Source organism: Sus scrofa, unplaced genomic scaffold, assembly GCF_000003025.6.
Source record: "Sus scrofa isolate TJ Tabasco breed Duroc unplaced genomic scaffold, Sscrofa11.1 Contig863, whole genome shotgun sequence".
NCBI lineage: Eukaryota > Metazoa > Chordata > Mammalia > Artiodactyla > Suidae > Sus > Sus scrofa.
The window spans coordinates 9,817-151,582 of record NW_018085333.1 but is presented as its reverse complement, the minus strand read 5'-3'; the positions used below and the strand labels follow the sequence as shown (position 1 = coordinate 151,582).

The 141,766-nt window shown below is 38.5% G+C and overlaps 1 protein-coding gene and 1 non-coding gene across 4 annotated transcripts; one reads left to right on the top strand and one right to left on the bottom strand.

Moving 5' to 3' along the window:
* The first annotated feature begins 3,268 nt into the window (after window positions 1-3,268).
* LOC100511819 lies at window positions 3,269-15,296 on the top strand. Its single transcript, XR_002341323.1, has 6 exons — window positions 3,269-3,291; window positions 12,981-13,001; window positions 13,870-13,896; window positions 14,424-14,450; window positions 15,022-15,048; window positions 15,222-15,296. It is a non-coding gene; the product is annotated as an uncharacterized LOC100511819 (transcript).
* A 7,954-nt stretch (window positions 15,297-23,250) lies between these two features.
* On the bottom strand, window positions 23,251-108,921 carry LOC100512544 (butyrophilin subfamily 1 member A1-like). 3 transcript variants are annotated; one of them, XM_003128317.6, is made up of 11 exons: window positions 108,728-108,921; window positions 107,770-107,949; window positions 86,822-86,926; window positions 84,609-84,629; window positions 43,981-44,001; window positions 42,404-42,424; window positions 32,702-32,722; window positions 31,807-31,833; window positions 31,253-31,279; window positions 30,655-30,681; window positions 23,252-30,481 (listed from the first exon to the last, which is right to left on the bottom strand). In XM_003128317.6, exons 2-11 carry the CDS (start codon window positions 107,861-107,863, stop codon window positions 29,910-29,912), a joined length of 936 nt encoding a protein of 311 aa, XP_003128365.5. In that variant the 5' UTR covers window positions 107,864-107,949; window positions 108,728-108,921; the 3' UTR covers window positions 23,252-29,909. The 3 variants fall into 3 exon arrangements, with proteins under 3 accessions (XP_020938089.1, XP_020938090.1, XP_003128365.5); XM_021082430.1 differs by lacking the exons at window positions 42,404-42,424; window positions 43,981-44,001 and having other exon boundaries at window positions 23,251-30,481; XM_021082431.1 differs by lacking the exons at window positions 42,404-42,424; window positions 43,981-44,001; window positions 86,822-86,926 and having other exon boundaries at window positions 23,251-30,481.
* Window positions 108,922-141,766: the final 32,845 nt, after the last annotated feature.

Genomic DNA, 141,766 nt, shown 5'->3' with positions numbered 1-141,766 from the left:
TGGATCACACATGCTGTGCTGTGGTGTAGGCCAGTAGCTGCATCTCTGATTTGACCTCTACCCTAGGAACTTCGATGTGCAGTGGGTACAGACCTAAAAAGTAAATATAAAAAATAAATAATAAATAAGGGGAGAAAAATATGTACTAAACACACCAAAATTTTAGGAGAGTTGTAACTGGGAGAAGGAGATAAGCATTAATAGATGCTTTAGCATGGAGAATATAGGGAGAAAGGGAAGAAAGACGACAGAGTAGACATAAAACTGGCAGAGAGGTTTCATCCAAGATGTTGTACACAGGGAAAATTATGCAGAGTACATAAAAGCATTAATATCACAAAACAAAAAAAGGATGCCCAAGAACTTAACAAAAAAAAGTCACTCTATGATGAGCTAAATCCTTAAATTTGAAAAAAAAGTCTATTAGGACATCAAGAAAGCCTTTTTTATATTCCCTTTTTATTTTTTTTTTCATTTTTTGGTTTTACAGCCAAATCAATGGAATAGAGATGTTCTCAGGCTAGGTTCGAATCGGAGCTGTAGCCACCTGAAAACAAACAGAGCAGCCAAGGCCAGGTACCAGCCACATTCTGCGAACCACACCACAGTTTCATGGCCACGCCAGACCCTTAAACCCCTGAGCGAGGCCGAGGGCCGGATGGAACCTGCGTCCTCCTGGATACTAGTCAGATTCACTTCCACTGAGCCATGACGGGAACTCCCAAGAAAGCATCGCAGTCACATAAAAGAAAAGAGATAAAACAAGAGCATGGCTTTCTGGCACTTTGCTCATTCAATCGTGCCATTCGTTTCCCTCCACCAACGCATTTTTGAAAATTGTATTTTCCCTGAAATGCACAAGTCAGTCTCAACATCGATTTTGATTCCATTTCTTTGCGCTTGGAGTATTAAAAAAGAATCTGTCGCTGGAGAACGTCCTTACGACCATGTCAGTTGACAAGAATGGAAAGCATAGGATTAGAGCCTTGTTGCTCAGGTCTTTGCCTTTCTGCAGGAGAGTGACACCTTCAGAGGTAATTTTGAAAGCCCTCTTGACAACTACATTAAGTTTAGCATCGTTTTTTGTTACATGCAAAGCATTAGACACCATCACACTTGCAAAAAGCCCAGTACCCCCAGACATCGTCATCCACTTGCTCAGGACTGTGTGGGCATCTTTCTAAAAATGAGGTTTTCGGGAAGTGGACATGTGTGTTTCACACGAAACTTACAAAAGTAATGCTTTCACTGGAAGACAGCTTGTTTTAACCTGGCATCGTCAGAAGCATTTGGCCAAACTGAGAGATTTAACTTTGATCCATGACCAAGATAGCAATTGTTGTCATTTTTTTTTTCTTTATGGTGGCACCCCACGGCATGTGGAAGTTCCAGGTCCAGTGACTGAAATCTGATCCACAGCTGCAACCGATGCTACTGCTGGGGCAACGCCACATCCTTTAACTCACTGTGTCCAGCCAGAGCTCGAACCCACACCTCCACTGCAACACGAGCCACTGAGGTGAGGTTCCTAACCCACCGTACCACAGTGGGAACTCCAGATATAACATGACTTCATTTTATTAGATATGTCTTTTGAGTCCAGAAATTCCAAGGCTGCAATTGTCCTCTTCTTTTTACTTCTGTCGTGGTTTCCTTAACATTTACATGACTATTTGTAAATTTACTTTTCAGGAGACTTCGGGATGAAAACGGTAACTTATTTCTGACGTTCTCTTTTCTTTTTTTCTCTGTTTTGGAGGGGTGGATGTATTTCTTAGAAATGGTTTTTCTTTCTTTCCTTTCCTTCCTTTGATATTGCTTTAAGTCACCGTCTTCCAGGCACTTACCACCCTCTCATGATGAGGTTTGTTACATTGAAGAGAATCAGGCTGAGAAGAATGCTCTTTCCTCCATTCCACAGAAAGCTTCCTTTTACCTGGGTCCTCCACCACGACATCTAGATGCAGTGCCCACTGTGTCGTATTTGACATTGTCCCAGTTTTTAATGGAATGGTTCCGCTTTCCAACCCTGGTTGCAGAGATGAGTTTTTTCCTTTGATTGCTCACACTCTGTCGACTGCCGATGCCCTGCACAAGTTATCTTAAGACAGGCCAGTTCACGTCTGCCGATCACACTCTCAAGGGACCCAGTGTATATCATATTGTTTCCTGACTTGTCCTGGTTATTTTCAATTTACAACCACAGTTTTTACTCTTCTTTCGTTTTTATTTTACCTGTTTGTTTATTACCTCACCAAATTGACCGCCCTTTGGCATCTTTTTGTGCACTTTTTCCCCCTCAAGAAATCACGCTGGTAAACATAACTAAAGTCTAAAGTTGTGTTCTGAGATGATTCCACACCTCTCTTTAATAGCCTAACTCAAGAATTATTTTCAATCTTCATAAGCCTGTATGTGACAAAGTATTCTGGAAGGGTGGTGGTGCTCTCAATGGAACAGAGTTTAGGGATCTGCCTCTTTAACTCAGGAGTGGACGTGACTTGAAAATGCTCCAGAAGCACTCATTCGGAGATGTAGCGCTCTGGTCACGCCTTCTTCATAAAGTTCGGAAAACCTGTCTCATACATGCGCGTTCAGATATTTTCTCTCAGATGGGAGGATGCACAGTAAGCATGGGGTGAGAAACAGCCTCTCTCAGGGAAACTTTCTCTCTCCTGGATTCAGCACCATGTGATTTGGTTCAGAAAAGCTGCACTTATGCATGAGGTAAAACACACACTCAAATACAGTAAGGTCGCCATTTAATCAGTAGCAGTCTCGTTGTGAAAAGAGGCACCCGGAAACCTGACCGTGGATCACCTACACAACAGGGTCTCAGCATAGCCTCGCACAGGGTTTGTGGCAGCTTCACACAAGGTAGCGCCCCCGACCACCAGCATGAGAACTGACTTCCACATGCACAGCCAGCCCGTGGCCATGCTAAGCGCACAAAGCAGAACAACAGGACCCTAAATATGGTCAAAGGGATCAAGACTGCTTTTGCTAACTAAACCCCAGAATGAATCATTCTCGTTTTCTTCAGCTCATCGAAATTAAGTCCATTTCCCCTCTATTCATTTACTGCAGACGATCTCTGAGTCGATGTGTGTGCGGGTGGCTGTGTGGGTGGCTGTGGTTGTCACTTGAAACTGCAGAGGGTTAACTTTAAAATATGAAATTTTCAACAAATCTGAATTCTCCCTCTAGTTCTTCCCCATGATATTTGCATTTTACCTTTTTCTTTTTCTTTCTTTTTTTGTTTTTTGCAGGACAATCTTCGGAAAATAAATGGTAACATTTCTGATATTCCCATTATCCCATTGCTCTTGACCCCCCTTTAAAGCGACTGGTTCAGCCTTTCATCTTGTCTGCCGTTTCATCTATTGTAGCTTGTGTCAGCATGCCTTTCTCCTGCGTGTCATGTTCTACAGGCTCAAACCTCAATGTTTGCGTTGGACTTGTCCCACATTACTTCTGTCCCATTTCTGTTTGCCTACCTCCTCTGCTGTGCCATTCCTTCTCTTTGCATGCATACCATGCCCTCTCGATAAGGACTGGCTTCTTGGGTCTTTCAGGCACTTGCCACAGTTTCATGAAGAAGAAGTTGGTGAGATGCAAACAAAGCATTACGCTGCTATGGAGATGGTTTCTCTTCCACATGTATTTCTAGAAAACATCCAAACACAGTGGGCTCTGTCAGGAATTCCAAGTCAGAGGGGCCATTCCTACACAAGTGATAGCTCTTCAGAGACTTAAGGGATAGGCGATGGCCCCAAAGGGCTCCGATAACACCCTCTGCTCCTTGCCCTTTCAAAGCCTAAGTAGTATATTGGTCAAGAGTGTACCAGGGCAGCCCTCTTCCACGGTCCTTACCCATGTGAACCAAGTATCCCCAGGGTATAAAATGTTACTTAGGTTTGCCTGTTGTTCTAAACAAAACCAAGCCTTCTGCTTGTGTCATTTTGTGTATTTTAAAGTTCTGTCCAACATAGTCAGTTCTCTCCAATGCAGGCTTTTTAATATTTAGAGCAATCTTCACTTCCAAACAATACATCTTTTCTTTTTTTTTTTTTTTTTTTTTTTTTATTTTTATTTTTTTATTTTTTTATTTTTTTATTTTTTTTTTTTTTTTTATTTATTTTTTTTTTTTTAATTTTATTTTCCCACTGTACAGCAAGGGGGTCAGGTTATCCTTACATGTATACATTACAATTACAGTTTTTTCCCCCACCATTTCTTCTGTTGCAACATGAGTATCTAGACATAGTTCTCAATGCTATTCAGCGGGATCTCCTTGTAAATCTATTCTAAGTTGTGTCTGATAAGCCTAAGCTCCCGATCCCTCCCAGTCCCTCCCCCTCCCATCAGGCAACCACAAGTCTCTTCTCCAAGTCCATGATTGATTTTCTTTTCTGAGGAGATGTTCATTTGTGCTGGATATTAGATTCCAGTTATAAGTGATGTCATATGGTATTTGTCTTTGTCTTTCTGGCTCATTTCACTCAGTATGAGATTCTCTAGTTCCATCCATGTTGCTGCAAATGGCATGATGTCATCCTTTTTTATGGCTGAGTAGTATTCCATCGTGTATATATACCACATCTTCCGAATCCAATCCTCTGTCGATGGACATTTGGATTGTTTCCATGTCCTGGCTATTGTGAATAGTGCTGCAATGAACATGCGGGTGCATGTGTCTCTTTTAAGTAGAGCTTTGTCCGGATAGATGCCCAAGAGTGGGATTGCAGGGTCATATGGAAGTTCTATGTATAGATTTCTAAGGTATCTCCAAACTGTTCTCCATAGTGGCTGTACCAGTTTACATTCCCACCAGCAGTGCAGGAGGGTTCCCTTTTCTCCACAGCCCCTCCAGCACTTGTTATTTGTGGATTTATTAATGATGGCCATTCTGACTGGTGTGAGGTGGTATCTCATGGTAGTTTTGATTTGCATTTCTCTTATAATCAGCGATGTTGAGCATTTTTTCATGTGTTTGCTGGCCATCTGTATATCTTCCTTGGAGAAATGTCTATTCAGGTCTTTTGCCCATTTTTCCATTGATTGATTGGTTTTTTTGCTGTTGAGTTGTATAAGTTGCTTGTATATTCTAGAGATTAAGCCCTTGTCAGTTGCATCATTTGAAACTATTTTCTCCCATTCTGTAAGTTGTCTTTTTGTTTTCTTTTGGGTTTCCTTTGCTGTGCAAAAGCTTTTCAGTTTGATGAGGTCCCATGGGTTTATTTTTGCTCTAATTTCTATTGCTTTGGGAGACTGACCTGAGAAAATATTCATGATGTTGATGTCAGAGAGTGTTTTGCCTATGTTTTCTTCTAGGAGTTTGATGGTGTCCTGTCGTATATTTAAGTCTTTCAGCCATTTGGAGTTTATTTTTGTGCATGGTGTGAGGGTGTGTTCTAGTTTCATTGCTTTGCATGCAGCTGTCCAGGTTTCCCAGCAATGCTTGCTGAATAGACTTTCCTTTTCCCATTTGATGTTCTTGCCTCCCTTGTCAAAGATTAATTGACCATAGGTGTCAGGGTTAATTTCCAGATTCTCTATTCTGTTCCATTGGTCTGTCTGTCTGTTTTGATACCAGTACCACACTGTTTTGATGACTGTGGCTTTGTAGTATTTCTTGAAGTCTGGGAGAGTGATGCCTCCTGCTTGGTTTTTGTTTCTCAGGATTGCTTTGGCGATTCTGGGTCTTTTGTTGTTCCATATAAATGTTTGGATTGTTTGTTCTAGTTCTGTGAACAATGTCATGGGTAATTTGATAGGGATTGCATTGAATCTGTAGATTGCTTTGGGTAGGATGGCCATTTTCACAATATTGATTTTTCCAATCCAGGAACATGGAATATCTTTCCATTTTTTTACATCTTCTTTGATTTCTTTGATTAAGGTTTTATAGTTCTCGGCATATAGGTCCTTTACCTCTTTGGTTAGGTGTATTCCGAGGTATTTGATTTTGTGAGGTACAATTTTAAAAGGTATCGTATTTTTGTATTCCTTTCTAATGCTTCATTGCTGGTATACAGAAATGCAACTGACTTCTGAATGTTAATCTTATATCCTGCCACTTTGCTGAATTTATTAATCAGTTCAAGGAGTTTTGGGGTTGAGTCCTTAGGGTTTTCTAGGTATAGAATCATGTCATCTGCATACAGTGACAGTTTGATCTCTTCTCTTCCTATATGGATGCCTTTGATTTCTTTTGTTTGTCTAATTGCTGTGGCTAAGACTTCCAAAACGATGTTGAAGAGCAGTGGTGAGAGTGGGCATCCCTGTCTTGTTCCAGATTTGAGTGAGAAGGCTTTCAGTTTTTCCCCATTGAGGATTATATTTGCTGTGGGTTTATCATAAATGGCTTTGATTATATTCAGGAATGTTCCCTCTATACCACCTTTGGCGAGGGTCTTGATCATGAATGGATGTTGAACTTTGTCAAATGCTTTTTCTGCATCTATTGAGATGATCATATGATTTTTGACTTTTTTTTTGTTAATGTGGTGTATGATGTTGATTGATTTGCGTATGTTGAACCATCCTTGTGAACCTGGGATGAACCCAACCTGGTCATGGTGTATAATTTTTTTGATATGTTGTTGGATTCGGTTGGCTAAGATTTTGTTGAGAATTTTTGCATCTATATTCATCAATGATATTGGGCGATAGTTTTCTTTTTTGGTGGTATCTCTGCCTGGTTTTGGAATGAGGGTGATGGTGGCCTCATAGAATGTCTTTGGGAGTATTCCTTCTTCTTCAACCTTTTGAAAGAGTTTAAGGAGGATGGGCACCAATTCCTCTTTATATGTTTGATAGAATTCACCTGTGAAGCCATCTGGTCCTGGGCTTTTATTTGTAGGGAGTGATTTTATGACCTCTTCAATTTCATTTCTGGTGATTGGTCTGTTCAGTTGGTCTGTTTCTGCTTGATTCAGTTTTGGCAGGCTGTAAGATTCTAGAAAATTGTCCATTTCTTCCAGATTGTCAAACTTATTGCCATATAGTTGTTCATAGTATTCTCTTATGGTTTTTTGTATTTCTGCTGTATCCGTTGTGATTTCTCCTTTTTCATTTATAATTTTGGTGATTTGGGTTCTTTCTCTCCTCTTTTTAGTGAGTCTGGCCAGGGGTTTATCAATTTTGTTCACCTTTTCAAAGAACCAGCTCTTGGTTTTATTAATTTTCTCTATTGTTTTTTGAGTCTCTATTTTATTGATTTCTTCTTTGATCTTTACAATTTCCTTCCTTCTGCTGACTTTAGGACTTCTTTGTTCTTCTTTTTCTAATTCATTTAGGTGGAGGGTTAAGTTGTCAATTTGGGATCTTTCTTCTTTTTTGAGAAAGGCCTGTATTGCTATAAATTTCCCTCTGAGCACTGCTTTCGCAGCATCCCATAGATTTTGAGAGGTTGTGTCTTCATTATCATTTGTTTCAAGATAGTTTTTAATTTCCTTCTTGATTTCCTCATTGACCCATTGGTTTTTTAGTAGCATGTTGTTTAGTCTCCATGGAGTAGGTTTTTTCTCTTTCCTTTTCCCATGGTTGATTTCTAATTTCATGGCATTGTGGTCAGAGAAGATACTTGAGATAATTTCTATGCTCCTAAATTTATTGAGATTCGCTTTATGTCCCAATATGTGGTCGATTCTTGAGAATGTTCCATGAGCATTTGAGAAGAATGTGTATTCTGATTTTTTTGGATGTAGTGTCCTGAAGATATCAATTAAGTCTAACTTTTCTATTGTTTCCTTTAGGATCTCTGTTGCTTTATTGGTTTTCTGTCTAGAGGATCTGTCCATTGATGTGAGGGGGGTATTTAGGTCTCCTACTATGATTGTATTCTCATCAATATCTCCCTTTATGTCTGTTAATATTTGTTGTATGTATCTGGGTGCTCCTATGTTTGGGGCATATATGTTGATGATAGTAACATCCTCTCCTTGGATGGATCCCTTAATCATTAAATAGTGTCCTTCTTTGTCTTTCTTTATGTCTTTTGTTTTAAAGTCTATTTTGTCTGATATGAGCGTTGCAACTCCTGCTTTTCTGTCATGTCTATTGGCATGAAATACTTTTCCCCAGCCTTTCACTTTCAATCTATATGTATCTTTTGTCCTAAGGTGAGTTTCTTGTAGGCAGCATATTGAAGGTTTTTGCCGTTTTATCCACTCAGCCATTCTGTGTCTTTTGATTGGGGCATTCAGTCCATTGACATTTAAGGTGATAATTGATAGATGATTATTTATTGCCATTTGATCCTCATGTTCCAGTTGATTCTATGGTTCTCCATTCTTCCTTTCTTTTTTTTTTTTTTTTTTTTTTTTTGGTTGGATGGTCTCCTGTTATTATCTGCTTGAGTGTATTTTTTTTTTCATTTTTTGCAAATGCAATATTTGGTTTTGGCTTGTGGTTGCCCTGTTTTTTAAGTATGCTAACCCCTTCCCATAATTGTGTGTTTTAGCCTGATGGTCCTGTAAGTTCAAACACTTCATTATTATATTAAAATTAAGAAGAGAGACATACATACCAACAAAAAGGATTATTTACCTCCTAACATCCCTTGCCCACATTTTATGGTTTTGATGACTCTTTTATTTTTTTCTTTTTAATTTTATTTTGTTTGAAGCATGTTCATGATTAAATCTGTATGCTGGCTTATTTGAGTGACTGCTCTCTGATTGTATCTTCCTCAGTCCTAGTTCTTCCTCTTCTTCTTCTTCTTTTTTTTTCTTTTCTTTTTTCTTCCCTTTCCTTCCTTTCTTTTTGGTTTAGAGAAGCCCTTTCAATATTTCCTTTAACCTGGGTTTTGTGTTGCTGTATTCTTTAAGTTTTTGTTTGTTGGGAAAAATTTTTATTTCCCCTTCTATTTTAAATGATATTCTTGCTGGATAAAGTATTCTAGGTTGCATATTTTTTCCTTTGAGCACTTTAAATATCTCTTGCCATTCCCTCCTGGCCTGTAGTGTTTCTGTAGAGAAATCAGCTGATATTCTTATGGGGGTTCCCTTGTAGGTAACATTCTGTTTTTCTCTTGCTGCCTTTAGGATCCTCTCTTTATCACTAACTTTTGCCATTTTTATTATGATGTGTCTTGGTGTGGGTCTGTTTGGGTTCAGTTTGTTTGGGGCCCTCTGTGCTTCTTGTATCTTGAATCCAGTATCCTTTAGATTTGGGAAGTTTCCAGCGATAATTTCTTCAAATATATTTTCCATTCCCTTATCTTTTTCTACTCCTTCTGGAATTCCTATTATGCGTAGATTGGCCCGTTTTATATTATCCCATAGGTCTCTTATATTGCTTTCCAGTTTTTTGATTCGGTTTTCTGTCTGTTGACCAGATTGAGTGATTTCCATTATTCTATCTTCCATATCACTGATTCGTTCTTCTGCATTATTCATTCTGGTTTTTACTGCCCCTAGTTCAGTTTGCATCTCTGCAAATGAATGTTCTAGTTTTTCTTGGCTCCTCCTTATATTTTCTAGCTCCTTTCTGAGGGTATCTGCATTGCTGTTCATATCTTCTCTTAATTCCTTCAGTATTTTCACTATTTCTCTTTTGAACTCCAGGTCTGTCAGACTGCAGAGATCAGTTTCATTGTTGACTGTTTTAGGTGAGTTCTCCTGTTGGTTTGACTGGGGGTGGTTTCTCAGCTTCTTCATCTTGCTTGTTATCTTCTTTCTCCTGAGGGAGTTGTACTCTCCGTTATCGGGTAGTGTTTGCCTTGTCACTGCCCTGGAATATTTCCTGAGGGCTGTCGTTGTTGGTCAATCTTTTTTTGAGGCAGTGTGGCTTTTCTGGAGTGTTGATGGGACTAACAGTGTTTCTTTGAAGCAAAGGAGGACTTCCTGAGGGCAGACAGGACTGGGAGGTCCACCCCACGATGGTAGAAGATTTCACTTGGTTCTCAGCACCCCCTGGGGTCTTGGGCGGGTAGCAGGGCCCTTGGAGACTCAAGAGGTTCCTCCCCAGGGCAGCCCGACTCAGAAAGACCGTCTGAGATCTTTTCCCGATTCCGCCAGGCTTGTTGCAGCTTTTCTGGGCTGCAGGGGGTCCTGCCTGGAGCTGGCAGTCCTATGCAGCTGGTCCACTAGGTCTCAGCACCCCCTGGGGTCTTGGGCGTGTAGCAGGGCCCTTGGAGACTCAAGAGGCTCCTCCCCAGGACAGCCCGACTCAGAAAGACCGTCTGAGATCTTTTCCCAATTCGGCCAGGCTTGTTGCAGCTTTTCTGGGCTGCAGGGGGTCCTGCCTGGAGCTGGCAGTCCTATGCAGCTGGTCCACTAGGTCTTAGCACCCCCTGGGGTCTTGGGCGTGTAGCAAGGCCCTTGGAGACTCATGAGGCTCCTCCCCGGGGGAGCCCGTCTCAGAAAAACCGTCGGAGAATTAGGTCGATCTATTCACGGCCTGGCTAGGCTTGTTCTAGCTTTTCTGGGCTGCAGGCCTTTTCTAGGGGGCTGGTGGTGTTTGGTGCTGCTCTGTGGAAGTGTAGCCCCTCCAAAGGGCAAGCAGGCCAGTGCAGGGAGAGCCCCTGCGGTGGTAGGCTTCAGGCAATTGTTGAGGCCAGCCCTCCTGGATGGCAGGCAGCCCCAGGTTCGGCGAGAGCGTAGGGGTGGCGGGGGTGGGGGAGGGAATGCACTGGGAAGCACAGCTTTCTGCTAGCTAGCGGGCCTGTAAGCTTGCTGTGGCGTGGGGGGTATTCTATGGGGACCCACCCCTTCTTCTCTCCCCTCCCCAGCACAGGCGCAGACCAGGCTCTTCTCCCAGGTTCCCTCTGAGGCAGCTTTCCACTTCCCCGCCCCTAGAGTATTGCTCCCTTCCTCTGCGACAGCTTTGTTTTCTAGTCTCCCAGGCAGTCTCTGCCCCGTCAAATGGTTTAGAGACCTCCCAAGCAGTTTCCGCTCTTCCCCGCCCCCTAGCCCGGGGACTAATCTCTGGAGCCGAGGTCTCGGTGCCCAGCCCCACCCAGGCAGCGCCCCCCGGCCCTTTCTTGGGGACTAACCTTCGGAGGCGAGGTCTCGGTGCCCAGCCCCAACCCAGGCGTCCCCCGACCCCCTCTCGGGGACCAACCTTCAGAGCTGAGGTCTCGGTGCCCAGCCCCCACCCAGGCGTCCCCCGGCCCTTTCCCGGGGACTAACCTCTGGAGCCGAGGATTCGGTGCCCAGCCCCCACCCAGGCGTCTCAATTTTTGGTGACTGTGCCCGTAGTTCAGATGGTCCGTTGGGTTCTTGATCGTTTTTCCGTACTCCGACTTACTGCTACACTCTTCTCTGCATCTGGAGATTCCTCCGGTTCGTTTGATCTTTCCCCGGTAGGAGACTTTCCAGGGTGCGGGATCCCTTTCTCCTCCGCAGTTCCCTTTCGGGAGCGCCCGTCCCGCTCGGATTCACCTTCTCTCACTCTCCTCTTTTCTCCCGTTCTGCCCAATAATGTCACGAACTTCTTGCCGTTATTTGAGTTTAGGTTCCTCTGCCAGCGATTGGTTGTTGTTCTGTGCGAGTCATTTCTTCTGTAGATGTGCTTTTTTTGTTGTGTTTGTGGGAGAGGGCGAGCGTGTCCCCCTACTCCTCCGCCATCTTGTCCTCTACAATACATCTTTTCTATTCCTTTTGTGTTATTCAATTTTAGAATGATTAATTCCCCCCCCCAAGTTGTTCAAGCTTACATTATTATCCTTTCTGTTTGTTTTTTAGGGTGGCGCCCAGGCATATGTATGTTCCCAGGCTGGGTGTCAAATTGGAGCTGTAGCTGCCAGCCTACCCCAGAGGCACAGCAAGGCCAGGTCTCAGCCGTGTCTGCGACCTACACCACAGTCACGGCAACGCCGGACCCTTAACCCACTGAGCGAGGTCAGTGATGGAACCTGAGTCCTCACAGATACTGGTCAGATTTGTATCACTGAGCCATGATAGGAACTCCTGCCTTTCTTTTTTAGAGTGAGCAAGTATTACTAAAAGCATCTATATTTAGGAAAGTTATAACTTGGAAGACAGAGATCAGCATTAATAGATGCTTTAGTCTAGCGAACACAGCAGAAATGGAAAAAAGTCCACAAAATTGCTATAACACTGCCAGAGAGGTTTCCTCCAGCAGTGCTGTAGGACAAGGAAGAGTGTATATAGTTCCTAAAATCTGGAATCCTTAAATCATAAGGACTCCTAAATACTGTGTTTTAATAAAATGTCAGTTCTATAGAGGAGATACTCTCTTGAAAGTTGAACAAAGCTTCTATAAAGGACATCAATAAAGCCTTGACTCCTATTATAGAAAAGACACAAAACGAGTGCACAGTTTTCTAACATTTAGCTTTTATATGTGTACCATTTATTTTCCTTCACTAACTCATTTTTGAAAATTATAGTTGCCCCCAATACATAAGTCATTCTCAACACAAATTTTATTCCATTTCTTTACTCTTGGATTATGAAAGATTTGCTTGCTGAGAAATTCTTCACTCCCAATATAAGTGAACAGGAATGGAAAGAATGTGGTTAGAACCATGCTCTTTATTTAGTTCTTTGACTTTCTTCATTAGAGGATAAAATCAGAGGTAATTTTGAAAGCACTATTGAAAACTAAATTAATTTTTCTCACAGTTTAGTTAGATGAAGAGGATTAGAAACCATCAGACTTGCAAAAGCCATTATCCAGACATCAGTCATCCACGTTCTCAGTTGCTGCAGCATGTTCTAAAAAGACCTTTTCAGGACCGATACATACGTTTCACACTAATTATGAAAATAGTACTTTCACCGAAAGGCATCTTGTTCAATCTGGCATAGTCAGAAATATTTGCAAAACTAAAAATCAACTTCGGTCCACTCTGCCAAAATAACATTTGTTATAAAATTATTTTTTAAATATGCATTTTGTTGTCAATTTTGAATTATTAATTCCACACCTCGAAATTTTCTTCTTCTTTCCCTTTTCTTTGATGATATCCTTACATTTACTTGAGTCTTTTTAAATTTATCTTTCAGGAGCACTTCAGGATGAGATTGGTAACTATTTCTGACCTTTTTTTGGTGGGGGAGTTATATTTCCTAGAAATACTTTTTTCATCATTTCCTTGCCTTCCTCTGCTATTACCTTAAGTTACTCTCCTCCAGATGATTACCATAATTTCATTGTAAGGTTTGTTAACTGAAGGGAGTTGGGCAAGAAGAATGATGTTTTCTCTATGAGGTAGAAAACTTTCAACTGGGTTCTCCAACATGTCCTCTAAGACAGAGTGCCCACAGTTTTATAAAAAGTTCAGACTCCAAACTTGGTTAAAGAGATAAGTTTTTCCTTTTGATTTACACACTTTTTCTATTATGAGTTTCTCCTCTTGTCGACCTTTTATATATTTGTCCATTATCGATGCCACATGTAAGTCTGAGACTGACCAGTACACTTTCCTGGAACATACCCTCAAGTGAGCAACTGCCTATAAATGTGTTTTCCTGATTTTGCCTGCTTAGTTTCTCGTCCCAAATTTAGTTATTTTTCTTCTCTTATTGTTATTTTAATCCATTCAAACATGTATTCAACAAATTTCTCTTCCTTCATGATATTTTTATATTGATTTTTCTATCCCACTTCTTTGGTAATGTAACTGTATAGTTTAAGGCTATCTTATGAAGAATTCTTAAAATAATTTTTAGTACTCTATACAAATATTTTATATTCTCATGACCCTACGTATCATATAGTACTCTTCAAATTGAAGTGAACTTTTTATTTAGAAATTTCTCATTATTTTAAAAATATGCATTACTTGAGCAATATGCAGATATAACTGTTAGCAGATGTATGGCTTTAATTGCATCTTCCTCATGAAGTCAAGAAATCCTCTCATATCTATGGGTGTTTTGTGTTTTCTCTCAGCTAGGAGGAAGGCTCAATTCAAGAAAGGTAAGTAAATGGTTGTCTCTCAGAAAGCTTCCTTCTTCCATCTCTCTTGGGTCCTGTCCCTATAGCAGTATGAGAGAATGCAGGCATAAAAATTAAAATGTCTATATTGGGCAAAGAAGCCTTTGCTTTTCTTTCTCTAAATTTCTGTAATGAATTCTCTCTGAAGTGTAAATGAGGAGTGATTCAGCATGTTCTGCCCCCCACCCCGTCCTCTTTCCTTTCTTCTTGTCTTTATCTTATGCTCCCTGCTTTGTGTTCCACCTCTGTCCCTCCCACATTTTGTTGCTTCTGTATTTCTACCTATGTCTTAAACCTGACCATTTTAACTTATTATCTGTATCTTAAACCTGACCGTTTTTATTTATCATGTTTCTTAAAATGCAATACGGAGGTAATACAGGATAGAAAGAGGAAGTATGAGGGATTCAAGAGAGGAAAAGGGATAATGACAGGGAGCAATGGAAAAGATAACAGGAGTAAATGGAGAAGGAAAAAAGCTAAAGGGTTTCCTACGTTTTCTTTTGCAGCCTGGAGGGATGCTCCATTATATCCTGGTGAGTAACATGGACTCTGATGAAGACAATCCTACTCTCTAGGATATTTGCAATGAACACCTACCACGTGCAAAATAATATACTGAAGATCAAAGAAAATCCAAAGCATACATAACAGGAACCACATAGGTTACTCAATATTTTAACAGATAATGCTGTATTTAAAACATTACATTGTAGCAAGTTTTTCATTTTTCAACTGCACCTTACATTGTGTTTTGAGCATATGTAGAGTGATTTTCATTGGCGAAAATCTGAGGACACTAACATGAAATATATTTTATTAGGTCAGATACACCATGTTCCCTATTTTCTTGGAAACATCCTCAATAGATGATAGATACTTATCCTTCAGGAACGTTGACTTAGAAGACACAGAAGATGGGTCAGGTCTCAAGTCAGACATAATTTAATAGATTGTAAAAAGAAGTTCAAGTTATGAAAGGGTATATTCCTTGGTTGCTCTTATTCTTGACATAATCCTAGGGAATTTATACGCATGGTCTTCTGGACAGACAGGAGCTTTATTTATTCAGATGGTGGGGTCTCATGTTTATTTTTTTCCTTATAGATTGGAGGAAAGAAGAATTCAAAGCTGGTGAGTCTATCAAGATCCAGCAGGGAACTTGCATTTTGTGGGGTGGCTGGAGGATTCCTGGGTAAAAGTGAGCTGGATCTACCCAGGGCCAGAGGAGTCCTGACAGAACGGGAGCCCTCTGGCCCATGCCTATGACCATTGCCAGAAGCATGACAGTCCACTTGTCTTTGCAGCAAATGTGACCCTGGATGAAGCCACTGCCCATCCTGCCCTCCTCGTGTCTGAAAGAGGGAGGCGGGTTACCTGGCAAGAAACTTGTCAAGATCTTCCCAGATCCACACAGAGATTCAACTCCATTCCCTGTGTGCTGGGTCAGCTGCGCATCAACTCAGGGAGGGCCTGCTGGGAGGTGGAGGTTGGGGACATGCAATCTTGGGACTTGGGAATTTGTAGAGATAATGTGACCAGGGAGGGGGTATTCACTATGTCCCCACAGAATGGTTTCTGGGCCATTAGGCTCTATGACGGGGACTACTGGGCCCTCACCTCCCCGGAAACTTCTCTTCCTCTAAGAGAAAGACCCCTTAAGGTAGGAATATTCCTGGATTATGAGGCTGGAGATGTATCTTTCTACAACATGACGGATGGATCCCACATTTTCACCTTTCCCCAGAGCACATTCTATGGTGTCCTAAGACCACTTTTCAGACTTTGGTCCTCTGACTCAGGCTCCCTAACCATCTGTTCAGCTGAAGGAGAATGTACTGATGTTGTAATTCATATGCCTACCCTCCAGGTGAAATGATCACTTTGCCCCATAGAAGATGGCATTTCTCCCCAGCAAGATATATAAATAGATTTTTTCCTAGTCCCTACTGGTTCATTGTCAATATGAAGCCCTGTGACACAGACTTGATGATTGTCCCTCTTATCAGTTCTTCCTCTTTTTGTCATATATTCCTTCTCATTATTACCTTTTCCTATGACAACCTCCTGTAAGTATTAGATTTCCTAGACCCCCTGGTGCATGTGACCAAAGGATGGTGTTGTATTAAAAGGTGAATTACAAGGATGTGTCCTTAAAGGAAAATTGTGTCTTTCTTTTCTTCTTTACTTTTCTTCTGGCTATAAAGTGTCATGATTAATGGAACTCAAAAAACATAGATGACCATGTAATATGACGCAGATGGTAGAGAAATTGAAATGAACTTGGGAGTCTGACAACTCCATGGAGCCCCTCTATTGCCCAATTCTAGGATTCTTTTCTGTGAAACATAAACATGTATGTCTTTAATCAATTTATGTGTTGGATATTTGTCCCTTGTGATTGATTCTCACCCTTACCAGTGCCCTCTCCCTTTAAGTTGGGCAGCAGATGACATCCACATTGAATATGCAAGTGAAACTGGAGGTATAAGTCCTGTACTTGGTTACATAGCTACTCCTACTCCTGCACTGTGTCAGTCTCATCAGGCCCCTTTATGTCTCCTAATTCATTCGTCACTCCTGACTTCACTCCCTACCCTTTTCCCTACTTGGTGTCATGGCTAATAATTTCAAGTATTCTCTTCCTAAGAAATGGACATCTTGGTGTCATTGTTTTTCTGCCACAATAACTTGGCAAAATACAAATACAAATTAATCTAATTATCTTTTTTTTTTTCTTTTTGATGGCCACACCCTTGGCATATGGAAATTCCCAGGCCAGTGACTGAATCCAAGCTGCAGCTGAAACCTGTGCCACAACTAGGGCAATGCCAGATCCTTTAATTCACTGAACTGGACTGGAGATGGAACCTGCAATTCTACAGTGGCCTGAGCCTCTGCAATCAGATTCCTAACCCTCTGCATCACAGTGGGAACTCCTCTACTTAGGATACTGGCAGTTTGACATGCTATAAAAATTCATACAAATGAGTAGATTTTTTTTCTTTATACACGTGTAGTCACTTACCAATTTGTGGACACTAGTACTATCTGATAATCACCCTATGCATCTCTAGCCATTTGCATTCCATTATTTTGCAGTTATTTTTATTAAAAATTCCACTTTCTCTAAACTTCCAACACTACCACCCTCCTTATTCTCGGTTTCTAACGGTATTTCCTCTTTGAATAATAAGAAGAAGAGGAAGGAAGAGGAGGAGAGGAGAAAGATAAGAACTCATCAGAAGAATACTATATGAACTTTGTAATAATAAAATAACAAACCTGTTTAATTCTATACCTCTCCATTAATCCCCCCTTCTCTGTTACATTAAAGGAATGATTCATCTTCCTTTACAGGAAACACCCAATCCTTCTCTCTATCCATCCTGTACCGCCCTCTCTGGTACTGGGATCCATCAGTTATTCCTCTCAGCTTTTGTACTAGCTTTTCCCCACAAACCTTAAGATTTTCAAAATGTTTCCCTTGTGAACATCAAAACAATGCAATTTTCCATCAACGCTGTGTCTTATATACTCTCTTTTCATAATCAAACTTCTCAGAATAGTTACTTATACAGTATATTCATATTTCCCTGTTTCTCACTGCCTCCTCAGTATAGTCTATATTATGGATTGAATTGTGGTTCCCTCACCCCAACCCCTCAAAATTCGTTTGTTGAAGTTATAACTGCCAGTATTCAAAATGTGAACTTATTTTTAATTAGTGTCATTCCAGATGTAATTTTGGAAGTTTGTATTTTCCTTTTGAATTAATGAACTAAAAGTGAGGGAAGGAGAGTCTGAATTAGCACATGGAAATAAGAAACCATAATGCTGTTAAACTTAAAGTTTACATCATTTCTTCCCTCTTCTATATGGACAACAAAAAAAAAGTGTATTCTCAAATACCTAAATTAAGGCATACCTCTTGAATTATTGTTGCTTCTATATTTATGCCATTTCATTACTCATGCATTCTCTGAGGGAAGCCAACACCCCCTTATGCCTAGCAGAGTCCCCTGTGCAGAATAGATATTCAACAAGGGTATAAAAGGATTCTCTTTCTCTTTGGGGGATTTTTTCCCCTTCAATCAGCATCTCTAAGCATCAAGCATAGTGAGCAAAGAGAGAGAGAAAAGAAATGTTTCATCTAGCAATATAGCAGGAATAATATCTCTGGTTATTGAATGGATAACCGTTTCAAATTTTCTCTTCCTTCTGAATTCCCAAAGAACTCTGTGACATTACAAGTTCTCTACAAGGAGGAGCATAAGGATGAGAAAGGACATGAAATCCTCTAGGGCATCCTTCAATCTCCCAGGCAAGTGCTGGTAGGTGATAGAACCACACTCAGTACCTACCTCATCTTAGACATGATACTGCTAGCTACCACTCCTTCTCCTGTGGTTCCTGTTTCCCTTCACAGTTTTTCTCATGGACAAGCAATTAAAAGAAAGCAATGAAAATGGTAAAGTCCAAGTTCTAGAAGAAACTTCCCTCTTCTCTGAAAGTTGTCATTGGTGCTCTGATGAGTGTCATTGGACTGATTTGACTGCTCAATACAGAAAAATATAGTAGTCTCATTCTAGTAGTCACTGCTTACATCAGGACCTACCATGTTCTTAGAGGCATAGTTTGATAAGAAATTAACAAATTTGATCATGAAAAGAATATGACAACTCTAACTGAGAATAATTTGGACACCCCCCCAAATAAAAATAAATGGTTAAAATGATTGAAGATGTTGAGCCTATGGAGTGGGTTGAATGGTGGCTTCCCGAAAGATAGATCCATGTCTTAATCCCCAGAACCTGTGAACTCAACCTTATCTGGAAAAAGAGCAATTGTAAATGTAATTAAATTAAGGATATTGAGAGAAAACCTTCCTCAATGTTCCAAGTAGGCTCTAAATTCAAAAATAAATGTCCTTATAAGAGACACACGCAAAGAAGAAGGCCTGTGGAAAATGGAAGCACAGATAGAAATTATATAACCACAAGCCAAGGAATGTCTATGTCATGACCAGAAGCTGGAAGAAACAGAAAGTACTTTCACCTAGAGGTTTCAGAGAGGGTGCAGAGCTACTAAAACCTTGATTTCAGACCTCTGGCTTTCGGAACTGAGAGAGAATAAATTTCTGATCTTTTAAACCACCAAGTTTTTGGTAATTTGTTAGAGTAGCCTTAAGAAAATAATACAATCTGAAAAGGAAAAACCTTTGGGAAATTAAGGTAATAATTTTCAAACATCTAAAGGACTAAGCATTTGGAACAGTGGTCATCCTGAGAAGTCATCAAGCAGGATTAGGACTATTTTGTGGAGATTTCTTAAAGTCAAATTTGCAACCTGTATAAGAGAGAAATGATAACAGCTGCTGAAGATAAAAATGTCACCTGCTTCAGAGAGGTAATCCATCAAGAGCAAACGGTCACACAATGGAGATTGTTATGGGATCACAATAGCATTGGAGATGGTATTGAGGAGATTCTGGCACTCTGAGAGGTATAAATAAGCTCCTCTTTAAGGGTTCATGATTTGCTAAGAATCGGTATCCCTCCCCTCAGATTTGAACTACTTGTCACCAAAATCCCAGCCATAGGATTAGTTATTTATCTCAGTGAACTCTTTCTGGAGGTAGAGGGATTTCCTGATTTACAAGTAGATCCACAGATGATATTAACAGAAGATTCGTGCTAAATTTTCCAAATTTACTAGAATGTGCACTTAGGAAAGGTCAGTAGCAACAACAGGAAACAACCTTGATCCAGAACCAAAAGTAAAGACAGGATCACCTCAAAAGAAGACAAATCTTTAAAGTCTACCCTATCTCCTTTGTTTGATCAATGAAAGTAAGGAAAGAAAAAAAAAAAAAAAAAACTAGCTCCACAAACCTAGCATCCAGATACTACTTTTTATTTGTTTGTTTTTTTGGGCCTCCCGGCAGCATATGGAGTTCCCAGGCCAGGGATCACATCTGAGCCAAAGTCGCAACCGAAGCCACAGCAGCAGCAACACCAGATCCTTAACCCACTGTGCTAGGCTGGGGATCAAACCTGCGTCCCAGTACTCCCAAAACAATGCCCATCCCGTTGAGCCAGAGCAGGAACTCCCAGATGTAATTTTTAATACCATTCTCCAATAAAAAGAACCATATAGGGCTCCATGGAGAAATGGTTGATTCTACGACTGGCTCCGAAGCATTTTGTAGTGTCAGAAGGTATAAAGGGCTAAAAAAGTTGATGAGGGCATATCAAAGAGGTGCAGAAGCCAAATGAAAGGGCTCCCAATGGCCAAAGCTGGAACAATTTAAATAACAAGATTAAATAATATTGCCTTAACCTAAAGTATAAAATAAATATCCATGAGTCCACCTTGATAAAAAAAAAACAAATGATTAAATTAATTAATCAGGAGAAAAAGAGACAAACATTTCATGTAAATGAATTCCAAGTAATATACATAGGTTGTAGTTACTTTGTTCTCAAGGAGGGGAAGCATAACTTTTCACTCCTTAGATGTGGGGGTTCACATATAGTGATGATGCTTTCCACAGTGTACGGTACGGAAATGGGAGGTGGAAAGGAATAATTGTGCAGTGGAGAAAGCTCATAAACCTTACCTCAGTGAGGTCAATGAGTCCAACATAAATCGTGTTGATAGTATGTACTCTTGATATGCCGTGATGAAAATGGCAGTTTACCTCTGCGCTCTTCCTCTTGTCTGTCCATGAGAAAAACATCTGACAACTCTCAGTTTGATGACATATAAAATTCCTGACAAGGACTCCTGAAAATTGTCAAGGACATTTTCAAAACAAGGAAAATCTGAGACATTTCCATAGCCAAGAGGAGATTAAAGAGATATAACATCTAAACCAGCTATAATGGAAAAAATAAAAATCATTATAAATGAAAAAAATAAAAACTAAAACAATAAATGTATTATGGGGTTTGTAGCAGAAAATGACATTAGAGAAAAAGTAAGGAAATCTAAACAAACACTAAATTTTAGTTAACAATAATGTATCAGTATTGATTAATTAATAGCAACAAGTTCATCTTACTAATGTAGGATGTTAATTAATAAGAAGAAAACTAGTTCTGGGAATAGGGGAACACTGTACTTACTCTCTTCACAGTTTTTCTGTAAATCTAAAACTGTTCTAAAAATGTCAGATCCACAGATATTCTTTCTTAATGTGTGATCAGAAGGAAGGCACAATGATCAGAGCCATAGAAAGAAAAAATGATGGATGAGAGAGCCTCTGTCCTTGGACTTCTATAGCATGGAGTCTAGAAGTGGAAGAGACACCAGAAGTAGAGCAAGGGACATATAAGGGCCAAATTTGTTTCCCCATTGGTCACATGAAACCAAAGACCCCAGGGGGACTTCAAAAATATAAGGCATAGGTGATATATTCAGTATGTTCCCTAGATGCACTGCAAACTCTCTATCATGTAATGGACAGCTGAATCTGTATCTTATATTTTTTGTCCAATTTTATATGAATGGTTCTTCTGAGGACAACCAATTATCTATTACTCAATAAGACAAAAAGACCGAAAGAGTTCAAGCTCAAACAAGTTGTCAGAGAGAGGTAAATGGTGTAGGAATGAAGTCCATGACAGCCAGGAATTGAACTGTTTTGTTCAGCAGAGTAGGTAAAAAAAAAAAAAAATATTTGTGTTATGAATATATAGAGTATATTCTCCTTGGCATGTTTAAGTCACGAATTTTCCAAATTAATAAACTCTTGCTGTGTGTCACATTAAGAACGTTCTAAAATGTTTATGTTGCTTTGATGGCACAGTTAAGGCATGGGATTCTGTACTCCACAGAGTACTCTCTCCATTCACAAAACTGACTTATGGAGCAAGGGGATTCTGCTCTCTCACATAACATAAAATTCTTTAAGAATAACTATGGGCCCACTCTTAGGAGATTGGTTAAAACCACCATGCCCAGAGGTCAAAGGCGGAGCTACAAAGAGCATCAACATGTAATAATAACTGCGTTTATCCTTTTTGAGAAATTTTACTTTAGCACAAGAGTGTGTGATGAGGTCCGAGTGGCAGCTGAACATAGACGACATTAATTAGGGCTCACCCCTAGCAGCAGAGAGCCCCATCCAAGGGAGTAAAAACTGAGGTCTAGGACCTGGAGGATTACAGAGCACTGGCTACTGGGAAGTCAAAAGAAAGGGACTGGGAAAGTCTGTGGGAGCAGAAATAGCAAGCTTGGGAAGGCATCCCTTCCAGGGGTAAGGGAGGGGCTTAGCTTCCTGCTCTTGGCATTTCACTCTTCTTCCTTTACAAGTTATCTCTTACATCCTCAGGGCCTTATCTCTTCCTCCACATCTCTTATCTCTTTTCCCTGAATTCTTGAGTATAAAGTTTAATGTTCTTTTTCAGCACTTTCCCTCCAAGTGATTTATTTCTTCTATATTCTCTTACAGTCAGTTTTCAATGAAAGAGTCTAGTTTATTTACTCCAAAGCCCTAGGAAGTGGCTGCTGCCATATCAAGTACCAGTGATGAAGACTCTCAGACCACCATTCACTATAGTCCTTTCTCCATGTAAGAGATCAGGGAACTCAACTGCTCTCTCTGTCACCTGGTCTGGGCCTAAGAAAGGGCATATGGGGGACCTCTGGCAGGACTAATTCCCACAACTGTAGTCATCATGTGAATGGACAGGCCCCCTCAAACCAACTGCTCCAAACTACCAGCTCACCCACACAGAAAAGTTCGTCAATGGGCAACTCCTTATGGTATTTTTTCTGATAGTTAAAATTCCCTTTAAAGTAGTTCAGTAAAAAGAATACTGAATTCATGTATTTACGACTTAGGCAGTGGGCTGCCTCAAATTCTGGCATCACAAATTCCCAGTATTCTATTATTTATGATTTTTATTTTTTCCCATTATAGCTGGTTTACAGTGTTCTGTCAACTTTCTACTGCACAGCATGGTGACCCAGTTACACATACATGTACACATTCTTTTTTGTCACATTACCATGCTCCATCATAAGTGACCAGACATAGTTTCCAGTGCTACACAGCAAGATTTCATTGCTAATCCACTCCAAAGGCAATAGTCTGCATCTATTAACCCTAAGCACTCCATCTATCTCACTCCCTCTCCCTCCCTTTTGGCAACCACAAGTCTATTCTCCATGTCCATGATTCTCTTTTCTATAGAAAGGTTCATTTGTGCCTTATATTAGATTCCACATATAAGTGATGTCATATGGTATTTGTCATTCTCCTTCTGACTTATTTCACTCAGTATGAGAGTCTCTAGTTCCATCCATGTTGCTCCAAATGGCATTATTTTGTTCTTTTTTATGGCTGAGTAGTTTTCCACTGTGTATGTGTGTGTGTATGTGTGTATATATATATCACATCTTCCTAATCCAGCAATACTCTTTTTTTAAGATGCTCCAAGCATATGGTTTTCAGAAACATGATCCCTGTTTTTGCTGACATGCTTCGCACTGATAAACCAAAATCACTTATCCATTCTTATGGAAGGAAAAGAGTTTCCAAATACATGTATTTAAATCAAAACAGGTGACCTTTTTTCACCATTAAATTGACAAGCTGTCACTAACACTAAAAAATTAGTAAAACCTTGCAGTGGATTTTTGTAGACATCTTGACCAGCTCCAACAATTCTATAATCAAATACCTATTGCAAATCCTTCATTCCATATTGTTCATGGTTGTCCTATTTCCTTAGCCAAAGCATAATTAATACAAAACATTATTTCAATGTCACAGTATCAATTGGTATAGAAACCAAAGGGAAGCTGATTCAAACGGTAGTGTTTAGGGTCAACGCATGAATCATAAGCATGTGAGATCCTTCCTTGGACCGTCATCCAGTGCGTTGGGAGGTTTAAACTTAACAAATAACTTCAGAATGTGTCCGTTGGTTTGGGAATACCTGTTTGGAATCAACTTCCTAGGGCAGAGTAAATGATACCTTCAGTTTATCTAAGCCCGACAGCTGGGCAGAGAGGTACCAAGAATCTCATAAGGTATTATGGATGCCTTCCTTAGCTAACTTGGTTATACTGATTGGAAGGATAGAGGTTGAGCCTATGCTCATCGTTTTATTTGTCAACTTGGCTAGGCTATCGTACTCAGTTATTTAATCAACCGATGATCTAGATGCTACTGTGAAGATACGTTGCAGGTATGGTTAGCATCTAAAATCAACTGACTTTAAGCATATTAACCTCTGTAATAAAGATGGCCTCATCTAGTCAGTTTGAAGGTCTTAAGGGCAAAAATTAATGAAAGAGAGGTTGGGTCCCATTGAAGAAGGGCCCCACTCAAGTGTCAAAAATTCATACAGTTACACTTTCTCCTAACCCTCCTCAGAGGGACCTGTGGTGACCAGGGTGACTATGTACTGGGTAAAAGGAAATAATCAGACCTTTCACGGATTTCTGGACACTGACTCTGAGCTGACACTAATTCCAGGAGACCTCGAACTTTACTGAAGTCCACAAGTCAAGAGTAGAAGCTCATGAGGGGTAGGTGATCCAAGGAGTTCTAGCTTGGGTTCATTTTACACTGGGTAGAATAGGCCCCCAAACCCATCCTGTGGTCATTTACCCAGTTTCAGAATGCATAATTGGAATAGACTCACTCAGAAAATGGCAGAATATCCACATTTGTTCCCAACAAGTGGGATGAAACTATTATGGTTAAAAAAAAAAAAAAAAAAGGCCAAGTGGAAGACTTCTGTGAAAATAATACACAAATACCATTTTCCTGGAGTGACTGCAGAGATTAGTGCCATCGTCAGTGACTTGAAGGACACAGAGGTAGTGATTTCCCACATCTTCATTCAACGCACCGATTTGGCTTATACAGAAAACAGGTGGATCTTAGAGAATGATCATGGATTATCACAAACTTAACCAGGTGGTGACCTCAATTGTATCTGCTGTATTAGATGTGATTTTATTGCTTGAGCAAATTAACATACCCTCTGATAAGTAGCTATTAATCTTGCAAGTGCTTTTCCTTGATACTCGTTATTAGAGACCACCAGAAGCAGTAATGCTTTCAATGAGCAAGGCCACCGATATAACTTCTCTGTCCTACTTCAGGGGCATATCTACTCTCTAGCCCTACGTTGCAATTTAGGCTCCAGGGACCTTGGTCACCTTTCCCTTCCATGGACATTACACTGTTCAGTCACATTGATGACATTGTGCTGACTAGACCTAGTGAACACAATGTAGCAACTACTCTGAATTTATTGGTAAGAAAGTTATTGACATTCAGAAGATGGGAAATAAGTCCAACAAAGATTTGGGGAACTTCTACACTAGTGAAATTTCTAGAGGTTTAGTGCTGTAGGGCATATAGAGATATTCTTTCTAAGGTTAAAGATAAGTTTGTGGCATCTGGCCTCTCCCTCCACCAAAAAAGAGTCATAATGCCTAGTGGGCCTCTTCGGATTTGGGGTGGCATCATATTCTTCATCTAGGTGTGCCACTCCTTCCCATTTATGTGACTGGAAGCTCTTTGTTTTGAGTGGGATACAGAACAAAAGAAGGCTCTACATCGAGTATGGACTGCCATGCAAGCTGTTCTGCTACTTGGGCTACAGGCTACAACAAATTCAATGGTGCCTAAAGTGGTAGTTTGAGAGATGCTGTTTGAGACTTTGACAGGCCCATATAGGTGAGTCACAAAGCAGTGCCTTAGATTGTTGGGGGAACATTTCTGTCATCCTCTGCACACAACTTCTCTCTTTTGCAGAAACAGTTTTTGGCTTGCCCCTGGATCTTAGCAGAGACTGAACACATGACCATGAGTCACAAATTAGCATGTGACCTGAGCTTCCAATTAGAAACTGGGTGTTATCTGATACACTACCGTTCCAACACTGATTTTGATACTGGTTTTTTCCTCACACCACAAAGCAATTCTCCAACATGAGGTATGTGTCCTATGATTCATCTCCATTCTGACACTATCCACCTGGAGATAGCATCACATCACACAGGGTAAGGTCTCAGTCCTACAACACTGCCCCCTACTTCAGAGACCAATCACAAGTCCAGGTTGTTACTTGTTCTCCTATAGACTGGAAGTTTCCAGGGCCCAGCCTCTAACCTGACAAATTTGCAAGAGCAGCTCATAGAACTCAGAGCAAAATTTTACTTACTAGGTCACCAGTTCATTATAAAAGGATATAACACAGGAACAGCCAGATGGAAGCAATGCACAGGGCAAGGTATGTGGGAAGGGGCACACCACTCTCCCCAAATCTCCGAGTGTTCACCAACCCTGACCTTCAGAGCCTAGTCCTTTTCAGGTTTAATTCAAACTCCAGCTCCTCTCCCCCGCCCCACCAGATGGCTCAAAATTTTAACCCTCTAATCACTTGCCAAATAAGAACACTTTCTTAGGTTACCTGGCTTTCTAAAAAACCTCCTTATTAACATAACAAAAGACGCCTTTATTGTTCTCATCTCTTAGGAAATTCCCAGGGTTTTAGGCACTCTAAGCCATGAATAGAGACAAAGACCAAACATATATTTATTCTAAATCAAAACATCACACCCACCAAGCCATAAAGTTGAGCCTGTGCAGCACCACATGCAGCGGAAGGGGTATATGAGATCAGGCTTGGGCAGGCCCTGAGGATACAAGTAAGTTCCATAAAAAATTGGTTCTAATGCCCATGGTCCCCAGTCTTGCTATACTCTCTTATCTTTCCCAGTCTGTGCCTATGGACCCATGGTGAGTTCCCTACAACTAGCCCTCAGAGAAGGAGAAAAGTTGAGCCAGGTTTATAGATGGTGCTGTGTGACAGACAGGCACCATCCAAAAGTGGACACTTCTCGCACTATAGCTCCTTTCTGGGACATCCCTGAAGGACAGTGGCCAAGGAAAATCCTCCAAGCAGGCAGAACTGTAGCAGTGCACTTGATTGTTAATTTTGCTTGGAAAGAGAACTGGCCAGATGTGTTATTATAAACAAATTCATGGCCTGTGTCCAAGGTTTGGCTGCACGGCCAGGAATTTGGAAAGAACATGATGAAAAATTGGTGACAAGGGAAGAGGGATGTGTATAGACCTCTCTAAAGAGGAAAACATGAAGATATCTGTGTCCTATGTGAATGCTCCGCAAAGGGTAACCACAGTGGTGGATATTTTAATGGTAACATAAATAGAATGACCTGATCTGTGGATACCAGTCGACCTCTCTCCCTAGTCACCCCTCTCACGGCCCAATGTGCTTGTGAAAGAAGCAGCCACATCTGCAGGGAGGAAACCTATGCATCTGGCTCAGCAACATCAACTTCCACTCACCAAGACCAACCTGGCTACAATCAGAAACCAACCAATAATGTGAGTCCCGGGTCTCACACCATTCTTCAGAGTGATCAGTCAGTTACCTGAGGGTAGGTTGATAACATTTCCATCATGCAAGAAGCAGTGCTGAGGAAGGGGGAATTTCCTCCTCTATCTCTCTTGAGTTCTTGCGACTGAACTATTAATAAAATTGACATAAATCAGATTAACAGGGGGAAAGAGAACAAATTTCTTTTCGTGTGCATAAAGGTATAGAGAAGAGAGGCCAGAACCGGAAGTTTTATAATTTTTCACACAAAGAAACAATAAAATTGTAAGGAATTTGCAGGACAAAGACACTTAGAATCTCCTTAGAATATGGCTATATTTTAATCTGTATAAAACCTACAGGAGATGAACCATAAAATAGGCAGATGAAGCTTGACTAGTGTGTTAGGTTCAAATTCTGCTTAAATTTTAAAGAGAAAAATTGTGATTGAATTACAGAAAACTAATTTAGAAGAATTGATGGTTCTTCTTGGGTCTATAGGTTGTCTTCTTACTGCCTAGCACTTAATAACTGAGGACTGTACTCAGTGGGTCCCAGAAAATACTGGAGTTCTAAGGCTGACCCTCCAGAGAAACCTTGGTATAAAACCAAAGACAAATGTAGTTAACACAACTGGAATTGTACCTACCTAATGTGATAATGATAGCTTTAGTGTAAAAGTTCAGGAAAATTCTCCGGATAAAAATAGAGTGTATTAGTTTGCAAGGGCTGATAAACCGAGTAGATTGAACAACAGAAGATTATCATCTCACAATTGCAGATGCTAGAAATCTGAAACCAAGGTATCAGCAGGGTCATACTCCCTTGAAGGCACTAAAAAATGGTCACTTCCATGCCTCTCTCTAATATCTGATGTTTTGCCAGCAATCTTGGATATTTCTTGGCATGTGGCAACAACATTCCAATCTCTGTGTCCACATTTCACCTTTTTATGAGGACACCAGTCATGTTGGAGTAGGGAACCACCCTACTCCAACATGACCCCATCCTAGCTAATTACACCTTGAATGACCCTAATTCCAAATAAGGTCACATGCTGAATACTAGAGACTAGTAATTCAATATGTTAATTTTGAGGAGTTGGGAAGGGAGGACACAAAACCCATATGATACAATATGCTGAGGATGAAAAGGAAACAGGCAATATGAATAGATTATATGATAACTATTTTGAGAATGTTGATTATGACAAGACATGGGGGTTGATAGAATATTGTATTGCTTTGGTTTTAAATGAGAAATATTTTCAAAATTTTAAGGTTCATAGGAAGAAGTTAGTACAAAGGCTGAGAGGAATAACTGAGGGATCCCAGTACCAGAGAGGGTGGTACAGGATGGATGGAGATAAGAAGGATCAGCATCTCAAGTAAAGGAGGAGAGATTCTTCCCTAATATAACAGTGATGAAGGAATAATAGAGAAATACAGAATTGAATAGTTTTGTTCTTATTGTTATTAAAAGTTCAGATAGTTCCCTCATGATGGATTTTTCTTCGGTTTCTTCTTATTATTAAATTCAAAGAAGGAATACAGTCATAAACTGAGAATAAGGAGTCAGTAGTTGCAAGTTTAAAGAAAGAGAAACGTTTAAGAAAACTGCCTGCCAAAAGTAAGGGAATGCAAATGGCTGGAGAGGATTACGGGATAGTAGTGGTGTGCACAAGTTGAAAGATTGTTAAACATATATGAAAGAAACATCTACTCATTTGGGTAGACCGTTATAGCATTTTAAGCTGCCAGTATAGAAATGTATAATTAGATTAATTTGTATTTGTATTTTGCCAAGTTATTGTGGCAGAAAAACAATGACACCAAGATGTCCATTTCTTAGGAAGAGAATACTTGAAATTATTAGCCATGACACCAAGTAGGGAAAAGGGTAGGGAGTGAAGTCAGGAGTGACGAATGAATTAGGAGACATAAAGGGGCCTGATGAGACTGACACAGTGCAGGAGTAGGAGTAGCTATGTAACCAAGTACAGGACTTATACCTCCAGTTTCACTTGCATATTCAATGTGGATGTCATCTGCTGCCCAACTTAAAGGGAGAGGGCACTGGTAAGGGTGAGAATCAATCACAAGGGACAAATATCCAACACATAAATTGATTAAAGACATACATGTTTATGTTTCACAGAAAAGAATCCTAGAATTGGGCAATAGAGGGGCTCCATGGAGTTGTCAGACTCCCAAGTTCATTTCAATTTCTCTACCATCTGCGTCATATTACATGGTCATCTATGTTTTTTGAGTTCCATTAATCATGACACTTTATAGCCAGAAGAAAAGTAAAGAAGAAAAGAAAGACACAATTTTCCTTTAAGGACACATCCTTGTAATTCACCTTTTAATACAACACCATCCTTTGGTCACATGCACCAGGGGGGTCTAGGAAATCTAATACTTACAGGAGGTTGTCATAGGAAAAGGTAATAATGAGAAGGAATATATGACAAAAAGAGGAAGAACTGATAAGAGGGACAATCATCAAGTCTGTGTCACAGGGCTTCATATTGACAATGAACCAGTAGGGACTAGGAAAAAATCTATTTATATATCTTGCTGGGGGAGAAATGCCATCTTCTATGGGGCAAAGTGATCATTTCACCTGGAGGGTAGGCATATGAATTACAACATCAGTACATTCTCCTTCAGCTGAACAGATGGTTAGGGAGCCTGAGTCAGAGGACCAAAGTCTGAAAAGTGGTCTTAGGACACCATAGAATGTGCTCTGGGGAAAGGTGAAAATGTGGGATCCATCCGTCATGTTGTAGAAAGATACATCTCCAGCCTCATAATCCAGGAATATTCCTACCTTAAGGGGTCTTTCTCTTAGAGGAAGAGAAGTTTCCGGGGAGGTGAGGGCCCAGTAGTCCCCGTCATAGAGCCTAATGGCCCAGAAACCATTCTGTGGGGACATAGTGAATACCCCCTCCCTGGTCACATTATCTCTACAAATTCCCAAGTCCCAAGATTGCATGTCCCCAACCTCCACCTCCCAGCAGGCCCTCCCTGAGTTGATGCGCAGCTGACCCAGCACACAGGGAATGGAGTTGAATCTCTGTGTGGATCTGGGAAGATCTTGACAAGTTTCTTGCCAGGTAACCCGCCTCCCTCTTTCAGACACGAGGAGGGCAGGATGGGCAGTGGCTTCATCCAGGGTCACATTTGCTGCAAAGACAAGTGGACTGTCATGCTTCTGGCAATGGTCATAGGCATGGGCCAGAGGGCTCCCGTTCTGTCAGGACTCCTCTGGCCCTGGGTAGATCCAGCTCACTTTTACCCAGGAATCCTCCAGCCACCCCACAAAATGCAAGTTCCCTGCTGGATCTTGATAGACTCACCAGCTTTGAATTCTTCTTTCCTCCAATCTATAAGGAAAAAAATAAACATGAGACCCCACCATCTGAATAAATAAAGCTCCTGTCTGTCCAGAAGACCATGCGTATAAATTCCCTAGGATTATGTCAAGAATAAGAGCAACCAAGGAATATACCCTTTCATAACTTGAACTTCTTTTTACAATCTATTAAATTATGTCTGACTTGAGACCTGACCCATCTTCTGTGTCTTCTAAGTCAACGTTCCTGAAGGATAAGTATCTATCATCTATTGAGGATGTTTCCAAGAAAATAGGGAACATGGTGTATCTGACCTAATAAAATATATTTCATGTTAGTGTCCTCAGATTTTCGCCAATGAAAATCACTCTACATATGCTCAAAACACAATGTAAGGTGCAGTTGAAAAATGAAAAACTTGCTACAATGTAATGTTTTAAATACAGCATTATCTGTTAAAATATTGAGTAACCTATGTGGTTCCTGTTATGTATGCTTTGGATTTTCTTTGATCTTCAGTATATTATTTTGCACGTGGTAGGTGTTCATTGCAAATATCCTAGAGAGTAGGATTGTCTTCATCAGAGTCCATGTTACTCACCAGGATATAATGGAGCATCCCTCCAGGCTGCAAAAGAAAACGTAGGAAACCCTTTAGCTTTTTTCCTTCTCCATTTACTCCTGTTATCTTTTCCATTGCTCCCTGTCATTATCCCTTTTCCTCTCTTGAATCCCTCATACTTCCTCTTTCTATCCTGTATTACCTCCGTATTGCATTTTAAGAAACATGATAAATAAAAACGGTCAGGTTTAAGATACAGATAATAAGTTAAAATGGTCAGGTTTAAGACATAGGTAGAAATACAGAAGCAACAAAATGTGGGAGGGACAGAGGTGGAACACAAAGCAGGGAGCATAAGATAAAGACAAGAAGAAAGGAAAGAGGACGGGGTGGGGGGCAGAACATGCTGAATCACTCCTCATTTACACTTCAGAGAGAATTCATTACAGAAATTTAGAGAAAGAAAAGCAAAGGCTTCTTTGCCCAATATAGACATTTTAATTTTTATGCCTGCATTCTCTCATACTGCTATAGGGACAGGACCCAAGAGAGATGGAAGAAGGAAGCTTTCTGAGAGACAACCATTTACTTACCTTTCTTGAATTGAGCCTTCCTCCTAGCTGAGAGAAAACACAAAACACCCATAGATATGAGAGGATTTCTTGACTTCATGAGGAAGATGCAATTAAAGCCATACATCTGCTAACAGTTATATCTGCATATTGCTCAAGTAATGCATATTTTTAAAATAATGAGAAATTTCTAAATAAAAAGTTCACTTCAATTTGAAGAGTACTATATGATACGTAGGGTCATGAGAATATAAAATATTTGTATAGAGTACTAAAAATTATTTTAAGAATTCTTCATAAGATAGCCTTAAACTATACAGTTACATTACCAAAGAAGTGGGATAGAAAAATCAATATAAAAATATCATGAAGGAAGAGAAATTTGTTGAATACATGTTTGAATGGATTAAAATAACAATAAGAGAAGAAAAATAACTAAATTTGGGACGAGAAACTAAGCAGGCAAAATCAGGAAAACACATTTATAGGCAGTTGCTCACTTGAGGGTATGTTCCAGGAAAGTGTACTGGTCAGTCTCAGACTTACATGTGGCATCGATAATGGACAAATATATAAAAGGTCGACAAGAGGAGAAACTCATAATAGAAAAAGTGTGTAAATCAAAAGGAAAAACTTATCTCTTTAACCAAGTTTGGAGTCTGAACTTTTTATAAAACTGTGGGCACTCTGTCTTAGAGGACATGTTGGAGAACCCAGTTGAAAGTTTTCTACCTCATAGAGAAAACATCATTCTTCTTGCCCAACTCCCTTCAGTTAACAAACCTTACAATGAAATTATGGTAATCATCTGGAGGAGAGTAACTTAAGGTAATAGCAGAGGAAGGCAAGGAAATGATGAAAAAAGTATTTCTAGGAAATATAACTCCCCCACCAAAAAAAGGTCAGAAATAGTTACCAATCTCATCCTGAAGTGCTCCTGAAAGATAAATTTAAAAAGACTCAAGTAAATGTAAGGATATCATCAAAGAAAAGGGAAAGAAGAAGAAAATTTCGAGGTGTGGAATTAATAATTCAAAATTGACAACAAAATGCATATTTAAAAAATAATTTTATAACAAATGTTATTTTGGCAGAGTGGACCGAAGTTGATTTTTAGTTTTGCAAATATTTCTGACTATGCCAGATTGAACAAGATGCCTTTCGGTGAAAGTACTATTTTCATAATTAGTGTGAAACGTATGTATCGGTCCTGAAAAGGTCTTTTTAGAACATGCTGCAGCAACTGAGAACGTGGATGACTGATGTCTGGATAATGGCTTTTGCAAGTCTGATGGTTTCTAATCCTCTTCATCTAACTAAACTGTGAGAAAAATTAATTTAGTTTTCAATAGTGCTTTCAAAATTACCTCTGATTTTATCCTCTAATGAAGAAAGTCAAAGAACTAAATAAAGAGCATGGTTCTAACCACATTCTTTCCATTCCTGTTCACTTATATTGGGAGTGAAGAATTTCTCAGCAAGCAAATCTTTCATAATCCAAGAGTAAAGAAATGGAATAAAATTTGTGTTGAGAATGACTTATGTATTGGGGGCAACTATAATTTTCAAAAATGAGTTAGTGAAGGAAAATAAATGGTACACATATAAAAGCTAAATGTTAGAAAACTGTGCACTCGTTTTGTGTCTTTTCTATAATAGGAGTCAAGGCTTTATTGATGTCCTTTATAGAAGCTTTGTTCAACTTTCAAGAGAGTATCTCCTCTATAGAACTGACATTTTATTAAAACACAGTATTTAGGAGTCCTTATGATTTAAGGATTCCAGATTTTAGGAACTATATACACTCTTCCTTGTCCTACAGCACTGCTGGAGGAAACCTCTCTGGCAGTGTTATAGCAATTTTGTGGACTTTTTTCCATTTCTGCTGTGTTCGCTAGACTAAAGCATCTATTAATGCTGATCTCTGTCTTCCAAGTTATAACTTTCCTAAATATAGATGCTTTTAGTAATACTTGCTCACTCTAAAAAAGAAAGGCAGGAGTTCCTATCATGGCTCAGTGATACAAATCTGACCAGTATCTGTGAGGACTCAGGTTCCATCACTGACCTCGCTCAGTGGGTTAAGGGTCCGGCGTTGCCGTGACTGTGGTGTAGGTCGCAGACACGGCTGAGACCTGGCCTTGCTGTGCCTCTGGGGTAGGCTGGCAGCTACAGCTCCAATTTGACACCCAGCCTGGGAACATACATATGCCTGGGCGCCACCCTAAAAAACAAACAGAAAGGATAATAATGTAAGCTTGAACAACTTGGGGGGGGGAATTAATCATTCTAAAATTGAATAACACAAAAGGAATAGAAAAGATGTATTGTAGAGGACAAGATGGCGGAGGAGTAGGGGGACACGCTCGCCCTCTCCCACAAACACAACAAAAAAAGCACATCTACAGAAGAAATGACTCGCACAGAACAACAACCAATCGCTGGCAGAGGAACCTAAACTCAAATAACGGCAAGAAGTTCGTGACATTATTGGGCAGAACGGGAGAAAAGAGGAGAGTGAGAGAAGGTGAATCCGAGCGGGACGGGCGCTCCCGAAAGGGAACTGCGGAGGAGAAAGGGATCCCGCACCCTGGAAAGTCTCCTACCGGGGGAAAGATCAAACGAACCGGAGGAATCTCCAGATGCAGAGAAGAGTGTAGCAGTAAGTCGGAGTACGGAAAAACGATCAAGAACCCAACGGACCATCTGAACTACGGGCACAGTCACCAAAAATTGAGACGGCTGGGTGGGGGCTGGGCACCGAATCCTCGGCTCCAGAGGTTAGTCCCCGGGAAAGGGCCGGGGGACGCCTGGGTGGGGGCTGGGCACCGAGACCTCAGCTCTGAAGGTTGGTCCCCGAGAGGGGGTCGGGGGACGCCTGGGTTGGGGCTGGGCACCGAGACCTCGCCTCCGAAGGTTAGTCCCCAAGAAAGGGCCGGGGGGCGCCGCCTGGGTGGGGGCTGGGCACCGAGACCTCGGCTCCAGAGATTAGTCCCCGGGCTAGGGGGGCGGGGAAGAGCGGAAACTGCTTGGGAGGTCTCTAAACCATTTGACGGGGCAGAGACTGCCTGGGAGACTAGAAAACAAAGCTGTCGCAGAGGAAGGGAGCAATACTCTAGGGGCGGGGAAGTGGAAAGCTGCCTCAGAGGGAACCTGGGAGAAGAGCCTGGTCTGCGCCTGTGCTGGGGAGGGGAGAGAAGAAGGGGTGGGTCCCCATAGAATACCCCCCACGCCACAGCAAGCTTACAGGCCCGCTAGCTAGCAGAAAGCTGTGCTTCCCAGTGCATTCCCTCCCCCCACCCCCGCCACCCCCTACGCTCTCGCCGAACCTGGGGCTGCCTGCCATCCAGGAGGGCTGGCCTCAACAATTGCCTGAAGCCTACCACCGCAGGGGCTCTCCCTGCACTGGCCTGCTTGCCCTTTGGAGGGGCTACACTTCCACAGAGCAGCACCAAACACCACCAGCCCCCTAGAAAAGGCCTGCAGCCCAGAAAAGCTAGAACAAGCCTAGCCAGGCCGTGAATAGATCGACCTAATTCTCCGACGGTTTTTCTGAGACGGGCTCCCCCGGGGAGGAGCCTCATGAGTCTCCAAGGGCCTTGCTACACGCCCAAGACCCCAGGGGGTGCTAAGACATAGTGGACCAGCTGCATAGGACTGCCAGCTCCAGGCAGGACCCCCTGCAGCCCAGAAAAGCTGCAACAAGCCTGGCCGAATTGGGAAAAGATCTCAGACGGTCTTTCTGAGTCGGGCTGTCCTGGGGAGGAGCCTCTTGAGTCTCCAAGGGCCCTGCTACACGCCCAAGACCCCAGGGGGTGCTGAGACCTAGTGGACCAGCTGCATAGGACTGCCAGCTCCAGGCAGGACCCCCTGCAGCCCAGAAAAGCTGCAACAAGCCTGGCGGAATCGGGAAAAGATCTCAGACGGTCTTTCTGAGTCGGGCTGCCCTGGGGAGGAACCTCTTGAGTCTCCAAGGGCCCTGCTACCCGCCCAAGACCCCAGGGGGTGCTGAGAACCAAGTGAAATCTGCTACCATCGTGGGGTGGACCTCCCAGTCCTGTCTGCCCTCAGGAAGTCCTCCTTTGCTTCAAAGAAACACTGTTAGTCCCATCAACACTCCAGAAAAGCCACACTGCCTCAAAAAAAGATTGACCAACAACGACAGCCCTCAGGAAATATTCCAGGGCAGTGACAAGGCAAACACTACCCGATAACGGAGAGTACAACTCCCTCAGGAGAAAGAAGATAACAAGCAAGATGAAGAAGCTGAGAAACCACCCCCAGTCAAACCAACAGGAGAACTCACCTAAAACAGTCAACAATGAAACTGATCTCTGCAGTCTGACAGACCTGGAGTTCAAAAGAGAAATAGTGAAAATACTGAAGGAATTAAGAGAAGATATGAACAGCAATGCAGATACCCTCAGAAAGGAGCTAGAAAATATAAGGAGGAGCCAAGAAAAACTAGAACATTCATTTGCAGAGATGCAAACTGAACTAGGGGCAGTAAAAACCAGAATGAATAATGCAGAAGAACGAATCAGTGATATGGAAGATAGAATAATGGAAATCACTCAATCTGGTCAACAGACAGAAAACCGAATCAAAAAACTGGAAAGCAATATAAGAGACCTATGGGATAATATAAAACGGGCCAATCTACGCATAATAGGAATTCCAGAAGGAGTAGAAAAAGATAAGGGAATGGAAAATATATTTGAAGAAATTATCGCTGGAAACTTCCCAAATCTAAAGGATACTGGATTCAAGATACAAGAAGCACAGAGGGCCCCAAACAAACTGAACCCAAACAGACCCACACCAAGACACATCATAATAAAAATGGCAAAAGTTAGTGATAAAGAGAGGATCCTAAAGGCAGCAAGAGAAAAACAGAATGTTACCTACAAGGGAACCCCCATAAGAATATCAGCTGATTTCTCTACAGAAACACTACAGGCCAGGAGGGAATGGCAAGAGATATTTAAAGTGCTCAAAGGAAAAAATATGCAACCTAGAATACTTTATCCAGCAAGAATATCATTTAAAATAGAAGGGGAAATAAAAATTTTTCCCAACAAACAAAAACTTAAAGAATACAGCAACACAAAACCCAGGTTAAAGGAAATATTGAAAGGGCTTCTCTAAACCAAAAAGAAAGGAAGGAAAGGGAAGAAAAAAGAAAAGAAAAAAAAAGAAGAAGAAGAAGAGGAAGAACTAGGACTGAGGAAGATACAATCAGAGAGCAGTCACTCAAATAAGCCAGCATACAGATTTAATCATGAACATGCTTCAAACAAAATAAAATTAAAAAGAAAAAAATAAAAGAGTCATCAAAACCATAAAATGTGGGCAAGGGATGTTAGGAGGTAAATAATCCTTTTTGTTGGTATGTATGTCTCTCTTCTTAATTTTAATATAATAATGAAGTGTTTGAACTTACAGGACCATCAGGCTAAAACACACAATTATGGGAAGGGGTTAGCATACTTAAAAAACAGGGCAACCACAAGCCAAAACCAAATATTGCATTTGCAAAAAATGAAAAAAAAAAAATACACTCAAGCAGATAATAACAGGAGACCATCCAACCAAAAAAAAAAAAAAAAAAAAAAAAAGAAAGGAAGAATGGAGAACCATAGAATCAACTGGAACATGAGGATCAAATGGCAATAAATAATCATCTATCAATTATCACCTTAAATGTCAATGGACTGAATGCCCCAATCAAAAGACACAGAATGGCTGAGTGGATAAAACGGCAAAAACCTTCAATATGCTGCCTACAAGAAACTCACCTTAGGACAAAAGATACATATAGATTGAAAGTGAAAGGCTGGGGAAAAGTATTTCATGCCAATAGACATGACAGAAAAGCAGGAGTTGCAACGCTCATATCAGACAAAATAGACTTTAAAACAAAAGACATAAAGAAAGACAAAGAAGGACACTATTTAATGATTAAGGGATCCATCCAAGGAGAGGATGTTACTATCATCAACATATATGCCCCAAACATAGGAGCACCCAGATACATACAACAAATATTAACAGACATAAAGGGAGATATTGATGAGAATACAATCATAGTAGGAGACCTAAATACCCCCCTCACATCAATGGACAGATCCTCTAGACAGAAAACCAATAAAGCAACAGAGATCCTAAAGGAAACAATAGAAAAGTTAGACTTAATTGATATCTTCAGGACACTACATCCAAAAAAATCAGAATACACATTCTTCTCAAATGCTCATGGAACATTCTCAAGAATCGACCACATATTGGGACATAAAGCGAATCTCAATAAATTTAGGAGCATAGAAATTATCTCAAGTATCTTCTCTGACCACAATGCCATGAAATTAGAAATCAACCATGGGAAAAGGAAAGAGAAAAAACCTACTCCATGGAGACTAAACAACATGCTACTAAAAAACCAATGGGTCAATGAGGAAATCAAGAAGGAAATTAAAAACTATCTTGAAACAAATGATAATGAAGACACAACCTCTCAAAATCTATGGGATGCTGCGAAAGCAGTGCTCAGAGGGAAATTTATAGCAATACAGGCCTTTCTCAAAAAAGAAGAAAGATCCCAAATTGACAACTTAACCCTCCACCTAAATGAATTAGAAAAAGAAGAACAAAGAAGTCCTAAAGTCAGCAGAAGGAAGGAAATTGTAAAGATCAAAGAAGAAATCAATAAAATAGAGACTCAAAAAACAATAGAGAAAATTAATAAAACCAAGAGCTGGTTCTTTGAAAAGGTGAACAAAATTGATAAACCCCTGGCCAGACTCACTAAAAAGAGGAGAGAAAGAACCCAAATCACCAAAATTATAAATGAAAAAGGAGAAATCACAACGGATACAGCAGAAATACAAAAAACCATAAGAGAATACTATGAACAACTATATGGCAATAAGTTTGACAATCTGGAAGAAATGGACAATTTTCTAGAATCTTACAGCCTGCCAAAACTGAATCAAGCAGAAACAGACCAACTGAACAGACCAATCACCAGAAATGAAATTGAAGAGGTCATAAAATCACTCCCTACAAATAAAAGCCCAGGACCAGATGGCTTCACAGGTGAATTCTATCAAACATATAAAGAGGAATTGGTGCCCATCCTCCTTAAACTCTTTCAAAAGGTTGAAGAAGAAGGAATACTCCCAAAGACATTCTATGAGGCCACCATCACCCTCATTCCAAAACCAGGCAGAGATACCACCAAAAAAGAAAACTATCGCCCAATATCATTGATGAATATAGATGCAAAAATTCTCAACAAAATCTTAGCCAACCGAATCCAACAACATATCAAAAAAATTATACACCATGACCAGGTTGGGTTCATCCCAGGTTCACAAGGATGGTTCAACATACGCAAATCAATCAACATCATACACCACATTAACAAAAAAAAAGTCAAAAATCATATGATCATCTCAATAGATGCAGAAAAAGCATTTGACAAAGTTCAACATCCATTCATGATCAAGACCCTCGCCAAAGTGGGTATAGAGGGAACATTCCTGAATATAATCAAAGCCATTTATGATAAACCCACAGCAAATATAATCCTCAATGGGGAAAAACTGAAAGCCTTCTCACTCAAATCTGGAACAAGACAGGGATGCCCACTCTCACCACTGCTCTTCAACATCGTTTTGGAAGTCTTAGCCACAGCAATTAGACAAACAAAAGAAATCAAAGGCATCCATATAGGAAGAGAAGAGATCAAACTGTCACTGTATGCAGATGACATGATTCTATACCTAGAAAACCCTAAGGACTCAACCCCAAAACTCCTTGAACTGATTAATAAATTCAGCAAAGTGGCAGGATATAAGATTAACATTCAGAAGTCAGTTGCATTTCTGTATACCAGCAATGAAGCATTAGAAAAGGAATACAAAAATACGATACCTTTTAAAATTGTACCTCACAAAATCAAATACCTCGGAATACACCTAACCAAAGAGGTAAAGGACCTATATGCCGAGAACTATAAAACCTTAATCAAAGAAATCAAAGAAGATGTAAAAAAATGGAAAGATATTCCATGTTCCTGGATTGGAAAAATCAATATTGTGAAAATGGCCATCCTACCCAAAGCAATCTACAGATTCAATGCAATCCCTATCAAATTACCCATGACATTGTTCACAGAACTAGAACAAACAATCCAAACATTTATATGGAACAACAAAAGACCCAGAATCGCCAAAGCAATCCTGAGAAACAAAAACCAAGCAGGAGGCATCACTCTCCCAGACTTCAAGAAATACTACAAAGCCACAGTCATCAAAACAGTGTGGTACTGGTATCAAAACAGACAGACAGACCAATGGAACAGAATAGAGAATCTGGAAATTAACCCTGACACCTATGGTCAATTAATCTTTGACAAGGGAGGCAAGAACATCAAATGGGAAAAGGAAAGTCTATTCAGCAAGCATTGCTGGGAAACCTGGACAGCTGTATGCAAAGCAATGAAACTAGAACACACCCTCACACCATGCACAAAAATAAACTCCAAATGGCTGAAAGACTTAAATATACGACAGGACACCATCAAACTCCTAGAAGAAAACATAGGCAAAACACTCTCTGACATCAACATCATGAATATTTTCTCAGGTCAGTCTCCCAAAGCAATAGAAATTAGAGCAAAAATAAACCCATGGGACCTCATCAAACTGAAAAGCTTTTGCACAGCAAAGGAAACCCAAAAGAAAACAAAAAGACAACTTACAGAATGGGAGAAAATAGTTTCAAATGATGCAACTGACAAGGGCTTAATCTCTAGAATATACAAGCAACTTATACAACTCAACAGCAAAAAAACCAATCAATCAATGGAAAAATGGGCAAAAGACCTGAATAGACATTTCTCCAAGGAAGATATACAGATGGCCAACAAACACATGAAAAAATGCTCAACATCGCTGATTATAAGAGAAATGCAAATCAAAACTACCATGAGATACCACCTCACACCAGTCAGAATGGCCATCATTAATAAATCCACAAATAACAAGTGCTGGAGGGGCTGTGGAGAAAAGGGAACCCTCCTGCACTGCTGGTGGGAATGTAAACTGGTACAGCCACTATGGAGAACAGTTTGGAGATACCTTAGAAATCTATACATTGAACTTCCATATGACCCTGCAATCCCACTCTTGGGCATCTATCCGGACAAAGCTCTACTTAAAAGAGACACATGCACCCGCATGTTCATTGCAGCACTATTCACAATAGCCAGGACATGGAAACAATCCAAATGTCCATCGACAGAGGATTGGATTCGGAAGATGTGGTATATATACACGATGGAATACTACTCAGCCATAAAAAAGGATGACATCATGCCATTTGCAGCAACATGGATGGAACTAGAGAATCTCATACTGAGTGAAATGAGCCAGAAAGACAAAGACAAATACCATATGACATCACTTATAACTGGAATCTAATATCCAGCACAAATGAACATCTCCTCAGAAAAGAAAATCAATCATGGACTTGGAGAAGAGACTTGTGGTTGCCTGATGGGAGGGGAGGGAGTGGGAGGGATCGGGAGCTTGGGCTTATCAGACACAACTTAGAATAGATTTACAAGGAGATCCCGCTGAATAGCATTGAGAACTATGTCTAGATACTCATGTTGCAACAGAAGAAATGGTGGGGGAAAAACTGTAATTGTAATGTATACATGTAAGGATAACCTGACCCCCTTGCTGTACAGTGGGAAAATAAAATTAAAAAAAAAAAATAAATAAAAAAAAATAAAAAAATAAAAAAATAAAAAAATAAAAAAATAAAAATAAATAAAAAAAAAAAAAAAAAAGAAAAGATGTATTGTTTGGAAGTGAAGATTGCTCTAAATATTAAAAAGCCTGCATTGGAGAGAACTGACTATGTTGGACAGAACTTTAAAATACACAAAATGACACAGCAGAAGGCTTGGTTTTGTTTAGAACAACAGGCAAACCTAAGTAACATTTTATACCTGGGGATACTTGGTTCACATGGGTAAGGACCGTGGAAGAGGGCTGCCCTGGTACACTCTTGACCAATATACTACTTAGGCTTTGAAAGGGCAAGGAGCAGAGGGTGTTATCGGAGCCCTTTTGGGGCCATCGCCTATCCCTTAAGTCTCTGAAGAGCTATCACTTGTGTAGGAATGGCCCCTCTGACTTGGAATTCCTGACAGAGCCACTGTGTTTGGATGTTTTCTAGAAATACATGTGGAAGAGAAACCATCTCCATAGCAGCGTAATGCTTTGTTTGCATCTCACCAACTTCTTCATGAAACTGTGGCAAGTGCCTGAAAGACCCAAGAAGCCAGTCCTTATCGAGAGGGCATGGTATGCATTGCAAAGAGAAGGAATGGCACAGCAGAGGAGGTAGGCAAACAGAAATGGACAGAAGTAATGTGGGACAAGTCCAACGCAAACATTGAGGTTGAGCCTGTAGACATGACACGCAGGAGAAAGGCATGCTGACACAAGCTACATAGATGAAACGGCAGACAAGATGAAAGGCTGAACCAGTCGCTTTAAAGGGGGTCAAGAGCAATGGGATAATGGGATATCAGAAATGTTACCATTTATTTTCCGAAGATTGTCTGCAAAAAACAAAAAAGAAAAGAAAAAGAAAAAGGTAAATGCAAATATCATGGGGAAGAACTAGAGGGAGAATTCAGATTTGTTGAAAATTTCATATTTAAAGTTAACCCTCTGCAGTTTCAAGTGACAACCACAGCCACCCACACAGCCACCCGCACACACATCGACTCAGAGATCGTCTGCAGTAAATGAATAGAGGGGAAATGGACTTAATTTCGATGAGCTGAAGAAAACGAGAATGATTCATTCTGGGGTTTAGTTAGCAAAAGCAGTCTTGATCCCTTTGACCATATTTAGGGTCCTGTTGTTCTGCTTGTGCGCTTTAGCATGGCCACGGGCTGGCTGTGCATGTGGAAGTCAGTTCTCATGCTGGTGGTCGGGGGCGCTACCTTGTGTGAAGCTGCCACAAACCCTGTGCGAGGCTATGCTGAGACCCTGTTGGTGTAGGTGATCCACGGTCAGGTTTCCGGGTGCCTCTTTTCACAACGAGACTGCTACTGATTAAATGGCGACCTTACTGTATTTGAGTGTGTGTTTTACCTCATGCATAAGTGCAGCTTTTCTGAACCAAATCACATGGGTGCTGAATCCAGGAGAGAGAAAGTTTCCCTGAGAGAGGCTGTTTCTCACCCCATGCTTACTGTGCATCCTCCCATCTGAGAGAAAATATCTGAACGCGCATGTATGAGACAGGTTTTCCGAACTTTATGAAGAAGGCGTGACCAGAGCGCTACATCTCCGAATGAGTGCTTCTGGAGCATTTTCAAGTCACGTCCACTCCTGAGTTAAAGAGGCAGATCCCTAAACTCTGTTCCATTGAGAGCACCACCACCCTTTCCAGAATACTTTGTCACATACAGGCTTATGAAGATTGAAAATAATTCTTGAGTTAGGCTATTAAAGAGAGGTGTGGAATCATCTCAGAACACAACTTTAGACTTTAGTTATGTATTACCAGCGTGATTTCTTGAGGGGGAAAAAGTGCACAAAAAGATGCCAAAGGGCGGTCAATTTGGTGAGGTAATAAACAAACAGGTAAAATAAAAACGAAAGAAGAGTAAAACTGTGGTTGTAAATTGAAAATAACCAGGACAAGTCAGGAAACAATATTGATATACACTGGGTCCCTTGAGAGTGTGATCGGCAGACGTGAACTGGCCTGTCTTAAGATAACTTGTGCAGGGCATCGGCAGTCGACAGAGTGTGAGCAATCAAAGGAAAAAACTCATCTCTGCAACCAGGGTTGGAAGCGGAACCATTCCATTAAAAACTGGGACAATGTCAAATACGACACAGTGGGCACTGCATCTAGATGTCGTGGTGGAGGACCCAGGTAAAAGGAAGCTTTCTGTGGAATGGAGGAAAGAGCATTCTTCTCAGCCTGATTCTCTTCATGTAACAAACCTCATCATGAGAGGGTGGTAAGTGCCTGGAAGACGGTGACTTAAAGCAATATCAAAGGAAGGAAAGGAAAGAAAGAAAAACCATTTCTAAGAAATACATCCACCCCTCCAAAACAGAGAAAAAAGAAAAGAGAACGTCAGAAATAAGTTACCGTTTTCATCCCGAAGTTCTCCTGAAAAGTAAATTTACAAATAGTCATGTAAATGTTAAGGAAACCACGACAGATAGTAAAAAGAAGAGGACAATTGCCAGCCTTGGAATTTCTGACTCAAAAGACATATCTAATAAAATGAAGTCATGTTATATCTGGAGTTCCCACTGTGGTACGGTGGGTTAGGAACCTCACCTCAGTGGCTCGTGTTGCAGTGGAGGTGTGGGTTCGAGCTCTGGCTGGACACAGTGAGTTAAAGGATGTGGCGTTGCCCCAGCAGTAGCATCGGTTGCAGCTGTGGATCAGATTCAGTCACTGGACCTGGAACTTCCACATGCCGTGGGTGCCACCATAAAGAAAAAAAAAATGACAACAATTGCTATCTTGGTCATGGATCAAAGTTAAATCTCTCAGTTTGGCAAATGCTTCTGACGATGCCAGGTTAAACAAGCTGTCTTCCAGTGAAAGCATTACTTTTGTAGTTCGTGTGAAACACACATGTCACTCCCGAAAACCTCATTTTAGAAGATGCCACAGTGCCTGAGCAAGTGGATGACGTATGTCTGGGTACTGGCTTTTGCAAGTGTGATGGTGTCTAATGCTTTGCATGTAACAAAACGATGCTAAACTTAATGTAGTTGTCAAGAGGGCTTTCAAAATTACCTCTGAAGGTGTCATCTCCTGCAGAAAGGCAAAGACCTGAGCAACAAGGCTCTAATCCTATGCTTTCCATTCTTGTCAACTGACATGGTCGTAAGGACGTTCTCAGCGACAGATCTTTTTTAATACTCCAAGCGCAAAGAAATGGAATCAAATCGATGTTGAGACTGACTTGTGCATTTCAGGGAAATACAATTTTCAAAAATGCGTTGGTGGAGGGAAACGAATGGCACGATTGAATGAGCAAAGTGCCAGAAAGCCATGCTCTTGTTTTATCTCTTTTCTTTTATGTGACTCGATGCTTTCTTGGGAGTTCCCGTCATGGCTCAGTGGAAGTGAATCTGACTAGTATCCAGGAGGACGCAGGTTCCATCCCGGCCCTCGGCCCTCGCTCAGGGGGTTAAGGGTCTGGCGTGGCCATGAACTGTGGTGTGGTTCGCAGATGTGGCTGGTACCTGGCCTTGCTGCTTCTGTTTTGTTTTCAGGTGGCTACAGCTCCGATTCGAACCCTAGCCTGAGAACATCTCTATTCCATTGATTTGGCTGTAAAACCAAAAAAATGAAAAAAAAAATAAAAAGGAATATAAAAAAGGCTTTCTTGATGTCCCTAATAGACCTTTTTTTCAAATTTAAGGATTTAGCTCATCAATAGAAGTGACTTTTTTTTTTTAAGGTTAGTTCTTGGGCATCCTTTTTTTGTTTTGTGATATTAATGCTTTTATGTACTCTGCATAATTTTCCCTGTGTACAACATTCTTGGATGAAACCTCTCTGCCAGTTTTATGTCTACTCTGTCGTCTTTCTTCCCTTTCTCCCTATATTCTCCATGCTAAAGCATCTATTAATGCTTATCTCCTTCTCCCAGTTACAACTCTCCTAAATTTTGGTGTGTTTAGTACATATTTTCTCCCCTTATTTATTTATTTTTTATATTTACTTTTTAGGTCTGTACCCACTGCACATCGAAGTTCCTAGGGTAGAGGTCAAATCAGAGATGCAGCTACTGGCCTACACCACAGCACAGCAATGTGTGATCCAAGCAGTGTCTGCCACCAACACTTCAGCTCACCTCAATGCCAGATACTTAACCCACTGAGCAGGGCCATGTTTGAACCCACATCCTCATACCAGCCATAATTGTTACTGCTGAGCCACAACGGGAACTCCTTATTTCCGCACTTAAAGAAAAAGTCAGAGTAATGTAATCTCCCATAAATTTCTATGATGAAAAACTCATCATTCCAAATTGAATAACAGAAAAGGAATAGGAAGAGGTGTTACATGGAAGTGAAGATTGATATAAATTTAAAAGAGCCTGTGTTGGAGAAAACTGACATAACAGAACCTTAAAATACCCACCATAAGACATAGCTAAGTGATAAAATACTAGACACAGAAGGTCTCTGTCTTCTTGATTGCAATGACTATCATTAAAACTAGAAGGAAAAATAAGGAATTTCTCTAACAAACAAACACTAAAAGAATACAGCAATGCTAAACTCATTCTTAAAAACCTGAAGGGCCCCTGTAATAGGAAAGCAGTAAAAAGATACGGGATGGAGGAAATCACAATTGCAAAGCAATCACTTAAAAAAGCCAGTACACAGATCTAAAAGGCGGGGTGGGGGTTGGGGGGAGACCTATTGTAAAACCACAATAAACACAAGGAACAGCAAAGGGGTAAACAGGGGATTACTTGTTTTAGATCAGTAAAGACAAACACGACTAGTATCCACGAGGATGCAGGTTCAATCCCTGGCCTCACTCAGTGGATCAAGGGTCTAGTGTTGCCGTGGACTGTACGTAGGTAGCAGACAAGGCTAGGATCTGGCATTGCTGTGGCTGTGGCATAGGCTGGCAGGTATAACTCTGATTCAACCTCTACCTTGAGAACTTCCATATACCAGGGGTGCAGCCCTAAAAAAGCAAAAAAATAAATAAATAAATAAATAAATAAGTAAATAAATAAAGGATAAACATGACGATCTTAAAAAAGGACATCAAAATCGTAAAATGTGGGGAAGGAAAATAATTAAATCTAGACTCTTTTTTATAGAATACGTTTGAGCCTATATGACTGTCAGGCTAAAGCAAGCGGATACAAGATAGAATTAACGTACATGAAAAACAGGGCGACCACATCCAAACCAAGCAATACATTCACAACAAATAAAGGAAGAGGACACGAACATAAAATAAAAGGAAAACATCAAGCCAAAAAAGCAAAAACAACAAAGAAGAAACAAAATCAACTGGAAAACAAGCTTTAAAATGTCAATAAATACATATCTATCAATAATTACCTTAAATGTCAAGGGACTGAATGCTCCAGTCAAAATCATAGAGTGGCAGATTGGATAAAAAAACAAAATCCTACAATATGCTGCCTACAAGAGGCTCATTTTAGGGCAAAGTACACATATAACTTGAATACGATGGGATGGAAAAAGATATTTCATGCCAACGGACAAGACAGGAAAGCAGGAGGTGCAATACTCATATCAGGCAAAATAGACTTTAAAACGAAGGCCATAAAGAAAGACAAAGAAGGACGCTATTTAGTGGAAAATGGATCCTTTCAAGAAGAGGATGCTACAATCGTCAGTATATATGCCCCTAATATAGGAGCACCCAGAAACATACAACAAATACTAGCAGACATAAAAGGAGCAATGGATGGAGCTACACTAATCGTAGGAGACGTTATCACCCCACTCACATCAATGGACAGATCTTCGAGAAGAAAATCAATAAGGCTACAGAAATCCTAAATGACACAATAGAGAAGTTAAACTTAATTGATATTTTTAGGACATTACTGACACAAAATCAGAATAAGCCTTCTTTTCAAGGGCACATGGAACATTCTCAAGGATTGACCACATAATGGGGCACAAAACTAACTTCAAAAAATTTAAGAGAGTAGAATTTTTTTTCTTTTTATGGCTGCATTTGTACCTAATGGAAGTTCCCAGGCTAGGGGTTGAATCAGAGCTACAGCTGCTGGCCTGCCCCACAGTCACAGCAATGCCAGATCTGAGCCGCATCTGCAACTTACACCACATCTCACAGCAATGCGAGATCCTTTAATCTACTGAGCAGGGCCAGATATCAAACCTGCCTCCTCACAGATATCACTTGGGTTTGTTTCTGCTGAGCCACAACAAGAACTCCAAGAGTATTGAAATTATTTCAAGCATCTTCTCTGACCCCAAGGGAAGATTATTATCTTCATTACTAGTCATGAAACTAGTAATCAACCATAGGAAAAGAAATGAGAAAAAAACTGACTATATGGAGACTAAACAACATGCTAATAAAACAATGGATCAGGAGTTCCCATCATGGCTCAGCAGAATGGAATCCAAGTACGAACCATGAGGTTGTGGGTTCAATCCCTGGCTTCACTCAGTGGGTTAAAGGTCTGACATTGCTGTGAGCTGTGGGGTAGTTCACAGACATTGCTCAGATCTGGTGTTGCTTTGACTCTGGTGTGGGGTGGCAGTTGTGGCTCCAATTAGATCTCTAGCCTGGGAACCTCCATACGCTGTGAGTGTGGCCCTAAAAAGCAAAAAACATAACAAAACAAAAGAAAAACAACCAATGGATCAGTGACGAAATCAGAAGGGAAATTTAAAAATTCCTTGAGACAAATGATAATGAAAAGACATCCAATCTATGGGATGCCAAAAAAAGCAGTTTTTAGAGGCATGTTCATAGCAATACAGGCCTTCTACAAAAAGGAAGAAAAATTTCAAATAAAAAATTTAACCTATCACCTAAATAATTAGAAAAGAAGAACAAACAAACCCTAAATTCAGCAGAAGGAAGGAAATGATAGAGATCAGAGAGGAAATCATTCAAATAGATATTCAAAAAACAATAGAAAACATCCATAAAACCAAGAGCTGGTTCTTTCAAAATGTAAACAAAATTGACAAACTTCTGGCTAGACTCCCCAGGAAGAGGAGAGAAAGAATTCAAAATAAAATCAGAAATGAAAAAGGAGTAATCTCAACAGATACTGCATAAATACAAAAAACCATAAAAGAATACCATGAATAATTGTATGCCAACAAATTTGACAACATAGAAGAAGTGGACAACTTTCTAGAGACTTACAGCCTCCCAAAACAATCAAGAGGAAATAGATCAATTGAACAGACTGATCACTAGAAATTAAATTGTATATGTAACAAAACACTCCCTACAAACCAAAGTCCAGGACCAGATGTTTTCACAGGTGAATTCTACCAAACATACAATGAAAAACTCATACCCATCTTCTTAAACTGTTCCAAAAGTTTGAAGAATAAGGAACACTCTCAAAGATATACTATGAAGCCACCATCACCCTAATATCAAAAGCAGACGAAGATATCACCAAAAAAGAAAATTATCTAGGCCAATACCTTTGATGAATATAGCCACAAAAATTCTCAACTGAATTTTAGCCAACTGAATCCAGCAACATATAAAAAAGATCATATACCATGACCAGGTGGGTTTCATCCCAGGTGCACAAGGATGGTTCAACATATGCAAATCAATCAATGTTATACACCACATTAAAGAGGAAAAGTCGAAGACCATATGATCATCTCAATAGATGGAAAAAAAGAATTTGACAAAGGCCAATATCCATTCATGATAAAAAGTCTTACCAAAGTGGTTATAGAGGGGCCCAGACTCCAGGAGCTATGCCTGAGCCAGCATCTGTCCTCCAGGCTGCTAGGCAGCCCTGCCCATGCAGCCCAAGACCCAGGCACTTCTGTAATCTGTTCCTTGTGCAGTGTGGACCTGGAGACAAGACCACCCACTTGTGGCCTGACCTGGGGCTGCCAGAACCATCTGAGCAGTTACACCTGAGGCCCAGCCACCTGTACACAGACCTCAGGTGCAACCTTGATGGCCACCTGAAGAAAGCTTTTCCCAGAGATGGGATTGAGATGGCAGAATAGAAGGACTGGAGCTCAACTTCTCTCCTAAAAACAACAAAATTCACAACTAAAGGCTGAGCATTCTTCACCCAAATGGACTGCAAACCTTAAAAAAGATATCCTACTCCAGAATACAAAGAGGAGGACACATCAAGAGGTAAGAGGGGGTGATTTTGCAATATAAACAACCCCATACCTCCTGGGTGGGAAGCCCCATAGACTGGAAACTAACTGGTTCACAGAGACTCACCTACAGGAGTGAGAGTTCTGAGCCCCACATCAAACTCTCATGTATGGGGATCTGGCACTGGGAGAAAGAGCCCCTGGAGCATCTGGCATTGACAGTGAGAGTGGATTGTGTGCAGGAGCTCCAAGGGGCTGGGGGAAACAGAGGCCCCATTCTTAAAAGGCACACACAGACTTTCACATGCACTGGGTCCCAGGGCAAAGCAAAGTCTCCTTAGGAATCTGGGTCAAACCTGACTGCAGTTCTTGGAGGACATCCTGGGAAAACAGGGGTGAATGTGGCTTGTTGTGAGGGAAGGACATTGAAAGCAAAGCTCTCTGGAATATTCAGCAGCAGTGTGCCTTTCTCTGGAGGTGGCCATTTTGAGAAAATCTGGCCCCACCCGTCAGCCAGCTGCTGAGAAGCCCCAGGGCAAACAACAATCCAGGTGGGATCACAGCCCCACCCCTGAGTAAACAGACTACCTAAAGACCCCTCAGGCACACAGCTGCCTCTAATCCCATCCAGAGACTAAGCCCCACCCACCAGAGGGATAGGAATCAGCTCCTCCTACCAGTGGGCAGGCATCAGCCCCTCCCATCAGGAAGCCTACAGCAAGCCCCCCATACCGACTTCAGCCACAGGGGGGCAGACACCAGATGTAAGAGAGGCTACAACTCTATTATCTGTAAAAAAGTCACCATACCAAAAACCTATAAAAATGAAAAGGCAGAGAACTATAACTCAGATGAGGGAGAAAGAAAAAACCTCAGAAAAACAGCTAAGCCATGAGGAGATTCTCAGCCTCCAGGAAAAAGCCTTTAGACTGTTGATGCTGAAGATGATGCAAGACATTGGACATAAACTGGAGGCAAAGATGGATAACTTACAGGAAACACTGAGCAAAGAGATACAAGATATAAAACTTAAGCAAGAAGAGATGCAAAATACAATAACTGAAATAAAAAATTCACTAGAAGCAGCTAACTGCAGAATACAGGAGGCAGAAGAACGAATAAGTGAGGTTGAGGACAGATTAGTAGAAATCATGGATGCAGAACAGAAGAGAGAAAAAAGATTGAAAACAAATGAAGAGAGTCTCAGAGAACTCTGGGACAATGTGAAACGCACAAACATCGGCATTATAGGGGTGTCAGAAGGAGAAGAGATAGAGAAGGGGACAGAAAAAATATTCCAAGAGATAATAGCCGAAAACTTCCCTAACACAGGAAAGGAATCACTCAGTCAAATCCTGGAAGCACAACGAGTACCATATAAAATACACCAAGGAGGAATACTCCAAGACACATATTAATCAAACTAACCAAAATTAAAGACAAAGAGAAAATTTTGAAAGCAGCTAGGGAAAAGAAACACATAACATACAAGGGAACCCCAATAAGGTTATCCGCAGATTTTTCAGCAGCAACTCTGCAGGCCAGAAGGGAGTGGCATGATATACTTGACATGATGAAAGGAAAAAACCTCCAACCAAGATTACTTTACCCAGCAAAGCTCTCACTCACATTTGAAGGAGAAGTCAAAACCTTCTCAGATAAGCAAAAGCTGAGAGAATTCAGCAACACTAAATCAGCCTTACAACAAATACTAAAGGAACTTCTGTAGGCAGAAAAGAACAAGAGAAGAAGGAAAGAAAAAAAGAGCAACAAAAACAAATCCAAAGCAATCAAGAAAATGGCAATAAAAACATACATATCAATAATCACCTTAAATGTGAATGGACTAAATGCCCCATCAAAAGACATAGATTGGCAGAATGGATACAAAAACAAGACCCATATATATGCTGTCTTCAAGAGACCCACTTCACTTCTAGGGACACATACAAATTGAAAGTGAGAGGATGGAAGAAAATATTCCATGCAAATGGGGATCAAAAGAAAGCTGGAGTAGCAATACTCATATCAGACAAAATAGACTTTAAAATGAAGAATATTTTAAGGGACAAGGAACATCACTACCTAATGATCAAAAGATCCATCCAAGAAGAAGAACTATAACTCATTTTAAATATCTATGCACCCAACATACGTTCACCACAATATATAAGGCAACTGCTAACAACCTTAAAAGGACAAATCAACAATAACACAGTCATAGTGGGGGATTTTAACTCCCCACTTACAGCAATGGACAGATCAACCAGACAGAAAATCAATAAGGAAACACAGGCCCTGAATGAAGCATTAGACCAGATGGACTTAATAGATATTTATAGGACATTCCATCCAAAAGCAACAGAATTACACATTCTTCTCAAGTGCACATGGAACATTCTCTAAGATTGATCACATCCTGGGCTACACATCCAACCTCGGTAACTTTAAAAAAATTGAAATCATATTAAGCATCTTTTCTGACTACAACGCTATATGACTGGAAATCAACAACAAGAAAAAAAACCTGCAAAAAACACAAACACTTGGAGACTCAACAACATCCTACTAAACAACCGATGGATCACAAAAGAAATCAAAGAGGAAATTAAAAAATACCCAGAAGCAAATGTCAACAAAGATATGACACTCCAAAACCTATGCGATGCAACAAAAACCGTTCTAAGAGGAAAGTTTATAGCAATACAAGCCCACCTCAGGAAACAAGAAAAAGCCCAAATAAACAAGCTAACGTTACATCTAAAGCAGCTTGAGAGAGAACAGACAAGACCTAAAATTAGTAGAAGGAAAGAAATCATAAAAATCAGAGCAGAAATCGATGAAATAGAAATGAAGAAAACCATAGAAAAGATCAATGAAATGAAAAGCTGGTTCTTTGAAAACATCAACAAAATTGATAAACCCTTAGTCAGACTTATCAAGGAAAAAAGAGAGAGGACTCAAATCAATAAAATTAGAAATGAAATAGGAGAAGTAACAAGGGATATCACAGAAATACAAAGGATCATAAGAGACTGCTATATACAACTGTATGCCAATAAAATGGAAAACCTAGAAGAAATGGACAAATTTTTAGAAAAGTACAATCTTCCAAGACTAAACCAGAATGGACCAGTCACAAGAACTGAAATTGAAACTGTGATTAAAACCTTCCAACAGACAAAAGTCCAGGACCAGATGGCTTCACAGGCAAATTCTGTCAAGCATTTAGAGAAGAGCTAACACCTCTCCTTCTGAAACTATTCCAAAAAACTGCAGAGGAAGGGATACTCCTAAACTCATTCTATGAGGGCACCATCACCCTGATACCAAAATCAGACAAAGATACCACAAAAAAAGAAAACTACAGGCCAACTTCACTGATGAGCATAGATGCAAACATTCTCAACAAAATACTAGCAAACTGCCTCCAACAGTACACTAAAAGGATTGTACATCATGACAAAGTGGGATTTATCCCAGGGATGCAAGATTTCATCAGCATATGCAAATCCATCAGTGTGATACACCACATTAACAAACTGAGGAAGAAAAACCATATGAGAGGAGGAGGCAAGATGGCGGAAGAGTAGGGGGACACACTCGCCCTCTCCCACAAACACACACAAAAAGCACATCTACAGGATAAACAACTCGCACAGAACAGCAACCAATCGCTGGAAGAAGAACCTAAACTCCAATAATGGCAAGAATCTCGTGACATTACCAGGTAAAACAAGAGAAAAGAGGAGAGTGAGAGAAGGTGAATCCGAGCTGGACAGGTGCTCCCGAAAGGGAACTGTGGAGGAGAAAGGGATCCCACACCCTGGAAAGTCACCTACTCCACGGAAAGATCAACTGAACTGGAGGAATCTCCAGATGCAGAGAAGAGTGTAGCAGTAAGTCTGAGTTCTGAAAAACAGAGCAAGAACCGAACAGATCATCTGAACTACTGGCACAGTCACCAAAAATTGAGACGCTTGGGTGGGGGCTCGGCACCAAGACCTTGGCTCCAGAGCTTAGTTCCCAGGAAAGGGCTGGGGGCGGGGTGGAGCAGAGACTGCATGGGAGGTCTGGGAACCGGTCTGTCAAGACAGCCTGGCAGAGACAGCCTGGGAGACTAGAAAGCGGAGCTTCACAGGGGGAGGGAGCAATATGCTAAGGGCAGGGAGGTGGAAAGCCACATCAGAGGGAACCTGGGAGAAGAGCTGGGTCTGTGCCAGTGTTGGGGAGGGGAGAGAAGGGGTGGGCCCCCATAGAATACTCCCAACACCCCAGTGAGCTTACTGGCCCGCCAGCTATAAGAAAGATGTGCTTCCCAGTTCATCCCCCCTGCCACCCCTTATGCACATGCTGGACCTGGGGCTGCCTGCCATCTGGGAGGGCTGGCCTCAACAATTGCCGGAAGCCTACCACTGCAAGGGCTGTCCCTGTGATGGCCTGCTTGCCCTTTGGAGGGGCTACACCCCTGTGGAGCAGCAGCAAATGCCGCCAGCCCCCAGGAAAATGCCTGCAGCCCAGGAAAGCTAGAACAAGCTTGGCTGAGCCATGAAAAGATCTGCCTACATTCTTGGACAGTCCTTCAGAGTTGGGCTGCCCTGGGGAAGAGTCTCTTGGGTTCACAGTGGCCCAGCTAGCCGCTCCACCCCTCAGGGGTTGCTGTGCTCCCACAGAACAGCTGCCCAGCACTGCCAGCCCCCTGCAAGAGCCCCCACTGCCCAGAAAAGCTAGAACAAGTTTGGCCAGGCTGTAAAAAGATCTGCCTACATTCTCAGACAGTCCTTCTGATTCGGGCTGCCCTGGGGAAGAGCCTTTTGGGTCCACAGTGGCCCAGCTAGCTGCTTCAGCCCTTGAGGGAGGCCACACTCCTACAGAACAGATGCCCAGCACCACCAGCCCCCTGCAAGAGCCCCCGCTGCCCAGAAAATCTAGAACAAGCTTGACCAGGCCATGAAAAGATCTGCCTACATTCTCAGACAGTCCTTCCAAGTTGGGCTGCCCTGGGGAAGAGCCTCTTGGTTTCTCAGAGACCCAGATAGCTGCTCCAGCCCTTGGGGGGCACTGCACGCCTGCAGAACAGCTGCCCAGCACCACCAGCCTCCTGCAAGAGCCGCACAGCTCAAAAACACCACAGCAAGCTCTGTTTGGCCGAGTGAAATCTGCTCCCATCGTGGTGTGGACCTCCCAGTCCTGTCTGCCCTCAGGAAGTTCTCCTTTGCTTCAGAGAGACCCTATCAACCCTGCACACCCTCCAGAAAAGCCATACTGCCTCAAGGAAGCCTGACCAACAAGAAGCATTGCATGGCAGTGACAAAGCAAACACTGCCCGGCCATGGAGAGTACAACTCCACCAGGAAAAAGAAAACAACAAGCAAGATGAAGAAGCTGAGAAACCGCCCCCAGTTAAACCAACAGGAGAACTCACCTAAAACAGTCAACAATGAAACAGATCTCTGCAGTCTGACAGACCTGGAGTTCAAAAGAGAAATAGTGAAAATACTGAAGGAATTAAGAGAAGATATGAACAGTAATGCAGACACCCTCAGAAAGGAACTAGAAAATATAAGAGGGAGCCAAGAAAAGCTAGAACATTCATTTGCAGGGATACGAACTGAACTAAGGGCAGTAAAAACCAGAATGAATAATGCAGAAGAACGAATCAGTGATGTGGAAGATAGAATAATGGAAATCACCCAATCAGGTCAGCAGACAGAAAACCAAATGAAAAAACAGGAAAGCAATATAAGAGACCTATGGGATAATATAAAATGGGCCAATCTATGCATAAGAGGAATTCCAGAAGGAGTAGAAAAATATAAGGGAATGGAAAATATATTTGAAGAAATTATCGCTGGAAACTTCCCAAATCTAAAGGATACTGAGTTCAGGATATAGGAAGCACAGAGGGCCCCAAACAAGTTGAACCCAAATAGACCCACACCAAGACACATTATAATAAAAATGGCCAAAGTTAGTGATAAAGAGAGGATTCTAAAGGCAGCAAGAGAAAAGCAGAATGTTACTTACCTACAAGGGAACCCCCATAAGGTTATCAGCTGATTTCTCTGTAGAAACACTACAGGCCAGGAGGGAATAGCAAGAGATATTTAAAGTGCTAAAAGGAAAAAATATGCAACCTAGAATACTCTATCCAGCAAGAATATAATTTAAAATAGAAGGGGAAATAAAAATGTTTTCCAACAAACAAAAGCTAAAATAATACAGCAATACAAAACCCAGGCTAAAAGAAATACTGAAAGGGCTTCTCTAAACCAAAAAGAAAGGAAGGAAAGAAAGGGAGGAAAAAGAAAAAAAAAAAAAAGAAGAGGAAGAACTAGGATTGAGGAAACCACAATCAGAGAGCAGTCACTCAAATAAGCCAGCATACAGATTTAATCATGAACATGTTTCAAACAAAATAAAATTAAAAAGAAAAAAAAAGAGTCATCAAAATCATAAAATGTGGGCAAGGGATGTTAGCAAATAAATAGACCCTTTTTTTGCTTGTTCGTTTGTTTCTCATCTTTATTTTAATATAGTAATGAAGTGTTTGAACCTATGGGACCATCAGGCTAAAACACACAATTGTAGGAAGGGGTTAGCACACTTAAAAAACAGGGCAACCACAAGCCAAAACCAAATATTGCATTCACAAAAAATGGAAAAAAAACCCCACTCAAACAGATAATAACCAGAGACCATCCAACTGAAAAAAGGAAAGGAAGAATGGAGAACCATAGAATCAACTGGAACACAAGGTTTAAAATGGCAATAAATAATCATCTATCAATTATCACCTTAAATGTCAATGGACTGAATGCTCCAATCAAAAGACACAGAGTGGCTGAGTGGATAAAAAGGCAAAAACCTTTAATATGCTGCCTACAAGAAACTCACCTCAGGACAAAGAATACATATAGATTGAAAGTGAAGGGGTGGGAAAAAATATTTCACACCAATAGACATGACAGGAGAGCAGGAGTTGTAATACTCATATCAGACAAAATAGACTTTAAAACAAAAGACATAAAGACAAAGAAGGACACTATTTAATGATTAAGGGATCCATCCAAGGAGAGGATGTTACTCTCATCAACATATATGCCCCAAATACAGGAGCACCCAGACACATACAACAAATACTAACAGACATAAAGGGAGAAATTGATGGGAATACAATCATAGTAGGAGACTTTAATACCTCCCTCACACCAATGGACAGATCCTCTAGACAGAAAACCAATAAAGCAACAGAGATCCTAAAGGAAACATTAGAAAAGATAGACTTAATTGATATCTTCAGGACACTACATCCAAAAAAATCAGACTACACATTCGTCTCAAATGCACAGGGAACATTTTCAAGAATTGACCACATATTGGGACACAAAGCTAACCTCAAAAAATTTAGGAGCATAGAAATTATCTCAAGTATCTTCTCTGACCACAATGCCATGAAATCAGAAACCAACCATGGGAAAAGAAATGAGAAAAAACCTACTACATGGAGACTAAACAACATGCTACTAAAAAACCAATGGGTCAGTGAGGAAATCAAGAAAAAAATTAAAAACTACCTTGAAACAAATGATAATGAAGACACAACCTCTCAAAATCTATGGGACACTGCAAAAGCAGTGCTCAGAGGGAAATTTATAGCAATACAGGCCTTTCTCAAAAAAGTCCAGGACCAGATGGCTTCACAGGCGAATTCTATCAAACATATAAAGAGGAACTGGTGCCCATCCTCCTTAAACTCTTTCAAAAGGTTGAAGAAGGAATACTCCCAAAGACATTCTATGAGGCCACCATCACCCTCATTCCAAAACCAGAAAAAGATACCACCAAAAAAGAAAACTATCGCCCAATATCTTTGATGAATATAGATGCAAAAATTCTCAACAAAATCTTAGCCAACAGAATCCAACAACATATCAAAAAATTATACATCATGACCAGGTAGGGTTCATCCCAGGTTCACAAGGATGGTTCAACATACGCAAATCAATCAACATCATACACCACATTAACAAAAGAAAAGTCAAAAATCATATGATCATCTCAATAGACGCAGAAAAAGCATTTGACAAAGTCCAACATCCATTCATGATCAAGACCCTCGCCAAAGTGGGTATAGAGGGAACATTCCTGAATATCATCAAAGCCATTTATGATAAACCCACAGCAAATATAATACTCAGTGGGGAAAAACTGAAAGCCTTCTCACTCAAATCTGGAACAAGACAGGGATGCCCACTCTCACCACTGCTCTTCAACATAGTTCTGGAAGTCCTGGCCACAGCAATTAGACAAACAAAAGAAATAAAAGGCATCCATATAGGAAGAGAAGAGATCAAACTGTCACTGTATGCAGATGACATGATACTATACCTAGAAAACCCTAAGGACTCAACCCCAAAACTACTTGAACTGATTAGTAAATTCAGCAAAGTAGCAGGATGTAAGATTAACATTCAGAAGTCAGTTGCATTTCTGTATACCAGCAATGAAATATTAGAAAAGGGATACAAAAATACAATACCTTTTAAAATTGCACTCCAAAAAAATCAAATAACTTGGAATAAACCTGAGCAAGGAGGTAAAGGACCTATATGCCAAGAACTATAAAACTATAATCAAAGAAATCAAAGAAGATGTAAAGAAATGGAAAGATATTCCATGTTCCTGGATTGGAAAAATCAATATTGTAAAAATGGCCATACTACCCAAAGCAATCTACAGATTCAATGCAATCCCTATCAAATTACCCAGGACATTTTTCACAGAACTAGAACAAACAATCCAAACATTTATATGGAACAACAAAAGACCCAGAATTGCCAAAGCAATCCTGAGAAACAAAAACCAAGCAGGAGGCATAACTCTCCCAGACTTCAAGAAATACTACAAAGCCACAGTCATCCAAACAGTGTGGTACTGGTATCAAAACAGACAGACAGACCAATGGAACAGAAGAGAGAATCCGGAAATAAACCCAGACACCTTTGGTCAATTAATCTTTGACAAGGGAGGCAAGAACATAAAATGGGAAAAAGAAAGTCTATTCAGCAAGCATTGCTGGGAAACCTGGACAGCTGCATGCAAAGCAATGAAACTAGAACACACCCTCACACCATGCACAAAAATAAACTCAAAATGGCTGAAAGACTTAAATATACAACAGGACACCATCAAACTCCTAGAAGAGAACATAGGCAAAACACTCTCTGACATCAACATCATGAATATTTTCTCAGGTCAGTCTCCCAAAGCAATGGAAACTAGAGCAAAAATAAACCCATGGGACCTAATCAAACTGAAAAGCTTTTGCACAGCAAAGGAAACCCAAAAGAAAGCAAAAAGACAACTTACAGAATGGGAGAAAATAGTTTCAAATGGTGCAACAGACAAGGGCTTAATCTCTAGAATGTATAAGCAACTTATACAACTCAACAGCAAAAAAGCCAATCAATCAATAGAAAAATGGGCAAAAGACCTGAATAGACATTTCTCCAAGGAAGATATACAGATGGCCAACAAGCACATGAAAAAATGCTCAACATCGTTGATTATTAGAGAAATGCAAATCAAAACTACCATGAGATATCACCTCACACCAGTCAGAATGGCCATCATTAATAAATCCACAAATAACAAGTGCTGGAGGGGCTGTGGAGAAAAGGGAACCCTCCTGCACTGTTGGTGGGAATGTAAACTGGTACAGCCACTATGGAGAACAGTTTGGAGATACCTTAGAAATCTATACATAGAACTTCCATATGACCCCGCAATCCCACTCTTGGGCATCTTTCAGGACAAAACTCTACTTAAAAGAGACACATGCATGGACATGGGAACAACTCAATGTCCATCAACAGATGATTGGATTAGGAAGATGTGGTATATATACACAATGGAATACAACTCAGCCATAAAAAAAGAACAAAATAATGCCATTTGCAGCAACATGGATGGACCTAGAGAATCTCATACTGAGTGAAATGAGCCAGAAAGACAAAGACAAATATCATACTATATCACTTATAACTGGAATCTAATATCCAGCACAAATGAGCATCTCCACAGAAAAGAAAATCATGGACTTGGAGAATAGACTGTGGCTGCCTGATGGGAGAGGGAGGGAGTGGGATGGATTGGGAGCTTGGGCTTATCAGACACAACTTAGAATAGATTTACAAGGAGATCCTGATGAGTAGCATTGAGAACTATGTTTAGATACTCATAATGCAACAGAACAAAGGGTGGGGGAAAAATGTATTCATGTAAGAATAATTTGATCCCCATGCTGTACAGTGGGAAAAAATAAAAAAAAAACAAACAAAAAACCATATGATCCTCTCTATAGATGCAGAAAAAGCCTTTGATAAAATCCAACACGCATTTCTGATAAAAACCCTTCAGAAATTGGGCATAGTGGGAACCTACCTCAACATGATAAAGGCCATATATGACAAACACACAGCGAACATCATTCTCAGTGGTGAAAAGCTGAAAGAATTCCCACTGAGATCAGGAACAAGACAAGGATATCTGCTCTCACCACTACTCTTCAACATAATTTTGGAAGTCCTAGCCATAGCAATCAGAGAAGTGGGAGAAATAAAAGGAATCCACATTGGAAAGGAAGAAGTAAAACTATCCCTATTTGCAGATGACATTATACTATACCTAGAGAATCCTAAAGACTCGACCAGAAAACTATTAGAGCTCATCCATGAATTTGGCAAAGTCGCAGGATACAAAGTTAATATACAGAAATCAATGGCATTTCTATACACTAATAATGAAAGATCAGAAAGAGAAATTAGTGAAACAATCCCAGTTAGCATCACATCCCAAAGAATAAAGTACCTAGGAGTAAACCTACCTAAAGAGACAAAAGACCTGTACTCTGAAAATTATAAGACACTGATGAAAGAAATCAAAGATGATACAAATAGATGGAAAGATATACCATGCTCGTGGATTGGAGGAGTTAATATTATCAAAATAACTCTACAACCCAAGGCAATCTACAGATTCAATGTAATCCCTATCAAATTACCAAGGACATTTTTCACAGAACTCGAACAAAATACTTTAAAGTTTGTTTGGAAGCACAAAAGACCCAGAATAGCCAAAGGCATCCCGAAAAAGAAAAATGGAGCTGGAGGAATCAGGCTCCCAGACTTAAGACTATACTACAAAGCAACAATCATCAAAACTGTATGGTACTGGCACAAAGACAGAACTATAGATCAGTGGAACAGGATAGAAATTCCAGAATTAAACCCGTGCACCTATAGCCAACTAATCTATGACAAAGGAGGCAAGATATACAATGGAGAAAGGACAGCCCCTTCAATAAGTGGTGCTGGGAAAACCGTACAGCCACATGGAAAAGAAAGAAATTAGAACACTCCCTAACACCATTCAAAAAAATAAACTCCAAATGGATTAAAGACCTAGATAGAAGACCAGACACTCTCAAACTCTTAGAGGAAAACATAGGCCAAACATTCTCTGATATAAACAACAGCAACGTCTTCTCAGATCCACCTCTTAGAGTATTGACAGTAAAAACAAAAATAAACAAATGGTACCTAATCAAACTTAAAAGTTTCTGCACAGCAAAGGAAACCCTAAACAAAACAAAGGGACAACCCACAGAATGGGAGAAAATCTTTGCAAATGAAGCAACTAACTAGGGATTCATCTCCAAAATCTATAAACACCTTCTACAGCTCCATACCAAAAAAAAACCCCCCAAAAAACCAAAACCAAACAAACACCCCCATCAAAAAATGGGCTGAAGAGCTAAACAGACAGTTCTCCAAAGAAGACATACAGATGGCCAAAAAACACATAAAAAGATATTCAGCATCACTCATTTTTAGAGAAATGCCAATCAAAACTACTATGAGGTACCATCTTACACCAGCCAGAATGGCCATCATCCAAAAGTCTACAAACAATAAATGCTGGAGTGGGTGGGGAGAAAAAGGAACCCTATTCCACTGTTGGTGGGATTGTAAATTGGTGCAACCACTGTGGAAAACAGTATGGAGATTCCTCAGAAAACTAAACATAGAAACTACCATTTGATCCAGCAATCCCACTCCTGGGCATCTATCCAGAGAAAACCATGACTCACAAAGACACATGTACTCTGATGTTCATTGCAGCGCTATTTAAAATGGACAAGACATGGAAACAACCTAAATGCCCATCGACAGAGGAATGGCCAAGAAGATGTGGTACATATACACAATGGAATATTACTCAGCCATTAAAAGGAATGATATAACAGTATTTTTAGCAACATGGATGGACCTAGAAATTATCATGCTAAGTGAAGTCAGCCATACAATGAGACACCAACATCAAATGCTTTCACTGACATGTGGAATCTGAAAAAAGGACAGACTGAACTTCTTTGCAGAACAGATGCTGACTCACAGACATTGAAAAACTTATGGTCTCTGGAGGAGACAGTTTGTGGGGTGGGGTGATATGTTTGGGCTGTGGGATGGAAATCCTGTGAAATCAGATTGTTATGATCATTATACAAGTAAAAAAAATTGTTCAAAGTGGTTATAGAGGGAATATATCTTAACACAATGCTTAACTCCTAGAAGGGAACATAGGCAAAACATTTTCTGACATCAACCATACAAATGTTTTCTTAGGTCAGTCTCCCAAGGCAACAGAAATAAAAACAAAAATAAACCATTGGGACCTAATCAAACTGACAAGTTTTGCACAGTGAAAGAAGCCATAAAACAACAACAACAAAAACACAGAGACAACCTACAGAATAGGAGAAAATAGTTTCAAATGATGCAACTGACAAGGGCTTAATCTCTAAAGTATGCAAGCAACTTGTACAACTCAACACCAGAAAAGCCAACAACCCAGTGGAAAAATGGGCAAAAGACCTGAAGAGACATTTCTCCAAAGAAGATATACAAAGAAGATATGGCCAACAGGCACATGAGAAGATTATTAACATCACAAATTATTAAAGAAATACAAATCAAACTACAAAGTAACCACCTCACACCTGTCAGAATGGCCATCATTAACAAGTCAACAAATAACAAATGCTGGAATGGGTGTGGAGAAAAGGGTACCCTCCTTCACTGTTGTTGGAAGTGTAAGTTGGTACAACCACTATGGAAAACAGAGGTATCTCAGAAAACTATATATAGAACTACAATATGCCCCAGCAATCCCACTCCTGAGCACATATATGGACAAAACTTTCCTTGAAAAAGATACATGCACCTGTATGTTCATTGCAGCATATGCATAATGACCAAGACCAGCCTAAATGTCCATTGACAGATGAATGCATTAAGAAAAAATGGTATATATGTGCAATGTAATACTACTCAGCCATAAAAAAGAACCAAATAATGCCATTTGTAGCAACATGGATAAAACTAGAGACTCTCATACTAAGGAAGTCAGAAAGAGAAAGACAAATACCATATGATATCACTTATATCTGGAACCTAATATATGGCATAAATGAACCTATCTATAAAAAAGAAAGAAACTCATGGACTTGTAGTACAGACCTGTGGTTGCCTAGGGGGAGGGGGAGGGAGCAGACTGGACTGGTAGTTTGGGGTCAGTAGACGCAAACTATTACATTTGTAGTGGATAAGCAATGAGATCCTGCTGTATAGCACAGGAAACTATATCCAGTCTCTTGTGATGGAACATGATGTAGGATAATGAGAGCAAAAGAATGTGTATACATACACACACACACACACACATATATGTATAGCTGGGTCAATTTGCTGTATAGCAGATATTGACAGAACATTGTAAATCAACTATAATTAATTTTTTTTAAAGTACCAAAAAAAAAGTTCACTCTTGACCAATGAATGATATCATGTATTACTTAGGCTTTGAAAGGACAATGGACAAAGTAACTCAGCAGTTATGGTGCCTTCTCTCATCACTTAAGTCTTTGAAGAGGTATCAGTTATGTAGTAATGGCTCCTCTAACTTGGAATAAATGACAGAGCCACTATATTTTGGATGTTTTCTAGAAACATATATATAAAATAGAAACTGTCTCCCTATTAGCTAAATGCCTTTCATCTCACCATCTTCTTCACGAAATTGTGGCAAGTGCCTGAAAGACAGAAGAAGTCAGTCCTTATTGGGAAGACATGGAATGCACTGAAAAGAGAATGAATGGAAAAGTAGAGGAGGTAGACAAACAGAAATGGACAGAATTAACGTGGGACAAGTCCAACACAAAATATTGAGGTGGAGATACCAGGCATGACATGCAGGAGAAAGGCATGCTGACACAAACTAAATAGATGAAAAGTCAGGCAATATTAAATGTTGAACCAGTCATTTTAAAGGGGATCAAGAGTAATGGGATAGCAGTAACTTCACCATTTTTTTTTCTGACATTCTTCTGAGAAGAAAAAGTCAGGTAAATGTAAATATCATGGGGGAGAACTAGATGGAGAATTCAAATTTATTGAAAATTTCATATTTAAAATTAATCCTACCCAGTTTCAAGTGAACACATACACACATACACACAGATTTAGTATTCAATGAATAGTGCTGACTACAGTAAGTTAAGAGTGTTCAAAAGGCCAATAGAATAATGAAGTTAACTCAGATACTTTGACATTGATCTGTTCCCTTAAGAATTAGGACACAATCATGTGCGCATCAATGAGCACTACAGTTCAGAGTATGTGCTGGAGAATGCAAGTAAAGGGAAGTGTTTTATAAGATATCATGAATATAAAAGCACATTCTTCTTAACCTCATCATTTTATCTTAACAACCTTAAAATGAAATTATGATAAATATCTGTGAGATAGAAGAAGCCTAAGAATATATAGCAAATGAAAGGAAGGGGAGAAAAAGAGGTGGAGGGAGAGGACGAGAAGGGTTATTACTATGGGGGAGTTCCAGGAAGCAAAAAAAAATTGCATAACTTGAAATTCATGAGAACAAAGAGCAATGGTAAGAGTAGGTTAAGAGGTAATGGATCAGGCAATGACAAGAAAAATCTCATTTGTTTGAAACTCATCACTAAAGAAAAGTCAGTCTTAGAAATTTGGCAATGTCTTACTAAAGTTCTTCTGAAACAAAAAAAGGTAATAGGCTGTGTACATATAGAGGGACATAAAAACAAAAAAATAATATAAATTAAAATTGTCAATGCAGTATAAATTGGTAGGATAAAGACAATGGGAAAAATGTAAGACAAACAAAAATTAAAAATTTGCAATGTTTGTTATGAAAGCAGAGAAAAACAAGTGAATTTTCACAAATGTTTGAATAATAGGAGGTTGTTGAAGACGAGCGTATAGAGAAAAGGGAACCCTCCTACACAGTTGGTGGGAAGGTAAATTGCTGCCACCACAATGGAGAACAGTATGGAAGTTCCTTAAAATACTTAATATGGAACTACCACATGACCCAGCAATCCTGTTCCTGGGCATATATCTAGAGAAAAGTATAATTTGAAAAGATACATGCACTCCAGTGTTCATTGCAGCACTATTTACAATAGCCAAGACATGGAAACAACATAAATGTCCATTGACAGAGGACTGAATAAAGAAGATGTGGTACATATATTCAGTGAAATATTACTCAGTCATAAAAAATGAAATAGTGCCATTTACAGCAACATGGATGCAACTGGAGATTATCATACTGAGTGAAATAAGTCAGACAAGGACAAATGTCGTATGATATCACTTATATGTAGAATCTAACAAGAATGATACAAAAGGACAGATACAGACTCTAAGATGTCCAGATCAAACTTAGGGCTGCCAAAGGGGAAACTGAGGGGGCAGGAATAAATTTGGAGGAGGGGATCAGCACATGAACACTACTACATATAGGAAAGATTACTAATAGGGACCTACTATATAGCACAGGGAGGTCTACTCAGTGATCTGTAATAATCTGTATGGGAAAAAAGAATATATATATATATATATATATATATATGTACAACTGATTCACTTTGCTCTAAACCTAAAGCTACTACAATATTGTAAATCAAGTATACCTCCCAAAAATTTAAAAAAAAAGAAGCGTCAGAGAGACCAACTACAAACTTATCTCATGCATGATATATTTTTCTTATATATTTAGAAAATTCAAAGTTTGGACCAAATATATATTTAATAAAATAATTTTGTTACAAATAGTATCTCATTAGTAGTACATAAAGTTGATATTTTAATTTCCCCAATTTTTATAGGTATGCTAGATTAAGCATGGTGTCTTTAAGTGAAAATGCAATTTGCACAAGTAGTAGTCAATCTATAAACCTTGCCAAAGACTTTCTAGACAATGTTAAATCATTGAGAAAGAGAATGACTGTAATGTGTCAGCACACGTCTTTGTGCAGGTTTGGTGGTTTTTAATTCTTTGCCTTTATCAAAACTGCAATGAATTGAACTGACAGTAGGTAGAACTTTTAAAATTACCTTTGGTAAACACTCTTTGAATTTTAGCTTTTACCTCAAAAGAAATTCAAAGAATTGAGTGACATCATTTTAACCCCAAATCTTTTAATAAACAAAAAAGAAAATAAAATTGAGGCTGAATTTGATTTGGGAAAAATAAAATATGAGTTGATTGTGGTAAAAAATTTTTTTAAAATGTCTGAGTAGGATGGAAATGCATATTCATCTACTTTTGAATTGATCACACTATATATAAAATAAAGCAGTGAATGTTGGGAAAGGTAGTCCTTTAGTAGTTTATCAACCCTGGCTAGTCATAGAAGAATTATCCTTGGCATTAGAAAACCTGCTTGACAAGAGCCCACACAGCCTGCATTGGGTTTACCATCTTGTGTCGAATATCTTTCCCTGTTTCAGGCTCAATGAACTCTTTTTTATCTCTACTTAAAGCATGTGCATTATATAGTACTTGGTCAACCCCACGTTTATATCTGTCATCTGAGGGGAGGGTGTGGGTCTTTCCACTACAGCACAAGAGGGGTGCATGTAAGCAAATTACACTTGAGTCAGCCACCAGGAGAGACCTGCTGGCTGTCAGGGACCAACAAACACTGCTGAAGATGATTTTTTTTTTTTGGTCTTTTTTAGGGCTGCACCTGCAGCATATGGGGGTTCCCAGGCTAGGGGTCGAATTGGAGCTGCAGCTGCTGACCTACACCACAGCCACAGCAACACAGGATCCAAGCCATGCCTGTGACCTACACCACAGCTCACGGCAATGCTGGATCCTTAACCCACTGAGCAAGGCCAGGGATCGAACCCACAACCTCGTGGTTCCTAGTCAGATTTGTTTCTGCTGCGCCACAGTGGGAACTCCCTGAAGATGATCTTTGTCTATTTTCTGTGTAACTTCCATTGTTCCATGCAGTGCTTTGTGCTCTTCCTGGTGACTCTGATACCAAAATGCAGTGGGCAGAAGTATTTAGAATTCTTCCCTGGGACTGACATCCAGTGTAATATGCCCTGCTCCTTTGGCTTTGCTAACTGGTGCCCTGTACTCTGCTGGATAGTGACAGTTTTATCTTATAATATCTACAAGAAAATGCAATGAAATCCTTAAAATGCTAACTTGTTGAGGTTTAGTTTAAGTTGTATGTAAAACAGTTTACAAAATATTTTTCCAAATTTGTTTTAAAGGCAACAAAAGCAAAATATTTGACAGATGTTGCCTTGCCTTAATTTTTTTTATTTTGTTTGTTTCATAAATGTGACTTTAGGTTTCATTTAAATCCCTTCAACATTTCCACTTAGTTTTCGGAAGGTTAGTACATATTCTTGAATTCACAGATTTTTTTTTTCAGGGCCACACCTGAGGCATGTGGAAGTTCCCAGGCTAGGGGTCAAATCAGAGCTACAGCTGCTGGCCTATGCCACAGCCAGAGCCATAGCAACATGGGATCCAAGCCGCATCTATGACCTACACCACAGCTTACTGGGCAAGGCCAGGGATTGAACCTGCATCTTCATGGATACCAGTTGGATTCATTTCCACTGCACCACAATGGGAACTCCCACAGGCTTTATTTTTTTAAGGCAGAAAGTTGCAAGGGGAGTTTTTTGAAGTTTATTGAGGAAGATGTTCATAAACAGTTGAATAAAAATGTAGAACAATCAGATGAAACAAAGGCTATGTGCACAGATTGCAATGAGTTAATAATACTTACTTCTTAATGCACCTATTTGAAAAAGAAAAGAAGAACCAATTCATTCAAAATGAAAGACTAGGAGTTCCAGTTGTTGTCCCTAACCCTAACCCTAACCCTAACCCTAACCCTAACCCTAACCTTAACCCTCAGCAGGTTAAGAATCTGACTAACTAGTATCCTTGAGGATGTGGGTTTGATCCTTGGCCTTGCTCAGTGGGTTAAAGGATCCAGCATTGCTGTACACTGCCATGTAGGTTGGAGATAGGGCCCAGATCCTGCATTGCTGTGGCTGTGGCATGGGTTGGCAGCTGCAGCTCTGTTTTGACCCCTAGCCTGGGAACTTCCTTATGCTGCAGGTATAGCCCTAACAAAGAAAAAATGAAAGGAAGGAAGGAAGGAAGAAAGAAAGAAAAGACAGACAGGCCAATATTAGGAAGAGAGGAGGAAAAAGTTGAAACACGTCTGCATTTTTCTCTCTGGAGCAAAATTACCTATATTCTGAGCCCTGGAAAGAAAATTCCAAAAGCCTCTTCACCAACTGTAATAATTCTGATTTTATCTCCTGCTTTCTGTGAAAAATACGTTGTCTTATTCCAAGACAAATGGAATAAAATTTTTTATAGGAAAGCTGTTTTTTTTAATATTACTCAATAAATTTATTACATTTATAGCTGTAGTGATATAGCATTTCCATCCTAAACCCCCAGCATCCCCACACCCACCCAATCTCTCTCCTTGGGAAACCATAAGTTTTTCAATGTCTGTGAGTCAGTATCTGTTCTGCAAAGAAGTTCATTGTGTCCTTTTTTCAGTGGAATAAGATTTTATCTGGAATATCCAATGCCAATTACTCATCTTGCTTGGACTTGCTACCATTATGAAAATAAAATGCAAATCTACATATTTATATCTATATATGTATATGAATGACAGATCATTCAAAAGTTAATAAGCATGCGGTAGTGGCAGTTATCCACCAATAATTATACATTAGCATTATTCATATCACATGTGCTATATAAATTAATGTGATATATTCATAAATTCTAATCCCTGTAAAAACACAAGTAAAATTAAATGTCCCTTTTATACTCACTTTCTTGAGCATTATCTAAGGGATGTGGAATTTTGTCAAAAGCCTTTTACGCAACTATTGAGATTATCATAAAATTTTCCTTCATTTTGTTAATATGATGTATCATATTGATTGTCTTGTAGATGTTGAACCATCCCTGCATCACTGGGATAATCCTATTTGATCATAATATATAATTCTTTGATGTATTATTTAATTTGGTTTGCTAATATATTGTTGTGGATTTTTGTGTCTATGATCATTAGGAATATTGCCCTCCAATTTTTTTTTCCTAGTGGTGTCCTTGTCTGGTTTTGGTACCTCTGTTTTGCTAACCTCATAAAATGAATTTGGAAGTGTTCCCTTCCTCTTCTCCTTTTTGGATAATCCTTTTTATCTCTATGGTATCAGTTGTAATAATATCTTCTCTTTTTTATTTCTAATTTTATTTCTTTCAGTCTTCTCCTGCTCTCTGTCTCTTTGTCTCTCTCTCTCTCTTTCTTTTTTTTTTTTGGTTAGTCCAGTCTAGTCTAGTCAAAGTTTTATCTATTTTGCTAATCTTTTCAAAAAAAGCTCTTAGTTTTATTGATCATTATTATTGTCTTTTGGTATCTATTTATTTCGGCTCTAATCTTTGTTATTTCCTTCCATTATTTGGCCTTTGTTTTTTCTTCTTTTTCAGGTTTCTTGAGGTACAAAGACACACATTTCACTTGAGAGTTTTTGTTCTTGTTTCTTGAGGTAAGAATCTCTATGAACTTATTTCTTAGAACTACAATTTCTGGAGTTCCCTGGGGCCTAGTGGTTAAGGATCCAGTGTTGTCACTGCTGTGACTTGGGTCACCACTGTGGCTTGGGTTCAATCCATGGCCTGGGAACTTATGCATGCTGCAGGTGCAGCCCCTCCCCCCAAAAAAACCCTGCAATTGCTGCATCCCATGTATTTTGGTATGTTGTATTTCCATTTTCATTTACCTAAAAGTGATTTTTATTTTTCTTTTGATTTCTGCTTTGATCCATTGGTTGTTCAGCAAATGTTAATCTTCACCTATTTGTAGTTTTTCTGGTTTCCTTTATGTGATTGATTGATTTCTAGTTTTGTATCATTGTGGTCAGAAAATATGCTTGATGTTATTTTACTCTTCTTAAAATTAAGACTTGTTTGTGGCTGTGATATAGCCTATATAATGTTCCATATGCACTTGAAAACAAGGTATATTCTGCTGCCTTTGGATGGAATGGTCTGTATATGTCTGTTAAGTCCATTAAGTCTAATATGTCATCTAAATTCACTATTTTCTTATTGATTTTTCTGTTTGGATGATCTATCTATGTATGAAAGTGGATGTTGACGTGGCCTACTATAATTGCATTGCTGTGTCTTTCATCCTTTCAGGTTTTTATTTTTTTATTTTTTATTTTCATTTTTTGCTTTTTAGGGCTGTTCCTGTGGCACACGGGAGTTCCCAGGGTAGGAGTCTAATTGGAGCTACAGCTGCCGGCCATAGCGATGCAGGACCTGAGCCACATCTGTGACCTACACCACAGCTCACAGCAACGCTGGATCCCCTACCCACTGAGCTAGGCTGGGGATCTAACCCATATCCTCATGGATTCTAGTCAGATTCATTTTCACTGTGCCACAATGGCAACTCCCAAGACTTTTATTACTTGCTTTACATATGTAGGTGTCCTAATGTTGGATGTACAAATAAATTATTCTAAGCACTTTGCATATGTAAACTAATTTAATTCTCACAAAGGACACTATTAGTTATTTCCATTTTGCAGATGAGGAAACGGAGGCACTCTGACATTGCTCAATGTTGTGCAGTAGGTAGTGAGCTGGTATGTGCACTAAAGAATCGAGTTCCCAAGTCCATGCGCTAAACCTCCATGCTTGGCTGTAACTCAGTTGAGTTCTTTTAGAAAGGGAGAATCTGTGAGTAGCATATACCCTGTTAGTCCTCTTATAACTGAAAATGTCTTTATTGTACCATCATCTATGAATGATAGTTTGACCATGTATAAAATTCAAGTTGACAGTTACTTCCTTTCATTTTCTCCTAGATCTTATTGTTGACATTGAGGAGTGGGCTCTTAGCTAAGTCATCCCTTTGCAGGTCTCCTGAAAGCTGTTTATAGTGGCTACTTTTCCCTGAAATTCCTCAGCTTTACTATGGTATGTCTAAGGTCGATTTATTTTTATATATCCTGCACAATATTCTGAGTGCATCTTCAACCCAAGAGTGTCTGTCTTCCTTCAGTACTGGGATATCACAACTGCAATTCCTTCAAATATTGCTTCTTCACCAACCCCTCCATCCCCTTCTTACAGAAGTCTTATTAGGCAAATATTGAAATCTCTCAGTCTTTAAAATATGTCCAGTTGGAGTTTATGCCCTTATTCCCTCTGTTGTTTGTTTTTCAATGATTCAATTCCTAACTGTCCATATTTAAGATGCACAACATTGTTTTGACATATACACTTCAAAATGGTTACCACTATCAGTCTAATTAAGATATCTATCAACTGTCATAGTTATCTTTCTTTTTGTAGTGAAAATACTTAAGTTCTCTTAGCATAAGTCAAGTATGCAATATAGTATTACTACCTATACTCACCATATGGTATATTACATCTCTAGAATTTATTTGTTGGGACAGTCTTACGTGTATAGTCTTTTGGCCCCCACTCATTTGCATAAGAATGGACCATGGGCTGGGAACACTTCCTCATCAAGAAATAACCTATACTACCTGTGCAGGGCTTATCGCCTTAACTGGAGTATCTTTCCATGTTTCAAGCTACATGAATGTTCTTTTGATGTGCTTAAGTGTGAATATCAATGGTCCTCAGGCACCCACCTAACTTTCAGTATTTCAAACTCACAGAGGAGTTGGGAGGTCCTCAATTGCCCTGCATTGGCTGAATAGTCATGAAAGACTAATTAATACACACAGTTGGAGCTGATAATGCTCTATCTCTTCGCAGTGTGAGTAAATCATTGTTGAACACAGTGCATGACTGTGTTTTGTTTTCCTTTGCAAATTTGTTACCAAGGTGAAATAGAGCATTTGGAGTCCTTCTCTGGGATTGGTACCCAATGTATGGTACTCTGCTCAACACCATTCATCCTGCATAAATAAAACTATTTATTTTTATTGACTAACATCTCCTGATTTGTCCTACCCTTCAGCCTCCTGGAAAATACCATTCTAGTCTCTGCTCACATGAATATTATTTTTTAGATTCTCTCTCCCAAAAAAACCACGAAAAAACTTAATGACAGGTTTGACAGTGAGTTAAGCTCAGCCGTTTTCAAGGCAGAGCAGGAGCCACCAGTGAAAAATAAATGATTAGTCATTAGTTGTAATATTAAAGCAACTTGATCTTAACATTTTATATTATTACTTTTTAATCTCCTTTGGGATTGGGGAGACGTGAAAATAATTTTTAAAACTGCTTGTGTCATATTTGGGTTGTAAGTTCATAAGATTTGGTACAGCAAAGCAGGATATGCCATTCTGATTTAAATTAAAAAGTATAAGTGAGATCATGTAGCATTATTTTTGCATGTCTGGCTTATTTCACTTAGCATAATGTTCTCTAGGTTTAATACATGTTGTTATAAATGACAATTATCTTTCCTTTACAAGGACAAATAATTTCTACTGGATATATACATGCTGTATTTTCTTTATGTGTTCACCTACTGATGAACATATAGTTGTTTCCATATCTTGGCTTTTGTGATTAATGCTATAATGAACATGGGAGTGCAAATATCTCTTTGAGATACTGATTTATTTCCTTTGGATTTATATCCAGAGGTATATCATATGTTAATTTTAGTTTTAATTTTTGGAAGAACCTATATACTATTTTCCATAGTGGCTGTACCAATTTACATTCCTACCAACAGTGTACAAGGGTCCCCTTTTCTCCATATCATTGTCGAACTTGTCCCTTTTATTTTTATTTATTTATTTAATTAATTTATTTTTTTCTACTGTACAGCATGGTGACCCATTTGCACATATATGTATACATTCTTTTTTTCTCACATTATCATGCTCTATCGTAAGTGACTAGACATAGTTCCCAGTACTACACAGCAGGATCTCATTGCTAATCCATTCCAAAGGCAGGAGTCTGCATCTATTAACCCCAAGCCTACCAATCCACCCCACTCCCTTCCCCTCCCCCTTGGCAACCACATGTTTATTCTCAAAGTCCATGATTTTCTTTTCTGTGGAAAGTTTCATTTGTGCCATATATTAGACTCCGGATATAAGTGCTACCATATGGTATTTGTCTTTGTCTTTCTGACTTATTTCACTCAGGATGAGAGTCTCTAGTTCCATCTATGTTGCTGGAAATGGCATTATGTCATTCTTTTTTTATGGCTGAGTAGTATTCCATTGTGTATATACACCACATCTTCCTAATCCAATCATCTGTCAATGGACATTTGGGTTGTTTCCACATCCTGGCTATTGTGAATAGTGCTGCAATGAACATGTGGGTGCATGTGTCTTTTTAAAGGAAGGTTTTATCTGGATATATACCCAAGAGTGGGATTTCTGGATCATATGGTAGTTCTATGTATAGTTTTTTAAGGTAAATTTTTCCCTTTTAGATCTTCTTTTTTTGATAAAGCTATTCAGCAGCTATGAAGTGATAGCTTATTATGGTTTTCCTTTGTGTTTCACTGATTATTAGTGATTTTGAGCACCTTTTAATACACCTATTAACTATTTGTATTTCTTTTTGGAGAAATGTCTATTCAAGTCCTTTGTCCACTTTTTAATTGAGTAATTTTGTTTTCGCCATTGAATTGCATACCTTAGATATTTTGGATATTAACGTCTTCAGATGTATGGTTTGTAAATATTTTCTTCTGTAGGTTGTCTCTTTACTCTGTTGATCACTTCCTTTGATGTGAGAAGGTTTCATTTTGATGAAATCCCACTTGTCCATTTATAAAATTTTTTTTATTCCCTGTGCCATTGGAGTCACATCCAAAAATATTGTTGCCCAGACTAATGTCAAAAATATTTTTCCCTATGTTTTCTTATAATAGATTTATAGTTTTAGATTTTATGTTTTTTATTCCAGTCTCAGTTGTTTTTTTAATATGTTTGAAATAAATTTCCAATTTAACTCTTCTGCATGTAGATTTTCAGTTTTTGCAATACCATTTATTGAACACACCTTGTTGTTTGTTCTTTGCACTCTCAAAGAAGATCAGTCAATAGTAAATGTATGAATTTTGTTCTGGAATTGCTATTATGTTCTTTTGGTATGTATGTATGTCCATTTTTTTTTGTCTTTTTGTCTTTTTCTAGGGCCACACTCGCGGCATATGGAGGGTCCCAGGCTAGGGGTCTTATCAGAGCTGTAGCCACCAGCCTATGCCAGAGCCATAGCAAGCAAGATCTGAGACACCTCTGCAACCTACACCACAGCTCACAGCAATGCCAGATCCTTAACTCACTGAGCAAGGCCAGGGATTGAACCCACAACCTCATGGTTCCTAGTCGAATTTGTTAACCACTGTGCCCCGATGTGAACTCTGTATGTCCATTTTTATACAAGGGAAGTATGGTTTTGATTAATGTAGCTTTATAATATATTTTAAAACCAGGAAGTGTGATACCCCAGATTTTATCTTTTTGCTCAAATTGCTTTGGTTATCCAGAGATTTTTTTTAGTTCCATATAAATTTCAGGATTTAAAAATTTTTGTAAAAAAATAAAAGAATTTAGAATTTTGATAGAAATTACATTGAATCTGCAGATCGCTTTGGGTAGTATAGACATTTTAACACTATGCATTCTTCAATCTGTGAACATATGTATATATCTTTTCATTATTTGTATTCTATTTCTTTCTTTCTTTCTTTCTTTCTTTCTTTCTTTCTTTCTTTTTCTTTTCTTTTTTTTTTTGCTTTTTAGGGCTGCACCTGTGGCATATGGAGGTTCCCAGGCTAGGGGTTGAATTAGAGCTACAGCTGCCTGCCTATGCCACAGCCACAGCAACACCAGATCTGAGCCGTGTCTGTGATCTACACCAGAGCTTACAGCAACACCAGGTCCCCAACCCACTGAATGAGGCCAGGAATTGAACATACATCCTCATGGATACTAGGAAGATTTGTTTACACTGCACCATGATGGGAACTCCTATTTTATTTCTTTCATCAATGTTTTATGCTATTCAGTGTACAGATCTTTCTCCTCCTTGGTTAAATTTATTCCTAAATATTGTATTATTTTGAATGCTATTGCAAGAGGGGTTACTTTTTAAACTTCTCTTTTGTATAGGTTATTAGTGTATAGAAACAAAGCTGACTTTTGAATATTGATTTAATATCTTTCAACTTTGCTAAATTTGTTGTTTTTCTAACTTTTTTTTTAGTGTGGGAATTCTAAAGGGTTTTCACCTATGAGATCATGTCATCAACAAGCACAATTTTACTTCTACTTTTCTATTTTGGATGGCTTTTGTTTTCTTTTCTTGTTTAATAGTTCTGGATAGGATTCCTATATTGGCTAGCACTACACTGAAGAAAAGAAGCAATTGTTGGAGGTCCTACTGTACAGCAAGGGAACTATATCCAGTCTCTTGGGGTGCAACATGATGGAAAATAGCATGAGAAAAAGAATGTATATATAAGTATGCCTGGGTCACTGTGCCATATGGCAGAAATTGACACAACACTATAAATCAACTATATTCTAATAATAATAACATTAATGCATGCAGACCATTGCCTTTGGAATGGATTAGCAACAAGATCCTGCTGTGTAGCTCTGGGAACTATGACTAGTCACTTATGATGGAGCATGATAATGTGAGAAAAAAGAATGTACACATGTATGTGTAGCTGGGTCACCATGCTGTACAGTAGAGAAGAAAAAACGCATTGGGGAAATAGCAACTGATTACAATAAAAAAATAAATAAAATAGTTAAAAATTTTTTTTAAATGGGAAATTGTTGGCACCCTTGTCTTATTCCTGATTTTATAGGGCTTTTGGCTTTTGATTATTGAGTATGATATTAGCAGTAGCTCATTATATATACCCTTTATTAAGTTGTGATATATTCCTTTCATAACTAATTTGTTGTAACTTTTCAATGAAACAATGCCAAATTTGTCACATCTCTTTTTACATCTATTGAGATAATGATTTTTTCCTTCATTCTGTTAATATGTTGTTATCATCACAATTACATGTACAATTACAATTACATGTAAAGAAACATCCTTGCATCGCAGAGATAATTCCCACTTGCTAATGTTATGTAATCATATTAATGTGTTGAATTTTATTTGCTAACACTTTGTTGAGAATTTTTGCATCATTTTTTCTTTCTGTAAAGAAATTTTCTTTTTTTTCTTTTCTTTTTTCTTTCTTTCTTTTTTTTTGTCTTTTTAGGGCTGCATCTGCAGCATATGGAAGTTCTCAGGCTAGGGGTTAAATCGGAGCTGTAGCTTCTGGCCTATGCCACAGCCACACCAATGCCAGATCTGAGCAATATCTGCAACCTGCACAGCAGCTCACAGCAACTCCAGATCCTTAACCTACTGATCAAGGCCAGGGATTAAACCCATGTCCTTATGGTTACTAGATAGGTTCATTACTGCTGAGCCACAATATGAATTCAGTGTATTGTTATTTTCTTATATTGTCCTTGTCCATCTTTGGTATCAGGTTAATGATGGTCTTATAAAATGAGTTTGGCATTTCCCTTCCTGTTGTTTTGGATGTTTGAGAAGAATTGGCATTAGATCTTTCAAAAATATTTGGTAATATTGCTTGTGAAAACATCTGGTCTTGGGCCTTCCTTTGTAGGGGGATTTTTGATTGCTGAATCAATCTTATTCATTGTTGGTTTGTTCAGATTTTTGTTTCTTCATAATTCAGTGTTAGTAAGATGCATGTTTGTAAAAATGTATCCATTTCTTCTAGGTGATCCAATTTGTTGATGTACAACTGTTTATAGTAATCTCTGTGGAGTATAGTATACTATGCAATAGTATAGTATTTCTGCGGTTTCAGTTACAATATTTCTTTTTTTTGTTTATGATTTTATTTATTTGAGTTGTCTGTCTTTTATTTTGGTTATTCTATGTACAAGTTGGTCAATTTCATTTATATTCTCCAATAGACCACTCAGTTTTGTTTATATTTTCTATTGTTTTTCTAGTTTGTATTTCATTTATTATTGTTCTAATTTTTAGTATTGTCTTGCTTCTGTAAACCTTAAGCTTAGTTTATTTTTCTTTTCTTAGTTACTTGAAATATAAATTTAGCTTGCTTATTTGAGATATCTTTTCTTAAGGCAGATTTTTATTAAAATAAATTTCTCTCTTAGAACTGTTTTGTTTTCATTTTTATTCATCTAAGGTGTTTATTGATTTCTATTTTGATTTTTTTCTTTACCTACTGGTTGTCTAAGAGTGTGTTGCTTAATTTCCACACATTTGTGAATTTTCTAGTTATCCTTCTGTTATTGATTTCTAGTTTCATAGCATTTTGGTTAGAAAGGTACTTGATGAAAATTTCAAGCTTCTTAATTTGTTGTGGCCCTATCTCTTCTGGAGAATGTTTCATGTGCACTTGAGAAGAATATGTATTCTGCTGCTGTTAGCATTTGTATCTGTTTTGTCCATTTGGTCTATAGTATAATTGAATATAATTTTTCTTGTTTATTATTTTTATTTTCTGTCTAGATATAGGAAATCCAAAGTCTAGGTGTACTTTCCATTGCTGAGGGTAAGTATTAAATCCCTTACTTTTGTCTTTTTTGTTGTTATGGTTGTCTTTCTTTTTGGCTGTGCCTGCGGCATGTAGAAGTTCCCAGGCCAGGGATCAATGTGCCAATGACCCAAGCCAATGCAGTGACAATGCTGGATCCTTAACCCACTGTGCCACAAGGGAACTCTCTTGCTCTCTCTCTTTTTTTCTTTTCAATTCTGTTAATATTTAGGTGCTTCAATGTTGGACGTATATATTTACAATTGTTACAGCCTCTTGATGAATCGACTCCTTTATTATTTTATAATGACCTACTTTGTCTCTTTGATAGTGTTTGATTTAAAGTTTATTTTGTATAAGTATAGGCACTGGTTCTCTCTTGGGGGTTACCATTTGCATAAAATATCTTTTTCTATCCCTTGACTTTTTTTTTTGCTTTTTTTGCTTTTTAAGGCTGCACCCATGGCATATGGAGGTTCTCAGGCTAGGGGTCAAATTAGAGCTACAGCTGCCAGCTTACACCACAGCCACAGCCACAGCAATGTGGGATCCAAGCCTCGTCTGTGACCTACACCACAGCTCACAGCAATGCCAGATTCTTAACCCACTGAGCAATGCCAGGGATTGAATCTGCAACCTCATGGTTCCTAGTCAGATTCGTTTCTGCTGCTCCATGATGGGAACTCCCATCCCTTCACTTTCAACTTATGTGTGTCCTTAAACTAAAATGAAGGCAGCATATTAGTAGATTTTTTTTCTTTTGTACATTCAGCCAGTCTGTCTTTTGATTGGGGATTTAATCCATTAATATTTAAAGTAACTATTACAGATAAGAACCTACTATTGTGATTTAAAAATTATTTTTTTTAATGTTTGTAGTTCTTTTCTTCCTCTCTCGATGTCTTCCTTTGTGATTTGATAGTTTCCTGTAGTGGTATGTTTTGATTATATTCTTATTATGTGGTTTGTATCTACCATAAGATTTTTGTTTTGTGGTTACAAAGAAGCTTACCTAAAACACCTTATAGTTAAAACAGTCAATTTTAAGCTATAACAACTTAACTTCAATTGCATTAAAAACTGCACTTTTACTTCTATTTTATATTGCTTTACAATTTACCCCTTTTTGTATTGTGTATCCATTAACAAATTATTATATCCTTGGTTACTTTTAATAGTTTTGTTTTTAGATTTTTTTCCCTAAAGTTAAAAGTAGTTTATGAACTATCATTACAGTGTTAAGGTATTTTGAATTTGACTATCTATATGCATTTACCAGTGAATTTAATATTTTCAAATGTTGTTATGTTACTAACAACATCCTTTCATTTCAACTTGAAAAACTTCATTTAATTTTTCTTGTAAAGCAGTTTTAGTGGTGACGAGTATTTCAGCTTTTTTTTTTTTTGGTATACAAATTATTTCTTTTTCCTTCATTTTTAAGTATAGTTTTGCCAAATATAGTATTCTTGGTTGGCTGTTATTTTTCTTTCAGCACTATATCATCCTAGTCTCTCCTTAGCTGTAAGATTTCTTCCAGTAAATCCACTGATACCCTTATGAGGGTGCTCTTGTATGTGATGAATCTCTCTTCTCTTACTTCTTTCTATTTTTTTGTATTTGTCTATGAAACATTTAAGAAAAGTTAATGGCAAACTTTTTCAAAAAATAAGAGGAGAAGACACTTTCAAAATCACCTTATGAGGCCAGAATTACCTTGATTCCAAAACAGACAAAAGCACAAAAGAATAAATCACTAGGTCAATATCCTTGATAAATATATATGCAAAACTCAACAAAATACTTGAAAGTTAAATCCAACAACACATTGAAAACATTAAAATGATCACAGGCCATGGGGAAAAAAAAAACAAGGGGAATTTATCCCCAGCATACAAGGATGGTTCAACATACCAAAATCAATTAATATAACAGACCACATTAACAAAATAAAGTATGACCATCATATGGTTATCTCAATAGATGCAGATAAAGCATTGGACAAAACTGAATACCTTTTCACCCTCTTAACAAACTGGTTATTGAAGGGAATTTACCTCAACATTATAAAAGCCATATATGAAAAGCCCACAACTAACATCATCTCAATGATAAAAAAGCCAAAAGGCTTTTTCTGAAGATCAGGAACAAGGCAAGCATGCCTACTCTCACCACCTCTGTTCTACATAATACTGCAAGTCCTAGCTAAAACAGTCAGTCAAAGTAAAGAAATAAATAAAAAGAAAACATCCAACTGGAAAGGAAGAAGTAATATTATCTCTGTTCACAGAAGACATGATCTTAAATATATAAAGCTCTAAAGATTTCACACAAAAAATTTAGAACAAACAAATGATTTCAGTCAAGTAGCAGGATATAAAGTCAACATTGATATCCTTTGAAAAGGAAATTAGAAAAGTAATTTCTCATACAATAATACTGAAAAGACTATAATATTTAGGAATAAACCTAAGAGTGAAAGACTTGCATACCGACAACTACAAAACATTGATGACAAAAATTAAGGAAGACAAGCAAATGGAATGTTATCCCATGTTCATCGATTTAAAAACTCAGTATTGTTAAAATGTCTATGTTATGCACAGCAATCTGCCTATTCAATACATTCCCTACCTAACTCCCAACAGTATTTCTTCACAGAAATAGAAAAAAAACTAACATTTATATGGAATTTCAGAAGACCATAAATGGCTAATCAATTTTGAGAAAGAATGCAGCTGGAAACATCACCTTTTCTGATTCCAAAATATAATATAAATGCACACTAATCAAACAGTACTGCACTGGCATAAAGATAGACATGTAAACTTATGGAACAGAATAGAGATTCCCCCTTTCAAAATATACACATATGTAATCAACTGATCTTTGTTAAGGGTGTCAAGAATGCACAATGAAGAAAGAATACTCTTTTCAACAAATTTTGTCTGGAAAACTGAATATTCACATTCAAAAGAATGAAATTGACCCTTATCTTATACCATACAGTCAGATATACCCAAAATGGAAGAAAGACTCAAAAATAAGACCCCAAAGTATAAAAGTCCTAGAAAAACACTTAAGGCCAAAGCTTCATGATATTAATTTTGAGAATACTTTCTTGGGTAATAATTTCTTAACAGCAAAAGCACTGGCAAAAATAAAGAGCAAAGAAAAAAAACAAATTTAAGGGTTACATAAAACTAAAAATCTTCTGCATAGCAAGGGAAACAATCAAAAATGAAAAGGTCACCTATGGAATTTGAACGAATATTTTCAAATCATATATCTAATAATATATTAATCTCAAGGATATATAAGGAACTTGTCTAATTCATTGACAAAAAAAGAGAAAAACCCTCATAACCCAATTAAAAATGGTCTATGGACTTGAATAGACATTTCTCCAAAGAAAATATGCAAATGGCAAAAAGTATATGAAAATGTGCTCAACATCACTGACCATCAGCGAAATGTGAATGAAAAGCGCCATGAAATATTATTTCACAATTGCCAGGATAAGTATATTGAATAAAGATAACAGGTGTTACTAAAGATATACAGAAATTTAATTATTTTACACCATTGGTGAGAATACCAAATGGTGCCTCCTTTATCAAATGGAGGTTTCTCAAGAAATAAAAAGAGACTACCATATGATCCAACAGTCTCACTTGTGATGTTTATCCAAAAGAATTGAAAGCAGGATTATAAATAGGTATTACTACTCCCATGTTCACTGCAACATTATTCACATTACCTGAGATGTGGAAACAACCTAAATGCCCACTAAAGATGAAAGAATAAAGAGGTTTATACATACAATATAATATTGTTAAGCATTAAGAAGGAAATTCTGCAATATGTGACAATGTGGATAAACCTTGAGGATATTATGTCAAGTGACTTGTCAGCTACAAAAAGGCAATTACTGCATGATTGACATATAGCATCTAAAAGAGTCAAATTAATAGAATTAAAGAGTGAAATAATGGTTGTCAGGGGCCATGTTGAGGGTCAAATGGGAAATTACTAACGAAGGGACATACATCCTAGAGATTTGCTGTGCAACATTGTACCTATAGTTAACAAAATTGTATTGTACACTTAAACATTTGTTAAGAGGGTAGAGCTCACATTGTGTTCTTACCACAATAAAATGAAATTTAAAAAATTATGCCATGAATTTGAAATATATTCAAACTTACAATAAGAATTTTCTTTGTATGGGAAACCTTCACTTAAACTATTGCATTTGGAGTGGATAAGCAATGAGATCCTGCTGTATAGCACAGAGAACTATATCTTGTCACTTGTGATGCAACATGATGGAGGATAATATGAGAAAAAGAATGTATATATATTTGTGACTGAGTCACTATGCTGTACAGTAAAAATTGACAGAACACTGTAAACCAACTCTAATGGAAAAAATAAAAATCATTAAAAAATTTAAAAAAAATCGCACCTTAAAAAATTCAGCTCAATAACATTGCTACTATTAACTTGTGTCTTTAAAAGAATTGAAACATGAGAGTTCAGTTCTGCAATATGCCAATTATTATTTTTTTTTGTTTCCTCAGTTTATTTACTTTTTACTAATGTTACGTACTGAGAACTAAAGATTGTTTATTATCTAATATCTATTGTAATAGAGGGTAATTAATTCTAAACATCTCAATAAGAAGTAAAAATAAACTTTGCCCAATTTGTATAGTGGTTTAAAAAGAAAATGATCTGAGTATGTTTTCGAGAAAGTGTACATTTCCTCCACCTAAATATTCATAAATTCAGAAGTAAATATAATTAGCAGAATCCATTGTCAAAAACATTTCATATACATAGATTCTTTATAGAGAATACCTTGCATCTTGGAAAACCGATAAAGTTTAAGTGCAAATGAAAGTAATTTTGGTGACTTCAGTTGGAATGAGAAAAAAATAAGACATACTAATGTAAATTTAAAGAATCTGAAAAGGAATGGATATATTTATATGTATAACTGTATTACTTTGTTATACACCTGAAACACACCATTGTAAGTCAACTATACTGTGATAAAATTTTTTAAAAATAGGAGTTCCTACTGTGGTGCAATGAGATTGGAGGCATCTTGGGAGCTTTGAGACACAGGTTTGAGCCCCAGCCCGGCACAGTGGGTTAAGGATCCAGCATTGCTGCAGCTGTGGTGTAAGTAGCAAATGAGGCTCAGATCCGATCCCTGGCATGGGAACTCCATATTCTTTCTGCAGGGTGGCAAATAAAATAAAATAAAATAATATAAATTTAAGACATACAACATGTGAGGAACATGTTTGTTTCAAGGACAATAAAAGAACAAGGAACAAGGCAATACTTGACAAAAGTTCCAAAAGGCTATGTGTACAATGTAAAAATGACTAATGGAACTCAGTATTGTCTATTACAACAATATATGAAAAACAAAGAGAGATAGAAATATTATTAATTTATTCAGTTGATTATTCAATAAAAATAATCATAGGTTGTCATGGTAACTGCAAACCAAAAATCTACAGTAGATAGACAAATAAGAAACAATACTCCAAACCTAACACTAAAGATAATCATTAAACCATAGGCGAATAAGAGAATGGAAGAAAAAAGACTAACAAAAATAAATCCAAAACAATTAACAAAGTGGCAATAAGAACATACATGTCAATAATTGTCTTAAATGTAAGTGGACTAAATGCTCCAACCAATAGCCATAGACTTGCTGAATGGATACAAAAATAAGACCCATATATATGCTGTCTACAAGAGGCTCACTTCAGTTTTAGGGACACATACAAACTGAAAGTAAGAGAATGGAAGAAGATATGCCAGTCAAATGGAAATCAAAAGAAAGCTGGAATAGCAATACTCATATCAGAAAAAAATAGACCTTAAAATAAAGAATGTTATAAGAGACAAAGAAGGTAATTACATAATGATCAAAGGATAAATCCAAGTAATATAACAATTGTAAATATATATGCACACAACATAGGAGCACCTCAATATATAAAGCAACTGCTAACAGCCTTAAAAAGAGAAATTGACAATAAATAGTGGGGGACTTTAATACCCCACTTACGGAGTTGGATGGATTATCCAGACAGAAAATCAATGAGGAGACATAGGCCTTAAATGCTGCACTAGACCAGATGAACTTTATAGATATTTATAGACTATTCCATCCAAGAGCAGCAGAATACACATCCTTCTCAAGCACACGGGGAACATTCTTTAGATTAGATCACATTCTGGGCCACAAATCAAAGTAATGAATTGTTATAGGCTGAATTGTGTTACCTAGAAATTCACATGCTGGTCTTATCACATGGTACCTCAAAATGTGACCTTACTTGAAATAACATCATTGCAGATGTAATTAGTTAAAATGAGGTCATTAGGGTATGCCCTAATCCAATATGACTGCTATCCTTATGAAAATGGAAAATTTGGGCATAGAGACAGACATGCATTAAGAAGGACAGTGTGAAGAGACACAGAAAGAATGTCATGTGAAGATAAAGTCAGAAATCTACAAGCCAAGAAATGCAACAGATTTCCAACAAACCACAAGTAGTGATGGAAGGCATGGGACAGACTCTCTCTCATCACTTCAAAGGAACCAACCCTGCTGATATCTTGATCTCAAACTTATATTCTCCAGAACTATAAGACAATAAATTTTGTTACTTACACAATCTAGTTTGTGGTATTTTGTTATGGAAGCCCTGGCAAACTAATAAACAAATACTTATAAATGAACTCCAATTATAATTAATAACATTATCTTATTTTTATGCTTAAGTGATTTAATTGATAATTTCTATTAGGGGGGAGTGTTAATATTTCAATCCTACCTGAATGTCCATGGAGAGAACCTGAAAGGGAAAAGAATCTTTTATTAGGCCTCTTAGGCTTATAGGAAACAGAGTAGAAGCATAATATTAAATTAATATTTTATATTATAAACATGACATTTTTTATATGATTATATAATTATTTTTATTAATTTTCATAAAAAAGCTATAGTTTCAGGCATTATCAGGTCTGTCAAGCTTTTAAACAATACTGTTTTCTATTCCACAATAATTCAAAAATATATTAATTAGCAGTTATGTTATGGAAGGCTTAAATATTTTAAGGGTCTTGGCTGATTTTACATGACAGTTAATTGGAAGATACTCTAAACCTAAGGAAAGAATTATCATGGGATCATTCCACTCAAGCCCTCAAGAAATGAGGCTTGATGAGAAGGAGCAAATGAGATTTATGAATATGAATGCAAAGTTCTCAACAAAAAATTTAGTTAACTTTATATAGCTATAATTAAGAGATTATACATCTTGAACAAGAAAGTTTTTATCAGAATTATAAGAATTAAAGAAAATCACTAGATTCCCTGCACATGAATTATAATTATTTCATGTCTCATTTTGCTTGACCTATTCTGAGCTAATGATTGTTTTCTAAGGATAATTATTAATACAGCTTGTATTCGTTATCTGTTGTTAAATAGTAAATGACCACAAATTTAGTGGCTTAAAAATACAAATTTATTATCTCATATTTTGTGTAGACCAAGCATAAGATATAGTTTTGCTGGGTTCTCTACCTCAGGATTTTTCATGAGGGTGAAATGAAGGTGTTGGTCACCACTGGGGTCTTGGCTAGAGAAGGATGTGTTTTCAAGCTCATTTGTATGGCTGCAGGCGGACTTCCAACAGAATGGCTGTTGGTTTGAGGATCTTAGTTCTTAGCTGGCTATTTGCTTAGAGCTGCCATCAGATCCTTGCCATGTGGTATTCCTTCACCTGACAACTTGCTTTGTTGGAATAAAAGGAAGAGAGTCTGGTAGTGAGACAGAATCAGAATCTTTTGTAACATAATAATTGATGTGATAGCCCTTCAAACTTCAGATAAGGAAACAATTATTCAAAAGGAGAAGATTATACAGGCCATAAATACCTAGAGGCAGAGATCATTGATGACCAGGTGACATTTTTTGAGTTTAGGATAATATTTGCATCACATCATCACAGCTTCCTGGTTTCTGTCTTCTCAGCAGTAACAACTTTAGCCACAAAAATATACCTATTCTTTTTACTTCAGAATAAGTCCATAAATAGACTGATTATAAACAAATGTTCAGTTTAAACATGCTGTGAAAGGAAAACTTTCCATTGTTATTTTGATCTTAAGGAGGTATATTGTAGGCCACCCTAAAATATGCCAGTGGCATATTGAGTATTTTGAATTAAAGGTACTTGTAAAACAGCCAATGCAAAGACACTCTGATCCTCCTTTCTGACTGCCCTGAAAACAGAAAATCAATCTCCTATGTGAAAGATACCCTTACTGCACCAGGAGGTAGAGATACATCTTTGTGACCAGCGATAAAAATCTGAGAATGCTGTGTAAACAAACTCTGCTTAGTTTATTCACCAATTAGTACTTAGTACCAAAGTCTAAGTTTCTTTGCCAGGTCAGTTCTTCACAAATACATTTATTTATATATTTATTTATCTAAAAAATACATAAGCACCCTACTTTAATTACTTCTTGGGTCTCACATCTATGAGACCTCTGTATGGACAAAGTTATTTTTTTCTCTTGTTACTCTGCCTTGTGTCAATTTAAGTATTAGACCAGCCAAAGAAACAAAGATAGGTAGGAGGATTTTTTTTTCCTTCCCCGATAATCTTATTTTTTCTTTTTTTATGGCCACATCTGTGGCATGTGGAAGTTCCTAGGCTAGGGGTCTGACTGAAACTGCAAATGCAGTCCTACACCACAGCCATGGCAACACTGGATCCAGGCTGCATCTGTGACCTATGCAACAACTTGCTGCAAAACACTGGATCCTTAACCTAGTTAGTGAGGCCAAGGTTTGAACTTACATCTTCATGGACAAAGTTGGGTTCTTAACCTGCTGAGCCACAACAGGAACTCCCAGTCTTGTTTTTTTCAATATAGGTAATGTATCAAGACAAAATTGATGTCTTTTCCTAATTTTCACCACTCATTATATTGGCTTTATTATAATTGATTGCATTATATTTTTATATCTTACCTCTTGTTTTGAAATAAAGTTTGCAAAAAACGAGAAATAAAAGTGTCATTATTGCAGCAATGATTCCAAGCACTATTATTATTATATTTTTGTCAGAACAATTTTCTGAAAAACAAAAAATATGATGTATGCAATTAGAATTAGTATTCATTCTTAGTCTCCTTTCACCCCAAAGAACACATTCTCCAGAAAAGATCATATGTTAGGCCACAAAACCAATGATGATAAATTTAAGCAAATTAAGATCATATCAAACATCTTTTCCAACCACAGTTTTATAAAACTAGAAATTAACTACAAGAAGAAAAATGAAAAACAAATAAACACATGGTGATTAACTAAGGAATGAATGGGTCATTGATGCTCTCAAAAAGGAAATAAATAAGTACTTGGAGTCAAGTGAAAATGGACATTTGCCCAAAATCTATAAGATGCAGGAGAAAAGTTCTAAGAGGAAAGTTCATTGTGATAGAGGCCTATTTCATGAAACAAACAAACCAAAAAAACTCAAACAATCTAAATGCACAAATAAAGGAATTAGAAAAAGAAAATTCAGGAATTCCCGTCGTGGCGCAGTGGTTAATGAATCCGACTAGGAACCATGAGGTTGCGGGTTCGATCCCTGCCCTTGCTCAGTGGGTCAAGGTTCCGGCGTTGCCGTGAGCTGTGGTGTAGGTCACAGACGCGGCTCGGATCCTGCGTTGCTGTGGCTCTGGTGTAGGCTGGCAGCTACAGCTCCGATTCGACCTCTAGCCCGGGAACCTCCATATGCCGCAGGAGCGGCCCAAGAAATGGCAAAAAAAAAAAAGACAAAAAAAAAAAAGAAAAGAAAAAGAAAATTCACAGGTAAATTCTACCAAACATTTACAGAGGCAAAGACTTATGATTTTCATAATTATTTCAAAAAATTGAAGAAGAAAGGGCACTTTCAAAGTCATTTTACAAGACATTAGCCTGATCCCCAAATCAGACACAACAAATATAAAGCCAGAAAATTACATCAACATCCCTGATACACTTAGTTGCAAAAATCTAAAGTTGGCACAACCTTGTAAATCAACTGTACTTTTATAAAAAATAGGTGCAAAAATCCTCAACAAACTCCAGCAAACTGAAGGCAAGAATACATTAAAAGGATCATATATCATGATCAGTTGGGATTCATTCCAGGGGTGCAAGGATAGTTTAACATTTGTAAATAAATGTGATACAACACATTAATAAAATAAAGAATAGTCATACGATCATCTTACTAGATGCAGAAAAAGCATTTGACACAACTCAATATCCATTTTTGATAAAAACTCTGAACGATGTGGGTATAGAGGGAAATTACCTCAGTGTGATAAAAGGCTATATATGACAAGTCCACAGCTAACATCATACTCAATTGTGAAAAGCTGAAAATATTTCTTCTAAATCAGGAACAAGACAAAGATGCCCACTATCACCACTTTTATAAACATAGTATTGGAATTCCTAGCCATAGCAATCATACAAGTCAAATAAATAAAAGACATCCAAATTGAAAAGGCAGAAGTGAATTGTCACCTGATACTGTACATAGACAATCCCAAACACACTATCAAAAAATTACTAGAGTTCATTAATGAATTTGGTAAAGTTGCAGGACGCCAAATTATTTACAAAAATCTGTTGCATTTCTATACACTAACAGTGAACCATCAGAAAGAGAAAGTAAGGTAACAATCCCATTTATCATTGCATCAAAAAGAATAAAATACCTGTGAATACATCTAACTAAGGGGATGAAAGTCTTGTTCTCAGAAAACTATAAGACACTGAAGAAAGAAATGGAAATAACTCAAACAGATGGAAAGATACATTCAGGATTGAAGGAATTAATATGCTAAAACACCCATACTACCCAAGGCAATCTACAGATTCAGTGCAATCCCTATCAAAATACCAATGGCATTTTTTCACAGAACCAAAACAAATAATTTTAAAATTTGTAAGGAACACAAATAATCCAAATAGCTAAAACAATCTTGAGAAAGAAGGAAAGAGCTGAAGGAATCAGATTCCTTGACTTCAGACTATGTTACAAAGCTATGGTAATCAAAACAATACAGTACTGTCACAAAAATAGACACATAGCTCAATGGAACAGGATAGAGAACCTAGAAATAAACTCACTCACTCATGGTTGGTTGTTTTATGATAAAGCAGGAAGAATATACAATGGATAAAAGATAGTGCCTTCAATAAGTGGTGTTGGGAAAGCTGGATGGCCACATGTAAATCAATGAATTTAGAACACTCCCTCATACCATTTGGAAAAAAACCCTCAAAATGGAATAAAGACAAATTTAAGACTGGCTACTATAAAACTCCTAGAAGGAAACAGAGGTAGAACACTTTGATATAAATCACAGCAATATTTTTTTTTTGGATAGTCTCCTAACATAAAGGAGAGAAAGCCAAAAATAAACAAATTGGACCTAATTAAATTTAAAAGCTTTTGCACAGCTATGGAAAATCATTGATGAAATGAAAAGACAACCTACTGAATGGGAGAAAATATGTGCAAATATTTTTGCCAATAAGGGATTAATATCCAACACATATACACAACTCATACAACTCAACATCAAAAAACATACAACCCAATTAAAAATGGGCAGAAGAACTGAATAGACATTTTCCAAAGATGAAATGCGGATGGCCGACAAGCACATGAAAAAGATGCTCAATATCACTGATCGTTGGGAAATGCAAATCAAAGCCACGGTGAGATATCACCTCACACCTATCAGAATGGGTATCATCAAAAAGACACAAATAACAAATGTTGGCAAGGATGTGGAGAAAGGGAAACCTCGTACACTGTTGGTGGGAATATAAATTGGTACAGCCATTGTGGAAAATGGTATGGAGATTTCTCAAAAAACTAAAAATAAAACTACCATATGATCCAGCAATTCCACTTTTAGGTATTTATCTCAACAAACCAAAACACTAATTTGAAAAGATACATGCATTTGAATGTTTATTATTTACACTTGCCAAGAAATAGAAATAACCTAAATGTTCAACAAGAGATGAATGCATAAAGAAGTAGTACACACTCACACAATGGACTACTACTCAGTTATAAGAAAGAACAAAATGTTGCCACTTGCAGCCACACTGATGGACTTGGAGGGCATTATGCTAAGTGAAATAAGTCAGAGAAAGACAAATACTGTATGACATTACTTCTATGTGGAATTTAAAAAATACAACAACTAGTGAATATAGCAAAAATAAGCAAATTCACAGATACAGAGAACAAACTAGAGGTTTCCAGTGGGGAGGATGGAGAGAGACAATATAGGGGATGGGGAGTGGAAGGTACAAATTATTGGGTGTTTGATAGACTTAGTGGTTTATTGTACAACATGGGAAATATAGCAAATGTTTTGTAATAATTGTAAATGGAAAGTAAGTTTTAAAATTATAAATACTTAAAAAAATCAAAGCCTCCCCTTAACAGCTGATAAAAATAAAGGCAAATTAAATCCATGAAAAGTAGGAGTAAAATAATTGTGCTTAGAATGTAACTAAATTAACTAGAAAATATATGATTCTGCCATTTTACCTTCAAGAGAAGTAAAGTCACATGCCTAACACAAATACTTTTCCAGAAAGTACACAGCAGTTTTATTTAATATTTAGAAAATGAAAACAAACCAAATGTTCATGAACAAGTTAATAGATGAATCAATCATGGTATATCCATACAATAGAATACTATTTGGTAACAGATGAGTAAACAATTTTCTCATGCTACAACATGCTTATATACTATTTCTTAGATTCAGTGAGTATGCTACCTTACAGAGCAGAAAAATAAGAAAAAGGAAAAAAAACCCCAAAAAACCCCTCTGTAAATGTGATTAAGTTAAAGACACTGAGATGAGACAGTTAAAGATAACTGAGATGGGAAATTATCTTTGATTATCTAGGTGAGTCAAATGCAGTTGTAGGGGTCCTTACAAGTGAAAGAAGGAAGTGGGAATGTCAGAATCGGAGGAGATGTGATGACAAAAGAAGGCAATGTGTGGAAGAAAAGGTGCATTTAAAAATTGTATAAAATTCTATTTGAGAAATAGGTTTTCAGAAACATTTGTGTACTGAGGACCATTAAAAAGATGCCATGTTTAATGCATTTTGGAATATGAAAACCCAAAGGGAAAATAACAGCAGTAAGTAGAGGTAAAAAGGGCAATGAAACTCACAGCCTGTTTCTTCTGAGGATTTTTCTGACAAACCTATGTAAGAAAAACTAAATTCAGACAAAAAAAAAAAAGAATAACTAAATTCAACCTATAAAACTGGGAAACAGATAGCTATTCAGTTAGGTGTCATTGCGTTCAGCAATCATGGAATGACAAAGGAGAAATTATACCCTTGACTTTTAGAGATGTTAACAATAAGGATTTCTTTTTAAAAAAGTTTTATTGAAGTATAGTTAATTTACAAGGTCGTGATAATTTCTGCTGTACAACAAAGTAACCCAGTCATACATACAACCATATCCACTCTTTCTCATTTTCTTCTCCCACATACATTATCGCAGAATAATGGGAAGAGTTCTCTGTGCTATACAGCAGGTCCCCATTGGCCAACCATTCCATTTACCTCAGTGTTCATATGCCAATCTCAAGCCCCCAGTCCATCCCTCCCAACCTCCCACCCATCCCCTTTGGTAACCATAAGTTTTTCACAGTCTGCCAGTCTGTTTTTTTTCTGCAAATTTTGGATCCACTTTTTTTTTAGATTCCACATATAGGTGATAGCATATTATGTTTGTCTTTCACTATCTAACTTCATTTAGTGTGATAGTTTCTAGGTTCATCCATGTTGCTGCAAACGGCATTATTTCATTCTTTTTATGGCTGAGTAATATTCAATTGTACATATGTACCACATCTTCTTTATTCATTCCTCTGTTGATGGACATTTAGGTTGCTTCTGTGTCTTGGCTATTGTAAAAGTGCTGCAATGAAAATTGTAGTGCATGTATCTTTTTTAATTATGGTTTTCTCTGAATAGATGCCCAGGAGCAGGATTTCTGGATCATATGGTAGTTCTTTTTTTTTTTTTTGTCTTTTTGCGATTTCTTGGCACATGGAGGTTCCCAGGCTAGGGGTCTAATCTGAGCTGTAGAGGCCGGCCTACGCCAGAGCCACAGCCACGTGGTATCCGAGCCACGTCTGCAACCTACACCACAGCTTATGGCAAGGACTGATCCTTAACCCACTGAGCAAGGCCAGGGGTTGAACCTGCAATGTCATCGTTCCTAGTCGGATTCATTAACCACCGAGCCACTACAGGAACTCCTGGTAGTTCTGTTTTTAGTTTTTTGAGGACCTCCATACTGGTTTCCACTGGGGTGGCACCGATGTACATTCCTACCAGAAGTGTAAGAGGGTTCCCTTTTCTCCACTCCCTCTCCAGCATTTACTATTTATAAATTTATTATTTTATTTTTGACGAAGGCCATTATGGGGGTTTAAGGTGGTACCTCATTGTAGTTTTAATTTGCATATCTCTAATAATTAGTAATATTGAGCAGCTTTTCATGTGTTTTTTGCTCATCCATTATGTCTTCTTTGGAGAAATATCAGTTGAGATCTCCTGCCCATTTTTTGATTGAGTTGTTTGTTTTTTGATATTGAGTTGCAGGAGGTGTTTGTATATTTTAGAGAGTAATCCATTGTCTGTTGCTTCACTTGCAAATATTTTTTCCCATTCTGTGGTTGTCTCTTTGTTTTGCTTATGGTTTTCTTTGCCATGCAAAAATGTTAATTAGACCCCATTTTTGTTCACAGTAAAGACTTATTGAGTATGTTTGTTAAAAAGAATTTCTTTAGGAGTTCCCATTGTGGCTCAGCAGTAACAAACCTGACTAGTATACATGAGGATGTGGGTTCCATTTCTGGTTAAGGATCTGGCACTGCCAGTGACCTGTGGTGTAGGTCACAGACACAGCTTGGATCCTGCATTCTATGGCTGTGGCTGTGGCATAGGCTGGCAGCTTTAGTTCTGATTGGACCCCCTAGCCCGGGAACTTCCATATGATGTGGGTGTGGTCCTAAAAAGACAAAAAAGGATTTCTCTAAAATCATCAAAAATGAATCTATTAGTCACTTTAATTACAGTTTGGCACCTAGAAGATTTGAGTAAATTAAAATGAGCACATCAAGGAAATGCAAAATCAGAAATTATAATAGGTAGTCAAAGTTAAAATACTTTGCAAAAAAATTCTACAAATAATAACTTTAGGCTTTATTCACCAGCATCTCTCATCTAAACATATTTTTAAAAATTATAGTTGATTTACAATGTTATATCAATTTCTGCTGTACAGTGAATTGTCCCAGTCATACATATATACATTTGTGAATACACATATATACACATATATACATTCTTTATCTCACATTATCCTCTGTCATGTTCCATCACAAGTCAGTAGATATAGTTCCCTGTGCTATACAGCAGGATCTCATTGCTTATCCACTTCCAGTGCAATAGTTTGCATCTACTAACTGCAAACTCCCAGTACATCCCATGCCTTTCCCCTTCCCCTCCACAACCACAAGTCTGTTCTCCATGTCCATGAGTTTGTTTCTTTTCTGTAGATAGGTTCATTTTTGTCATATATTAGATTCCACATATAAGTGATATCATATGGTATGTGTCTTTCTCTGTCTGACTTACTTAGCGTGAGTCTCTAGTTCCAAGCATGTTGCTGCAAATGGCATTATTTTGTTCCTTTTTATGGCTGAGTAGTAGTCCATTGTGTACATGTACTGCATCTTAATGCATTCATCTGTCAATGGACATTTAGGTTGATTCCACGTCTTGGCTATTGTGAATACTGCCGCAATGAACATAGGGGTGCATGTATCTTTTTAAATGGAAGTTTTGTCCAGATATATGCCCAGGAGTGGGATTGCTGGGTCATATGTTAATTCTATATTGAGTTTTCTGAGGTACCTCCATAATGTTTTCTATAGTGGTGGCATCAATGTACATTCCCACAAACAGTGTAAGAGGATACCCTTTTCTACACACTCGCTCCAGCATTTATTATTTGTAGACTTTCTGGTGATGGCCATTCTGGAGTTCCCTTCGTGGCTCAACAGTAACAAACCTGGCTAGTATCCATGAGAATGTAGGTTTAATCCCTGGCCTCATTCAGTAGGTTAGGGATCTGGCATTGCTGTGAGCTGTGGCATAGATTGCAGATGTGGCTAAGGTCCTGCGTTGCTATGGTTGTGGCATAGGCTTGTAGTGCAGGTCCAGTTCAACTCTAGCCTTGGAACTTGCATTTGATGCAGATGCTGCCTTAAAAAGCAAATAAGTAAATAAATAAATTAAATAAAATAAAAAAGATGGTCATTCTGACCAGTGTGAGATGGCATTTCATTGTAGTTTTGATTTGCATTTCTTTAAGAGTGATGTTGAGCATATTTTCATGTGCCTATTGGCCATCCATATATATTCTCTGAAGAAATGTCTATTCAGGTCCTCTGCTCATTTTTCAAATAGGTTGTGTTTTTTTGTTTTTTGTTTTTTTCTGTTGCATTGTATAATTTGCTTGTATATTTTAGAGATTAAGCCTTTCTTTGTCGGTTGCATTGTTTGAAAATATTTTCTTGCATTTCATAGGTTGTCTTTTTTTTTTTTTTTAGTGATTTCCTGTGCTGTGCAAAAGTTTGTAAGTTTGATTAGGTCCTATTTATTTATTTATTTATTTTTCTGTTGCCTTGGGAGACTGACCTAAGAAAACATTTGTATGATTTATGAAAGAGAATGTTTTGCTTATGTTCTCTTTTAGGAGTTTGATGGTGTCTTGTTTTACATTTAAGTCTTTAAGCCATTTTGAGTTTAATTTTGTGCATGGTGTGAGGGTGAGTTCTAGTATCATTGATTTACATGCATCAGGTTTGGTGGACTGCACGTCTCTAAAAAGTTGTCCATTTCTTTTAGGTTGTCAAATGTATTGGCATGTAATTGTTCATTTTTTATGGTTTTTTATATTTCTGCAGTATCTGTTGAGATTTCTCCTTTTTCATGCCATATTTGTTTATTTCTCTCCTCTTCTTGGGGAGTCTAGCCAGAGGTTTGTCAATATTTTTTACCCTTTCATAGAATCAGCTCTTGGTTTTATTTATTTTTTTCTATTTGTTTTTTGAACCTCTTTTTTATTGATTTACCCTCTGATCTTTATAATTTCCTCCCTTCTGCTTTCTTTAGGTTTTGTTTGCTTTCTTATTCTAATTACTTTAGGTGATGGGTTAAGTTGTTGATTTGAGATATTTTCTTCTTTTCTGAGGATGGCCTCTATAGCTATGAAATTGCCTCTAAGAACTGCTTTTGCACCATTCCATAGATTTCGAATGGCTGTGTTTAAGTATCATTTGTCTGGAGGTATTTTTAATTTCCCTTTTGATTTCCTCACTGACCCATTGGTTTTTTAGTAGCATGTTTTCTAATCTGCATGTAGTCAGTTTTTTCTCATTTATTTTCCAGTGGTTGATTTCTAGTTTCATGAAATTGTGGTCAGAGAAGACACTTGAAATAATTTCTATACTCTTAAATTTGTTTAGGTTCATTCTGTGCCTCAGTATATGGTCAGTCCTTGAGGATGTTCCATGTGCACTTGAAAAGAAAGTATATTCTGATTTTTTGGATGTAATGTCCTAAAAATTTCAATTAAGTCTAATTGAAATGGCATCATTTAGAGTCATTTAGGGTTTCTGTTGCCTTATTGATTTTCTGTCTAGAGGATATGTCCATTGATGTGAGTGGGGTGTTAAAGTCCTCTCCTATTATTGTAGTCTCATAAATTTTTCCTTTTATGTCTCTTAGTATTTGTTGTATGTATCTGGGTTCTCCTATATTAGGGGCATATATATTGACAATTGTAATATCTTCTTCTTGACTGGACCCATTTATCATTAGTGTTTTTCTTTGTCTTTCTTTACAACCTTCATTTTAAAGTCTATTTTGTCTGATATGAGTATTTCAACTCCTGCTTTCCTGTCTTTTTCATTTGCATGAAGTATTTTTTTCTATCTCCTCACTTTCAATTTATATGTATCCTTTACTGTAAGGTGAGTTTCTTGTATTGTGGCTCTTGTTTTTTCTTATTTCTTTTTTATCCAATCTACCACTCTGTATCTTTTGGCTGCATCATTCAGTCCATTGACATTTAAGGTAATTGTTGATAAATATGTATTTATTGCCATTTCAAACCTTGTTTTCCACTTGGTTCTGTATTTCTCCTTTGTTCCTTTCCTTTTTTGGTTTGATGATTTCCTTTTCATTTATGCTTGTGTTCTCTTCTTTTTAGTTTTTGTGAATGTAATGTTTGGTTTGATTTGTGGTTGCCCTGTTTTTTAAGTATGTTAACCCCTTCCTATATATGTTTGCTTTAGCCTGATAGCCATATAGACTCAACCACATTCTTAAAAAAAAGAATCTAGATTTTCTTTCTTTCTTTCCCCACATTTTATGATTTTGAAGTCCTTTTTAAAACATCTTCATGTTTATCATTTTGCTGTTCCTTGCATTTATCATCACTTTTACAATAGTTCTTTTTTTTCTTTTAGATCTGTGTACTGGCTTATTTAGGTGATTGCTTTCCAATTGTGATTTCCTCCATCCTATTTCTTCTTACTTCATTTGTATTTAGAGGAGCCCTTTCAGTGTTTCTTTTAGAATGGGTTAGTATTGGGGAACTCTTTTAGTTTTTGTTTGTTTGAGAAAGTCTTTATTTCTCCTTCTTGTTTAAATGAAATTCTTGCTGGGAAGTGTGTTCTAGGCTGCAAATTTTTTCCTTTTAGAACTTTGAATATATCTTGCCATTCTTTTTTGGCCTGTAGTGTTTCTGTAGAAAAATCAGCTGATAACCTTATGGGGATTCCCTTATAATTAATTCTTTGTTTTTCTCTTGCTGCCTTTAGAATCCTCTCTTTGTGTTTAACTTTTGTCATTTTTATTATAATAAGTCTTGGTGTGGGCCTGTTTGGGTTCAACTTGTTTGGGGCCCTTTGTTTTCCCAGTATCTTGGTATATGTTTCCTTTATTTGTGGAAAGTTTTCAGCCATAATTTCTTCAAATGTATTTTCAACCCCCTTTTCTTTTTCTTCTCCTTCTGAAATCCCTATTATGTGCAGGTTGGCCTGATTTATATTATCCCATAGATTCCTTATATTGCTTTCATGTTTTTTTCTTTTGGTTTTCTGTCTGCTATCCTGAAGGGGTGATTTCCATTATTCTCTCTTCCAAGTCACCAATTCATTCCTCAGCATTATTCATTCTGCTTTTCAGTGCCTTTAACTCAGCTTACATTTCTGTGAATGCATTTTCTAATTGTTATTGGCTCCTCCTTACGTTTTCCAGTTCCTTTCTAAAGTAGTCTGCATCACTGTTCATATCCACTCTTAATTCCTTTATATGCACCCTTAATTCCTTCAGTACTTTCACTATCTCCTTCTTGAACTCAGTAGCTGTTAGACTGCAGAGGTCTGTTTCATTTTTGGCTCCTTCAGATTAATTCTCCTGTTCTTTTAACTGGGAATGATTCCTGAGATTTTTCATTTTGCTTATATTTTTCTTATTCTGTGTGTTTAGTTAAAACAACTACTATAGTCTTGGAGGGCTATTTATATGTGCTAGTACCCCTGGGTATTTTGGAAGGTCTTACTATTTATTTTTTGTGTGCTGCATGAGCTTCCAAAGAGATACAGGCAATGGGCAGGGCTAGTAGCCAATGCCTGGTTGCTGGGCCCTTGGCAGTTGCAAGGACCTGTGTGAAGGTGGCACAGGCCTCTTCTAGTTTCAGGGCCCTGGGAAGTGACAGTTATCTTCAGGCATGTGTGGGAAGTGCCCGGAGTGTTTGACAGTGGTAGCAGCAGGGTGTGGGCATTCTCAGGGGAGCAAAACAACAACAGGTGGTGCTCAGTTGCAGTCTCCTTCTCTGTGCCAAGCTCTGGGGTGACTGGGGCCACAGGTGGTACCTGTTCTCTGACCGCCTAGTGGTGGTGGCCATGCCCACATCTGGTGTTTGAGATCTCTGCTGTAGTTTGCCTCTGCCACCTGGCCCTGCATTACTCTTTGTGTACCTTTCCACTTCCCTACTGCCCTTATCCTGCACAAGATGTGCCCAGCCACCCAAAGCCCACACAGGAGGCATCCTATTCCCCATAGCCCCTGCAAGTGGCACCTCACCACCTGTAGCCTGTGTCAGATGCAGTCCACCCTCTGAGAGTCTGCAGTCCACAGGGACCAATATCCCTATGGTGCCTTCCCCAACAGTGGCACCTTGCTTCTCCTGAGGGCCCAGACCTCCTCCTGGGTTTCCTTGGCTGTGGCACTCTGCTTCCCTGCCTGTGGCAACCACTCCCTAACCACACAGGCTATCTCCACACAGCCAACCCTAGTCCTCTCCCCAGAACTGACCTTTGGATTCTGAGTCTCAGCACCCAGTCCCTGCCCAAGTATCTCTACAGTGATGTCCAGGGATGGTGGTACTGATGGTCTGTGGGGCTCTCTGCTTTGTCCTCCTCAGTCCAGTCACTGCACTTTTCTCTGAGGCTTTGAGGTCCCTTTGTCTCAGCTGATCTACCTGTCGGTTATGTGGCTTGCCAGAGTGTGGGTTCCTTTCCTCTTTCACAGCTTCCTCTCAGGAGTGCTAGTCCCATCCTGATTCCTTTTCTCACTCTCCCTCTTTCTCCCTTCGTTTTCCCCCTTTAGCTCTGCCCAGTTATGTGGATGGGTTCTTGCCCCTTTTGGAGATTTAGAGTCTTCTGCCAGTGTTCAGTATATGATCTGTGTGAATCATTCTACATGTAGATGGGGTTTGTTCTGTGTGTTTGTGGGAGAAGGTGAGCACCACATCTTACTCCTCCACCATCTAGATCCTCTCATCTAAACATTTTAATACATCAGAATGTCTCATATCAACATCTCAAAGGATCTGGTAATCACTGAGGCTCAAAAAAGACAAGTGTAGAGAAAGACTGTGGATCGTGAGCAAAGTGAAAGTAAGATGAAAAAAGCAATGGGATAGATAGAAATAGAAAGATAACAGCTAGAAGAAAATAAGATAGAATAATGTCTGGTTAGCAACAGGCTATATAAAATTACCATTTTCTTATAGGCACAGACAAAAAAGATGAAATTTATAACTTCATATACAGCAGTTCCCATTGTGGCTTAGTGGTAATGAACCTAACTGGTATCCATGAGGAATGCAGGTTTGATCCCCGGCCTCACTCATTGGGTTAAGGACCTGGCATTGCCATAAGCTGTGGAGGGGTTTGCAGACACAGCTCGGATCCCACATTGCTGTAGCTGTGGCGTAGGCTGGCAGCTGCAGCTTGGATTGGAGCCCTAGCCTGGGAACTTCCATATGCCACAGTTGCAGCCCAAAAAAGACAACAACAACAGCAACAACGACAAATACATATACAAATGCAAATGGGGGACAAAGAATAAATGAAAATATACTGAAAAACTTCCCACAGATAGGACAAACACTAGAATGATGCCAAAGAAAAAAATTACTTATCTTTTTTGTACTGATCACTAAAAAAGAAACATGTATTTATCTAAATATCAGAATAATTAAGAAAATTTGTTTTTGTTCTAGAGGTGTGACTAGGCTATCTTTCAGTTTGTGTCTCATAGACTATTTCACAGTTTATTTCTGCCTCTTATCCCCAGCATATATACTACTGTCATCTTGAATGACTACATGACTCATGAGGACAAATGTTGGTGACTCTCTTGCCATTGGCATTTCCATAGAGATTGTATTATATTTCACTTCTTCCCTGAAATAAACTTACACATGGCTGCCTATTATGTGATTTGCCAGGGCCAATTGACAGTAAACAGCACTGTCAATTTGGGGTGGGCCTTGGATATACGATATTCTTCTTCCAATAGAGAATATTATTTGTCACATTTGGGACAAGAGGGCAAAGAAGGACATTTCGTAATGGTAAAAGACTAATTCCTAGAGCAGATACACAATTCTAAATGTTTATGCTTAATAACAGTTTCAAAATACTAACTGAAGAAGAAACTGACCAAACTAATAGAAGAATCAGACAAATCTCTAACTGAAATTTCACTGTTTTTTCTGTCTGCAATTGCTAGGAGAAGTACAATGAAAAGCAGTAAGGATATAAAAGATCTTAACATTATCAACCAGTGGACATCTGTAAGGCACTATCTAGCCACAACAAGGAAAACTTCACTGAAAACATTAATTAAAGTAGACCATAAATTGGTATATAATGAAGTCCAAATAGGTTTTAGAGGATTGAATTACTGTGTTGTCTGACCACAACATAGTTAAATTTGGGATTGATAATATTTTTTGATAATCCCCATATGTGTGAAAACCAAATAAAATGTGTCTTACAAAACCCATGATCTAATGAGGAAATTATAAATGATATTAAATGTAATTTTAATGAATGAAAATTAAAATATAATTTGTGGGATACAGCTGAGGTAGCATTTTGAAGCAAAATTATAGCATTAAAATACATATATTAAAAAAGAAGAAAAGTCTGAAGTTAATGATCTCAGCTTTCATATTTAAAAAATTGAAAGTAAGAGTTAAACTCTCCAAGAGTAAAAGAAAGTAAATAATGATTAAACTAGAACTCAATGAACTAGAAAACAGATAAGCAATAGAGAAAATAAAAAGATCAAAGCTGGTTGTTTGGAGTAGATCAATACTATGTCAATAATAACAATAGATTTCTTTTTTTGATCAAAAAAGAAAGCACAAATTACAAATATGAAAATTTGGTATTCCTTATTTGATATTTGACATCATACAAATTCTATACATATTAAAATTATAATATGTATAATGTGTTGCAGATATTTATGCCAATAAATAAACTTGTCAGCACCTTTCTTACTATTTGATTTTATGTCACTTGTTGGCAATTCTGATTTCCAAATATACTGTACTATTTTGCTTTCCCATAAACAGTGAATGGGAATTCCTATCATTCTATATCCTTACCAGTACTTAATATACCCAGGTTTAAAATTTTTATTTTAGACATTCTAATAGGGGTGCAGTGATGTCTCATTTTTGCCTTTGCTTTTGTTTTTTGTTTTCAAGTTTATTGAGGTATAATTGACAAGTAAAATTGTATATATTTAAAGTGTATGATGTGATGATTGACATATGTGGAATGTTGTGAAATGATTACCACAATTGAAGTAATGAATGTTTCCATCACTTACCTGGCTAACAGTATTATTATTGTTATATTTTTGGTGAGGGTGCTTAACATCTGTTCTCATAACAAATTTCAAGTATAAAATAGAGTATTATTAACTACACTCTCACGTTGTACATTGGATTCTCAGAACTTATAAATGAAAACTTGGGAGTTCCCTGGCATTTCCCACTAAAAGGAGCCAGAATTCGTCAGAGAAATAGCTAGACACAGGACTGAGGGAGGGGGAGAAAAAAGGTGAACCTTCTAGCTGGGCCAGAAATTTTTAAAGTGCTCAAGGGTTTCAGTTGAAATGTCAAAAGGATACAGATGTCAGGTTGCAGGGGTTCCAAATAGGGAAGATTTTGAGTTTCCAAACAAATAATGATATTAATACATGACGACCCATTGAATAAAACAGAAATTGGAGCCTACACTGATATTAAACAAATGAACAAAAAAAAGAAAGAAAGAAAATTTGTACCCTTTGACTAATCTCTCCACATTTTCCCCAACCACTGGCCCCTGGAAACCACCATTTTATTTTGTTTCTATACATTTGCCTTTTAAAAAACTTTTTGATTCTGCATGTAAGTGATACAATAGAATTCTTATCTTTCTTTGTCTGGCTTGTTTCATTTAACATAAAGCCCTCCAGATTCAAACATGTTGTTGCAAATGGGAAGATTTCCTTCTTATTAAATACATAATACTATTCGTACACATATATATTTTAAATAGTTATATATATATATCTCACATTTTCTTTATCCATTCATCCATCAATAGACATTTGGGCTGATTTCATATTCTAGCTAATGCGAATAATGCTGTGATGTATATGAAAGTGCAAGCATCTCTTTGACATACTGATTCTTTCCTTTTGCATATATATCCAGATGTAGGATAGGTAGATCATATGGTAGTTCTATTTTTAATGTTCGGGGGAACTTCCATTCAGTTTTCCATAATGGCTGAACTAATTACATTCGACCAACAGTGCATAATAGTTCTTTTTTCTTCACATCCTTTCCAACATTTATCTTTTCTCTTTTTGATAATTCCTTTTCACACAGATGTAAAGCAATATCTCATTGAAATTTTGATTTGCATTTCCATGCTGGTTAGTGATATTGAGCACCTTTTCATGTACCTATTTTTTTTTTTCTTTTTTAGGGCAGCACCTGTGGCATAAGGAATTTCCTAGGCTAGGGGTTGAATTGGAGATGAAGCTGCCAGCTTATGCCACAGCCACAGCAACGTGGGATCTGAGCCATATCTGTGACCTAGACACAGCTTGCAGCAACACCAGATCCTTAACCCCTGAGCAAGGGCAGGGATTGAACCCACATCCTCATGGACACTAGTTGGTTTCTTAACCCACTGAGCCACTACAGAACTCCTCATGTTCTGTATAAGGCTATCTGTATGTCTTTGGAAAAATATCAATTCAAATCCTCTCCCTGGTTTTTTAGTGTTGCTTTGTTTTCTTGTTATTGAGTTTGAGTTCTGTATATGTTTTAGATATTAACTCCTTAACAATATATACTTTGGAAATATTTCTCCTATTTTATAGATTGTCTCTATTCTTTTGATTTTTTCCTTTGCTCTCTGAAGCTTTTAGTTTGACACAGTCCCACTAATTTATGTTTGCTTTGCTTTTGTTGTTTGCCCTTTTGGTATCAAATCCAAAAATTGTTCTAAGACCATTTTCTTGGAGATTTTTTCCCTAAGTTTTCTTCTAAGAGTTTTATAGTTCAGATTTTCCCTTTAACTCTGCTTTGCATTTAATTTAATTTGATTTGATTTTTGCACATGGTATAAAATAAGGGTTCAATTTCAATCTTTTCCATGTGAATGTATGGTTTTCTGACACTACTGAAAAGACTGTCCTTTCCACATTATGTTTGCTTGTCACCCTTGCTGAAAATTAGTTGACCCTATATACTTGTGTTCATCTCTGGGCTCTCTATTCTGTTGCATTGGTCTATGTGTCTGTTTGTATGCCAGTTCCTTACTGTTTGGATTAGTATGGTTTGAAATTAAGAAAGCGTAATGCCTCTAGTTTATTCTTGCTCAAGATTGCTTTGGCTCTTTTGTGTCTTTTGTAGTTCCATATAAATTTTAGCGTTGATTTTTCTGTTTCTGTGCAAAAGCCATTGAGATTATGATAGGAATTTCATTGAAGCTGTGGATTACAGTAGGTAGTATGGCCATTTTAACACTATTAATTCTTCCAATCCATGAACATAAGATATCTGTCCATTTATTTGGGTCTTAAATTTCTTTCATCAATTTTTTATAGTTTTCAGTTTATAAATCTTTTACCTCCTTATTGAATTTATTCCTAAGTATTTTATTCCTTTTGGTGATTTTTGTAAATGGGATTGTTTTCTTGATGTCCTTTTTGTTTTGCTGATTTCATTTTATTTTATTTTATTTTGTGTATGTGTGTTCTTTTCTTTCTCTTTCTTTCTTTCTTTCTCTCTTTCTTTCTTTCTCTCTTTCTTTCTTTCTTTCTTTCTTTCTTTCTTTCTTTCTTTCTTTCTTTCTTTCTTTCTTTCTTTCCTTCTTTCTAGTCTTCTGTGCACCAATGCAGAATTTTCTTTGGCCGCATTCATGCCAAGTGGAAGTTCCTGGGTCAGGGATTGAACCTGTGCTGCAGCAGTGATGATGCCAAATCCTTAATTAGTAGGTCACCAGGAAACTCTCTTGATTTCCTTTTTGGATATTTTGTTGTTAGTGTATAGAAATTTTGCTGATTTTTGTGTTTTTTTTTTTAATCTTGAAACTTTATGTAATTTGTTTATTAGTTCTTGAAGATTTTGGGGGGGTTTAATGGTTTTATATGTAGGAGCTTGTCATCTGGGAAGAGACACAATTTTACCTTTCCTTTGTGATTTGGCTATCTTTAACTTTTTCATGTCTAAGTGCTTTTGTTAGTACTTCTATTACTACGTTGAATAAAAAGGAGAGAGTGGGCATGCTTGCTTTGTACAGGATCTTAAAAGAAAGGCTTTCTGTATTAATTAGGACATTAGTTGTGGGCTATTCATATATGGCCTTTATTGTGTTGAGATAAGTTTCTTCTATATCTCTTTCATTTGAATTTTCTTTTTTCTTTTTTTTTTTGCCATGTCTATGGCATGTGTAAGTTCCCAGGCCAGGGATGAAACCTAAGCCAAAGTAATGACCTAAGCTACAGCACTGACAATGCCAGGTCCTTTAACTGCTAGGCCACAGGGAATTCCTGGAGTTTTTTTTTAAATCCTGAATGGATGTTGAATTTTGTTAAGTGCTTTTTCTGCATCAATTGAGATGATCATCTTGTTTTTAATATTACATTCTGTTAATACCTTGTATCACATTGATTGATCTGTGTATGTTGAACCAACTGTATATCTCAGAGATAAATCCCACTTGGTCATGACGTATAATTTTTTGATGTGCTATTGAGTTCAGTTTGCTCATATTTTATTGAGGATTGTTGCATCTATGTCCAAGCATTACTAAGAGGGAAATTTATAGATATAAAATCATATGCTAAAAAGAAGAAGGATCTCAAATAAACAATTTAATGAACTATAAAAAGAACAAACTCAACTCAAAGTTAGCAGGAGGAAGGAAATAATAAGGATCAGAGCCAAGATAATTCAAATGGCTAATACAAAAACAATAGAAGAAATTAACAAAACAATGAATAGGTTTTTTTTTTTTTTTGTCTTTTTTTTGTCTGTTGTTGTTGTTGTTGCTGTTGTTGCTATTTCTTAGGCCGCTCCCGCGGCATATGGAGGTTCCCAGGCTAGGGGTTGAATCGGAGCTGTAGCCACCGGCCTACGCCAGAGCCACAGCAACGCGGGATCCGAGCCGCGTCTGCGACCTACACCACAGCTCACGGCAACGCCGGATCGTTAACCCACTGAGCAAGGGCAGGGACCGAACCCGTAACCTCATGGTTCCTAGTCGGATTCGTTAACCACTGCGCCACGACGGGAACTCCTGAATAGGTTTTTTAAAAAAGATAAAATTTGCACTTAGCTGGGTTAGATTATTTGTGAAAAAAGAGAAAAGACTACAATAAATAAAATAAAAAATAGGAGTTCCCCTTTTGGCTCAGTTGTAACAAACCTGACAAGTATCCATGAGGATGCAGTGGGTTAAAGATCTGGCATTGTCGTGAGCCATGGTGTAGGTCACAGATGTGGCTTGGATCCTGCATTGCTGTGGCTGTGGAGTAAGTTGGCAGCTGCAGCTCCAATTTGATCCCTGGCCTGGGAACTTCCATGTGCCACGCATGCAGCCCTAAAAAGCATAAATAAATAAATAAAACCAAATAAAATAAAAAATAAATGAGGAGACATTATGACAGATGCCTGAGACAAAACGTTTAAAAACATCAGAAGACCTGTTGGTATTCTGTATGTCTTTGGGGTAAATGTCTATTCAGTCCTTTTGCCCATTTATAAATCAGGTGGTTTGTTTTCATATTGGGTTGTATGAACTGCTTGTATATTTTGAATATCAACCCCTTATTGGTCATATCATTTGCAAATGTTTTCTTCCATTCAGTATGGTGTCTTTTGTTTTTATAAAAACTTTTGCATTTAATTAGGTCCATTTGTTGATTTCTGATTTTGTTTCCCTTGCTTGAGGAGAAAGTTCTAAAAAATACTGCTAAGACTTAAATCAATGTGTGTATTGCCTATGTTTTCTTCTAGGAGTTTTATGGTTTCTGGTCTTACATTTAAGTCTTAATACATTTCAAGTTAATTTTTTGTGAATGGAGTGAGAAAATATTATAATTTCATTCCTTTATATAGAGCTGTCCAGTTTTCCCAGCACCACTTACTGGTGGTGCTTTTGCCCATTGTATATTTTGCCCATTGTATATTCTTGCCTCCTTCATTGTTGATGAACTGACCAGAGGTGTGTTGGCTTTCCATTCTATTCCATTGATCTAAGTGTCTGTTTGGGACCAGAATCATGATGTTTTGATCACTGTAGCTTTGCAGTATAGCCTCAAGTCAGAGATCAAGATAAATCTGGCTTCATGGATGGATGCTCAACATCACTACTCACAACCACAATGAGATCTCACCTCACATCTGTTAGAATGGCTATCACCAAAAAACAAACAACAGCAGCAACAACAAAAAAACAATAGTAAATAACAAGTGTTGGTGAGGATGTAGAAAAAAGGCATCCCTTGGCCACAGCTGATGGGAATGTAGATTGATGTAGTCACTATGGAACACAGTATGGAGATTCTTCAAAAGAGTAATAATAGAACTACCACATGATCCAGCAATTCTACTCCTGGATTCATTTATTTGAAGAAAACAAAAACACTCATTTGAAAAGATACATGCACCCAATGTTCACTGAAGTATTATTTACAGATTTACAGTAGCTGAGATATGAAAACAACCTAAGTGCCTATCAACTAATGAATGAAAAATAATATAATGGAATACTACTAGCTATAAAAGGATGAAATCTTGCTATGTGTGACAACATGGATGACCTAGAGGGTATTATGCTAAGTGAAATAAATAAGACAGAGAAAGAAAATACTGAATGATTTCACTTATATGTGGAATCAAAGAGACATCAAACAAACGAACTAAAACAACAAAATAGAAATGGAATCATACATCTAGAGAGCAAACAGGTATTTGTCAGAGAGGAGGGGTTGGGATGAGTAGGGATGTAGATGAGGGAGACTAAGAGGTACGACCTTACAGTTACAAAATAATTGAGTCACAAATAGGAAATATACAGGGTGGGAAGTATAGTAAATAATTATGTAATATCTTTCTATGGTGACAAAGAGTAACTAGATTTATCCTGGTAACGATTTTGAAACATAGAGTATTTAGTCACTCTGTTGTGTACCAGAACTTTAATAGTATTTTAGGTCAATTATACTTCAAGAACATACAAATAAACAAACTCATAGAAAAAAAAGATCCAACTTGTGGTTACTAGAAGAGGGGAGTGGAGGAAGGGGAATTTGAAAAGGGTAGTCAAGGGTACAGAGTTTTCAGTTATAAGATAAAGAAATGCTAGGGACATAATGTACAAAATGAAAGAGGTAATTCACATTGCTCTATGTTATGTACGAAAGTTGTTAAGAGAGTAAATCTTAAGAGGTATCATCACAGGAAAATTTTTGTTCTATTTTAAATATGTATTTATATGAGATGACGGATGTTCACTAAAATTATAAAACTAATCATTTCATGATAAATGTAAGGCAAATGATTCTGCTCTATACTTTAAACTTATATAGTACAGTGTGTCAGTTATATCTTAAACTGGAAGAAAAAAATTGAAAAAGTAAAACCTTACTGTGAACTTAAAAAAATTCATACAGATTAGTCCTAATTCTTCCTGAGTAATACCCTCATTCTCATTATTCCCCCATTAGAATTTGTGAACCCTCCAGATTCTGGAGTCTGCAATCTTATGTCTTTAGCAGTGTTGATTCCCAGGGTCAGTACAAGTTTAATGTGACCACTGAGTGATAAAATGATAGAATGAGTATACCAGATAATATCTGTGGAAATTACTTTCTTCAGGTACTCAAAAAAACTGCAAAACTTTTCTTGACACCATAAGTCCAGTACAATAAGTATTCAGATCTATTACTTCACTCATTCTTAAACTTACCATTTTCTCCGGGCTTCTCAGAGGCAACTTGATAAAACAAATTTAGGATGGTGATTAGGAGGGCAGCTGACATGATCTTGGATAATTTATTCATTATGATGTAAGATGTGAAAAATGGAATCCCAGAAACTTCTCTGTTACCTCCTATATAGATTAAAATTGTTTTTCTTGCCTTTTCCCCTATAAACAAACAGAAAAATCACAATCCAGTTCAATTTTCCTCAGGAAAAGCTGACCTCCATCACTTCCAAGGGATACAGGGTTGGGCCATGTTGGAAAATCAGGGACAGGGATGGAGTAGGGAGGAGCTTCTCTCCTGGGTCCTGTGCTTTGAGTGAAGTAACCTCATCTGACAGCACCAGCACAGGGGAGTGAAAAAAGCCATATCTGATCACACTTCTTCTATCATTCTCCTCTTCCTTCCTAAAGAAGGTATGAGAAGCTAGAAGAGATTTGGCAAGATTCCAGACCTTTAGAAGTAGATTTGCCTGAATGAATTCTTGCATGGGTTTTGGATGAATGATTGAGTTCAGGGGAGAAGGTGAGACAAAAGGAGACTCCTAATATTCTCTTCTGGCATGAAATAAATGCCCTGGCTGGATAGACAGTGATAGAAGGAAAACTAAGGGGGATAGAGATAATATAAGGATCATAGTATGGATTCAAAATCAATAGGGATAGAGCTAGATAAATTCTAAGGATGAGAGGGTATAAGATAAAACGTGGTCTCTAAGGTTGGAGAGGTTTACAGCTTTCTGGATGAGTCTTTAAGGATTTTAATCAGGGAAAGGAATAAATAAGAACAAAGACGGAAAAACCATGGGGATTAAAGATACTAAGGTCTTTCCCCCTAGATTCTCTGCTGGGTCTGTTGACCTTTCTCAGACTGTTTACACACACACCTCCACACCCAACATTGCCCTTCTTCCCCATGGTAAAAATTTCTTTTTACACTTACCTGGATTAATCTCCAACAGACAATTCTAAGTTTCTTAGCATACACAGGACATCTCTCTTCTCTTATGCCTCCTCTAAAATAATGAAGCCCATCATCTAGAGGCATCAGTCAAACCACTCAGGTGTTTTCTCTCTGTGAACTACATCCAAAAGGGAAATAAGAGTAGCACAAGGACGCAAGATAGCAAGGAAGGGACTTTGCTCTTCTCTAATGATAGCAAAAAGACCTCACCTAGCCATAAAGTCAAATGTTTAATCCAGATATATACATGAAAACACACACACAATCCTCTGAAAAATTACAGCCTTTCTTCCTGCTTTTATTATTTTAAAAATCATAGCATATAGCAAAGATTTAAACAACGCATTCTCACACTAACTGCCCAGATTTATGTATTTACCTTGATTAGAGGAAGGAATGTGTATATAAACTACCTCTACAAGTTTCAGCAATCTAGCTTTCTTAATCCTACAGTTAATGGAAAATCTACCCAGGAGGTCAAGAGGAGCTGATTTCTATATTTACATCTCCTGCTGCATAAATGTTTGTAGCCTGTCCATGCAAAAAGCTACTGCACGTATTTATATCATCAAGAATTTGTTTTCTCCAGGATACTCCCGTGATTTAAATACTGTCAGCGAGGCAAATTAAATTAGAACTCTGATGGTTGTTCTAGGCAAGAATACAGGAACCATCCACTTTTCATGTGTTCTTAGAACATTTGCACTCTGTTTAATCTCTTAGGGCAAAAACCCTAAATCTTAGGGATCATAAACTGAATTTACTAGATATCTCCTGATTTCTTGCATTTGATCCCTGGTAGACAACTGTCACTGACCCTCATGGCTTTCAGGCCCCCAGATGATGTCAACATCATGCACTTCTTTGGCCTTAGGGCCTTTTGTTCCTTGTCTCAGAATGCTCTACATGGCCCTGCCTCTCAGATGGTAATTTGGATGACTTAGTGCGACAAGTTCCCAAATCTACCCCCTCCTCCTATCCAACAAGAGAAAAATATGTATACAGAAAGCTTTGCAGATGAGAAATGTAGAAATGTGCTACTTGGAAGGTGTTCTTTTGGATTAATGGACAAAATTAAGAACAGATTTTGATGGTCTTGCACACACAAGGGACATCAGAAAGGCAAACTCCTCCAAAACTTCTCTCCTGCTTTGTGGGACTTGAAGGACGTTATGGCCTGCAACCTTGCAAGTGCCAGGATGCCAGATGCTCTTTTCCACATCTCTCTGTGTCTATGAGTTGGGTAATTGCTAATAACTCTTTTACTACTGGACAAATTATCTTTATAGTTAAAGCAAAAAGAAAAAAAAAGTAACGAATAGGGAAACTTTAAGCCAAAATGTAACACCCAAGCCCTACCATAAAAATTTCTTTAGAAGTATCAGGAATTTCTACCAAGTAAACGAACTGTTATTCTAAGCTGCTCAGGTGAGAGCCTTTGGCCACTGCTGATGGAGGAGTTGGAGTTGGTTTCTCTACCATTAACCTTCACAGAGGCCCCTCAAAAGTAAAAATGATAAAGACATTGTTGCAGCTCCTTCGCTTTAGATCCTGACTTCCCTTGGTAGAGACCACTGCTTCTGCTTCCCTAATTTAAGACTATGTCTCACTCTGATATATTAATTTTCTGTGTGATTTTCCTTGTATTTGAGTTTGGGGCACCTCTGCTGAATTATATATATATTTCACACTTTAGGTTTTGTTCCTTTGTTGCCTTAAGCGTCGACTACGTTGTCCATCAACATTTCTCACTGGGTTAGATTGGGAAGCACCATGGCATGCTGTTGTTAAGGTGCATAGTAGTTCCTGAAAATTTATTTCCAATAATAGAATTCAATCACTCTCAAATCAAGGGATTAAAAACGTGTCTCTCTTAATGCTCAGAAAACAATTTCCTTAATTGCAAGCTTGTTTTAATTTTGTTGATTTACACTCACACGCACAATGTGAAAGAGGGTAAAAACCTAGTAAATGCATTCGGGACAAATGAGCAATTGGATGATTTTCATGTTTCCTTCTATTTATTGTCTTTACCACTCTTGTCATCTGTATTTTCAAAGTAATTCATATAGAATGATCTATACATCTCCCCCCTCATAGTTTGCTGATTTTCCCATATCCATTTGCTTTCCATGAATTCTCTGCTGAGTGTAATAAGGTGCTTGTCTCTCTGTCTCTCTTTTTTCCTCTCTTTTTGGAATATTGTTGATCTTTAAACATCTTACATTAGATAATGAGAAAAAGTCATGTGAAGTTTTATTGCCTATGTAAGAATAAATACAGCAATAAATCAGCCACAACTGCTGACTTAGCAAAGATATCTGGGCTATAAATTGGTTGACCTTTGTTATTTAGTCCACAGAATTGGGGAGGGGGAGATATGGTTTTTATTACTATGAAAGTAATTGGATGAATTTTTTTTTTGTCTTTTGTCCTTTTAGGACTGTACCTGCTGCATATGGAGGTTCCAAGGCTAGGGGCCTAATCAGAGCTGTTGCTGCTGGCCTATGCCAGAGCCACAGCAACGCTAGATCTGAGCCATGTCTGCCACCTACACCACAGTTCACAGCAACGCCGGATCCTTAACCCACTGAGCAAGACCAGGGATCAAACCCAAAACCTCATGGTTCCTAGTCAGATTCGTTAACCACTGAGCCATGATGGGAATCTGGATGAAAATGTTTTAATATTTCATTGTTAAAAACCGAGAGAATCTTCTAGGTTCATAGCATATTGGGACATTTCAGAGAAAATCATGACAAAAATGGTGCACAAGAGCAATTAGAGAAAAGGAAATTAGAAAAGAACAAAGGAATATAATACAGGTCAGAGGAGCTTTGAGAAAGACTGAAGAGCAGCTACCTAGAGGAAACTGACAGATGTTGGAAGATTATTTCTTCATAGAGACGGAATGTTGGCTATGGAGGTTATTAGTCGCTGCATATATAGTGGTGAGACTCTGGGCTCAGTCTGGAGTTGTGAGAATTAGGTACAAACTTTATGGGACATGGCAGTTTATGACTCTCCTCTTAAAACGCTAAATGGTAACAAACCAAAAACATAACTAAATAAGAGGCAAAATGCAGCTGGAACCGTTTCTGATTTACCTGCACCAAAAAACTCCACAGTTTCCTGAACTCTGTCATCATCCTAGACACTCCCCTCTTCTCCAAAGCCTTCTTTTCCCTCTGCTCTTATGATGTTTCCCCATTTTTATGGTCTTGGCATCTAGGAGCATTTATTTCCCATGGGATTTAAGCTTGTGTAGATTAATTTAGTCAACTCATAATTGTGGCTCAGTTGACTGCTTTAACCCTGATTTGGTGGTAATGTTTTTCTGCCTTGAGGGTCTTTGCCACCATGTATCCTCTTTTGCAATCTTTAGTAGTGGGTGAAATGTCACCTAATCTTTCCAAGGCATAATCATTTCAGGTAATACTTGCTTCCCAGTCACTTTCATCTTTCACTTTCTGGTTTCCTTTCTACATAAACATGTTTTTGTATCTCCCATTTAAAAACAAAATAAAAGTAAAGAAAGCTAGTCAAAATTAGCACAAACAAAAATTCCTTCCTTCTAACCTACTTTCTGTTGTAGATTTGCCATATCTTTCTTCCTCTTATAGTCAATGATTCTTCAAAAGAGTGGTCCATACTCAGCCTTTTCTCTTACCTAACATCCATTCATGCTTCAAACCCCATCAGTCTGCTGAAGGTGCCTTAGGCAGATCACATGAGCTCTGCTTGAGCTTTTTCCAGCTTTGAGCTAACTTGACCTTCTATAGCATTTGGTCATATAGTGTCGCTAAGTCTGTGACATTCTTGCCTTGTTTGATTTCCATGAAATAGCACTCTTTTTGGTTTCTATGAGTCTCCGTGGCCCAATTATGGGGTCTTAACCTCTTCTCACACCCCAATTTTTCATACTGAGGTTTTTAAGCTTTTGCTTTACTTTTCTCAATCTGTATGATTTCTATTCCTAATTTTATCTAGTCAAATGAATTTAGTAATCAACTGTATAAGTGTATGTTAGATATTCCTTCTGAGCTTTTGGCAGATATTTTTAAAATTTTATTTTTTATGTATAATGATTTTTATTTTTTTCTATTATAGCTGGTTTAAAGTGTTCTGTCAGTTTTCTACTGTACAGCATGGTGACCCAGTTACACATGCATGTATACATTCTGTTTTAACACATTATCATGCTCCATCATTTGACAGATATTTTATTTTTTAATTTACTTTATTTTTAATGTAATTAAAAAATTTTTTTTTCCATTACAGCTAGTTTTCAGTGTTATGTCATTTTCTACTGCACAGCATGGTGACCCAGCTACACATACATGTATAGATTCCTTTTTCTCACATTGTCATGCTCTATCATAAGTGACCAGACAGAGTTCCCAGTGGATCTCATTGGTTATCCTGTTCAAAGGCAATGGTCTGCGTCTATTATCACCAAGTTCCCAATCCATCCCACTCCCTTACCCTCCTCCTTGGCAACCACAAGTCTATTCTGCAAATCCATGATTTTGTTTTCTGTGGAAAGGTTCATTTGTGCCATATATTAGATTCCAGATATAAGTGATATCATATGGTTTTTGTCTTTCTCTTTCTGATTTACTTCACTCACTATGAGAGTTTCTAGTTCCATCCATGCTGCTGCAAATGGCATTATTTTGTTCTTTTCATGGCTGAATCGTATTCCATTGTGTATATATACCACATCTTCCTAATCCAATCATCTGTTGATGGACATTTTGATTGTTTCCATGTCTCGGCTACTGTGAATAATGCTGCAATGACATGCAGGTGCATGTGTCTTTTTTAAGTAGAATTTTGTCTAGATATATGCCCGAGAGTGGGGTTGCTGGATCATATGGTAGTTCTATGTATAGATTTCTAAGGTACTTCCATACTGTTCTCCATAGTGGTTGTATGAACTTACATTCCCTCTAATGCTGCAGGAGAGTTCCATTTTCTCCACACCCCCTCCAGCACTTGTTATTTGTGGACTTAGTAATGATGGCTGTTCTGACTTGTGTGAGGTGGTATCTTGTGGTAGTTTTGATGTGCATTTCTCTAATTATCAGTGAGGTTGAGCATTTTTTCATGTGCTTGTTGGCCATCGGTATCTCTTCCTTGGAGAAATGTCTATTCATGTCTTTTGCCCATTTTTCCATTGGATTGTTGGCTATTTGACTGTTGAGTTGTGTAAGTTGTATGTATATTTTAGAGATGAAGCCCTTGTCAGTTGCATCATTTGAAAGTATTTTCTCCCATTCTGTAACTTGTCTTTATGTTTTCTTTTTGGTTTCCTTTGCTGTGCAAAATCTTGTCCGTTTGAGTAGGTCCCACTGGTTTATTTTTGCTTTTATTTCTGCTGTTTTCGGAGACTGACCTGAGAAAGCATTTGTAAGGTTGACGTCAGAGAATGTTTTGCCTATGTTCTCTTCCAGAAGTTTGATGGTGTCTTATCTTGTATTTGAGTCTTTCAGCCATTTTGAGTTTATTTTTGTGTGTGGTGTGACAGTGTGTTCTAGTTTCATTGACTTGCAATATTTGCTGAAAAGACTGTCTTTTCCCCATTTTATGTTCTTGCCTCCTTTATTGAAGATTAGTTGACCATAGGTATCTGGGTTTATTTCTGTGTTCTCTGTTCTGTTCCATTGGTCTGTCTGTCTCTTTTGTTATCAGTACCACACTGTCTTGATGACTGTGGCTTTGTAATATTGCCTGAAGTCTGGGAGAGTTATACCTCCTGCTTGGCTTTTGTTCCTCAGAATTGCTTTGGCAATTCTGGGTCTTTTGTGGTTCCATATAAATTTTTGGATTGTTTGTTCCAGTTCTGTGGAAAATGTCATGGGTAATTTGATAGGGATTGCACTGAATCTATAGATTGCTTTGGGTAGTATGGCCATTTTTACAATATTAATTTTTCCAACCCAGGAGCATGGAATATCTTTCCATTTCTTTACATCTTCTTTAATTTCCTTCATTAATGTTTTATAGTTCTTGGCATACAAGTCCTTTACCTCCTTGGTCAGGCGTATTCCTAGGTATTTGAGTTTTTGAGGTACAATTTTAAAAGGTATTGTATTTTTGTATTCCTTTTCTAATATTTCATTGTAGTATATAGAAATGCGACTGATTTCTGAATGTTAATCTTAGATCCTGCTACTTTGCTGAATTTGTTGATCAGTTCAAGTCGATTTGGGGTTGAGTCCATGGTGTTTGCCATATATAGTGTCATGTCATCTGCATACAGTGACAGTTTTCCTCTTTTTTTCCTATTTATATGCCTTTTATTTCTTTTGTTTGTCTGATTGCTGGGGCTAGGACTTCCAATACTGTGTTGAATAACAGTGGTGAGAGTGGGCATCCTTGTCTTGTTCCAGATTTTAGTGGGAAGGCTTTCAGCTTTTCTCCATTGGGTATTATATTGGCTGTGGGCTTGTCATAAATGGCTTTTATTATGTTCCCTCTCTACCCACTTTGGTAAGAGTTTTGATCATGAATGGATGTTGGACTTTTGTCAAAGCTTTTTCTGCATCTATTGAGGTGATCATGTGGATTTTGACTTTTCTTTTGCTAATGTGGTGGAATGACACTGATTAATTTGCATACGTTGAACCATCATTGTGCACCTGGGATGAAATCCCACGTGGTCATGGTGTATGATCTTTTTTATATGCTGTTGGATTCAGTTGGCTAAAATTTTGTTGAGAATTTTTGCATCTATATTTATCAAAGATATTGGCCTATAGTTTTCTTTTTTGGTGATATCTTTGTCTGGTTTTGGTATTAGGGTGATAGTGGCTTCACAGAATGTCTTTGGGAGTGTGCCTTCTTCAACCTTTTGAAAAGTTTAAGGAAGATGGGTGTAAGTTCCTCTTTGTATGCTTGGTAGAATTCACCTGTGAAGACATCTGGTCCTGGGCTTTTATTTGTAGGAAGTGTTTTTATGACATATTCAATTTCATTTCTAGTGATCAGCCTGTTCAGTTGATCTATTTCTTCTTGATTCAGTTTTGGCAGGCTGTAAGTCTCTAGAAAGTTTTCTCTCATGGTTTTTTGTATTTCTGCCATATCCATTGTGACTTCTCCTTTTTCATTTCTGATTTTGTTTATTTGGGTTTTTTTCTCTCCTCTTCTTGGTGAGTCTAGCCAGAGGTTTGTCAATTTTGTTGATCTTTTCAAAGAACCAGCTCTTGGTTTGATTGATTTTTTCTATTGTTTTTTGAATCTCTATTTTATGGATTTCTTCTCTGATCTTTGTGATTTCCTTCCTTCTGCTGACTTTAGGTTTTGTTTGTTTTTCTTTTTCTTTCTTTCTTTCTTTCTTTCTTTCTTTCTTTTTTTTTTTTTTGTCTTTTCTAGGCCCGCATATGGAGGTTCCTGGGCTAGGGGTCTAATTGGAGCTGTAGCAGCTGACCTCCACCAGAGCCACAGAAACACAGGAACTGAGCCACATCTGTGACCTACACCACAGCTCATGGCAGTGCCGGACCCTTATCCCACTGAGCAAGCCCAGGGATTGAACCTGCTACCTCATGGTTTCTAGTCAGATTCATTAACCACTGGGCCTTGATGGGAACTCCTGTTCTTCTTTTTCTAATTCAGTTTGGTGGTGGGTTAATTTGTTGATTTGAGATTTTTCCTCTGTTTTTGAGGAAGGCCTGTATTGCTATGAACTTCCCTCTGAGGAATGCCTTTGCCATATCCCATAGATACTGAGTGGTTGTGTTTTCATTATCATTTGTCTCAAGGTATTTTTTAATTTCCTTCTTGATTTCCTCATTGACCCATGGGTTTTTTAGTAGCATGTTGTTTAGTCACCATGTCCTCAGTTTTTTCTCATTTCTTTTCCTGTGGTTGATTTCTAGTTCCATGCCATTGTGGTCAGAGAAGATACTTGAAATAATTTCTATACTCTTAAATTTGTTGAGGTTAGCTTTGTGCCCCAGGATGTGATCCATCTTTGAGAATGTTCCTTGTGTCCTTGAGAAGAAGGCTTATTCTGATTTTTTTTGGATGCAGTGTTCTGAAAATATTAAGTCTAACTTTTCTATTGTGACCTTTAGGATCTCTGTTGCCTTATTGATTTTTTCGTCTAGTGGATCTGTCCATTCATTTCAGTGGGGTGTTAAAGTCTCCTACTATGAATGTAGTCCCATCAATTTCTCCTTTTATGTCTGTTAGTATTTGTTGTAGGAATCTGGGTGCTCCTATATTAGGGGCATATATATGGATGATTGTAATATTCTCCTCTTGAATGGATTCTTTAACCATTAAATAGTGTCCTTCTTTGTCTTTCTTTATGGCCTTCATTTTAAAGTCTATTTTGTCTGATATGAGTATTGCAACTCCTGCTTTCCTGTCTTGTCCATTGGCATAAAATACCTTTTCCCATTCCCCCACTTTCAATCTATATGTGTCCTTTGCCCTAAGGTGAGTTTGTTGTACACATCGGATTTAATCTTATCCAATCTGCCACTCTGAGTCTTTTGATTGGAGCATTCAGTCCATAGACATTTAAGGTGATTCTTGATAGATATGTATTTATTGCTATTTTAAAACTTGTTTTCCAGTTGATTCCGTGTTTCTCTTTTCTTCATTTCTTTTTTTTGGTTGGATGATTTCCATTTATTTTATGCTTAAGTACTTTTCTTTTCAGTTTCTGTGAATGTAATATTTGGTTTTGATTTGTGGTTGCATTGTTTTTTAAGTATGTAAACCCCTTCCTACATCTGCTTGCTTTAGCCTGACAGTCATATAGGTTCAAACACATCATTAAAATAAAAAACAAGAATTTATATTTTCTTACTTACCTTCCCCACATTGTATGATTTTGATGTCTTTTTTTTTAACTACTTCATGTTTAGATTTGTGTGCTAGTTTATTTAAGTGATTGCTTTCCAATTGTGGTTTCCTCCATCTTAGTTCTTCTTACTTCTTTTTTTTTCTTAATTTAAAGAAGCCCTTTAAATATTTCTTTTAGAATGGGTTTAGTATTGCTGTACTTTTTCAGCTTTTGTTTGTTGGAAAATTCTTTATTTCTCCTTCTATTTTAAATAATATTCTTGCTGGATACAGTATTCTAGGTTGCAACTTTTTTCCTTTCATCACTTTATATATATCTTGCCACTCCCTTCTGGCCTGTAGTGTTTCTGTAGAGAAATCAGCTGATAGCCTTATGGGGGTTCCCTTATAATTAATGCTTTGCTTTTGTCTTGCTGCCTTCAGAATCCTCTCTTTATCTTTAACTGCCGTTTTTATTATCATATGTCTTGGTGTGGTCCTATTTGGGTTCAGCTTGTTTGGGGCTCTCTGTGATTCCTGTATCTTGGTATCAGCTTCCTTTAGATTTAGTTTTCCAATAAATTTCTTCAAATATATTTTAAATCCCCTTTTCATTTTCTTCTCCTTCTGGAATTCCTATTATTCATATTGGCCTGCTTTATTTATTTACTTTTTCCACTGTACACCATGAGGACCCAGTTACACATACATGTATACACAAATTATTCTCCCATTGCCGTGCTCCATTGTAAGTATCTAGACATAGTTCTCAGTGCTACACAGCAGGATCTCATTGTAAATCCATTCCAAGAGCAATAGTTTGCATCCGTTAACCCCAAGCTCCCAATCCCTCCCCCTCCCTCCCCCTCCCCCTGGGTAACCACAAGTCTATTCTCTAAGTCCATGATTCTCTTTTCTGTGGAAAGTTACCTTTGTGCCTTATATTAGATTCCAGATATAAGTGATATCATATGGTATTTATCTTTCTCTTTCTGACTTACTTCACTCACTATGAGAGTCTCTAGTTCCATCCATGTTGCTGCAAATGGCATCATTTCATTCTTTTCATGGCTGAGTAGTATTCCATTGTGGATATATACACCACCTCTTCCTAATCCAATCATCTGTTGATGGATATTTGGGTTGTTTCCATGTCTTGGCTACTGTGAATAGTGCTGCAATGACATGCAGGTGCATGTGTCTTTTTCAAGGAAAGTTTTGTCTGGGTATATGCCCAGGAGTGGGATTGCTGGATCATATGGTAGTTCTATGTATAGATTTCTATGATACCTCCATACTGTTCTCTATAGTGGCTGTATCAGCTTACCTTCCCACTAAGGATACAGGATGGTTCCCTTTTCTCCACAACCCCTCCAAAATTTGTTATCTGTGGACTTATTAATGATGACCAATCTGACTGGTGTGAGGTGGTATCTCATGGTAGTTTTTTCTTTTGGTTTTGGGTCTGGTGTCCTGATGGGGTGATTTCCATTTTTCTATCTTCCAAGTCACTAATTCATTCCTGTGCATTATTCATCATGCTCTTTAGTGACTTTAACTCAGTTTGCATCTCTGCAAATGAGTTTTCTAATTTTTCTTGGCTCCTTATGTTTTCTAGCTCCCCTCCCAAGTAATCCGCATTACTGTTCATATCCTCTACTAATTCCTTCAGTATTTTCATTATCTATCTTATCAGCTAAATGTCTGCCAGGTGGCAAAATTTTGTTTCATTGTTGACTGCTTTAGGTGACTTCTTCTGTTCCTTTAACTGGGAATGGTTTCTGAGCTTCTTCGTCTTGCTTATGTTTGTCTTTTCCCCTGAGTTTAGGGAAGCCAAACTGTAGTCTTGTGGAGGCCACTTCTATGCAAGAGCGCCCCTTTGTATTTTTTTGGGGGGGTTAGTATTTATTTTTGGTGTGGAAGTCTGAATATTTGCTGTCTCTTTCTTTGATGTGAGCAGGCTGTTATCCCCAGGATGCTCAGTATGTTTTCAGGGAGAAGGAGGCAAAGAGTAAGGCCAGCAGTCAGTGCCTGGTCATTGGGATCTCAGCAGCAGCAAGGACCTGCAGGAAGGTGGCACGAGCTACTCCTAGTTTCAGGGCCCTGGGAAGTGGCAATGAGCTCTAGGCAGATCTACAAAGTGTCTGGAGCATTTGGCAGTAGCAGCAGCTGGGTGTGTGAGTTCCTAGGGGAGGGAGTGAGAGCAACAACAGCTAGTGTTCAATTATAATGCCCTCCTCTGCGGTGATTGGAATTGCAGGTGGTGCCTGTCCAGGGACCCCTAGTGGTAGCAGGCCATGACCACCTCTGGAGTTAGTGATAACTGCGGTGGTTTGCCCACCACCTGTAGACCATGCATGAAGCACCCCATCTCACTTAGCCCACATAGGAGGTGCTGCAGAGGCTGCTCCTAGTTGCAGGATCCTGGGAAGTGACAGGGATCAGGTATGTGGGTACTGCCAGGAGCATTCAGCAGTGGTAGCAACAGGGCCAGTTTGTGCCCAGGGGTACAAGAGCACCAACAGGTGGTGTTTGGTCACAATGCCCTCCTCTCTGTTGCCCCTGAGGTCACTGGGGCTGCAAGTGGTGCCTGTTCATGGACCCCTAGTGGTAGCGGGACACTCCCACATCTGGAGCCAGAGAAAATTGCTGTGGTTTGCCCCCACCTTCTGTAGACCATGCAAGAAGCACCTCATCCTGCTTAGCCCCCACAGGAGGTGCTGCACAAGCTGCTCCTAGTTGCAGTTTCCTGGGATGGGACAGTGATCAAGCGTCTGGGCACTGCCCAGGGTTTTTGGCAGTGGTAGCAGCAGAGCAGGTGTGTTCCCAGTGGAGTGAGAACAACAACAGGTGGTGTTCCATCACAATGTCCTTCTCTATGGTGCCCTCTGAGGTGGTTGGGGCGGCAAGTTTTTTTTTTCTTTTTTTTGTCTTTTTGCTATTTTTTTGGGCCACTTCCGTGGCATATGGAGGTTCCCAGGCTAGGGGTCTAATCGGAGCTGTAGCCGCTGGCCTATGCCAGAGCCACAGCAACGCGGGATCCGAGCCGCATCTGCAACCTACACCACAGCTCAAGGCAACGCCGGATCGTTAGCCCACTGAGCAGGGGCAGGGATCGAACCCGCAACCTCATGGTTCCTAGTTGGATTCGTTAACTGCTGCGCCACGACGGGAACTCCTGCAAGTTATTTTTGTTCAGTTATCCCCAGTGGCTGTGGGCCACATCCACCTTTGGAGTTAGAGATAACTGCAGTGGTTTGCCCCCACCACGTTCAGACCACACAAGAAGAACCCTGTCCCACTTAGTGCATGCAGCAGGTGCTGTGCCAGCTGTTCCTAGTTGTAGGGTCTTGGGAAGGGACATTGACCAAGTGTCTAGGCATTACCCAGAATGTTTGTCAGTGGCAGGTGCAGGGCGGGTGTGTTCCCAGGGGAGTGACAGCAACAGCATACATGCTTGGTTGCATGCCTTTTTTTTGGCCAACACCCGAGGTGACTGAGGCCACAGGTGGAGCCCACTCACAGACCCCCAGTGGTGGCAAGCCATGCCTCCCTCTGGCCTCGGAGATGACTGCCCCGGTCTGACCCTGATGCTAGGGAGGAAGAAGGATGGCAGTTGCAGCCAGACCACAATAGTGAATGTTGTCCTTTCAAAACTGCAGCCATTACCTCATTCTTTCTCCACAGAAAGAGCTTCTCATATTTTTTTGCCAGAGGCACCATGCTGCACTTAGCCCCCTGATGCCCTTAACCCACACAAGAGGTGACTGGCCACTGGTAGCCTTTCACAAGAAGGTCCCAGTCTCCTGTAAAGGAGCAAGAGGCTTCTCACACAGAGTGTGCTCCAGAGCCGCCCTGCCCTCTGAGAGAGCCCACAGGCACACACGCATGCTCAGGAGGAAAGTGTGCAGGGAGTTTCCTATGGCAGTCCACCCCTTCTCCTCTCCCCTCCCCAACAATGGTGCCTTGCCTCTCCTGTGGCCAGGACCTTTCCCCAGGTTCCCTCTGCTGTGGCATTCCACTCCCTAGCCTGTAGCACACCGATCCCCCACCCATGGCGCACTGCTCCTTAGCCCCTTAGGCTGTCCCCACACAACCAGCCCCTGTCCTCTTCCTAGGACTGATATCCGCAGCCTAAGTCTCATCACCAAGCCCCTGCCCAAGCATCTCAGGCTGTGGTGTCCTGGCTGGTGGTTCAGATGATCTGGCTGGCTCTCTCTCTGCTTTGCCCTCCTCAGTCCAGCTGCTGTGCTTTTCTTGGTGACTTTGACGTCCCTCTGTCTTGGCTGATCTTTCCATCAGTTAGGTGGCTTTCCAGGGTGTGGGTTCCTTTTCCTTCACTGCTCCCTCTCAGGAATCCTAGTCCCATCCTGGTTCCTTTTGTCTCTCTCTCTCTCTCTTTTTTTTTCCTTTTCTTCTACCCAGTTATGTCAAGAGTTTCTTGCCCTTTTTGGAGTTTTGAGTTCTTTTGCCAGCATTCAGTTGCTGTTCTGTGTGAGTTGTTTTACATGTAGATGTGTTTTTTTTGTGTTTGTGGGAGAAGGTGAGCAAGACCTCTTTCTCCTCCACCATCTCGCTCTGCCCCCTTGACAGATATTTTAATTGCCTCCAAAACACTTCCTCTTGATTGTCTTACTTATATTTCAAATTTAACATACATAACAATGAACTCACCATTTGCTCAGGACGCATTCTCCTGTGGCTGTAATCTCATTTTCAGGGAATGCCAAATCATCTACTCATTATATTTAGCACTTTCAATATTTTCTGATTATAATTATTTAGAGAATTTTGTTTGTTGGTTTTTTTGCTGCACCTATGGCATATGGAAATTCCTGGGCTAGGGGTCAAATTGGAGCTGCAGCTGCCAAGCTACACCACAGCCACAGCAACAGCAACATGGGATCTGAGCCATGTCTGTGACCTACACCACAGCTTATGGCAATGCCAGATCCCTAAACCACCGAGCGAGGCTGGGGATTGAAACTGCATTGTCTTGAATACTTGTATTTGTTACCTCTCAGCCACCATAGGAACTCCCAAGGAAATATTTTTCTGAAGCGTGTACTTTTTCTGTTTATTTTTTGTGTGTATTAATCGGCTTTTCGTATTTTTGCTCTACTATCAGAAGATTACTGCTGGAAATATGGGTAGCTCTGTTTGGTATGTCAACCCAACCTGATATTCAAACAGTCATAAAAGTGGAAATGGTCATGTTCCTTCAGATTTAAAATCCTGCTGCCTTGGAAAACATGGTTCAAAATCTGGCAAATGTACATTCGTTCGAGGCCCTTTTCTTCAAGGGAGAAGAGTTTTTCTTCAAAGAATTCCAAAATTTCAGGAAATTTTGCACTGTCCCCTTCTTCTCTCCTGCCCCTGAAAACCTCCTGCACTGCCCAAGCACCTAAGAATGTCCAGTGGGAAAATGCAGCCCTCGGTGTGGGAGCCTTCAATTTCTGAGTAATTACCCCAGATACACCTAACTATCAAGAGGCTCTGATTTTTCTCTCTCCTCCACCCATGTCCCTTTGCTTGAGCCAAGCCCCTTGCTTGAGTCAGCAAATTCCCCCAGGAGATAAAATGGCCAGTGACTCAGAAGCTGTGTTATATATGCAATGGAATACTACTCAATCATAAAGGGAAAGAAGTAACACCATTTTCCACAACCCAGATGGACCTAGAGATTATCATACTAAGTGAAGTAAGTCATAATGAGAAAGAAAAATACAATATGAGGAGTTCCTGTCATGGCTCAGGGGTTAACGAATCTGACCAGAAACCATGAGGTTGTAGGTTCAATCCCTGGCCTTGCTCAGTGGGTTAAGGATACGGTATTGCTGTGAGATGTGGTGTAGGTCACAGATGCAGCTTGGATCCCATGTTGCTGTGGCTCTGGCATAGGCTGGCAGCTACAGCACCAATTAGACCCTTAGCCTGGGAACTTCCATATGCCACGTGTGTGACCCTAGAAAAAAGAAAAGTTTATCATTCAGGATTTCCTGACGTGGTGCAGTGGTTAATGAATCTGACTAGGAACCATGAGGTTGCGGGTTTGATCCCTGGCTTTGCTCAGTAGGTTAAAGATCCAGTGTTGCCATGAGCTGTGGTGTAGGTCACAGATGCAGCTTGGATCTGGTGTTGCTGTGGCTCTGGCATAGGCTGGCAGCTGTAGCTCTGATTAGACCCCTAGCCTCGGAACCTCCATATGCCATGAGTGTGGCCCTGAAAAGACAAAAGACAAAAAAAAAAAAAGATTATCATTTATATTTGAAGGCAAGAGTAAAAGTTTTACAGCCAAGCATAAGCATCACCATGAAACCATCCTTATAAGATCATTTCTAAGTAGAAAAGAAATACAACTAGAAATATGAAATTTATGAAAGGAAAAATCTCATCTTAAAAAGCAAATATACAGTAATGGTAGTACATAAACACATTACAAAGCTAGTAGATAGGTTAAAAGTCTCAATGCAAGTCTCAATGAACTTGAAAGATTAAAACTATATCAAGCATCTTTTCTGACTCAACAGTATGAGACCAGAAGTCAACTATAAAAAATTAAGAACATGTGGAAGGAAAACAATATATTACTAAACAACTAATGGGTCACCGAAAAAATCAATGAGGAGGTAAAACATACCTGGATCAAATGAAAATGGAAACACATTGATCTAAAATCTGTGAGACACAGCAAAAGCAGTACTGAGAGGGAAATTTATAGCAACATAAGCCCATCTTAGTAAACAAGAAAAATTTCAAATAAACAATCTAACCTTACACATCAAGGAACTAGAGAAAGGAAAATAATCAAAACCAAAGTAAGTAGAAGGAAAGAAATATTAAAGATCAGAGCAGAAATAAATGAAGTAGAGACTTAGAAAAGATCAAAGAAACTAAGAATTGCTTCTTTAGAGATAAGATTGATGTAATTTTAGCTGGGCTCATCAAGAAAAAAGAAGCCCAATAAATAACATTATAAATGAAGGAGAGGTTACACTGATACTACAGAATTACAAAGGAATTACAAAGGCATTGCTACAAACAGTTATGTTACAATAAAATGGACAGCCTAGAACAAATGAATAAATTCTTGGAAACATAATCTCCCAAGATTGAATCAAAAGAAATAGAAAATAAGAACAAACTGATGATCATTAGTGATACTGAATCAGTAATAATTATTTCAAAAAAACCTCCAAAAAAAACCCAAATGTCTAAGACCGAATGGCCTCACAGGTGAATTCTACCAAACATTTAAAGAAGAGTCAATACTTATCTGCTTAAACTATTCCCAAAAACTGAAGAGGAAGGAATGCTTCTGAATTCCTTCTGTGGGGCTAATATCATCCTGATACCAAAATCAGACAAAGGCCATACACAAGAAAAGAACATTTCAGGCCAATATAACTGATGAACATAGACGCAAACAATCCTCTGCAAATATTTGCAAGCTGAATTTAACAGTGCATTACATGAATCATACATCATAATCCAAGGGGATTTTCCTAAGGATGCAAGAATGCTGTTTTAGTCTAGTGAACACAGGAGAGATGGAGAAAAAGACCACACAATTGATAAAATACCACCAGAGAGATTTCATCCAAGAACATAAGACAAGTAAAGTGCACATAGGACATAAAAACTCGAATCCTATAAACTATAAGACCTCGCATTTTTATAAGACCCGTCTTTTTACAAATGCCAGTTCTATAAATGCATTAGTCTCTTGAAATTTGCATTTGTTTTTTAAAGGGACATCAATACAGACTATAAAATTAGTGTTTAAAGTACAGTCTTCTAACAGTTTGCTCATATAATTATAGCATGTATTTTCCTCCTAACTCATTTTTGAAAACTGTATTTCCCCCAATACATGAATCAGTCATTAACATCATCTTTATTCCATTTATTTTCTGTTTGTTTACAAAAGATTTGTTTGCTGAGAAATTCTCTACTATTATGTAAGTTAATAGGAATGAGAAGTATTTAATTAGAGCTATGTCACTAAATTCTTTGACTTTCTGCACTATATAATAAAATCAGAGAGTACAAGCTTTCAAAGCTAATTTTGAAAGTTGTTCAATTGATAACTAAATTAATTTTTATTACAATTTTGTTAAATGCAAAGAATTAGTAACCATTAGCATTGCAAACAAACATATAGTCATTCACTTTCTCAACGGTTGTGATATTTTCTAAAAAGACTTTTGGGGACTTATACATATGTTTACTCTAACTATGCAAATAATGTTTTCATATAAAGCTATCTTGCTTAATCTGATATAGTTGGAAGAATTTTCAAAATTAAAAAAATTAATTTCAGTACACTACTACCAAGATAAAAATTTTTATAAAATTATTTTATTAAGTATATGTCTTCATATAAATTTTGAATTACTTATATCCTTAAAACTATTCATAAAAGAAATATGTACAGGATAAAATCCTAGTTATTTTCTATTCATATCTTCACCATTCTTCTTTTATTCCATCAATTATGAAATTCATTCCCTGTTTTCACTTTTCTAAGATAGAAATGTGATTTCTTGCTATTTTTCCATTCTTGTTTATTTTTGTTCATTTATTTCTGGTTATGATTCATCCCACCAACTTTCTGTGAACTGGAAATTTTCAGCTCGTTATCATTTTCTGTGTTGTCTTTCTTGGACATTTACTTGAGGTTTTTATCCATTTTACTTTTCAGGAGTACTTCAGAATGAAATTGGTAACTTTTTTTCCTGATAATCTTTTAGTGATGTAATTTCTAGAAACACATTTTCTTTGTTTCCTTTCCTTCTTTTGATATATTCTTAGGCCTCTGTCTTCCAGATAATTACCATAATTTCAAAATAAGGTTGTTGAGATGAAGGGGCTTAGTCTAAGAAGAATGTGTTTTTTCCATTAAATAGAAATTTTCTTTAAACTGGGTTCTCCAATATGTCCTTTGAGATGGGTTGCCCATCATTTATCATGTCTTTCATCCTTCCTTCCTTCCTTCCTTCCTTCCTTCCTTCCTTCCTTCCTTCCTTCCTCCCTCCCTTCCTTCTTGTCTTTATTTAATCTATGCACCCACTCCTCCACTGTCTCTAGCATATTTTATTGCTTCTATATTTCTACCTTTCCTTCACCTGACTACTTTTATTATCATGCTTTTTTTAAAAAAATAATATAAAGATAACACATAATAGAAAGAGGAAGTTCAAGGGATTCAAAGAAGAAGCGCAGTAAAGATGGAGAAATGGACAAAATAACGAGAGAAAACAGGGAAGGAAAACCAAATAAGGAATTACTTATTTTGTTCCTTTGCAGCCTGGAGGAATTCACAGTTATATCCTGGTGAGCAACATGGACATTGATGAAAAAAATCTATTTGCAAAGATATTTTATTTTTTTATTTTATTTTATTTTATTTATTTTTATTTTTTTATTACTCAGATGAATTTATCACATCTGTAGTTCTATAATGATCATAACAATCTGATTTCACTGGATTTCCATCCCACAGCCCAAGCACAGCCCCCCACCCCCCAAACTGTCTCCTCCGGAGACCATAAGTTTTTCAATGTCTGTGAGTCAGCATCTGTTCTGCAAAGAAGTTCCGTCTGTCCTTTTTTCAGATTCCACATGTCAATGAAGGCATTTGAGGTTGGTGTCTCATTGTATGGCTAACTTCACTTAGCATGATAGTTTCTAGGTCCATCCATGTTGCAAAAAATGCGGTTATCTCATTCTTTTTAATGGCTGAGTAATATTCAATTGTGTATATGTACCACATCTTCTTGATCCACTCCTCTGTCGATGGACATTTAGGTTGTTTCCATGTCTTGGCTATTGTAAAGAGTGCTGCAATGAACATTGGAGTACATGTGTCTTTGTGAGTCGTGGTTTTCTCTGAATAGATGCCCAGGAGTGGGATTGCTGGATCAAAATGGTAGTTTCTATGTTTAGTTTTCTGAGGAATCTCCATACTGCTTTCCACAGTAGTTGCACCAATTTACAATCCCACCAACAGTGGAATAGGGTTCCCTTTTCTCTCCACCCACTCCAGCACTTATTGTTTGTAGACTTTTGGAAGATGGTCATTCTGGCTGGTGTAAGGTGGTACCTCATCGTGGTTTTGATTGGCATTTCTCTAATAATGAGTGATGTTGAATACCATTTCATGTGTTTCTTGGCCATCTGTATGTCTTTGGAGAATTGTCTGTTTAGCTCTTCTGCCCATTTTTTGATGGGGGTGTTTGTTTTTTTGGTATGGAGCTGCAGAAGTTGTTTATAAATTTTGGAGATGAATCCCTTGTCAGTCGCTTCATTTGCAAAGATTTTCTCCCATTCTGTGGGTTGTCTTTTCATTTTGTTTAGGGTTTCCTTTGCTGTGCAGAAACTTTGAAGTTTGATTAGGTACCATTTGTTTATTTTTCTTTTTATTGTCAATAATTTGATAGGTGGATCTGAGAAGATGTTGCTGTTGTTTATGTCAGAGAGTGTTTGGCCTATGTTATCCTCTAGGAGTTTGAGAGTGTCTGGTCTTCTATCTAGGTCTTTAGTCCATTTGGAGTTGATTTTTGTGTATGGTGTTATGGACTGTTCTAATTTCATTCTTTTCCGTGTGGTGGTCCAGTTTTCCCAGCACCACTTATTGAACAGGCTGTCTTTTCTGCATTGTATAGTCTTGCCTTCTTTGTCATAGCTTAGTTGGCTGTAAGTGCATGGGTTTAATTCTGGGCTTTCTATCCTGTTCCACTGATGTATATGTCTGTCTTTGTGCCAGTACCATGCAGTTTTGACCACTGTAGCTTTGTAGTATAGTCTGAAATCTGGGAGCCTGATTCCTCCAGCTCCATTTTTCTTTTTCAGGATGTCTTCGGCTATTCTGGGTCTTTTGTGCTTCCAAACAAACTTTAAAATATTTTGTTCAAGTTCTGTGAAAAATGTCCCTGGTGATTTGATAGGTATTGCATTGAATTTGTAGATTGCCTTGGGCAGTATAGTCATTTTGATAATATTGACTCTTCCAATCCAAGAGCAGGGTATGTCTTTCTATCTATTTGTGTCATCTTTGATTTCTTTCATCAGTGTCTTCTAGTTTTCAGAGTACAGGTCTCTGTCTCTTTAGGTAGGTTTACTCCTAGGTATTTTATTCTTTTGGATGCGGTGGTAAACGGGATTGCCTCCCTAATTTCCTTTTCTGCTTTTTCATTGTTAGTATATAGAAACGCTATTGATTTCTGTGTATTGATTTTGTATCCTGCGACTTTGCCAAATTTGTGGATAAGCTCTAACAGTTTTCTGGTAGCTTCTTTAGGATTCTCTAGGTATAGTATCATGTCATTTGCAAATAGTGATAGTTTTACTTCTTCCTTTCCAATTTGGATTCCTTTTATTTCTTTTACTTCTCTGATTGCTGTGGCTAGGACTTCCAAAACTATGTTGAAGAGTACTGGCGAGAGCGGACATCCTTGTCTTGTTCCTGATCTCAGTGGGAATTCTTTCAGCTTTTCACCATTGAGAATGATGTTCGCTGTGGGTTTGTCATATATGGCCTTTATCATGTTGAGGTAGGTTCCCACTATGCCCACTTTCTGAATGGTTTTTATCAGAAATGGGTGTTGGATTTTGTCAAAGGCTTTTTCTGCATCTATCGAGAGGATCATATGGTTTTTATTCTTCAGTTTGTTAATGTGGTGTATCACATTGATGGATTTGTGGATATTGAAGAACTCTTGCATCCCTGGGATAAATCCCACTGGATCATGGTGTACAATCCTTTGAATGTATTGTTGTATGTTAAAGTCCCCCACTATGATTGTGTTATTATCAATTTCTCCTTTTAAGGTTGTTAGCAGTTGCCTTATATATTGTGGTGAATGTATGTTGGGTGCATAGATATTTAAAATTGTTATAACACCTTCTTGGAGTGATCCTTTGATCATTATGTAATGTCCTTCATTGTCCTGAAAATATTCTTCATTTTAAAATCTATTTTGTTTGATATGAGTATTAGCTACTGCAGCTTTCTTTTGATCCCCATTTGCATGGAATATTTTCTTCCATCCTCTCACTTTCAATTTGTATGTGTCCCTACAAGTGAAGTGGGTCTCTTGAAGACAGCATATATATGGGTCTTGTTTTTGTATCCATTCTGCCAGTCTATGTCTTTTGGTTGGGGATTTAGTCCATTCACATTTAAGGTAATTATTGATATGTATGTTTTTATTGCCATTTTCTTGATTGCTTTGGATTTGTTTTTGTTGCTCTTTTTTTCTTTCCTTCTTTTCTTCTTTTCTGCCTACAGAAGTTCCTTTAGTATTTGTTGTAAGGCTGGTTTAGTGTTGCTGAATTCTCTCAGCTTTTGCTGATCTGAGAAGGTTTTGACTTCTTCAAATCTGAAGGAGAACCTTGCTGGGTAGAGTAATCTTGGTTGGAGTTTTTTCCTTTCATCACATTGAGTATATCATGCCTCTCCCTTCTGGCCTGCAGAGCTTCTGTTGAAAAATCTGCTGATAGCCTTATCGGGGTTCCCTTGTATGTTATTTGTTTGTTTTCCCTAGCTGCTTTCAAGATTTTCTATTTGTCTTTAATTTTGGTCAGTTTGATTAGTATGTGTCTCAGGGTGTTCCTCCTTGGGTTTATTTTGTATGGTACTCATTGTGCTTCTTGGATTTGAGCGAGTGATTCCTTTCCCATGTTAGGGAATTTTTTGGCTATTATCTCTTGGAATATTTTTTCTGTTTCCTTCTCTCTCTCTTCTCCTTCTGGCACCCCTATAATACGGATGTTGGTGCATTTCACATTGTTCCAGAGTTCTCTGAGACTCTCTTCATTTGTTTTCAATCTTTTTTCTCTTTTCTGTTCTGCTGTGTAATTTCCACTCATCTGTCCTCCACCTCGCTTATTCATTCTTCTGCCTCCTGTATTCTGCTGTTGGTGGCTTCTAATGAATCCTTTATTTCAGTTATTGCATTTTGCGTTTCTTCTTGCTTAAGTTTTTATCTTGTATCTCTTTGCTCAGTGTTTCCTGTAAGTTATCCATCTTTGCCTCCAGTTTATTTCCAATATCTTGCATCATCTTCAGCATCAACAGTCTAAAGTCTTTTTCCTGGAGGCTGAGAATCTCCTCATGGCTTAGCTGTTTTTCTGGGGTTTTTTCTTTCTCCCTCATCTGAGTTATAGTTCTCTGTCTTTCATTCTTATAGGTTTTTGGTATGGTGACCTTTTTATAGATAATAGAGTTGTAGCCTCTCTTATTTCTGATGTCTGCCCCCCTGTAGCTGAAGTCAGTATGGGGGCTTGGTGTAGGCTTCCTGATGGGAGGGGCTGATGCCTGCCACTGGTAGGAGGAGCTGATTCCTATCCCTCTGGTGGGTGGGGCTTAGTCTCTGGATGGGATTAGAAGCAGCTGTGTGCCTGAGGGGTCTTTAGGTAGCCTGTTTACTCAGGGGTGGGGCTGTGATCCCACCTGGATTGTTGTTTGCCCTGGGGCTTCTCAGCAGCTGGCTGACAGGTGGGGCCAGATTTTCCCATAATGGCCACCTCCAGAGAAAGGCGCTGCTGCTGAATATTCCAGAGAGCTTTGCTTCCAATGTCCTTCCCTCACAACAAGCTACATTCACCCCTGTTTTCCCAGGATGTCCTCCAAGAACTGCAGTCAGGTTTGACCCAGATTCCTTGGAGACTTTGCTTTGCCCTGGGACTCAGTGCACGTGAAAGTCTGTGTGCCCCTTTTAAGAATGGGGTCTCCGTTTCCCCCAGTCCTGTGGAGCTCTTGCGCACAAGCCCCACTGGCCTTCAATGCCAGATGCCCTGGGGCTCTTTCTCCCTGTGCTAGATCCCCACACGTGAGAGTTTGATGTGTGGCTCAGAACTCTCACTCCTGTAGGTGAGTCTCTGTGAACCAGTTAGTTTCCAGTCTATGGAGCTTCCCATCCAGGAGGTATGGAGTTGTTTATATCTGAAATAGAACTCCTACCTCTTGATTTGTCCTCCTCTTTTTCTTCTGGAGTAGGGTATATTTTTTAAGGTTTCCGGTCCATTTTGGTGAAGTGTGCTCAGACTTTAGTTGTGAATTTTGTTGTTTTTAGGAGAGAAGTTGAGCTCCAGTCCTTCTATTCTGCCATCTTAATTCTGTCTCCCAAAGATATTTTAAATAAATATCTATGTGTGTACAACAAATACTGAAAATCAAAGAAACTCAAAGCACCCCCTAGATTACCCAATATTTTAACAGATAATAATGTGTTTGAAACATTAAATTGTAGCCACTTTTAAACTGCAACATTGTGTTTTGAGCATATGTACACTGGTATTCATGGGCTGAAATCTGAGGACACTAACATGAAAAATACTTTCTTTGGTCAGATACACCATGTTCCCTATTTTCTTGGAACACCCTAAATAGTTTATAGATATTTATCCTATAGGAACGTTGACTTAGAAGACACAGAAGATGGGTCAGGTCTCAAGTCAGACACAATTTAATAGATTGTAAAAAGAAGTTCAAGTTATGAAAGAGTATATTCTTGGTTGCTCTTATGCTTGACATAATCCTAGGAAATTTATTATATTCATGGTCTTCTGGACAGACAGGCAGATTTATTTTTCAGATGGTGAGATCTCATGATTATTTTTTCTTTATATATTAGAGGAACGAGGAAATCGAAGCTGGTGAGTCTATCAAGATCCAGCAGGGAACTTGCTTTTTGTGGAGTGGCTGGAGGATTCCTGGGTAAAAGTGAGCTGGATCTACCCAGGGCCAGAGGAGTCCTGACAGAACGGGAGCCCTCTGGCCCATGCCTATGACCATTGCCAGAACATGATAGTCCACTTGTCTTTGCAGCAAATGTGACCCTGGATGAAGCCACTGCCCATCCTGCCCTCCTCGTGTCTGAAAGAGGGAGGCGGTTACCTGGCAAGAAACTTGTCAAGATCTTCCCAGATCCACACAGAGATTCAACTCCATTCCCTGTGTGCTGGGTCAGCTGCGCATCAACTCAGGGAGGGCCTCTGGGAGGTGGAGGTTGGGGACATGCAATCTTGGGACTTGGGAATTTGTAGAGATAATGTGACCAGGGAGGGGGTATTCACTATGTCCCCACGAATGGTTTCTGGGCCATTAGGCTCTATGACGGGGACTACTGGGCCCTCACCTCCCCGGAAACTTCTCTTCCTCTAAGAGAAAGACCCCTTAAGGTGGGGATATTCCTGGATTATGAGGCTGGAGATGTATCTTTCTACAACATGACAGATGGATCCCACATTTTCACCTTTCCCCAGAACACATTCTATGGTGTCCTGAGACCACTTTTCAGACTTTGGTCCTCTGACTCGGCTCCCTAACCATCTGTTCAGCTGAAGGAGAAGTACTGATGTAATTCATAAGTCTACCCTCCAGGCGAAATGATCACTTTGCCCCAAAGAAGATCGCATTTCTCCCCTAGCAAGATATAAATACATTTTTTCCTAGTCCCTATTGGTTCATTGTCAATATAAAGCTCTGTGACACAGACTTGATGATTGTCCCTCATATCAGTTCTTCCTTTTTTGTCATATATTCTTCTCATTATTACCTTTTCCTATGACAACCTCCTACAAGTATTAGATTTCTTAACCCCGTAGTGCATGTGACTAAAGGATGGTGTTGTATTAAAAGGTGAATTACACAGGATGTGTCCTTAAAGGAAAATTGTGTCTTTCTTTTCTTCTTTACTTTTCTTCTGGCTATAAAGTGTCATGATTAATGGAACTCAAAAGACATATACGACCATGTAATATGACGCAGATGGTAGAGAAATTAAATGAACTTGGGAGTCTGACAACTCCATGGAGCCCCTCTATTGCCCAATTCTAGAATTCTTTTCTGTGAAACATAAACATTTATATCTTTAATCAATTTATGTGTTGGATATTTGTCCTTGTGATTGATTCTTACCCTTACCAGTGCCCTCTGCCTTTAAGTTGGGCAGCAGATGACATCCACATTGAATATGCAAGTGAAACTGGAGGTATAAGTCCTGTACTTGGTTACATAGCTACTCCTACTCCTGCACTGTGTCAGTCTCATCAGGCCCCTTTATGTCTCCTAATTCATTCGTCACTCCTGACTTCACTTCCTACCCTTTTCCCTACTTGGTGTCATGGCTAATAATTTCAAGTATTCTCTTCCTAAGAAATGGAATCTGGTGTCATTGTTTTTCTGCCACAATAACTTGGCAAAATACAAATACAAATAATCTAATATACATTTGTATACTGGCAGCTAAAATGCTATAACAGTCTACCCAAATGAGTAGATGTTTCTTTCATATATGTTTAACAATCTTTCAACTTGTGCACACCACTACTATCCCGTAATCCTCTCCAGCCATTTGCATTCCCTTACTTTTGGTAGGCAGTTTTCTTAAACATTTCTCTTTCTTTAAACTTGCAACTACTGACTCCTTATTCTCAGTTTATGACTGTATTCCTTTTTGAATTTAATAATAAGAAGAAACCGAAGAAAAATCCATCATGAGGGAACTATCTGAACTTTTTAGTAACAAATAGAACAAACTATTCAATTCTGTATTTCTCTGTTATTCCTTCCTCACTGTTATATTAGGGAAGAATCTCTCTTCCTTTACTTGAGATACTGATCCTTCTTCTCTCCGTCCATCCTGTACTGCCCTCTCTGGTACTGGGATCCCCCAGTTATTCCTCCTCAGCCTTTGTACTAGCTTCTTCCTATGTACCTTAAAATTTTGAAAATCTTTCTCATTTAAAACGAAAGCAATACAATATTCTATCAACCCCCATATCTTGTCATAATCAACATCCTCAGAATAGTTATCATATAATCTATTCATATTGCCTGTTTCCTTTCATCCTCAGCATATTGTATCATATGTGTTTTGTGTCCTCCCTTCCCAACTCCTCAAATTAACATACCGAATTACTAATCTCTAGTATTCAGCATGTGACCTTATTTGGAATTAGGGTCATTCAAGGTGTAATTAGCTAGGATGGGGTCATGTTAGATTAGGGTGGTTTCCTAATCTAACATGACTGGTGTCCTCATAAAAAGGTGAAATGTGGACACAGATTGCTGGCAAAGCATCAGATGTTAGGAGAGAGGCATGGAAGGGACCATTTTTTAGTGCTTTCAAGGGAGTATGACCCTGCTGATACCTTGGTTTCAGATTTCTAGCATCTGCAATTGTGAGATGATAATCTTCTGTTGTTTAATCTACTCGGTTTATCAGCCCTTGCAAATTAATACACTCTATTTTATCTATTTTTATCTATTTTTGGATGGTGCCTGTCTGTCACACAGAACCATCTATAAACCTGGCTCAACTTTTCTCCTTCTCTGAGGGCTAGTTGTAGGGAACTCACCATGGGTCCATAGGCACAGACTGGGAAAGATAAGAGAGTATAGCAAGACTGGGGACCATGGGCATTAGAACCAATTTTTTATGGAAATTATTTGTATCCTCAGGGCCTGCCCAAGCCTGATCTCATATACCCCTTCCACTGGATGTGGTGCTGCACAGGCTCAACTTTATGGCTTGGTGGGTGTGATGTTTTGATTTAGAATAAATATATGTTTGGTCTTTGTCTCTATTCATGGCTTAGAGTGCCTAAAACCCTGGGAATTTCCTAAGAGATGAGAACAATAAAGGCGTCTTTTGTTATGATAATAAGGAGGTTTTTTAGAAAGCCAGGTAACCTAAGAAAGTGTTCTTATTTGGCAAGTGATTAGAGGGTTAAAATTTTGAGCCATCTGGTGGGGCGGGGAGAGGAGCTGGAGTTTGAATTAAACCTGAAAAGGACTAGGCTCTGAGAGTCAGGGTTGGTGAACACACGGAGATTTGGGGAGAGTGGTGTGCCCCTTCCCGCATACCTTGCCCTGTGCATTGCTTCCATCTGGCTGTTCCTGAGTTATATCCTTTTATAATGAACTGGTGACCTAGTAAGTAAAATTTTGCTCTGAGTTCTGTGAGCTGCTCTAGCAAATTTGTCAGATTAGAGGCTGGGTCCTGGAAACTTCCAGTCTAAAGGAGAACAAGTAACAACCTGGACTTGTGATTGGTCTCTGAAGTAGGGGGCAGTGCTGTAGGACTGAGACCTTACCCTGTGTGATGTGATGCTATCTCCAGGTGATAGTGTCAGAATGGAGATGAATCGTAGGACACGTACCTCATGTTGGAGAATTGTTTTGTGGTGTGAGGAAAAAACCAGTATCAAAATCAGTGTTGGAATGGTAGTGTATCAGATAACACCCAGTTTCTAATTGGAAGCTCAGGTCGCATGCTAATTTGTGACTCATGGCATGTGTTCAGTCTCTGCTAAGATCCAGGGGCAAGCCAAAAACTGTTTCTGCAAAAGAGAGAAGTTGTGCGCAGAGGATGACAGAAATGTCCCCCAACAATCTAAGGGACTGCTTTGTGACTCACCTATATGGGTCTATGAAAGTCTCAAACAGCATCTCTAAACTACCACTTTAGGCACCACTGAATTTGTTGCAGCCTGTAGCCCAAGTGGCAGAACAGCTTGCATGGCTGCCCATACTCGATGTAGAGCCTTCTTTTGTTCTGTATCCCACTCAAAACAAAGAGTTTCCAGTCACATAAATGGGAAGGGGTGGCACACCTAGATGAAGAATATGATGCCACCCCAAATCGAAGAGGCCCACTAGGCGTTATGACTCTTTTTTGGTGGAGAGAGAGGCCAGATGCCACAAAATTATCTTTAACCTTAGAAAGAATATCTCTATATGCCGTACACACTAAACCTCTAGAAATTTCACTAGTGTAGAAGTTCCCTGAATCTTTGTTGGACTTATTTCCCATCTTCTGAATGTCAATATCTTTCTTACCAATAAATTCAGAGTAGTTGCTACATTGTGTTCACTAGGTCTAGTCAGCACAATGTCATCAATGTGACTGAACAGTGTAATGTCCATGGAAGGGAAAGGTGACCAAGGTCCCTGGAGACTAAATTGCAACATAGGGCTAGAGAGTAGATATGCCCCTGAAGTAGGACAGAGAAGTTATATTGGTGGCCTTGCTCATTGAAAGCATTACTGCTTCTGGTGGTCTCTAACAACGAGTATCAAGGAAAAGCACTTGCAAAATCAATAGCTACTTATCAGAGGGTATGTTAATTTGCTCAAGCAATAAAACCACATCTAATACAGCAGATACAATTGAGGTCACCACCTGGTTAAGTTTGTGATAATCCATGATCATCCTCCCACCTGTTTTCTGTATAAGCCAAGTCGGTGCATTGAAGGAAGATGTGGGAAATCACTACCTCTGTGTCCTTCAAGTCACTGACAATGGCACTAATCTCTGCAGTCACTCCAGGAAAATGGTATTTGTGTATTATTTTCATAGAAGTCTTCCACTTGGCCTTTTTTTTTTTTTTTTTTAACCCTAATAGCTTTCATCCCACTTGTCGGGAACAAATGTGGATATTCTGCCGTATTCTGAGTGAGTCTATTCCAATTATGCATTCTGAAACTGGGTAAATGACCACAGGATGGGTTTGGGGGCCTATTCTACCCAGTGTAAAATGAACCCAAGCTAAAACTCCTTGGATCACCTACCCTTCATAAGCTTGTACTCTTGACTTGTGGACTTCAGTAAAGTTGAGGTCTCCTGGAATTAGTGTCAGCTCAGAGTCAGTGTCCAGAAATCCGTGAAAGGTCTGATTATTTCCTTTTACCCAGTACATAGTCACCCTGGTCACCACAGGTCCCTCTGAGGAGGGTTTGGAGGAAGAGTAACTGCATGAATTTTTGACACTCTCTTTCATTAATTTTTATGAAAGACCTTAAGACCTTCAACTGACTAGATGAGGCCGTCTCTATTACAGAGGTTAATATGCTTAAAGTCAGTTGATTTTAGATGCTAACCATACCTGCAACATATCTTCACAGTAGCATCTCGATCATCGGTTGATTAAATAACTGAGTACGATAGCCTAGCCAGGCTGACAAATAAAACGATGAGCATAGGCTCAACCTCTATCCTTCTAATCAGTATAATCAAGTTAGCTAAGGAAGGCATCCATAATACCTTATGAGATTCTTGGTACCTCTCTGCCCAGCTGTCAGGCTTAGATAAACTGAAGGTATTATTTACTCTGCCCTAGGAAGTTAATTCCAAACAGGTATTCCCAAACCAACGGACACATTCTGAAGTTATTTGTTAAGTTTAAACCTCCCAACGCACTGGATGATGGTCCAAGGAAGGATCTCACATGCTTATGATTCATGCGTTGACCCTAAACACTACCGTTTGAATCAGCTTCCCTTTGGTTTCTATACCAATTGACACTGTGACATTGAAATAATGATTTGTATTAATTATGCTTTGGCTATGCACATAAGACAACTATGAACAATATGGAATGAAGGGTTTGCAATAGGTATTTGACTATAGAATTGTTGGAGCTGATCAAGATGTCTACAAAAATCCACTGCAAGGGTTTACTAATTTTTTAATGTTAGTGACAGCTTGTCAATTTAATGTTAAAAAATGGTCACCGGTTTTGATTTGAATACATGTATTTGGAAACTCTGAATACATGTATTTGGATAAGTTATTTTGGTTTATCAGCCTGAAGCATGTCAGAAAAATCAGGGATCATGTTTCTAAAAATTATATGCCGAGAGCATCTTAAAAATAGAATATTGCTGGATTAGGTAGATGTGGTATTATATATATATATATATATATATATATATATATATATATATAATGGAATACTACTCAGCCATTACAAAGAACAAAATAATGCCTTTGCAGCAACATGGATGAAACTAGAGACTCTCATACTGAGTGAAGTAAGTCAGAATGTGAAAGACAAAAACCACATGATATCACTTATATCTGGAATCTAATATAGGGCACAAATGAACCTTTCCACAGAAAAGAGAATCATGGAGATGTAGAATTGACTTGTGGTCGCCAAAGGGGAGGGGGAGGGTGTGAGATAGATGGTGTGCTTGGGGTTAATAGATGCAGACTATTGCCTTTGGAATGGATTAGCAATGAGATCCTGCTGTGTAGCACTGGAAACTATGTCTGGTCACTTATGATGGAGCATGATAATGTGAGAAAAAAGAATGTATACATGTATGTGTAACTGGGTCACCATGCTGTGCAGTAGAAAATTGACAGAACACTGTAAACCAGCTATAATGGGAAAAAATAAAAATCATAAATAATAGAATACAGGGAATTTCTGATGTCAGAATTTGAGGCAGCCCACTGCCTAGGTCATAAATACATGAATTCAATATTCTTTTTACTGAACTACTTTAAAGGAGATTTTAATTTTCAGGAAAAATTACCATAAGGAGGTACCCACTGAGGAACTTTTCTGTGTGGGTGAGCTGGTAGTTTGGAGCAGCTGGTTTGAGGGGGCCTGTCCATTCACATGATGACTACAGTTGTGGGAATTAGTCCTGCCAGAGGTCCCTCATATGCCCTTCCTTAGGCCCAGACAAGGTGACAGAGAGAGTTGAGTTCCCTGATCTCTAACATGGAGAAAGGACCATAGTGAATGGTGGTCTGAGAGTCTTCATCTCTGGTACTTGATATGGCAGCAGCCACTTCCTAGGGCTTTGGAGTAAATAAACTAGAATCTTTCATTGAAAACTGACTGCAAGAGAATGTAGAAGAAATAAATCACTTGGAGAGAAAGTGCTGAAAAAGAACATTAAACTTTTTACTCAAGAATTCAGGGAAAAGAGATAAGAGATGTGGAGGAAGAGAGAAGGCCCTGAGGATGTAAGAGATAACTTGTAAAGGAAGAAGAGTGAAATGCCAAGAGCAGGAAGCTAAGCCCCTCCCTTACCCCTGGAAGGGATGCCTTCCCAAGCTTGCTATTTCTGCTCCCACAGACTTTCCCAGTCCCTTTCTTTTGACTTCCCAGTAGCCAGTGCTCTGTAATCCTCCAGGTCCTAGACCTCAGTTTTTACTCCCTTGGGTGGGGCTCTCTGCTGCTAGGGGTGAGCCCTAATTAATGTCGTCTATGTTCAGCTGCCACTCGGACCTCATCACACACTCTTGTGCTAAAGGAAAGTTTCTCAAAAAGGATAAACGCAGTTATTATTACATGTTGATGCTCTTTGTAGCTCCGCCTTTGGCCTCTGGGCATGGTGGTTTTAACCAATCTCCTAAGAGTGGGCCCATAGGTATTCTTAAAGAATTTTATGTTATGTGAGAGAGCAGAATCCCCTTGCTCCATAAGTCAGTTTTGTGAATGGAGAGAGTACTCTGTGGAGCACAGAATCCCACGCCTCAACTGTGCCATCAAAGCAACATAAACATTTTAGAACGTTCTTGATGTGACACACAACAAGTGTTTATTAATTTGGAAAATTCGTGACTTAAACATGCCAAGGAGAATATACTCTATATATTCATAACACAATTTTTTTTTTTTTACCGACTCTGCTGAACAAAACAGATCAATTCCTGGCTGTCATGGACTTCATTCCTACACCGTTTACCTCTCTCTGACAACTTGCTTGAGCTTGAACTCTTTCGGTCTTTTTGTCTTATTGAGTAATAGATAATTGGTTATCCCCAGAAGATATTGATACATTATTGTTAACTGAAGTTTCATGTTTGTTTAGATGTCCTTACTTTTTATTTACTATCATTTTCTGCTACAAACCCCATATTACATTTTTTATTTTTTTCATTTATAACAATTTTTATTTTTTGCATTATAGCTGGTTTAGATGTTTCTCCTCTTGGCTATGGCAATTTCTCGGATTTTCCTTGGTTTGAAAGTGACCTTGACAATTTTCAGGAGTCCTTGTCAGGAATTTTATATGTCATCAAACTGAGAGTTGTCTGGTGTTTTTCTCATGGAAAGACAAGAGGAAGATTGCAGAGGTAAACTGCCATTTTCATCACATCATATCAAGTGTATATGCTATCAACACGATTTATGTTGGACTCATTGACCTCACTGAAGTAAGGTTTATGAGCTTTCTCCACTGCACAATTATTCCTTTCCACCTCCCATTTCCATACCATACACTGTGGAAAGCATCACTATGTGTGAACCCCCACATCTAAGGAGTGAAAAGTTATGCTTCCCCTCCTTGAGGACAAAGTAATACAACCTATGTATATTACTTGGAATTCATTTACATGAAATGTTTGTCTCTTTTTCTCCTGATTAATTAATTTAATCATTTGTTTTTTTATCAAGATGGATGGACTTATGCATATTTATTTTATACTTTAGGTTAAGGCAATATTATTTAATCTTGTTATTTAAATTGTTCCAGCTTTGGCCATTGGGAGCCCTTTCATTTGGCTTCTGCACCTCTTTGATATGCCCTCATCAACTTTTTTAGCCCTTTTTACTTTCTGATACTACAAAATGCTTCAGAGCCAGTCCTAGAATCAACCATTTCTCCGTGGAGCCCCGCATGGTTCTTTTTATTGGAGAATGGTAGTAAAAAGTACATCTGGGAGTTCCTGCTCTGGCTCAACAGGCTGGGCAGTGTTTTGCGAGCATTGGGATGCAGGTTCCATCCCCAGCCTGGCACAGTGGGCTAAGGATCTAGTGTTGCCGCTGCTGTGGCTTCAGTGGTGACTTTGGCTCAGATGTGATCCCTGGCCTGGGAGGCTAAAAAAGCTGCTGGGAGGCTAAAAAAGCAAACAAACAAAAAGCAGTATCTGGTTGCTAGGTTTGTGGAGCTTCTTTTTTAAATCTTTCCTTACTTTCATTGATCAAACAAAGGAGATAGGGTAGACTTTAAAGATTTGTCTTCTTTTGAGGTGATCCTGTCTTTACTTTTGGTTCTGGATCAAGGTTGTTTCCTGTTGTTGCTACTGACATTTCCTAAGTGCACATTCTAGTAAATTTGGAAAATTTAGCACGAATCTTCTGTTAATATCATCTGTGGATCTACTTGTAAATCAGGAAATCCCTCTACCTCCAGAAAGAGTTCACTGAGATAAATAACTAATCCTATGGCTGGGATTTTTGGTGACAAGTAGTTCAAATCTGAGGGAAGGGATACCGATTCTTAGCAAACATGAACCCTTAAAAAGGAGCTTATTTATACCTCTCAGAGTGCCAGAATCTCCTCAATACCATCTCCAAAGCTATTGTGATCCCATAACAATCTCCATTGTGTGACCGTTTGCTCTTGATGGATTACCTCTCTGAAGCAGGTGACATTTTTATCTTCAGCAGCTGTTATCATTT

Coding starts and splice junctions, on each gene's coding strand:
- LOC100512544 (XM_003128317.6), bottom strand. CDS start 107,863: ATGAATAAATTATCCAAGATCATGTCAGCTGCCCTCCTAATCACCATC. Junction 86,927..107,769: donor TGAGAAGCCCGGAGAAAATG/GTAAGTTTAAGA, acceptor TTTGTTTTTCAG/AAAATTGTTCTGACAAAAAT. Junction 31,834..32,701: donor AGCACTTCAGGATGAGATTG/GTAACTATTTCT, acceptor GTTTTCTCTCAG/CTAGGAGGAAGGCTCAATTC.